Source organism: Metopolophium dirhodum, chromosome 2, assembly GCF_019925205.1.
Source record: "Metopolophium dirhodum isolate CAU chromosome 2, ASM1992520v1, whole genome shotgun sequence".
NCBI lineage: Eukaryota > Metazoa > Arthropoda > Insecta > Hemiptera > Aphididae > Metopolophium > Metopolophium dirhodum.
In genome coordinates this window covers 39,860,443-40,004,621 of record NC_083561.1, presented here as the reverse complement: position 1 = coordinate 40,004,621, position 144,179 = coordinate 39,860,443, and the positions used below count along the sequence as shown (strand labels likewise).

The 144,179-nt window shown below is 28.2% G+C and overlaps 4 protein-coding genes, 1 long non-coding RNA gene, 2 other non-coding genes and 1 pseudogene across 8 annotated transcripts; 5 read left to right on the top strand and 3 right to left on the bottom strand.

Moving 5' to 3' along the window:
- Nucleotides 1-3,655: 3,655 nt before the first annotated feature.
- On the bottom strand, nt 3,656-4,735 carry LOC132938929 (uncharacterized; annotated as a pseudogene).
- A 20,414-nt stretch (nt 4,736-25,149) lies between these two features.
- Trnah-gug (transfer RNA histidin (anticodon GUG)) lies at nt 25,150-25,221 on the top strand. Its single transcript has one exon. It is a non-coding gene; the product is annotated as a tRNA-His (tRNA).
- Nucleotides 25,222-58,716: 33,495 nt separating this feature from the next.
- On the top strand, nt 58,717-62,899 carry LOC132937927 (uncharacterized). The gene is made up of 4 exons (XR_009663858.1): nt 58,717-58,916; nt 59,365-59,620; nt 61,636-61,743; nt 62,764-62,899. It is a non-coding gene; the product is annotated as an uncharacterized LOC132937927 (long non-coding RNA).
- A 2,568-nt stretch (nt 62,900-65,467) lies between these two features.
- LOC132938150 (uncharacterized) lies at nt 65,468-68,404 on the bottom strand. The gene is made up of 5 exons (XM_061004836.1): nt 68,132-68,404; nt 66,243-66,463; nt 66,008-66,154; nt 65,830-65,944; nt 65,468-65,602 (listed from the first exon to the last, which is right to left on the bottom strand). The coding sequence occupies exons 1-5, from the start codon at nt 68,191-68,193 to the stop codon at nt 65,527-65,529; spliced, it is 621 nt and encodes a 206-aa protein (XP_060860819.1). The 5' UTR covers nt 68,194-68,404; the 3' UTR covers nt 65,468-65,526.
- A 14,884-nt stretch (nt 68,405-83,288) lies between these two features.
- Nucleotides 83,289-83,370, top strand: Trnas-aga (transfer RNA serine (anticodon AGA)). Its single transcript has one exon. It is a non-coding gene; the product is annotated as a tRNA-Ser (tRNA).
- A 14,802-nt stretch (nt 83,371-98,172) lies between these two features.
- LOC132938639 (protein ROP-like) lies at nt 98,173-120,517 on the top strand. Of its 2 annotated transcripts, XM_061005579.1 has the most exons (11): nt 98,173-98,349; nt 98,433-98,543; nt 98,663-98,815; nt 98,891-99,046; nt 100,250-100,353; nt 100,498-100,862; nt 100,918-101,022; nt 114,105-114,567; nt 115,532-115,719; nt 120,074-120,234; nt 120,311-120,517. In XM_061005579.1, the coding sequence occupies exons 2-11, from the start codon at nt 98,516-98,518 to the stop codon at nt 120,370-120,372; spliced, it is 1,785 nt and encodes a 594-aa protein (XP_060861562.1). In that variant the 5' UTR covers nt 98,173-98,349; nt 98,433-98,515; the 3' UTR covers nt 120,373-120,517. The 2 variants fall into 2 exon arrangements, with proteins under 2 accessions (XP_060861562.1, XP_060861561.1); XM_061005578.1 differs by having other exon boundaries at nt 98,173-98,543.
- A 3,190-nt stretch (nt 120,518-123,707) lies between these two features.
- Nucleotides 123,708-124,308, bottom strand: LOC132937842 (baculoviral IAP repeat-containing protein 5-like). Its single transcript, XM_061004407.1, has one exon. The coding sequence runs from the start codon at nt 124,179-124,181 to the stop codon at nt 123,708-123,710; it is 474 nt and encodes a 157-aa protein (XP_060860390.1). The 5' UTR covers nt 124,182-124,308.
- Nucleotides 124,309-131,824: 7,516 nt separating this feature from the next.
- On the top strand, nt 131,825-132,544 carry LOC132938513 (uncharacterized). The gene is made up of 2 exons (XM_061005392.1): nt 131,825-132,272; nt 132,375-132,544. Exons 1-2 carry the CDS (start codon nt 131,825-131,827, stop codon nt 132,542-132,544), a joined length of 618 nt encoding a protein of 205 aa, XP_060861375.1.
- The last annotated feature ends 11,635 nt before the right edge of the window (nt 132,545-144,179 follow it).

Sequence of the window (144,179 nt, the reverse complement as noted above, 5' to 3'; positions counted from 1 at the left end):
GCTAGATCCTTCGCTTCGCTCAGAATCTAAAAGTATTTAAAATACCAGTCAAATACTTCAAAATAAAAAGTATTCAATACGGAAGAAAATATTTAAATACGTTCACTCAAATACTTACAACACTGGTACTATAAGGTTAACCTCACTGCCTCAGATTAAGTAACTGTTAGTTTATATTTTGTAACAATAGTCGCCATTCGAAAATCCGTAGATATTCGTGGGCTTGTGGCCGAAATGGCGAATTCGTCGAAATGGCGCCACCACGGGTACGAGGAAAGCAGCTGCAGATAACTATAATATTATGTAGGTAAGTACCTATAAAATATATAATAATATCCATTTATATACAAAATAAGTATGTATATAATATACAATATATAATACGCATTTGTATACATATTATGTATAAGCATAATATATTATAGGTAATACATGTATTATGTATTTTACGATAGTCAATAGATACTGATTTCACTAATTTAAAAAATACAAATTGCAAATAAAAATATACCAAATAGTATGCCCTCATTAAAACTCTTTTATATAATATATTAGCAGCCATTAAAAAATAAAAATAAAAAAAGGTGGATAAGTGGATGTCGCTCTGCTGTACAGTAGGTTACAAGTGGGTCACTGTAATGGATGGTGTTAAATTTGAATTCAATGATATAATATCATTATATAAGAAAAACGATTCTGAGCGAAAACGGTTAGTCAGCCTATGATTTTACCAAGTATATTTGATGATATTATTGTGAATAAAGTAATTTATATATAACCTATTTACTCGGAGCCTTGTTTTAAATTTTCAATCTTTAGCCATAAAAGTTAAACATTTTATACATTTTTAACCACAAAATAATTAATAAATTATAAATTTGATAAATGTTGTCAAAATTTGAACTTTAAATGCTTATAAAAAAAAATTGTCCCTATGTATTTTTAATATTTTTCAACTGCTATTAGAACGATATATCAGGAGCCTTATATAAAATTTTCACGCTTTTTTACCTAACAAATAAAAATTTATTGATATTTATAGAAAAAAAAACTAAAAAAATTGAAAACTGACAATGTCCGTAAACAGCTCAAAAAGTGTCAAAATATTTTCAACATTTTATGGTGTATAGAAAATGCTAATATGAACATTGAACATTCAGTGAAATTTTCAAGTATCTACAGTCATTCGTTTTTTAATTACAATAAAATAAGAAAATTGTTACATGAGAAATCGAGTAAATATCAAATGTTGTAAAAATATAAATTTCAGACGCTCATAAAAATTTGATTTAAGTTTCTTGTAGACATTTTTTTTTTTATAAAGGTAGACAAACTTATGAGTAATCTTATATTACATTTTCAAATCTTAGATTTGAAAAGATAAATTTTTATGAATTCTCAACTCAAAATAATTTGCTAATTTTCGTGATTTTTCCTTATTTTGTCAAAATTTGAAATTTAAATGCTTATAATTAAAAACTGTGACTAAGGATTTTTAATTTTTTTCATCTGCCTTTGAAACAATAACCTAGGAGCCTTCTATTAAATTTTCAAGCTTTTTTAATCAACAGATAAAATTTTATTGATATTTATAGAAAAAAAAACTAAAAAAATTGAAAGCTGACAATGGCCGTAAACAGCTCAAAAAGAGTCAAAATATTTTGTAAATTTTATGGTGTATAGAAAATGCTAATATAAACATTCAGTCAAGATTTCATGTCCCTACGGTCATTTGTTTTAGAGTTACAACAAAAACCAAAATCGATTTTCTCGAAAACAGATTTTGCGTAAAAATTCCCGTTTTTCCTTAATTTTTCTTTTGTTTTTCACGTCGCTTGTGAAAACTACTGGGAAATTTTTACTTTTGACCCCCCAAAGTACCAACTAGATTCACTTTCCTATCAGAAAAGTTACTATTGAAGAAAATCCAAGCACTTTTACTGTCCTAAAAGGTGATGACAGTTACAAAAATAAAAAAAAATAAAAAAATAAAAAAAATAAAAAAAAAAAACACACATCATTGTAGAATCAATACATTCATCGCTTCGCTCAGAATCTAAAAGACTTATAGTATAGTTTAGTTTACATTATAGCACCTAATTGATTTAAACTAACATAATAATTAAAATATATCTATCATAAAAAATAAAAATTATGTACCAACATATTACAAAGTAATTAGTCATGCAGTATTTCCTGCTGTGTGCAAGAATAATTTGAAGTCTCAACTGAAAATTAAAAATCATAACATCTATTCTGTGTTCAATATCATGAACATAAAAATAAAAATGAAATTGTATTGGAATTTTAAACATACTAGGGTTTGGTGTTTAATTTTTTTTTTTTGTTCATTATTATTGGTGGTAGGTATTACCTTTTTTGAAGAAGTTATAAAATAAACAGGTTTAAAATTATCAGCTGTATTCACTATTCGACTCATCATTGACATCATCTAATAAATAAATTAAAATTCTTTAAATTGTAAAAGTTTTGTTGATTATTACCATGGTTGAAATATACAAGGTTATTGCATTTATACCCCTTCTAAATCAAATATTTGATGATAAAAACAAAAATGGTAGCGTAAAGGGAGCCAATAATAATCAAGTACCTATACATGCGCGGGAATTTTGAATTTGTTAGCTTTTGTCAACGTGTTTTTCATGATAAGAAAAATTTATATTTGTGATATCCCTTTATGCAGCCATTTTGTTTCTGATTATAATAATCCGAGTCCATATGTAATAACCTGTATATTTCAACTATGATTATTAGTTATTACAGTAAAAATATATTAAAAATGCTTAATTTACCATTAATAAATTCATCACCAACAATATCTGAAAAAGTAAATAATAATTTTTAGAACAATTAAAGAGGAAACTATTACAAAGATCAAAATTAGTTAAAAATGTTTACTATTTTAATATACAACGGCACAACGCCTATATAATACAATATTACCGCTATTACTTTTACTGTTATGTTATACCACATAATATATCGTACCTTTATTCATGTATAAAATATATTTGTAAAAGTATTAGAATTAATACCTGGCATTATCACTTTCAAGATGAATATTAAGTACAGTAGAACCTCGATTATCCGAACCTACGTTATACGAACCCTCTATTATCCGAACTATAATTAGCGTATACGAACGTTCTGTTATCCGAACATGAAAACTCGTATCGGACAGGTATTGATAATTATGTCAAAAAAATATAATAAATAAAATAAATTTAATGTATTTAATTATGTATGTATGTACCTAATGTATTTCTAATAATTTAATGTATTTCTGATAATGTAATGTAATATGTAATGTAATTCTAATAAAATATTAATAATAATAATAAATATTTAATTATACAAATAATAAATAATTAATACATAATATTATAAACATTTTTCATTTTATATTTCCAATATCTGAACTTTTGCGTATCCGAACTAGGTGCGGTCCCAATTAGTTCGAATAATCGAGGTTCTACTGTAAGTGGATTGTAATCTCTTATCTCTATGACTCTATCTGAAAGATCAGTATCATCAATTGATGCTATATAAATTAAAAATAATAAATATGACGTATCCAACATATTTGATGTTTAAAGTTTAAACCATAATATTATGGTAATTATTATGGCATTCATTAACATTCATTGTTGAATAACATTATAGGACTTACTGAAGAACATTGATCGTTATCAACATCATCATTACAATTAATAAACAGTGGCATACTATTGGATAACTTTTCTTTCATATTTTTTTTTTTTTTTTATTGATGATTTGTCCCTTAAATATTTTTAAATCTGATGAATTGTATAATGTTCTGTTCGGTCTTTTTAAAAAAATTCTTGGTGTTTTAGCAAAAGTTGATCTTCTTTGTAGTTCAATAATAAATGCTAAAACAAACAACAAAATAATATGTGATAATCATATTATTATTTAGTTATATTAAATATTAAGTTCAATTTTAAGACTTACAAACTTCTGGAGGATATTGATTACTGACATTAATTTTATAATTAATTGGAGATGTAGATTATTGACTATATTCAATTTATTTGTTGTTATGATTTGTCTGTAAAAATCTGGTATTTTCTCTATAGATTAGTCAAACAATATTATTTCTAATATTGAATACAATATAACAGTATAATTAATATTATGGATTTGGAATTTACAGCAAATAGATGATTTTAAAAGCAATGATTTTTTTATAGTTGTATTTCATTATGTTTTTTTTCTGGAGAGTATGTGTAGTTAACTAGGTATAACAGATGGTTTTGAAAATTTGTTTTGTTTTTCTGTGGCAATTGACTTTTTATGTTTGTTACTGGTTGTTTGTGCGTCACAGTCATCCAGATCGGATGAATATAGTCCACATTTTGCTTTGTCCAGTACATCAGTAAATTATACTTTAAAAAATAAAAATAAACATAACATAAATATCTAATCCTATTAATTAATATAATTAATGGTACCTATAGGTACCAATTATTATCCATTTAATTTTTTACATAAATGAAACTTACATATGTTTGTTGAAAGCACTCGACAGTCATAATATGAGAAATCAAACCCATTAGGCCTTGTTTTATTTGCTCGATACTTGGCAATTAATGAGTCATTATTCGCCATGCACATTAGTGCTATTTTGATTAAGCCAATACGTTGGAACGGGCTCCACTGAATCATCGGTTATAAAGTGAACAATAGTCCACATTTCTGGTATTCAATATATGTTAGTTTTTTAACTTATTAATTGCAACTTGCAATAGCAGGTAGGTACTTAAATACAAAATAAAAATTACTTGAATTAATGTAATTAATTGTTTGATAGTTATATTTTAAAATTGAAATACATAATGTAATCATACAAATTTATAATACCTATATAATAGATATATTATAAAATACAACTAACTAAAATAAAACATTTTTATAAAATACATTTTTATTTAAAGATAAAATATTTAGTAACTATTATATAATATAATATGACATATTAATACCTATAAATAAGCAGTGTATATTGTAACGTATTTGAGTATACCTATTGGTATTCATATAATTTTTCAAGCATTAAACATTATCTATTATCTATCAACAAGTTTAGAAGTACCTATTTGAATTATTTGAAATACATTTTAAATACTATTGTACTTTAAGTAAACAATATTTTTTTATATACTTTTCAGATGAACAATTATATTGTTATAATTTATTACTTAATCAATTATTTTATGATACTTTAATATAGTAGGAATTTTATACAGTATATAGTAGATAATATAATATATACTTCCATCCAAAATTATTATATATTAGGTAGGTATGTTAACTGAATATTAGTTACCTACATTCAAAGATTAAACTGCAACCAACTGCTCAGGATATGTAATCGGTTTTTTTTAATTTTCTATATCTTTATCAAAAAACTTATTTATGAGTAATTGAATAAAGTTAATAATAATTTGAAAAAAAGAAAAAATTAAATACATCTATTATTGCGTACAAGTCAGTCTATAAACTAGGGGTTTTTTTTAACGATTTTTTCTGATTGCACAAACTTAATCCCACTCTTGGGTTATAGTAGGGAGTTTGTTTACGCAAAACAAAATCCTACGGACTGTTATCCGTTGAACTATCAAGGGCGGCTCCAGGGGGCCCTAGGACCCCCCCCCCCCAAAAAAAGCTGTATTTCTAAACAATTTGATTCTGTTAAAAACAAAAAAACAAATCATTGACATTTTCTGAAACTTATGACTTGGTACCTAACCTCCTTATCATATCTCTGGATCCACCCCTGTGAACTGTTCCGGCTATATTACCTAGTACCTACTAACCTACTGTCTACTGTATACTGTACTATCTACATTTTTTACTTTCATAAAACCCCATATAGGTACTCAGAAACGATATGTAAAAATATATAAATCCTGACTCTCTCGTGATATACCAAATAAATCATTTTATATCAATGCACTATTTTTTTCGTAATCCTACAGTACCTAATAATTATAGTGAATAGCATTTGCCAAAAAATAGTTAGATCGTTTACGACCAGATTATGTGATACACCAGCACCATCAAACGACCACCATACCAATATTGTTAATTTATTGTAAACTAGGTATTCTGGATTCTAAACTGGATTCCTGGTATAGATTTATTATATATGACGTTTTTGCTCAGAATCGTTTTTCGTATGCAATAATATTATATTAATGAATTCGAATTTAACTCTATCTGTAATGGAAATGACGAATTACGAAACACCGCTAAAAACGGGATTTTAATTTCTAACGCTTTGTTAATCAACATAGAAACCAATAAAAAATTATAATATTATAATATTAATTCAACTTACTGGCTATAATAAAATATAATAACAATATAAAATATCCAGACTGACATAAACCGTCTCCGTCCAGAATCGTTTTTCTTATACAATGATATTATATCATTGAATTCAAGTTTAATATATTATACAATCCATTGTACATTGACATTTTTATAATCGTTTAAATTTTAAAGTTCGAATTCTGACAAAATTAATCAAATTTAAAATTTAAAAAGGTGGGTAAGTGGATGTCGCTCTAATGTACAGTAGGTTACAAGTGGGTCATTATAATGGATGGTGTTAAATCTTAATTCAATGATATAATAGCATTGTATAAGAAATACGATTCTGAGCGAAGATAGTCAGTCAGCCCATGATATTACTAAGTATATTTGATGATATATTATTGTGAATAAAGTAATTTTAAAAAAGCTATTTACGTGGAATCTTGTTTTAAATTTTCAATCCTTAGCTATAAAAGTTGAACATTTTTTTTTTTTGATAAACGTATACAAACTTATGGATAATCTTGTATTACATTTTCAAATCTTAGATTTAAAAAAAAAAATTTTATGAATTCTTAACTCAAAATAATTTGCTAATTTTCGTCATTTTTACGAAATTTTTACGTATTTTGTCAATATTTGAACTTTAGTTGCTTATAAAAAAAAATTGTGACTATTGATTTTTAATTTTTTTTATCTGCCTTTGAAACATTAACCTAGGAGCCTTCTATTAAATTATCAAGCTTTTTTAACAAACAAATAACATTTTATTGGTATTTATAGAAAAAAACTAAATAAAATGAAAAATGAAAATGTCCGTAAACAGCTCAAAATAAGTCAAAATATTTGGAAAATTTTATGGGGTATAGAAAATGCTAATATAAACATTCAGTCAAAATTTCATGTACCTACGGCCATTTGTTTTAGAGTTGCAACAAAAACTAAAATCGATTTTCTCGAAAACAGATTTTGCGTAAAAATTGCCGTTTTTCCATAACTTTACTTTTGTTTTTCACGTCGCTTTTGAAAATTACTGGGAAATGTTTACTTTTCCCCAAAGTACCAACTAGATTCACTTTCCTATCAGAAAAGTAGCTGTTGAAGTAAATCCAAGCACTTTTACTGTCCTAAAAGGTGATGACAGACACAAAAATAAAAAAATAAAAAAAAAACACACATCATTATAAAATCAATACATTCATCAGAATCTAAAATGATTTTGTTAAAAATGAATAAAATGTTCAACTCGCATAGCTAAGGATTGAAGATTTAAAACAATGTTCCACGTAAGTAGTTAAATCTATAACCAAAACAACTAAAAATATACATAAATAAAGGTTTTTGAATAGTTATTTTAAGTTCAAATTTGGACGAAATTACATATTAAATAACCAAGAATAAAGACTTATATAATATTTTTGTAATTTTATAATATTAATTCAACTTACCGGTTGTCCGGCTAATTAATAAAATTAATAACATTAGAAAATATAATATAAAATAATATCATCCTAGACTGACAAACCGTCTCCGCTCAGAATCGTTTTTCGTGTACAATGATATTATATCATTGAATTCGAATTTAATACAATTAATTATACAGTGACCCACTTATAACCTACTATACAGCAGAGTGACATCCACTTACCCGTTTTATTAAAAACTGAAAATGTATTTTTATTTGTTTAATTTGTAAATTGTAATTGATATTATTAATTCATTTTTTGAACTTGTAAATTGTATTAAACAATACAAATAGTATTTAAAACATTTATTAAAAATATAGTCTTTTTCAGACAGCAATTTTTTGTTTAATAATATTATTATAATCACGAATAATATTAGTAGGTATAACGTTATCATAATACTATTACAATATTGTTACAAAATGCTGTCTGAGAAGTATTCTAAAAGTTCTAAAAATCAGAATTTGAATAAAATATGTACCTATTATTAAAGGAATATAACGAGTGATCATACTTAAAAAATCGCCTAGTGTAAAAATTTCCCGAAATCGTACTTCAAAAATATTATATAGGATAACGTGTTATCGATCGCGGTGGCTTTATATAACCTGTTAGAAATAGCTATTTCAAACGGCCGGCGTGTGCGTGTGGGTAAAGATAATTATAATATATTATATTGGTAACGCCGGTCCGAAACTAATATCAACTCAATCATCTGGTCCTTATATTATACTCGTATAATATGAGATTTTACGTTTATGTGCGATGTATGTATAGCGAAGTAATAATTCGTCGACGACGTGATGGCGCCGCAATATTATATAATAATATTATATATTGAACGAACATTTACCACGTACCTATTATCACAGAATATACGTCTTTATAATATAGAGAATCGGACGAGTGTGTTTGCTAAATATTAAATTTTATATTTGGAGAGCGTGTTTACGCTTTTAGGGCGTAAAATATAATATTATATAAATGCGCCTAGAATTCGATATTTTCAACATTTGCTCGGCACAGCGATGTTTACGCTTTTAGTGTATATTTGCTGTGCGTGTTAAAAATACGCTCTTCTCATCTGTATATATATAATAGTAATAATAATAATAACAATAATAAGCGTTGTGGCGAGGGTGGTGTCGGTAAATAAGAAAACCTCGGCTAGAGTCGAAAAAATATAAAAACATTCCAAGGAATAAATAAATAATACACTTTCGCCCGCGGACGATAAAAATATTATTATTCCGCAGTGATTTATATTGGTATAATAATATTATACTTTCTTGCGAGTGCGCGTACGTGGTAAATAATATAAAAATATATTAATATGTATATTGTATAGGTACTATTCGTGTGGCGGCTGCGATGTTTTTACAGAAAATAATAATATTACGACCAGAAACAGCCGACACGTCTGCAGTGGCGGTGCCGAAGATGCGTCGTACCTACAAGTGAGGCCCGACAGTCGTCACCCCCGCGGCCACCCCAACCGGCAACAATACAATATTGTGTAGGTATACCCTATTATATTATACTGCACAATACACCTACCCTCCTCTCACTGGGCAACATCTCTACCCTCGTTAGACGACGGTATAAAATTGTACGGGGTAATTGGTTATCGAGGGTCGCCATCTCCGGGCGTTAAACTCGATAGAATAATTGGTACGGACGGCCGTACCTATAAAAAAAAAACATAATATAATAAATAACAATATACCGAAAAATAAATGGCAGGTACTATAGTGTTCATAATTAAATAAATATTTTATACGTAAGCCATGTACCTACATGTACCTAAGCCCGTGTACATACCCACCACGGTGTATAGCGTATAAAGTAATATCAAGATGGCTGTTATTTCTAAAAATATTATATAACTATACACAGAGTTGATTGTTATAATAATAATATATTTAATTTTGAAGTTCATTATTCATCATTATTTTTCAGCTCTGGTAAACTCTTGTATATAAAGCTTTTTCTAATTAATAAAGTTTTCTCCGTTAATTTCCGAATAAAATATCTCTACAGCAAGCCCAACAAGGGTGTAACAGAAATAAATGGTAATATATAATTAACTAACTAAAAAATGCACAACAAATTTTGTATTTCTAATTTATATCTTAAATTTTAACCATGATTATTATATTTTTTAATACATTTTAAAACGCTGATTAGAACAAAAGTTATTTTACACAGTTAATAATGTTAGTCAGGTGTTTCTGTATATAACCTACGTACCCTGTTTGTCCACTACTGTGGACCCTGTTTTACACTCTTTAACAGTAATTTCAAAATTAGACGTAAACAAAAACGTCAGTTTTAATTTAATGAAATTTATTTTTAAGTTTTGATTTTTATAAAAGATTTATAAAAGAATTGCACGTTAAAAACAAAAAACACGTCTTTTTCGTTTTTTCAAAATTCTATATCATCATAATCCTTAAAAATACCCGCGTATAATGACATAAGATACACCCTGTATATTATATATTATCTTGTATTGGTTACGATTTTTTCAAACTTTACTCGATAATTTAATATATATTTGAATATTTCTCATAATTTAGTCTACGTGTTGATCGATGCATATTTAACACCATTAAACTTTTGTAATAACTTTCTCGGTAGAGCACCAAGTGCACCACTATTCGTCGAGGAGGTAGGTAACTGAATATTACATATATTTTCGGAAAAATCCATTTCATTCCAATATCAAAGGAGGAAAAAAATGAGATATGCCTTATTTTAGGATTATTTTTAAAATAAAAGCCAACAAGAGACCGATTTCTCATACCTATAGAAAACATGAGATTACTGCAAAAACCGAAGTGTTGGAAAATAAAAAAAAATCAAATTCGATATACAGAGAAACAATATTGACAGTCGATAAATCATATTGAGTGCGTACATATTATATATTATATTATATATTATACTGACTTCGGCGATATGACGTTTATCTCACTACCTGCTGTGCAACCTTTGGTAACCTAATGGAATGAGATATTATTATTATTATTATTCACTCACAGACTATAGTACCCTAAAATCAAGACTGGGCTACACAATATAAAACTCGTTTGATGTGATGTACACGTTACATGTGTGTAGTACGCTTAAACACATAGATCGTATCGGTATCTTTTATAATTTGTACATACTACATAGTGAGTCGTCCCATTACAATTGTAAAAGGAGAACCGTGTCGCACGGAAAAACAGGTTTTTATTTTTTATTTCGACAAGGGATTTTTTTTTCATTATTTTAACTATTATTATTATTATTATTGTTATTATTATTATTATTATAATAATAATCATCGTATTATATTACTCCTTGAAGTCCATAGTCTTATGTTTCCCGAATACTTGGGCGATAGCGATGTGCATTCTACATGCGTGTCGTTCCAAATTCCAATAGGCAATGACGTAACAATTATATCGTAGTTTTATCATCAGACAAAGAATGTTTAGTAGTGGGTAACAGTTATAGTTAGTATAATATACTATAATACAGAAAATATTTCAAATTCATAAAACAATATGTCAATATCGCAAACGTTTGGTCTCAAAGAAGAGCGAGTAGTTTTCTAAATATTATAAACTATCAATTGTTATTATTTTAGATTCTGAGCGGAGCGAGGAATGTAATGGTTTTACAATGATGTTTATTTCTTTTTTATTCTGTAAACACTTTTTCCTCCCCTAAACTTGCTCAAAAGTATCAAGTATAGCATTTTTTCTAAAAGGTAATTTTCTTGAGCTGGTACTTTAGAGAGGTAATTTTTTTCCGATTTTCGAAACGTTACTCGAAATAAAAGCGGTTAAAGGAGAAAAAACGTACGATTTCACGATTATATAATATTAAATAATTACGGACGACGTTTTCTACCAGAAATATTGCTTTAAATGAAAAATGACAAAAATATTTTTTGTTGTATTTTGGATTTTGTTCCTAACGGTTTAAAGTTTGAAAAGTTTCAGTAATTTTTGAGCTATTTATAGACATTTTAATTTTTGGAATTTTTTTGTTGTAGTTCGGTTAAAAACATTCGTAAAAACTTGAAATTTGGGTTGTTTACTTATATTATTCATACCTAGACATGGTAAAATTTTCAAAACATTTGAGCGACTTATGAGCTTTTTCTTTTCTTTTATATTTTTTTTCATTTTTATGATATTTCCTAATTATAAATTATAATTATAATTATATAAATTACCTATTTATATAAATCGTTCTTAAGCTGTTCTTAAAACGCTTTGTTTATCACCATAGAAACGAATAAAATTAAATAAAAAAGATTCCCTCGTCCGCTCAGAATCGTTTTTTATTGAATGCAATCATTCTATTCAAATTGAATACAGTGAAATTACACTATCCTGTCCGAGGCCCTAAGGGACGATGGACAAACATCCACCACCAAAATTCGCTGACCTACTTTTTTAAATTAATATCAAGATTACTGTCTAAACGTTAGGGCTGTTATGGGTTTCGACCCCAGCTGTTTCTACCAAAACAGACCTAACTTATGCCAATATAGTTACCAGCTATCGTAGAAATCGTATACAACTCCTGAAAATATATTTAAATTCGTAACAACTTCCTAATTTTTTTTGAAATTGAACTTTTAAATTCAATTTTTCAATTTCTAATACTAATAATTATTTTTATGTGAATATAATGTTGAAGTAAAAAAATTAATTTAAAAGTGGAAGAAAGATGACTAGGTGGATTAAAGTTAATGCAAACTTTGTGACAAATTCAAATTTGTTTTTAGAAATTATATCCGATAAATTGGTTACCTAAGGTAACTTACCTAGTTAAATAGTTAATACCTACAATTTAAAGAGTACCTATAATTAAAATACTTAAATACATATTAAATTAAACTATTATGTATTTCGTTGTATAATTATACGGTTTTACAAAATTTTTTAAAAAAAATTATTGATTAAAATATTATACAAACCATTTAAAGAAATCGTATTATTCTGTTATGGTTATTTGAATATATAGTGATTCATATTATGTTATGGCCTATGAACCATGCACGCATGTACGTATACAGAAAACCATTTTGGTTTACAAATCATCGAACATAATATTATTATTAGGTAATATGTGTTTCAAATTAAAAGTTATAATTTATATAAAAAAAATGTTTTTTTAATAGATACATAATTTTGTGATAAATACCAATAATCCTATAGCTCTGTATATGTGGCTAGGTACTATAAGAACCATAGTTCATTTATAAAATATACAAAATTAAAATTATAAGGTAGGCACTAGGCACGTACCACCACGAATATCAATTATTATAAATTATAATAACGGAAATCGATCACCGCGAAGTATTCGAATGTGAATTTTATGAGCGCAATTAAAATATCCTGGTCAACGTGAATTATATGGATTGTCCCAACAATTTAAAAATAATACACTATACCTGTGCGTAGCAAATCACAATAATTGAATAGTTAAATAATATATTTTATTGCCGGTATTGGAGCTAGCCCAATAAAAAAAAAAAAATATAAATATTTTTTACATTAAATTAGGTAATATATTATAGCATATTGTCACAAATATAGTAGACGTTACATTACACATAAATAGTTCAATTAGTACGTGATAAGCATATAAGGACGTACGTTTACGTATGTGCAAAAATTATTTACTTGTGTGTAAAGAAGTAAGAACATTTTTAAGCCCCCCCCCCCCCCCCAAACAAAAATCCTGGGTGCGCGACTGAATCTCGTTAAAAATGTCATCAGCCTTTAATTGTAAGCATTTATATAATAATATATCCTCTGCGAAACAAAACTACACAACACGAACTCATAGAAAATTGCCTTAAGAGGACGTGATACCCGCATGTGTTGTCTCTGTCTCACAAGTGCGGAACATAGAGTAGCTCCGTTAATTTAAAAATTAGAGTGAATTGACCTCTTATAAAATCTAATGGTAGTATTATTATCTAGGCAACTGCTTCTGTTTTTTATTATATTTTAATTGTAAAGCGAGTTATGATTATTTTAAAATTGTAAATTGTTTGTACATCTTAAAATACTCATAACTTGTTTTAAAATTAAAATATAAAAAAAAACCCAACGAGGTGCATTAGATAATATTCTTACTTACAAATTTGATAATAGGTCAATTCACTCTAATTTTTAAATTAACTTAGCTACACGTGTTCTAATGAGCGTACAATTTGCTTTGTTACGCACTAGTAAGTTGTAAGACGAAAATAACACATTTATATAAAACTATTATAAGTTACGTTAGGTTAATGTTATAGGTAAATCATAGGCACCTATTTATTTTTGCTATTTTTAATTATATTTGATTTTAAACTTATTTTAAATTGTTCAATCTTTTAGCTTGTTTTTCTTTTAGTGGTTACAGAATAATATTGAAGAATTGGAGTGACTCGTATATACATATATAATAAATAAATAAATACTTACAGTGCTATACCATACACTGTGACGTATAAGGCCCAACTTGAAATTTACTTTTCTTATTCTTGGAATTGTATATGATATAAATGTTATACATTCTATATCCACATCGTTTATGTTTTCCGTCGTATTAGTTTTTTTTTGTTTTTAAGTTATATTTATCCATGTATAGTTCCAAATAAATATTATATACAGTTATACAGATATTATATGTGTCATATAACCGCTGCAAATATTATGTTAGATATATCGTTGTATCTCATATTATTTACAATGTTTCAAGTCAATGGCATGTCTTAAGGGCACTGCAAATAGACTTAACTTTGTTCTTAAGTCCAAAACGTACCCATAGGCCATATACTGACTAAACTAATAACGTGATATAACGTTTCTGAAATTATATCTGAATTACATCTCATGAATTTAACTTGAAATTGACTTTCCTACTTTTTTAATTCTAGATTCTGGACTTAAGCAAAGAATGTATTAATTGATGTGTATTTTTTTTTCTGTCTGTCTGACCAGTAAAAATGCTCTCAAACAATAGGAATTTTTACACAAAACCAGTTTCTGACAAAATCGATTTTGTTTTTTTGGTACAACTAAAAATATTATAATAACCGTAAATACTTTAAATTTTCACGAAATGTATATATTATTATCATTTTCCGTACATGATAACATTTTAAAACTTTTTTATTTGACCTATTTATAGCCTATAAAAATGCGAAATGTTCGATATTTTTTTAGTTTTCTTCAATAACTGGTGATAAATAATTTTTAACTGATCAAAAAACTTGAAAAACAAGGATATTCATAAGTTGTTTAGAGAGAAATTAAAAAAAAAAAGTTGAACGAAAATAGTATTTTTTTTATAATTGTCTGATGTTAAAATATTATTACAAAATTCATCAAAATCGTGAAAATTATTTATCAGTTAGAAACTTATAACTAAATTTCTTTTCATAGTGAACATTTGAAAGCTTAAAAGTTTAATAGAAGATTCCTAATATAATAGAAATTTTTCTATATTTAACAAGAAAAAAGTTTACCAAAAAATCAAATTAATTTTTATGACCGTTTGAATTTAATATGTTTACGATATCATTTTGTAAATTTTCATCAATCGAGGTTTTAATATGTTATTTTAATTCAAAAACCAACAACCCTATAGACACTTGAAAATTTCACCTAGTATCTATATTAGTAATAATTACCATACATGATAAAGTTTTCAAAAAATTTTTTCTACTTGTTTATACCCATTAGATATTTTAGATATTTTAGACATTGTAAATCATAATGAATAGACTATAATATCATATAACATAAGCGCCAAACGTGTAAAAATTATAAACAATTTGCGCCAACATTTTAAGTAGGGCAAAAGTGCCAACATAAAACTATACCCAACATAATATTATGTCAAATGCGTATTATTATTATAACGTTTACCTATAAAGTATATAAACACTCATTATTTATACTGAAGTAAAAATAGAATTTTTTTAACAGCAGATTAAAATGCAAATTTTCTATCGAGATAAATTAATTTGTATTTTGGATACCCAATACTATTATGCTTAATAGTAGGTACCTAAACCTACTATTAAAATAATATTAAAAAGGGAAAATGTTAGTATAAGTACACAGTTTTAAATATAATTATGTAGGTTAATTAATATATTATAAATGTAGGTATAACTATATAATACCAAGGGATTTGTTTGATAAGAACGTAGTATGAGAAATTATAAAATTTTCATTAAAATGTTAAACTAAATTTTTATGACAATTTACATCACTAGGTACAACAAACAATTTATCTCTCGTCTTTATTTATTCTAAATTCAATTCATTTAAAATTATCAATTATATTCCCATTCATGATTCTTACAGTTCAGTTAAGAAAAACGAATCAAACTGAGATAGGTACTGAGTGTTTGTAAATTAATAAAGAAATCTGTAGTAATTTATAGTATATTGATACACGTGTAATAAAGATTATGTAGACATAAAGTTATATTGTATATTATGACATGTTTACCCAAACATTCTCTGATTATACTGATTTTCAAGGTAAAATTATAAAATTTATATCTTTATATATCTATGTGTTCAAATGTTGTGTCTATTTGTACCCGAATGTGTTAGCTTTTATGTCAATGTGCATGTGCTTAAACGTCCAATGCTCAAAATACGGCCAAAGGTGCATTTCCCCCCACCCCTTGGCTCCACAACTGGTTTCACTATAATATTATTGTTCGCTAACCAACTAAAAATACTTAAGAGGCCGTCACACACGTGTTGTTTCCGTCTTACAATTAATGTATACAACACAGCAAAAACTGTTTTGCGCGGGACAATTTTACTCCATCTGTATTTATAGTATACTTGTGCGAGTTGGGCTTTTCAGCACTAATAAACATAAAAAAACAAAAAACGGGAGAGGCTTCTTTCTGTTGATCAGGAAATGCGTGTCTGCTTGTCTTCAATTTGACCACGTATTGAACTTTTGTGTACGAAACGACAAGCTCAAGTTTCTCACTAATAATTTAAAATTTATTCACTTTATTATATAATATTCCTTTGTTATTTAAAATAATTTAGTTCTTAAAATATTAATTTGTTGCTGTATTTTTAAAAAATAAATGTCATGAAATAAAACACTGCTAACAATATTTAATAACATTCCTCGCGGCACATTAGTATGCCGCGGCACCCCGGTTGAGAACCACTGGTATAGTGTCTACTATGTGCCGTCTACGAGTATAAGGTTTATTCGCCGTCCTCTTAATAAATATTACATATTGTTAATTATTATACCCATGCATAAATGTATAATGTTATATCAGTTTGTCTTTGGAGTTGACAATAATCACATACGTCATCGTTTTTATATCAATAAAATTGGCTAATTTATTAGTAGTATTATTATTACTGCACTGTAGTTTCACGCCTGCAGTTGGCGAATTATTTTTTTTTTGTTCGCACCAATGGCAGACAAACAAATACCTACATATTTCGCTTATCCTTAAGCCTCGCATAATAAAATAAATCTGCAGTGTAAGTATATCAATTTATATAATATTAGACCCCTCGTACCTATATCAATTAACTATTAAATGTAATAAGACTTGGAAAATGTTATGTGATATGTGAACTTTGATCTTATTATTATACATGTGTACTAAATAATGTATAACGTGTTATAGTGTGTTTGTTAACAATATAGTGTCTACACAGAAAACTAAAATGTATTTTAAAATGTTTTATACATATCTACCCAATTAAGCCGGAACACATTTTAAGCTAATCTAATAACTGCTGCAGACTTATAATTAATATTACATTAAAGTATACATTAGTTTTATACTTTTCGTCGTCATTAAGTTGAACTAAGATATTAGCTATACAAATACTGAAATGCCATACTACTGATAATAAAAGTGATTAGCTTGTGCATATCGACATATCGTATTTATAAATTTCCTGCGTGTCTAAGTTTAGTATATATATTAAACTTAGACACGCAGGAATGTTAATGGGTTATACAAAATAAAGAAAATATTGTATTATATTGTAGTAGGTTAACTACCTACATTGTACGTTTCCGCATGAATGGTTATCGGTTAGCTATTAATAAGTGGGTAATTAAAATCTTCTCAAATTATCTGTATGTTTAACATGGTATCTAAAAAAGTATTCTAAATATTTAAAAAATTGAATTGTGTAAGGAAAATTACAATTTAATAATAGAGTATTGTTTCATGGCGTTTATGCAATTAATATATTATTTGTATTAAGTAATTACAAAATAACATAAATCGGTTTTACCTATATTGAATTGAATATCCTGCAATGTCGTCAAAATTTGAACTTTATTCAAACCATCGAACCTTAAAGGTGTAAACGTTATAAATAAATTACGGCTATTTCAAGTAAATTTGAATAATTAATTTTAACTTACTAAATAGCTATAACCGATAATGTTCCGCACGAAACGTACAATATAAAACGGACACATAGCAAAAGTTTGAAAGATATTAGATTGTTTCGTCATATAATATTTGAATAACATATTTTTTAAACCATATTATGCATAGTAATTAACATAGTAATAATTAATCGACAAATTTTAAAACACATTTATTCAGATATACATTGAATTTAATTTGCATACTATAAAAATGACACTAGGTTGAACTAACATAATTTTTTTAAGATAAAGTATAAATGTATAGTTAATAAATATTATATAGTAACAAAATGTATATAATTTATCCCTTTATTAGGGCATTTATCAATATGAAAACAGTTAACTTAATATCATAATACAATAATATTATATAGCCCGATATAGGTGGTTAAGTGTTAGTACTTATGTATATTATATTATATCGATGTATTGTCCTTCCACTGGTTGAATTGATCTATTATCAAATTTGAAGGAATATAATATATTATTATCTAGGCACCCAAAGGCTTTTATAGATAAGGTAAATCCATTGTAATATTAAAAAACATCGGGAAATTCGCTTAACATATTGCGTACAAAAACCATTCTAAGAGGAGACGGTCTGCAGTCGACTGTCAGCCTATACAGATTATACCTATTATACACCACTATAATATTACCTTTATATTATTGTACATTCATAATACTGTTAGTAATTTATTTTAATATTATTAAATAGTAATACAGTAGGTTAAATTAATTATTGCTGAAAACATCACATTTATTATATATTTTATTATTTATACATCATATATTATTATTATTGTTATACACTTTTGAGTCCATACCGACTTACCGTAGAATAGTGATCGTGGTTACCAATAACTTGAAATAAATCTAAATATTTTGAAAATGACAATGCCTATAGGTATAGTAGGTATACCTATAAATTAAAATACCTATAATAAAATATAATAATATATGAAAAACGAAACCATAAGTCACCATTAGTATTTTGAAAACATATCAGAATAACCATCAAAGCACCATTAAACGTAGTTATTCCTTGCTTAAGAATCTATTTTTTGTAAATATTTTAACTTCATGTCTATAAAAAAAAAATTTGTTATGCCTATAATATGGCTGTAATAATAATAATATTAATAATTCTTTCTTTATCACGGAATAAATTCCGATAACAATAATAACAAAATAATACTAATAATAATAATAATCTATAAGTTATAAGTAGTTTAGTAGTCTATATTATATATTTTAGATTTTTTGGGTTTCAATAAGAACTAGAACTTACATTTTTAAGATTTTTGACCAATCGCTCATTTTTTAATCACATTTTATAGACATTATAATTTGTTTTATAATATAGTTGTTTTGTGGTGTGCCTATAACCTATAAGTTGTGTTGTACTGTGTTTGTTAACTTAGTGCCAATATAGAAATTTAAAATGTATTAAAATATTTTATACATAACTACCTAATTAAGACGGAACACATTCTAATCTAATCTAATAACTGCTGTAGACTCATAATTAATGTTACATTAAAGTATATACATTTATTTTATACTCTTCGTCGACATTAGTTGAACTATGATATTAGCTATACAAATACTGAAATACCATCCAACCAATAATAAAAACGATTAGTTCGTGTGTACATATCGTATTTATATTAAACGTGGCCATTATGGAATGTTGTCTAAAATAAAGAAAATATAATATTATAATATTTTTGCACTTATAATATATTATACGTTTCCACGTGAATCGTTACCTACATCAGTTACATATTGTAGCCATTTCTAGAGAATTAAAATATTCTTGAATTACTTATATATAAAGGGACTTATTTATTTTCTAATAGAAGTAGGTACCTATGGAAAGGTAAATTAACAAAATATTCATTTTTATATGGAATATTTAAATGTGCCAAATATTACGTATGAATATGTAAAAATTACTCGAAAATATATATAAATGTTTATATTTTTAAATTCTGAGCGGAGCGATGAATGTATTGATTTTACAATATGTTTTTTTTTGTGTCTGTCATCATCTCTTAAACTAATGACCGTAGGTACATGAAAATTTGACTTAATGTTTAAATTAGCAATTTCTATGTTGACTTATTTTGAGCTGTTTATGGACATTTTCAGTTTCCATTTTTAGATTCTGAGCGAAGCGCTGAATGTATTGATTTTACAATGATGTGTGTTTTTTTTTTATTTTTTTTGTATTTTTTTTTTTATTTTTGTGTCTGTCATCACCTTTTAGGACAGTAAAAGTGCTTGGATTTTCTTCAATAGTAACTTAACTAAAAATTTCCCAGTAGTTTTCGAAAGCGACGTGAAAAACAAAAGAAAAATTAAGGAAAAACGGGAATTTTTACGCAAAATCTGTTTTTGAGAAAATCGATTTTGGTTTTTGGTGTAACTCTAAAACAAATGACCGTAGGGACATGAAATTTTGACTGAATGTTTATATTAGTATTTTCTATACACCGTAAAATTTACAAAATATTTTGACACTTTTTGAGCTGTTTACGGCCATTGTCAGTTTTCAATTTTTTTAGTTTTTTTTTCTATAAATTTCAATACAATTTTATCTGTTGAGTAAAAAAGCTTGAAAATTTAATAGAAGGCTCCTAAGTAAATGTTTCAAAGGTAAATGAAAAAAATTAAAAATCCATTTTCACAATTTTTTTTCATAAGCATTTAAAGTTCAAATATTGACAAAATACGTAAAAATGAATTTCCAATTAATTATCTTAAGTTAGAATTTCATAAAAAAATTTCTTTTTAAATCTAAGTTTTAAAAATGTAATATAAGATTACTCATAAGTTTGTCTACCTTTATCAAAAAAAAAATGTCTAGAAGAAACTTAAATTAAATTTTTATGAGCGTCTGAAATTTATATTTTTACAACATTTGATATTTACTTGATTTCTCATGTAACAATTTCCTTATTTTATTGTAATTAAAAAACGAATGACTGTAGATACTTGAAAATTTCACTGAATGTTTATATTAGCATTTTCTATACACCATAAAATGTTGAAAATATTTCGACTCTTTTTGAGCTGTTTACGGACATTGTGAGTTTTCAATTTTTTTAGTATTTTTTTCTATAAATATCATTAAATTTTTATTTATTGGGTAAAAAAGCGTGAAAATTTAATACAAGGCTCCTGATATATCGTTCTAATAGCAGTTGAAAAATATTAAAAATACATAGGCACAATTTTTTTTTATAAGCTTTTAAAGTTCAAATTTTGACAACATTTATCAAATTTATAATTTATTAATTATTTTGTGGTTAAAAACAAGGCTCCACGTAAATAGGTTATATATAAATTACTTTATTCACAATAATATCATCAAATATACTTGGTAAAATCATAGGCTGACTGACCGTTTTCGCTCAGAATCGTTTTTCTTATACAATGAGATTATATCATTGAATTCAAATTTAACACCATCCATTACAGTGACCCACTTGTAGCCTACTGTACAGCAGAGCGACATCCACTTATCCACCTTTTTTAAATTTTTTTTAATTTTTTTATTTTTGTGTCTGTCATCACCTTTTAGGACAGTAAAAATGCTTGGATTTTCTTCAACAGTAACTTTCTTGATAGGAAAGTGAATCTAGTTGGCACTTTAGGGGGTCAAAAGTAAAAATTTCCCAGTAGTTTTCGAAAGCGACGTGAAAAACAAAAGAAAAATCAAGGAAAAACGACAATTTTTACACAAAATCTGTTTTCGAGAAAATCGATTTTGGTGTTTCGTGTATTTCTAAAACAAATGACCGTAGGGACATGACATTTTGACTGAATGTTTATATTAGCATTTTCTATGCACCATAAAATTTTGACTCTTTTTGAGCGGTTTACGGACATTGTGAGTTTTCAATTTTTTTAGTTTTTTTTTCTATAAATATCAATAAAATTTTATCTGTTAAGTAAAAAAGCTTGAAAATTTAATAAAAGGCTCCTAAGTAAATGTTTCAAAGGTAGATGAAAAAATTAAAAATCCTTAGTCACAGTTTTTATTTATAAGCATTTAAAGTTCAAATTTTGACAAAATACGGAAAAATCACGAAAATTAGCAAATTATTTTGAGTTGATAGTTCATAAATTTTTTTTTTTTAAAATCTAAGATTTGAAAATGTAATATAAGATTACTCATAAGTTTGTCTACCTTTATCAAAAAAAAAAATGTCTACAAGAAACTTAAATAAAATTTTTATGAGTGTCTGAAATTTATATTTTTACAACATTTGATATTCACTCGATTTCTCATGTAACAATTTTCTTATTTTATTGTAACTCTAAAACAAATGACCGTAAGGACATGAAATTTTGACTGAATGTTTATATTAGCATTTTCTATACACCATAAAATTTACAAAATATTTTGACTCTTTTTGAGTGGTTTACGGACATTGTGAGTTTTAAATTTTTTTAGTTTTTTTTTCTATAAATATCAATAAAATTTTATTTGTTGGTTAAAAAAGCTTGAAAATTTAATAGAAGGCTTCTAGTATATTTTTTCAAATGTAGATGAAAAAAATTAAAAATCCATTTTCACAATTTTTTTTCATAAGCATTTAAAGTTCAAATATTGACAAAATACGTAAAAATGAATTTCCAAATTATCTTAAGTTAGAATTTCATAAAAAAATTTCTTTTTAAATCTAAGATTTGAAAATGTAATAAAAGATTCCTGATAAATTTGTCTACCTTTATCAAAAATAAAATGTCTACAAGAAAGTCAAATTAAATTTTTATGAGTGTTTGAAATTCATATTTTTACAACATTCACTTGATTTCTCTTGTAACGATTTCCTTATTTTGTTGTAATTGCAAGACGAATGATCGTAGATACTTGAAAATTTCACTGAATGTTCCTATTCGCATTTTATATACACCATACAATTTTGAAAATATTTTGACTTTTTTTGAGCGGTTTACGGACATTGTCAGTTTTCAATTTTTTTAGTTTTTTTTCTGTAAATATCAATAAAATTGTATTTTCTGGGTAAAAAAGCGTGAATATTTAATGCAAGGCTCCTGATATATTTGTACAATAGCAGTTGAAAAATATTAAAAATATATATGCAGGCATTTTTTTATTAAGTATTTATTGTTCAAATTTTTACAACATTTATGAAAATCTCGAAAATTTGCAAATTATTTTCTAGTTAAGAAATTATAAAATGTTCAATTTGTATAGTTAAAGATTGAAATTGTAATACAAGGATTCTCATAAATAGTTCATACTATGTAACCAAAAAATCTAAAGAATATAATATATACAAACAATTCTTTTTTATAAATATTTTAATTTAAAATTTGGACGAAACCATATACCTATTAATTTAAACGAAGAATAACCATTACTTTTAGTTATTTTGTTGTCATTTAAAATTATATATGTGGGTGTTAGAAAATTGTATAGTGTACAAGACGTAATATATTTTATACGTCATACAATGACATTTCCAAATTTTGATTTTTCGACAAAAATGAATTTAACCTCCCGATGTGCTATTAGTACCTAGGTATACATAATATGCCTCCTAGTAATAAAATAAATTACTTTATAATCACAATGATATTATATAATAATATACTTAGTAATTAGTAAGAATAGATAGAATAACCACCTTCGCTCAGAATCTTTTTTCGTATACCTAGGTACAATGATTTTATATCATTATTTTATTCAAATTTATCACATCCATTACAGTGACATATACAGGGATACGTGATAAAAAATATTACACTGCCAAGTCATACGACTTGTATTATATTAAATATTTATTCTTTTACCAACATTTTCTCCGGAATATATCTACAACAACAATAATTTATTATTATTATTATCGTGTGCGATTTATATATAAACTGTAAGTACCTGTATCAGGAGAACCAAATTAAATTTGTTGTAATTACATTATAACTTATAATCAATATAGCACCGATACTTTAAAAAGTATCATAGTTATATTATAATTGTCTACTCATGAAATATTATTTTACACCTTTGTTGGATTTTGAAAACAGTAAGTTGTAAGTAGTATGGTACCTAAGGCAATATAATTTAATTTCACATCAATATGAATTATACATTAAATATTGTCGAAATATTCAAATACCTATATTAACAAAAATCCAAAAATATACAATTGCATAAAAATCAGTGATCTGTATTATTATACTTCAATACTAGTTATAGGTAGTAGTCATGTCCCATACTATCTATGTATAGTGTACACTATAAATTTGATTTAACTTAAATGATATTATTCATGTCACAGGGTGTTACCACTGGGTATCTTCCCTAATCTAACTACTCATACCATATTTTACCTTTCATATATCAAACCTACTTATTATACAAAAAGCATGTATAGATTGTAGATTTCTTCAAATAAATAAAAAAAAAAAAAAAACTTATATGATAATAATATAAGTGTACATTTAAAAAAAAGGAATAATAAAATAAGTATATATGTATTTGTATTTGTAATTTATTGCAATGGTTCGACACTTTATTTTATTATCAAGAAAGCTATTAAAATAAAAAAAGTTTTCCTACCTTAGCTATAAATTAATTTTATTATTATCAGAATATCAGTTAAAAATATTTTCTCCGCAGGCCGGATACCGAGTGTACTATGTATTTCACGTTTTTACCGGTACATCGTTATTGTAAACCTTATCAGCCTACTATAATGATATTACATTAATTTTAATAATACCTATCAATAATATAATTATACTACGTTTATGTACACTGGTCGTCAATCGTTATATTATTATAATATTTTATATGGCCTATATTTTATCGATTTCTTTGCGGGCCGTGATCGTCTAGTGGTTAGGACCTTGCGTTGTGGCCGCAATAACCCAGGTTCGAATCCTAGTCACGGCACAAAATTTTTTTTTGCTGGAATATGTTGTTAGCAGGAGAAATTAGGTGCTAAATCACGATCCGTGTCGACAGTCGACACGGTAAACTAATGTATACGACATCCTAGTTAATTTTTTTTTTTATCATTTTTGGATAATATGTAATATGTCAATTTATGGATCAACAGCAATCTACAATTGCAATTTATTATAAAAGATAACCTCAGCAAACGATCTCGTAAGATACAATATAATAGGTAGTAGTAGTATAATATTATAGTAAAAAATTAATTATTATAAATAAGACAGATTAATTATTATTATTAACTACACAAAAAAAAAAATGATTTATTTAATACACAACGTATAGGCACATACAACAAATATAATAACTTAAATCAAACATTTTATATAGGGAATTAAACGTTAATCATTTAATAGTGACAAATTAATAAATAATATCATGATATGAGCACATGGCGTATAAAAGAACAATTAGAACGGACATTTATGCAATTTCCATAAAATATTTTAAAAATGTCGAAAACGTGTCAAAAACTCAAAAGTATATTTAAGTACCTATCTACCATCCTTGCACAATGTACAGTTTATATTATTATACCTATCCTTGCCGTATCCGCCGGTGTTATTTTATGATTTATTAATTATGTAACAGTTTCCGTTGCGTTAAGTGTTTGAAGGTTTAAACACATACTATATATTGTGGTTTAAATATTTCTTGGAACATAATATAAATATACCTATAATAGTCGTGTAACGTTTATACTGCATGTCTGTAGTCAATGTTCATTATCATTATATACTCTATATAAACGACCAACGAGTCGTCTTTTGTTATTAGTATATTTTGGTATATGTTTTAACGATTTGTAGTCGTTAAATCTGTAAGTTGTACCAATTGATGTATACACTGAGCAATATAAAAATAATAAGAAACAATAATTTTTTGTGTTCACGTGTTATTATTGAACAAATAAGTAATATTGTAAAAAGGGGAAAAAATTAGAAAAAAAGTAATATTATAAAAAGGGGAAAAAATTAGAAAAAAAGTAATATTATAAAAAGGGGAAAAATTTAGAAAAAAAGTAGGTAATATTATAAAAAGGGGAAAAAATTAGAAAAAAAGTAATATTATAAAAAGGGGAAAAATTTAGAAAAAAAGTAATATTTATATTTACACAAAAAAAAGGGGGGGGGGGGTCAAAGAATTAAATATACAAAATACCGAAGTAACAATAATTGAAAAATGTAACAATAAAATATAAAAAGTAAAAAAAAAAAAAAAAACGACGACCAGGAGACACAATAAACGAGGAGGGGGGGATACGAGATGGCTATTCGGTGCAGATTTGCAAAGTTTTAGGCTACTGGTCACCTCTGCAACGTTCTCGCGACCGGTCCCGCGGGTTGGCGGGTATCGCGGACGCGTTTGCTCGGACGCGTGTGACGCGACCTTGCCCAGCCGGCGAGGCCAGACCGAGTCGGCCGCGGGAGCGATGGACGACGCGGCGACGAGCGGCGGCTAGTGACGATTGACGGTGACGACGACTGGTTGGCGACAGACGGGTTTCGGCACCGCTGCCGCCGTAACGAGTCGCCTTCGCCGACGTAATCGTCGGTACCGTCGTTGCCAGCGCCGGTACTTCTACTAGCCGCCGTGTCGTCGTCATCGTCGTCCATCGTCCCACGCGACCGAAACTGCAGCCGGGCGCTCGCCGAGCCGCCGGAGGGTCTCGCGCGTCAACGACGACCGCGAGCGCACTACGCCCGCGAACCCGTCGCGCCATGGGTGGTCGGAGAACGTGCGCGGGTGACATACCGCCGGGCACCGTCCGTGCTCTTTCTCGTATCCCCTCCCCTCCTTTGAGTCGCCGTCATCCTGTCCGTCGTCTACCTGCCCAAGCACGGGGCTATTGACTGGTTTGTCGCCCGCAACAGCACAGCGCACAGAAAACCCGTTTCACGCGCTTCCATCCAATAGAGAACCTGCTTCGTCGACGAGGAACGCGTTTCGCCGGCTCAAACCCGCCCGACACGGCGTCTTCTTGCGCTGGGTCGTCCAACCAGCAAGGCTTTGCGAAGTTGACGTCGCTACTCTCAATCGCATCTTCCAGCGTCGCGTCCTCGGGGACCATCGCAGAGTTATCTTCATCATCCGATAATTCTGCGATGGACACCGCTTCGCCGCACGACAATGAACTCCTGGCCAAGATGAATATCATTGGCCCCACAAATATTATGAGTACACGATCGTAATCAGCGATCACATCCTCGAAATATAAAAAGTTTCCGTAAACTATGCTCTCCAATATAGCATCAATATTGTCCATCAAAATGGCATTTAATGCATCAGCGTTTTGAATACCGGTGCTGAGGGCCATTCTTTTGAAGTTCTGTGAAACGTATAAATTTTTGTTTTTGATTTTTTTTTGCGGTTTTTCTTCCTCAACGTTATTATACCTACGTAAGGTTAGAAAAATAATTTTACAATAAGATATATAAATAGACCATAAATTGATTATTAATATATTTATGTAAAGATAATTAATATAAATCGACAGTTAATGGTGGCGAAGTATAAACTGATTCAAAATGTGTAATCGGACGTATGAATAAACATCCAAACGAATATTTCCATGACAACAAAATAATATAATATTGTTCAAAATTGAAAATATATTATACGGCTAATTTATTTCCAAAGATATTACATAATAATATGTACATTTAAACATTATTCATGTTAACATGAAAACTTCTATTGTAGAGGTAATGTAATAATAGGAATACCTTTATTGCTCATCACAATAATTTGCTTCTAATCGCAAAAAAATAATTTTCTTCCAAATATTTGAAATTAATATTTGAGGATGTAAAACAATGTCATTAGTTTACTCTAATATGGAATTCAAACTTATAATTTATTTTCACTCGATCGAGGCATTGAGTACTATAGTCAGCTTGCAACATAAGCACGCAAGGCAATTTTCAAAATATTTAGATTCATTCTATGCTATTTGCATACTACAAACCGTATTCACTATAAATTCACTAGGTAATAATAACATCTAGTAATATTGTATAAAATAATATTATAATTTATAACATATAAAATTAGTTTATGACAAGAATTAGTTCAACCTGCCGTACTACTGAAAGAAAAATAAATTACTTACAGAAATTCCATATAGCCATGTAGGTAGCAATATACGTATAATAATAGGTATATTAAAAAATATTAGGCTGACAGATCGTTTTAAAACAATGATTTATAATTAAATTAAAATTTAACACATCCATTACAACTGAGTTTAATATTATAAAATGACAACAAAATAACTAAAATCGTTATTATTATTATAATAATTATTCTTGGTTACTTGGTAAGTAATTTCGTCCAAATTTGAACATAAAATAACTATAAAAAAAAAAACTGTGATTTTATATTTTTGAGATTTGTTGGTTACAGAATAGCCTACTTACGTGGAAACTTGTTTTACATTTTCAATCCTTAGCTATAAAATTTGAAAATTTTATCAATTTTTAACAACAAAATAATTTTTAAATTTTAAATTTGACAAAATTTGTCAAAAAATTTGAACTTCAAATGCTGGTAAGAAAAAATTGCGCGTATTTTTAATATGTTTCAACTGATATTGTAACAATATATCAGAAGCATTATATTAAATTTTCACGCTTTTTGGGCCGGTATTGATATTTATCTAAAAAAAAAACTAAAATTTAAAATTGTCCGTAAACAGCTCAAAACAAGTCAAAGTATTTTCAAAATTGTATCAAGTATAGAAATTGACGAAATAAACATATGATATAAATTTCAAGTATCTACAGTTATATATTTTTGAATTACAGCAAAATATATGAAAAATATAATAAATATAACCTAACCTAACCTAACCTAACCTAACTATATGAAAAATCAAGTAAATATCCAATGTTGTAAACATTTTAACTTTAAACGCTCAAAGTAGAGAATTTTCGAATAACGCTTCCAGTAGAGATTTTTTTTATAAAATTAGAAAAACTTATGAAGAATCTTACATTAAATTTTCAAATTTTAGTTTTAAAAAGAAAAATTTTTATGAATTTCTAACACTCAAATTAATTTGAACATTTTTACGTATTTTGTCGAAATTTAAATGCTTATAAAAAAATTGTGACAATGGATTTTTAATTTTTTTCAAATTTCATTGTAACAATAATACACTATGTGCCTTGCATTAAATTTTCAAGATTTTTTACCAAACAAATTCAATTTTATTGAAATTCAAAAAAACTAAAATATTGGAAACTAAATATGTCTGTTTACAGTTAAAAACCAATTTAAATATTTTAAAATTGTATCGTGTACCTATAGATAATGATAATATAAACATTCAGTGAATATGTCATATATCTACAGTAATTTATTTTAGATGTATACCAAAATCCAAAATCGATTTGCTGAAAACCGATTTTGCGTAAAAATTCCCGTTTTTCCCGGTGCTTTGGAAAACTATTGGGTATTTTAAATTTTTACCTCCTCAATGCAACAACAATATTCACTTTCCCGTCGAACAAGATACTGAAGTTTAAAATTGAAGCATTATTTGGACTAGTTATCAGGTACACAGACACACAAACAAAAAAAAAAACACACATCATTGTAAAATAAATACATTCATCGATCCGCTCAGAATCTAAAATGTTTATTTATGTATAATAAACTATAAATTACAATGTAGTTAACAGTTTAAAAAATATTTGTTGCATAATTAACGGTTATACTTATACACCATACGCCGAACCTTACACCGAACCATACACCATACACCATATAACCTAACTGCATACACCTTCCATTTTTCAATTAATAATCTATTGAAATAACTTTTATTGACTTTTTTAAAACCTTCCCCGTAACTCGACCGATTTATTAGTTAAAACCGTATTAAAATAAGTAGAGTTCTTTTCGAGATATGCTCGTACATACAAAATAGGGGCAGTGTTTCTATACTTTATTATGCATGTTATATACATATTATAAACTTTCCTATTGAATCACTCTATCAATTAAAAAAAACCACATCAAAATCCGTTGCTTTTAAAGATCTAAGCATACAGACAGACAGCGGGACTTTGTTAAGATTAAGATTTATTATTATTATTTTTTAATTTGAATATTTTCTATATTATGTTTGTGTCTATACTCCATAGCAACCATTAATAAACAAAAATTTCTATCGTAAATCTCAAAATTCCTTTTTGAGTACCTCCCAGGGGTGTTTCGCTTCTATATTATGCATGTTACTTACATATAAAAACCTAACCTCATGAATCACTCTCTCAATTAAAAAAACCCGCATCGAAATCCGTTGCGTAATTTTAAAGATCTAAGCATACAGAGAGAAAAAGGGACTTTGTTTTATAATATTATGTTAAGATTATGTTATGATAATAAATAATAAATCGATAATAATAATAATAATATTAATCACATTCATATATTCATGAAAAAGAGACCAATTTTTAATACGAAAACGTATAAATTAAACGTAATTTACGATTGTATACCCTTTAATTTTAATGTAGTACATCTGAGGGGTCAATTGCCCCCCTCTGCCCCTCCTTCTCCGTCGTCACTGGCTATAGGTACCTATTACAGTTATAATAATATTATTTGCCAGATTGGACGAATTCGGCACTCCAGTATCACTGCCTAACTTCTGGAAATTATTTGAGTCATATAAACCATTTTTGAACAATATTTTACGGTTTACCTATATTTCATTTGAAAAAATTTAACGAAATACTTTTATAAACATAAAAAACAAAAACACCAATGTGCACAAAATACGATGACAAATTATTACGCCATTTCGATAATAATATATTATAACCGTAATAAAAATGCAAATAGAACACTTAAATTGGCACCGAACTTGATACGTTGATGTTTTGATATTCCTCGTCGTTATTACAATGGTCGCGACAACCGTATACTTGTAAAGGCATAAAGGCCTGAATACGGACAGTTCGATTAAAAAATCGCGGCACATTTTGTCCCCCCGAAAAAGTATATGGTTGCGCCTACCTTCAAACATATCATAGGTCCTTATCCTAGGTTCGACAACTCCGAAGGATTTCTCATAATATAGGCGACCACTACGATTTTGGGGGGATCCTATGCATTTTAACGTTGACTGTCCCGTTATGATATCTATAGTATTTGGTTATATTTTTCGACAGGCTGCAGCTATAATAGGTACATATTATGTGAAATACTAAAATATAACTTTGTATTAAATATTATTTTGTATAAACTATTCGACAATATTTTATTCGATTAGGTATATCGACGTTCGTACGTTTTACACAATACATAATATTACTACCTACTATGTTATGATATACTAGATTGGAAATTTGTATTTTGTTCTTTATTCTAAGAGTCTATGATAAAACTATATTACTTAACAAATTACAATAAGTAGAAGAAAATCCATTAGCTACAAATGTTGAAATGTACAGTTCTATACAATGATAATAATATAATGGAATTATTAAATTATTGTATTCAATGTATTAATGTATTATATAGGTTTAAATTATTAATTGCTAATTATTATTATGGTGTAGATATTATAATCATAGTATGAAAATGTCAACGATCGTCAATCAATATATTATAATATATTAATATAACCGAAAAATAATAATAATTGTTTCGAACATTTAGGTCACGTATTGTAGTTGTATACCGATACATATTATTTATTTGGTTTCTTTTGTAAGTTTCTAACATAACGTAAAACGTTTATTGTTTGACAATTTTCGAGGTGGGAATAATGTTATATAATATATTGTTATACATTTTTTTTTTTAAATTTAAAATGTTTTATCCAATTTCAGTAGCTGTAGAGGTACCTACATTATAATCAAAATGTTCAATTTAATTTGTTTGGTAACTCATGGTCCATTAAAAAATGGTGAAATAGTCACCGTATTCTTTTAACACAATAATAAAAAATAAATAAATAAACAAATTTGTATTATTCGTATTTTGTTCGTATACTTTAGCTGTTTTGGAATACAAACAAGTTTAAATTAAAATCTTGAAATGTAGTTATAAATAATAGCATAATACTAATATAATTTATTTCAAAATACAGTTCCGAAGGTTTTCATACACTTCAATTTAAACTGTCGAATTGTCGAGTATTTAAAGAGTACAATTTATTAATGTACGTACAACGTAATATATAAGCTAACCAATATAAGCATGTAATTTTTTTACTCCTCATTATCCTCAGTACCTATATTACTTACACAGTAGGCACACACAGTAATTAATATGGATAATAGATAATAAATATACCTTCATGTCTGTTCAATTTTATTCATATATACAGTATACATAACATATTATACTTAATAATAAAATTTACAGTGTTATTCCTTATTATAGTTTAAAATTTAAATCAAAATAAGTATAACATATTACTATTCATTATAATAAGCTGGATGTCGTGTTATCTGAAATTATTTAGTATATAATTATATTTGCTTAACGTCTTTACATCGTCCACATCATCAATATTATATTCGGTACACATTTTATTTGAAAAAACAGCGATAAACTCTGTCCTGTTAGGTGAAGGTCAGCGTTTTATTTTTCATTCCGGATTAACAAGAAACATATTTTCTAGAACATTACAAACAATTGAGAGCTGAACAATATCTATAATATACACACTATACGTATAAGTTATTCTAGTTTAAAATTATATAGTCTGGACTCAGGGGGCAATATTACATAATAATATGATAATTTAAATCAATAGTATTCCACGTGTAATATAATATATGCATAATAACGACGTATACCTACTGTTCGTGAATTCATGATAAATCCAATTCTCTAACAATAATACCTATATTATATTCAGCCACAACCCGTCCTACAGTCGGATAACTCATGGAAAAGGAAGAAAATCCAATGTGCAATAATGTCTGGTGGAACTGAACTCTCGGTCAAACACATAATTACAGAATGTTTCCGGTACATAGACGATTAGACAAACTCAGCACCTCACCAACGCCTTATAATATAGATGTAGCACTCAGAAAAGACGTAGACACCATCACACAAGTTTTAAAACTCTTAGAAAACCCTAAACTATATTACATACGAGAAAAAAAATTATAACTAATGGCCATTATTGTTGCCAATGTTAATTAAGAATTTAAGATCAATAAAAAAAATATATATTTATATATAATAATTTATTATATTATAATATAGGTATACTATAAAATATTATAAATATTTATATTATCATTATATTAAGGTCTGGAGAATGACGATATATGATTATTACTACTTAGGTGTTGTGTAGTAGCGTAATGACAATCTTAGGTCATGCGTATAGGTATATTATATTCAAAAATATTTTTATAAACTTAATAGTAAACAATATACATACTGTAGTCATAACTAATAACTATACATAATATACTATAATTGTACCTATTATATATTCAATGTAATTATTTTAAAACCCTGGTCGTAACCATGTACTAATCGTTTGGTAATATCTGCACTAAGGTTTGAATAGTTGTGGAAATTAATTATTTTACTTCAACTGTTAGGTGTGTTGAGCTGTAATACCATTTTCGTTTAGTTAATTTTAGTTCATGAATCATGGTAGGTATAAGTGTATTATTAAAATGATACACGGAAAAAATAATGAGACAGTAAATGACAGTACTTAAATAATGAAACAAGTAGGTACCCTAATGTCTATAGGTACTAATAGCAAAACTGGCACTAAATGTCCCAGGTGCTTATTTTTTAAACTGAATATTTGTACAATAATTAAATTTAAAATGGTAGCAATAATTAGTATTACTAAAATGATACACGGAAAAAATAATGAGACAGTAAATGACAGTACCTATATAATGAAACAAGTACACTATAGGTACTAATAGCAAAACTGGCACTAAATGTCCCAGGTACTTATTTTTTAAACTGGATATTTTTACAATAATTAAATTTAAAACTGTAGCAATAATAATAATTATATTATTATCATAATTTATTTAAAAATTATATTTGATTGGTATTATTATTATATTGCCTAGCTCATAGTAAAACTTGAGATAATTTTCATAATTATGTTCTCGTATTTATCATTAATGAATAATGGACATATATATTTTACAAACTGTATGGTTTTAGAATGATATAGTGTATATTTTTTTAAATATTATATCAACCTATAGGTACACATTATATCCTTGAACAGAATAAAGTAAACAAAACACAACGTAGTTTAAGGTTCAAAGTGCAATGGTGAAAAAGTAATTGGTTTTAGAGTTTTACTATGATGTGTTTATATTTACTTGTCAGACTTTGATCATTTTATTTCAAAAGTTGTACACATAGGTACATATATACAAACCTATATGATCTTTATTTATTGATATTAGAAAATTGAACAAACAAATGATTCTTTGAACACGTCATTTTTGAAATTTCTCTTTTGCTACCTAGTTTATGATCAGCAAACAACTGTAAAATAACAAATAAATGTATGGCATTTGGTAAAATTGATTTTTTGTTTATATAATGTAAATGTTATCATGTTCTAATACAAAAACAATATAATCCAAGCTCCAAGACATTTTGATTATTTTTTATCCAAATATGCGTATTGTATACATACAAAATTTGGTGGCATTCTTGCTAACAACCAATGCGAGTTGTTGCTTATATGCTTGATTGTATAGTAACATACAAACAACATAAGTCATTAGATTATAAATGTATGAGTCATAAAACCTTAACCAAAAAAAATATATATAAAAACTATTCGAAGGGATATAAACTAATTGCATAACCACAAAATATGCGTATAATATGTGGACGTAGGTATAGTAGATACGGTGAATATTATAACCTGGCGCAACACGATTGGGCGTGGTCCTCATCAGTATCGGGACTTTAAAAATTTAACTTAAACGTATTGAATGTAATTTGTCAACTATCTTCAACTATTTACTTTTTAATTTATTTACCTATTCGAATATTTAACGATTTTTTTTTAGAATGATAATTATTTCCTTTTATGACGTATACTGCGTGTGCAAGTAAGGTGTTTGTATTATTTTCGTATATTAAACGATATTTATTTTTTCTTATAATAATAAGTTTATGAGTAAATGTATTTAAAAACTTCCTGAATGGATGTATTTTTATCTGTATTTAAATATAAAAATTAATTACGAAATAACCGAAATTTGTTACAAACAGTTTGGCAACGTCGCATCCAATTCCACGCGCAATTGTACGCTTTTGAATAGTCAAAATCATGTTCTTTGTTATTCCGACGCTGCGCGCAATCGTATAGGTACCCAAAAAAGTAAAACGCGCGCAATCGTACTCCTCCGATAGTAACCTAGCTATTTTTAACAAAAGTATATCATTATCAAACGAAATTTCTTTTTAGCGAGTTGTACCTATATATATATATTTATAATTTATACGGGTAAATAATTGGAAATCAAAATAAATTACAATTTCACATTGATCTACAAAAAAAAATATTTATAATATTATAAAAATTAAAGTAATTACAATTAAATTAACAGTAAATAAAAAAAAAACGTTGTTTTACCATAATTAAATACCTCTGTGCAAGAAATAAACTCAAACCCAAAATTACTTTTACTGGTTACTACCTAATATGTAATGATTAATATTATACGATATTTATTTTTAACACCTACTTTTCGGTTTAAACTAGTTTTTTTTTTCATTTAAAGTAATTTAATTAAATCAAGGTTAATTCTAGTTTTAACTTGTTAAAATTAGTTTTGACGAAGATAGGGTATGAAAAGTAGCATTGTCTAGTTAAAAATAATTATAACTGATTTTGGGTTGTGACTTTAACATAATATATATATATATATAGGTACTATATACATACATAATTTAAGTACTATTTAAGTTTTATTGCAATGTTGCCAATTGTATTGATTTTTAATGTTTCAAGTATTTTAACTTAATTATTTAACGCTAATTTTATTAAGCGTGATCGAGGTTTTTTTTTATAATATACCTATAGTATAGGTCCTATACCTATTATGCGCAAATACGGTATTTAGGTGCAAACACAGTCCCCACTAATATTTTTGTGTGAGCGTATGAAGCTCAAATTTTGACGACATTGGATATCATATTCATGAGTAATAAATTAAATGTATTGGGAAAAAAATAATTCAACCGCATACTTACCGTATTATTAATATTAGTAAAATATTACTATAATATTATAATTTATAATAACAATAAAAATATATTTATATGTCTCCGCTTAGAATTGTTTTTCGTACCTATGCAATGATTGATCAATGAATTCAAATTTAAAACTTTCGTTATTACAGCGACTTACTCAGTGACGATGTACATTCGACACTTACTGCATTGTGAATACCAACTTGTCCACTTTTTTACGGGAGGGGGGTAATGTCGCTATAATTTCTATATATCCAATATTTTATTATGTGAATTTATTGGAAACTTAGCACCCTATATCTGCTTAGGGCCTACGAATTGTATCTTAATCCAGACCTGACTTTAGGGGTAATTTACCAATTTAAACATTCACTTAGAAGCTTTCCGACAATATTAACTCGCATGATGACATTCAGGGTTATCGAGCCCGTACCACAACAGACATATGTGTCTCCTGAGGATATGATATAATACAAAAATATAACTAAATAACATATTGTTTTATTTTATTGTGCAGTGATTCAAAATAAAAGTAACAGTAATAATAATATTATGTTACAGCGTGTATTATCATATTGTTCAAAATAAAATTGCCTTTTATATAAAGAGATTTAAAAATAATAAAATAGCAGATTTCGAAAACAAAGTTCGTACTACTCAAAATCAAATGGCACCTACCATAATATTTGTTTAAGCCATAAAAACGGGTCCTTTTCATTATATTTATTCAACGTTATTCACGAATTTCATGAAAACCCATGAGAAATATCTTGAGAAATTATCCTTGTTGCGGACAGAATCTAAAATAAAATACAGTATAAATATACATCTAGTATACTGCACTGTATATTGTACGATCCGGAAATCTCAAACAGATAAGTTCATAAATTAAATCACCGTCATTTATAAACATATATTCATAAAATATGTGAATGCATAATATAGCATAGACTAGATATGATTTATTCACATAGATGAATAAGTTCAATAACAAACTACAATTGAGTCCCAAATGAAAGAAAAATTATTGAAATCTTAGGTCAAAATCTTAAATTGAAAGTAGTTTTCCCTTATTAAATATTGTACATATTTTATATTATCCAATATTACACGAAAGTTTAGTCATTGTGGTCTATATCCTATACAGTGAGAGTTATACAGAGAAGGGTGAATCTCCTGAACTATACCCTAGAGAGTTCTGTTTTTCATTTCTTGAAATCAGTTTATATATTTTTATTGATTTATGATTCACAATATTTGCATTTTATGTAAGCAGTATTTTTTTTCTCTCTGCCTAGTGTCTAATTGCAATATACTTTTATAAAAATATTATATTAGCTACTAATGTTATTCCTGAATAATTATGCGTTAATAATGATATTTTTTTTTTAATGTATAGGTATTTTTAATAATACTTAAGTTTACTAGTAATGCTAGTTTTTAAGATTTGGGAAAAACAAAAAACCAAAATTAGTAATTACTAATTAATATACATCAAGAAGACTTACAAGTGCGTAACATAGCACATTTTACGAATAGAAGAACACGTGTGGCTCCGTCAGTTTAAAATTAGAGTAAATTGACCTATTATCAAATTTAGAAGTAAGAATATTATCTAGTAAACCTTGTTGGGTTTTTTTTTATATTTTAATTTTAAAAAAAGTTATGAGTATTTTAAAAGGCACAAACAATTAACAATTTTAAAATACTCATAACTTGTTATGAAATTAAAATATAAAAAAAACCTCAACGGGCTTCATTAGATAATATTCTTACTTCTAAATTTGATAATAGGTCAATACGCTTTAATTTTTAAAATAAAGGAGCTACACGTGTTCTTCTGAGCGTAAAATGTACTATGTTTTACTGTGCAGGTGTGGCGTCCTCCTAACAGGAATATTTACGCAAAACCAGTTTTCGACAAAATTAATTTTATTTGTTTATTGCATTTAATTCAAACATCAACAGCTGTTAAGACTTGAAATGTTCACCAAATATTCATACTACGCCAATATTATAACATAATAGTGATATATTTATTATTAGCATTTAATATGCATGATATAATTCCCAAAATATTTTGACTCGTTTTGTGCATTTTGTAGCTGTTTAAAATTGTTTTTAAATAATGAAAATAAGTTTCCACACAATTCTGCATAACCCAGAAATTATAAAATATCAAAAGTACAAAGTCATAATAATTTTCAATTAACATTTGTTCAAGCATTAACATTTTTAAGAAATTTGTCAAAATCCCGAAAATATGTATATTATTTTATAGTTAAATTAAATATTGTCATTTTAACATACCTAAGGCTTAAAACGTTCATATACTATCATCCACATTAGATATTTTCAAGCCACATACATTTTTCAAGAGCGATTGAAGTTAAAATTGTGACGACGTATCAGCTGATAGTCAAACATATAATAACGATTTATATTATTTTATTATTAAGAAACATGAAACATTCCACTATCTACCTCTTATTTGATAATTTTCTCTACACAATTCAATTTTTTTAATATTTAGAATACAAAAGAAAAAATCGTATTGTAAAATATATATTATAGCCTATGGGTTATTCAAGTAGATTTTAAATATATCTACTTAATTATATCTAACCGATAACAATTAGCACGGAAACGTACAATGTACAACAATAACATTCCATCTATAATATATAAATGCGATATGCACCAACTAATTTATTTTGTATTATCGGTTGGAAGGTATTTCGGTATTTATAGCTATAATATCTTAATAAAACCTAATGACAATACGAAAAGAATAAAATATATCATACACTTTAATGTATAATTAATAGTCTACAGTAGTTTTTAGATTAGCTTAAAATATTTTCCCACGTTATTGGGTAGAAATGCTTATAATATATGTATTTTAACAATTTTAGTTGAACAAAATAAAACTTCTATGTATGTTGTCATTAGGTACTAATAGTTAATAAAAAAAAGTATTAGGATTCATCAAATCAGTAAAGTTTGAATATAATTATGTAGTTTTTAATGTATACAATTTTAAATTTTTATAGAAGGCTTAACAATTTAAGCCAAAATTCCTCATAAATAGTTCTTATTAAAACACAATAATCTAAAAAATATTAATAAACACACATCTTTTTTGTAGACATGAAGTTGGATTTTTGATGTAAATTTATTCTTAGATTCCCTATTTGTAGTTTTTGCGTAAAATATTCTGTTCATTCAAACATTTATTGTTTTCTTATTATGTTGATTTAATACAATGTCATTTTTATGGTGCCTATGTTCTGATGTCCATTCTATTCAATGTGTTCTCAAATAAATACTTTTTAAAACTTCGTCGATTGAAGACCCTGTTAACTGAAACTCGCCTAATTTACAAACAATAATGTTATTTCAACCTAGTGTAATGTTTAAAGTATCGGAATTAGATTCATGGTATATTTGAAGAAATTCCCTTTTAAAATTTGTCGATTACTTGGGTACTATAAGAAACGTTGGTGGGTTGACACGGGGGGGGGGGGTCCTAGATTCATGGATCTTAGAGAGAAAACAAATATTCCGCATCCATTAAAGATGGTGACAAAATAATAACACTTCGTAAAGCAGTGTACCTCTAAAAAGTCAAAAATATTTGTGTAATTATATATACGCCATATAACGCAATAATATTAACTGTGAAAATAAAGAAAATAGACGACGCAAATTCAAATGACAACATTAATTATTATCGACTGTTAAGTCGTGTAGTTTTTAGTGTATTTATCTACACAGGAAAATAATGTAATAGTAATTAATATTATTATAATAATTTATAACCATAAATATGTTTCCATCAGCTTTGCCGTGTTGCCTGATTTCATACTATGTGTCTATGTTGTATGTCATTGCTTAAGAATTTACGTTATGGTGGCGGTCAACGGATACAATAACTTGTATGGTAATAATTAATATATACTATGTAATAAAACATATCTATGAATAACTGCTTGGTATATAGTGTTAGGATATGGGACCTGACTACTATATAAATCGGATTGGTACTATATTTTTGCCATATTATTATGCAATGTTAAAAAAAATAACACCAACAGACGATTACTATATTGACTTAAGTATTATAGAAATAAGACTCAAATATTTATATTTCTGATTTCTATACTAAATTAATTTTGGATTCCAGTTCTTTGATGTGGCTCCCTTCACCAACAACCACAACTCCCCTAGAAGCCGTCGCGCACAGTTTGAATACCGCTGGTATAACCTAAATTGACTGGGCTATGACGTCATTGCCTTAATTTATATCTTTGACTGTATCATGTTATATAGTTTGAGTTTTTGATTCAATTATTCAAATATATTTTGTTAATGGCTATAAAATATTATACTTCTATACAGTCATGATTGGGAAATATACGTTTATACTTCTTTATCTTTGATTATAAAATGTCAGTGACGTCATATCAATATTTTAATTAATACAGCGAACGTTTTGAGCAGTTAAGTCATTAAATTTTTTCCTCCTCTAGGCAATTATAACTTACGAAATATAAAATATGAAAATAAACATCATTGTAAATGTTATAATTCCAAAATGTTTTAATGATTCTGATTTTAAAAATTCAAAACGAATTATTATAATTATTATTATTATGTTAATATTGATCATTATCCTTTTTGCTTATTAACTATAATTGCTTTTATGTTACGGCGTTTTTCATTTCTGAAATCAGTATTTATCATTGTAACTAAAAATAATTAGGTAGACATATTATAATAAATTTGAAGCACTTATTCGAACACTGTACCTAGGCAGTAAACGTCTTGTAAAATGTACTAAATTTCAAACATTATTTTCTATGGCAGGTGCATAACTTTACTCTCGTACTCAACCAAAATAAAAATAAATTCTCCCAATTGTTATCTAACGGCTTACGCGCTGATATACATCGCCTAAATTACGAAGTCAGATTTCTAACTGGTTTATTCTTAGGCAGTACTGCGCGTGTATACCTATGTATGGACGTGATGATTGTGATGGTAATTGGAAATATATCTTTGTAGTATAATTTGTACCTATCCTTGCAATGGGCTATTATAGCAGGCGTAATGCACAACGGTGCGTATTCAGAATAATTTGTACTCTGTAATACATCACATCACTCTCGTCATTCCGTTGGCCAATACAAATTAATAACTATTGATATAATTGAATAAAGGGTGATGTTCTGTAAAGAGATTAACGGTCACAGAAACGCGTATAATATTATCCATTTGGAGTGCGGTAGACATATTATTATAAATAAAGAAATGTGGCTTTTCTTATATTATACTATAGGTATACGGCTATTATAATACTGCGTACAATACAGACTATAATATATCGAGTATACTATATTATTATGTATAATGTATCGAATTCTTTCAGTCCTATAACATCATCGCATTATGTAGACAGCATTATATTATAATAATATTAAATATATAATATACTAATATGTATACACGCATATGTTACAAACTTTCTTTTGAATATCTTATTATTTTATACACACATAAAAGTACTTGTAGTGATCCGAAATGGAATCGAATTTTCACATATTATATAATGCATATTATTATCCTCGATGCGTTCAAAGGATGCCCGTTTTTTGCCCGTTTTATATTTATAGCACCAAATATCACTCTCTCTCAGTGAGTGTTCACACGCACATTCATATATATGTAAGACATATGAAACTAATAATATTATTGTGTATTTACCCTACGCGTGATGGGAAAGCATTTCAAAGCGATCGGGTCCCGGGGGTGATCGATGCGCGTCGACCACCCGCATATTATATTTTATATTATGTCCTTTTGAGAAGTAGATACGTTACGTATACATTCTACGCGTTCGAGTGGTCAATTATATTATACACGTGTGTGTTTATTTACGATTTCGTCATGTTTACTTTGCCCATCCGGTGTTGTGCCCAAACACAATGAACAGTAATCCGGAGGGACACGTGTAGACCTTTGCACTACACTGTTGAATATATATATAATATTATACCTATCTGGATTGCGGTTCGCCAACAAATATCAATCAAATGACGCAAACAGCAGGCAGAGATTTGCTTGAATTTCCGGCCTTAAATATATAACCAAACAAATTTGCATACCAATATATCTCGACCTATCAATGTTACAAACATTTTTGTTTCCTTTAAATGGATATACCTATACTCCAACTCCTTTACCATAATTATTAATATTACCTATTGTAAAAATGTACAACAAACAATATAATTCATTAAAATATATTATGTGTATAATATAGGATGGTTATTTTATTATGAACCACTTCAGGGTATCAATGTTTTTGAAAATATTTTTTTTATATCGTTTTAAGTGGTTATAAACAACGTGTTTTTTTTTTTTGATTATGTTTTTAATATTTTTTAAGTTTTTACTTTTTTGAATGACAACATACATTTTTAATTTAATCTTGAAAGCAATATATTTGTCTGAGTATTTCGATACTTAAAAATCGAGTTTATGACTAGTAGTTTATGAGTTATAACTTTTGTAGTTATCTAAAAATGAGCGGAGTCAATCCCGAATTGGGTGTGGATCATAATAAAAGAATCGCCCTACACATAATATATTATTTATTTTATTAAAGTTAATAATAATCAAAAATAATAACATTATGTACTTCCAAGACAGCATAACATAATCAGTCATTAAACATTTTGCTCAAATTTTTAATTGTTATAGAATAGGACCTACCTACCTTAATTATAAATAAAAAATAAATATTTTTTTTAAAAATAGGCCCTGGCAGGATTTCGGATGAGGACCTGCATATTGTTCGACGCTATACCCGCGTATGTTGTCTCCGTCTTACAAATGCATAACATAGCAAATTTACGTTCTGAATAATCTATTTAACTAAATAAAATATTATGTTTAATATAAGAGTGAATACCTATTATTAATTAAAAGTAAGAATATTATCTAGGGAGTAGTGAAACTCATAGGTTTTTTGTATGTTTTAATTTTAAAGAGAGTTAAGAGTATTTTGAAATTATAAATCGTTTATAGGTACTATAGGTACATTTTAAAATACTCATACTCATAACTCGCTTTAAAATTAAAATAAAAACCTATGCGATTTACTAGATAATATTCTTACCTCTATATTTTATAATAGGTCAATTCGGTCCAATATAAAACATAACAGAGTTAAATAGATTATTCAGAACAAACAATTTGCCATGGAATGCGTTTGTAAGACGGAGACAACGCACGTGTAGCGTCTTCTTAATATTATGAACTTCTTATGCACATAAACACGTCGTTATATAAACGCACAGAATTCCAATTTCAAGTCACGTACACTGCCATTACACATGGTGCGTTTACAAGACGAACAGTTTTGGGCAGAATAACAATATTATTTACCTTCTGTTTGATTATAATGTATTCGGAATGCAATAAAAGACAATAGGTATACAACTATACAAGTTTGACGCCATAATATAATTGCATGCCCGCGTAAAATAATACATTTTATTTGCAGCCATTTATAGTTCCGATATTTTCCGTATACCTATCACGGCATAACATTAATACAAATTTAATTTTGTTTCCTTATAAAATTATTTTCGTGATTTAAATGAATCGCAGACATTAAATTCCCCCCCCCCCCCCCCCCGACTATATACGATGTAGTATGACATTCGCCCCTTCTCCCGATACATTTTCGAACTGAACCGGACATTTCTTTTTAAGTTTACTATTTAAAAAATATTATATTATTATTTAATATTAAATTATTTTTTTGCCCATTGTCTAATATTTTAAAATATTTTCATGAATATAATAAATTATAGATGTATATATTTTTTATCAACAAAACTACTACAATCAAATTCACAAGCAATTATTAAATATCCAAACTGGTACAGTTTTTAAAAAAAAAAATAAATAAATATTAACAAAGGCTAAAAAATAAGCGTTAAGAAATAACAAAAGAATCAGAAATCAAATGTTTTTTTTACAAAATGTATCATTTTTATGTCGGAACTTTTATCCATTTTTATAAGTTATATTTTATTTTATACTTATTTTAATTTTTATTATTTCAAGTAGTTCAATTGATCAAACTTATACATTTATAATCTATTATATTTATGAAAATAACATTTTTTATATATTTTATATTTTATTTAAAAAAATAATTTCATATTAAGTAATAAATTATATTATATTATTAAACTCAATAATAAACTTTTTCAAAAAATGGGGAGGGAAGGTCTGCATCAAAAATATTTCGGGGAAAATGTCCATTTACAATTTAAATGCTGCATGCTCTGTGGATATAAATTGTAAAAAATTAAATAAAACATAAAAAGACGAGAGAAGAATTTGTTCTGTCGTCTAACAGTATCATTGTTTAACTTAAAGTTTTTAAAAAATGTATTTATGTGCCATTAAAATATTTATTGACTCCATTAACTAGTGTAGTGCGAGTCCAGTAAATTATTATTTTACCTACGTGCGGTAGGATAATACGTTTAAATTGGGACCTGCAGCCTGTTTGAGCTGTCCAATAATAAGTGAATGAGTGAATTATCTAACTTTACTATAAGTCCAATAAGCGACTTTTACTTTATGACGTCTTTATTATGTTGCGATGTGTTATTCGACTATAAAAAATGCAAAATATTATTTAAATATTTTCTGTGAAAAAAAAATGTAATTATAATGCATATTTATTTATTTTTTATTAAAAGAACATCTGTGGTAGCAATTGGTCATTGGAAAAGTACTATACATAATATGTATATATTATAAAATGTTCAACTATTTTTTTTCTTTTAGTATAATCATTAAAGTGATGATATAGTGACACATTAAAGTATCATTACTGTAAAGATGAAATAGTAAATTGGTTGGAAAATTATTAAGACTTCTTATTCACATAACTTGAGTAAGTTATTTCATTCTAAAGTACCTAGGTATACGTGCCTAATTGAAAAATGTAAAAATATTTTATTTTCAATGTAATATTTATTGTTGGGTAGGTATTTACTTGCACAGGCTACAAACAAATATCCAAAATTATTAAATGTCAATTTCTATTTATCAGATACCTATCATCTATTAATTATTATATATTATATTATATTATATTATATATTACGTTTTTATCATGATAAATTAATGTAATATACTAATATTGTTAATCAAACTGACACAACTATTCGTTAAATCGTAGTATTGCGTCTTAGCAAATTGATGTTGTACCTATTAACTATATTATCGTGTATATATAACAACTGTCACTCGACAAATCGTGCAATTACAAAATCATCAAATATAATAGGTACATTGATTGTGGACGAAATCTAATCCCGACCGAGCGTAGGTATAATGATATTGGTCAAAGGTTTTCGTTTTGAGGTACAATATACGTCCTACATAATATACCATTACGATTTAATATAAAATATATCCACGTACCTAAAGCTCACCGTAGGGATCGGATATGTCCGATTTAGCGTATACACATAAAATACGAAAAACGCAATAGGCTTTGCCCTTGACGTTTCGGAAACGAGAAAAATCTCATTTCCATTTCACCAGTCTTACTTTTATGTTTGATATATGTAATCTAACTTAACCTACAACTCCGTAGGTTATTTTATTTCAAACTGCACACGCTATAGTACCTACCAGCTACTTAATATGTATTTCCGACAAACATTGCAAAACTAGGGTCGAAAATCGAAATTAAGGAGTGTGGGGGGGGGGGGGGCTAAAGTCAAATATATATAGTTTAAAATTAATACATTTCATTAAATATAAACTCGTCGAATATATCAATACTAATAAGATTTAACAGAGTAACAGACGATTATATAATTTATATTAAAATAAATACAATTTTACTACCTAGCTATATAGCAGCTATAAATTAAAAAAAAGGTGGATAAGTGGATGTCGCTCTGCTGTACAGTAGGTTACAAGTGCATCACTGAAATGGATGGTGTTAAATTTGAATTCAATGATATAATATCATTGTATAAGAAAAACGATTCTGAGCGAAAACGGTCAGTCAGCCTATGATATATTGATATTCCCAAGTATATTTGATGATATTATTGTGAATAAAGTAATTTATAAATAACCTATTTACGTGGAGCCTTGTTTTAAATTTTCAATCCTTAGCCATAAAAGTTAAACATTGTATACATTTTTAACTACAAAATAATTAATAAATTATAAATTTGTTAAATGTTGTCAAAATTTGAACTTTAAATGCTTATAAAAAAAATTTTGCCTATGTATTTTTAATATTTTTCAACTGCTATTAGAACGATATATCAGGAGCCTTATATTAAATTTTCACGCTTTTTTACCCTACAAAAAATTTTTTATTGATATTTATAGAAAAAAAAATTAAAAAAATTGAAAACTGACAATGTCCGTAAACAGCTCAAAAAGAGTCTAAATATTTTCAACATTTTATGGTGTACAGAAAATGCTAATATAAACATTCAGTGAAATTTTCAAGTATCTACAGTCATTCGTTTTTTCATTACAATAAAATAAGAAAATTGTTACATCAGAAATCGAGTAAATATCAAATGTTGTAAAAATATAAATTTTAGACGCTCATAAAAATTTAATTTAAGTTTCTTCTAGACATTTTTTTTTTGATAAAGGTAGACAAACTTATGAGTAATCTTAAATTACATTTTCAAATCTCAGATTTAAAAATAAAAATTTTTATGAATTCTCAACTCAAAATAATTTGCTATTTTTCGTGATTTTTTCCGTATTTTGTCAAAATTTGAACTTTAAATGCTTATAACTAAAAAACTGTGACTAAGGATTTTTAATTTTTTTCATCTGCCTTTGAAACAATAACCTAGGAGCCTTCTATTAAATTTTCAAGCTTTTTTACAAAGATAAAAGATACAATTTTATTGATATTTATAGAAAAAAAAACTAAAAAAATTGAAAACTGACAATGGCCGTAAACAGCTCAATAAGAGTCAAAATATTTTGTAAATTTTATGGTGTATAGAAAATGCTAATATAAACATTCAGTCAAAATTTCATGTCCTTACGGTCATTTGTTTTAGAGTTACACCAAAAAACCAAAATCGATTTTCTCGAAAACAGATTTTGCGTAAAAATTCCCGTTTTTCCTTAATTTTTCTTTTGTTTTTCACGTCGCTTGTAAAAACTGAAAACTACTGGGAAATTTTTACTTTTGACCCCCCAAAGTACCAACTAGATTCACTTTCCTATCAGAAAAGTTACTATTGAAGAAAATCCAAGCACTTTTACTGTCCTAAAAGGTCATGACAGACACAAAAATAAAAAAAATAAAAAAAAAGACACACATCATTGTAAAGTCAATACATTCATCGCTTCGCTCAGAATCTAAAAATAAAAAAAAAAAATAAAAAAAAATACACATTGTAAAATCAATACATTCATCGCTTCGCTCAGAATCTAAAAATTAAGTTAGGAGAGGTCAATCGGTGACTATGCTAAATTCTCGGTTCCCAAACGTATTTTAAAACAACACAATGAATAAAATTATAGTTCCATATTATACAATTTATGTACGGTAAGTCAGTTACCATATGGACAATAAATAAATAAAAATCAATAATATAATATATCAGCAATCGTAACTATGTACTGGTAATGTCTGGTATAACTAACAGGCAGTCGGAGTTCATTTTTATAAATTTCTAATTCAAAATAATTTGCAGATTTTCGTTATTTTTACGAATTTAGTCAAAATTCTAACTTTCGACAGTCATACAAATTACAAACTGACTGTGGATTTACGCATAACTTTTTTTTTATCGACATGAATTTTAAAAAAATAATAATCGAAAATTTCATTTACCGATATGTCAAAATATTTTGAAAATGTTAAGATGTTTAGAAAATGTTAATATAAACATTAAGTGAAAATTTCATATATCTACAATATTTTTTTTAAAAGTTACATCAAAAACCAAAATTGATTTGGCTGAAAACCGATTACGCGTAAAAATTCCCGTTTTTCCTCAATTGTTTTTTTTTTGTTTTTCTTTGCTTTTTTGAAAATTACTGATAATTTTGAGTTATGACCTTCTTTAGTTACAAAGAACATTATTTTTAATAATTTAAAATACTTATCAATACAATTTAGTATATTATCTAATTAATTGTAGAATACCTAATAAATAATAATGAAAAATAAGATAAATAATTATAATTATTGTGAAAAAATAACTTGTAAGAATAAAATATAGAATATTATCATTTTTTATTAATTATTATAATTTAATAAGATATAATATAATATACATAATCATGAATGTGCATTCCATAATTTTAAAATAGTATTTCTATAATAAATTACATATGCCATTGGTCTCTATGCAAGAAGCACTGAAAATTGCAGCCAGTTTGCTGGAAAAAATGAAGAATTTGAAACGGGCCAAGGAAATATTCGTCAGATACCTACATATTTTCGAAATTACCTTCGTCGAATTCTTACGTTGCCGCTTATTATGATGAGAAACCAGAAACATGATCAACGACAAATGTTTCTCTGGTCTTGACCAAAATAAATTTGTCCTATATATTGGGCTACGTCACGTGTAATGTATCCATATGAATACAATTTACAATAATAATATGAGGAGATCCAAAATTCGATGAACGAAATCATTTTTTAATTCAATATTATTATGATTTCGAAAAACTGTGGGTAGGTATTTAATGTTTTTATAGGGTTTGAAAGTATTTTTATTTATTTTTTATTCTAATCATATTTTAATGACAACTTACTTATATTTTATTTTTTTAAATTTTTAATTACACATTTTAAACATTTAATATCTATAATTAAACAAGTTTGGAAAGCTCAATCTGCGAACTCCCGGTTTCCTAACATTTTAATTAAATTAGTACAATGCATATTAAACTAAATAATTCTAAACATAATTTATAAATAATTTGATAATATTTTTAATTATACATTGGTATGTACCTTAATATTTTTTCAATATTGGCAATAGAAGAAACATTTTACAAATTACAATTATTTATTTATTCAACTATTATATTAAAATGTTTATATTAGTAAGGCTCTAGTTATGCACTAATTATGACTCTTAACTATGTACAGCGTCTATAGACAACAAATAAAATATATTATTGTCAACAATTGTAACTATACTGTATAGTAACTATAATATGCTAATAGCGAACGAACGGCCAAACACAACGGGAATATATTATAAGATGCGTTGTAAACTTAAAACTATTCGTTCATTAATCATTATATTCGATGTGTTAATTATGTATCAACGGCGTTTAATAAATTATTCAGCTACCGACTAATTAAAATCATTCAGCTACCTAGTACATATAAGTTTTGTTTTTATCAATTATGTTTACAAGTTAAAATAATCAAAAAACTTAAAAAATAATACCTACAAATTATAAACACTATACTATATAAAAATGTGTTTCTTAAAAATCACGAAAACTGCCTAGAAAAATATTGTTGGCAGTCAAATGGATCATCTTGACGTAGGTATATTATACTACACCGTATTCATATTGCCACGGCGGGGACGGCTTCTAAGTTCCATCACGCCCCATTACATAGTTACACGCCTCCGTCGATTCCCCCTCGGCTGACCACATAATAATAGCGGTACTGCACTTCTGCGATATTTCACACGTGCTACTTTGAAGTACTTTCCAATGTTGCATATACCACGGGGCCCTCCCAACCTCCTACCATATTTGCAGTCCAAAATATTTCTAATAATTTGGTATTTGCTTGGATATCACATCCGAGTCTTTCGTATGAGGGAAATATCTGCAGGTTTATTGTTATTGTGTTTATTTAAAAGCTACAAAACTCCAAATATTTATCATCGAAGCAGTTTTTTTTCAAAATGAAAAAAAATTAATTATTTTAATTATTATATTTAAGTGCTCGGGTGATTGATTTGGTGGGCGGTGGTAAATTTTAAGGGACCCCTTGCAGGACTACTTTGTTTATATTGTTATTTTAAATCAGCATAATATATTGTAATATGGCATCTTAATAATTTGATTTATTTAAAATTAATATTTGGTCTTTTGATATATTTTTATTATCTTGTCAATACAAATTATTGAATTTAAATAATATTATTATGTATAGGTAAGTACACTATTTACAACGAACTATAATGATGATAATATTACGATATTCAATAAAATTCAGTCTAATATTATAATATAAACTAAATAATTAGGTACCTACCTAATTGTTTTTTATAACATAATAATATTATCATGTCAGATAACCATGGGGCTGTGAATTTGTATGAAAAGTGAAAACGGTTTTTGCTGATTGTAAGCCATAAGGTCTTATCATAAAGTTGGAATTTGGTATTAACAAGTTTAATTTCGAAACTTTTACGTATTTTGATTTTTTTGCCGTGTTCATTTATTATAACTATTTTTTCAATATTTTTAATAGGTACTTACTGTCAATTAAAATTGATAACATACGTCTTATGAATTATTTTTTTGTAATTTTCGTTTTGTAAATGTGTTACATTTTTGTAATTATCGGTACCTTTGTCGTACTAAATTATTATAATATATTTCAGGGGGGAGATCTAATCATCTAGAGGGAGCGCCCCCTCCCTGTTTCTGCCCCAAATATAAGTTGTTGACGTAATTCCACTCACAGCAGGATGTATACCAAAATTTGCTGATACCCCAACTCTCAAATTCATAGTTTAGAAGCAATACATTTTACGAATCTCCCACGACCATTAATACCACCACCACCCCCAAAAATTACCGGAGCCGTGGCTAAAAAAAACTGCCTCCCCACCTCAATCAAAAACCACTTGGCAGCGGCCCATTTTGATGCTTTTAAAATCAGACCGGGGCAAATGCCCACCTTGCTTTCCTCCCCCAAATAACACCACTTTGTTTGCTCTTTAAAATTCACCCCTCCTGTTATCTTGGTCTGGATCCACCCTTGATATCTTTATTTAGGAACAATTTTTAATACTTTTCAATGTTAACTATACCTTGGTAATTCATTACTTATGTAAATAAATAAGATCTTATTTTTTTTTTGTATAGGTAACTTATATAAAATATAGTTTATAGAATATTATAAACTTTATTAAAATCTGATAAATTGGTAGAAATACCTACTACTAAAATTTGATGTATTTGCGCATTCTACGGGATTTTTATAATACGGCTTTTTTTAAGGTTTTTAGTGCGATGAAAATCTAATTTCCACTAACAAGAATATACGGTTAAAAGTAATTGACAGATACGAAAATTCACAGGGACACGATAAGACGTGGGTCCGTAAACATATTATAATATTTGTACGACGACAGCCTCGCAACAGCTAAAAATACGATTTATTAAATTATAATTGTTTTAAATCATTTGTCTCGATTGATCGAAATTCTCCCAGGGGTTAGGGGATAAGGGCATTATAATTTGTTCCACTTCAGCCAAATACAAATTAACTGCGACGCACGACAATAATAATTTATTATTAGGTTTATTTTGTTTTCTTATTATATAAATATTATAAACGGAAACACTCGCGTGAGTCAATAATTTAAGATAACATTTTCGTTGAGTATCTACATATACCTAAAAGGTTTAATTGTTTTTAGTGCGTTTTTTGAATTTAACATAGGTATACCTACGACAAATTATTATATAATATAGAATAATAAATTATAGGTATATGTTTTAAAATATTAAAAATTTCATGAATTCTCAACTACAAAATATTAAAATAATTTACATATTTTAATGGTTTACAGATACATTTTGTAAAAATTAAACGCTTACAAAAAAATAAAGTCGATTTATATAAATGTCCATAATAAGTACGATAAATAATTAAATCGTAATAATAGTATACTATGATATACCACAGTATCTATCACACAAAATACAGATCCAGGGCAGTGATAGGCCCTCCCTAAAATACTCCTATGGCTGTAACTTTTAGATGTATTAAATTGAATTTAATGATGAAAAACGACATTGATCAACTCGAGTGGAGATAGTCACTTATATATAGCCTATAATATTTCTAAGGAGATTAAACTATACATTTATTTTACAATTAGTAATTTATTTTTTATTAGTAATGAGGTAAGTTGAACTAATTTTTTCTAACAACAAATCGCATAATATGCACTATGGTAATTATTATAATGCTATTTCATATAGTAGCTGAAAAAGTGATACATGCTCTCGTTTCCCAATGCTTTGGAAAAAAATCAAGAATTTGCGTAATTTGTTAGTACTAATAATATTAATATTATTATAACATTGTAATAAAGAATAATATTAGTATAACGTTATTATAATACTATTATAATATTATCATTACAAAATACTGTCTGGGTAGGTATACGAAAAAATGTAGGACATCTGCAGCGATTAATGAACCAAAAGAATTTTGATTGATAACACACTCAATAATTAGAAGTAAAGAATTTTCGACGAGGGCTATAATGATGATGACTTTCATTAGGTATAACATATAACAATCGTTTGTTGTCGTATATCGCTGATTAATATAATTAATGTGAGCAAATTATTTAAACGTATAACGTTGTAAAATAGGTATAGGTATATTCTAACCCAGAATATTGTTATATCTATAGTTTTCACTATTCAGATAACTCGTATGGCTAAATATTATTTTTTATTATTCATTAAATTTATTAATTTCGGTTATTATTTTCGGTAAAATGTGTTCAACAGCAGGGTCTGAATCTGGGTATCAGAATTATATTATATTTTTAATTTTGCCTAACATCATATCGCCTGGTATGGGCACACCGTTAATGTGGTATATTATAAATAGAACTAATAATGTTATTTTGACTTTATTGTTCCACACGTCATGATTATGAAAACAGTCTATGATGATTACAAGATGAAATTAGTTAGGCAGTTCAGCTAACGCAAATTTGCCATGTTGAGCGCGAGAAAGTGAAAACGCCAACACCCTCTAATTCCTTTTGAATTATAAATAATTATTATAAAAAGTATATAAATAACTTTGTATTCAATTTCAAAATCTTAGGTAAGAATATTAAAAATGTTATTCATTTTTATTTCAAAATCATTTGCAAAATTTCGTGATTCTGACGAATTTTGGATTTACGCTCAATTTTTTTTTTATTCTATTAAAAACAACTTATGTGGAACCTTGTATTAATTTTCCAAGATTTTTGAGCAAGCATTAACATGTTAATTAACATTTATAGAGAAAAAACGAAAATTTCAAAATACAAAATAACTCAAAATTATACATTAAAATATTTAATTATATTTTTAAAATTATACAATGTATAAAAATGCTAGGTAAAATAACAATTTGGTAAAACTATCAAGTATCCACGGTTATTCATTTTTGAATAATAACAAAATTGGGTAATCGATACATTAAATCATTTTTATTGTAGGTACCTACTCTAAAAGGCGATATTATAGATTTAATAACAAATAGCGAGTGTATTTTATAACTAAGTTTATTATCTTCCAGCTATTGATAATATTATACAAGTAGGTATATTACATATTTTTACTATCGTAAAATGCCAAATGAAATACGTGTATTATAGTACTATATAGATAGGTGAAATGTACAAATATTATTGGAATTTAGGAACCATCACATATTATATTATTTGAAACTCTGTGGGGTAAAATTTTAATATAATAATATAGTGGTATGCAGGGATATGGCGTGTTTGTCTTTCATAATAAATTGTTACTATTTCTTTGTCCTTTATCGTTTGAGAAATGCAGCGAATAACTCTGTTATTATTACATAGGGTAGGCAATTATTTTAACGTAAGATAGGTAAGTAGGTACTTTGTAAGTAGGTATACCATATTTCATTATTTTGTTGTTCTGAGAATATTTTTAAATAGGAAGTATAAGTATGTGAAATCCATAGTTGTTGGTACTTATTGACTATTCTCAGTGCTCAAATTGGGAAAAATTAAGTGAAGGAGCACAATACAACGATTTAAAACTGCGTTCCAAGGGCGCATTTACTCAACACAGACCCGTGGGGGCCTTGCCCCCAACCCCTGCCACCACGTTCCTGCCTTACATACATTTTAAATACCACTTTTCAGCAACACATTTTGAATTCCAAATAGGTATATTATATTTTGATAGCAATATTATCTACATCTTACATTGTTACAGTAGAAAAAAAAATTAATAATAATCTACCTGTTTATTCAATATACTAAATAGATAACAAAATTAATAATTATTATTTTTGATTCAAAAGAGACCACATATTTTGATGAGTATAAGAAAATTTAAAAATTCAAAAACACCGATAAATGATAACCATACCAACCTAACCAACTGAAACTGATAACATTTCATTCGGAACACGATTTAAGATAGTACTATTATAGCACACCTCAATATCTGAGCCTTAGATAAAACACTTGTATATGATCTATGATCTGTGAACTACTGACTATATAGGCAAAACACAGGGTGATATTATAACTAATTAATAAACTAATATCAAAAGTAATTTTGATATGAAAAATAGTAAAACTTGTTATATAATTGACATCAATTGAAATTCACATTTTAATAAAAATTATTTTGGACATAGTTTGTACCGTCCCCCCGCCCAGGTAAAAATAAATAGTAGGGGTACGCAAAAAAAAAATAAAAATCCGTCCCCCAGCGCACCCGCATTCGAGCACTGACTATTCTTATATTTTTACTATTTTTATCGTTATAATATTTTAAGTTTTTAAGACAACGTTAAATTTTATTTCATCATATGAAACAGATTTTTTAAAGAAATTTTGAATTTTGATAAGTAAAAATCACATTTCAAAAGAAGAAATAATATTAGTGGCACCTGGCCACAGTGTAAGGCAAGGTCCAAGTCTTAATACCTTACACGACCCTCTGAGGCCCTGATGATGTGCAACTTTTTATCCAAAATGTTATGAAAAAAACTCACAGCTGGTCACGGTTGCGTTAAACTATAGGATGTAAATAATGCTGCACCGTCGACGACGGTTTAATAATATACGAATTATAATGTGTAATTAATTATTGTGGTGCGGTGTCTGGTTTCAGTCACTGATGTGTTCTGGGTGCCTCTAGTTCCCAAATGGGTGACCACCCGGATTTTCATAGTGGCAAATATTTGCCACGCATATATATAGGTGAACGCATTTAGGTACACGCAGGCATGGCGCCAACCCCCCTCCCTCCCCCAACACTGAAAATTATGTACGATACTTAAATATAGTCATCAGACATTATTTTTAAAAGAGCTATGAATATAGTTGTTGAAGGTCTATAATTAAAAATTCCCTTACATAAGGTACATAAAACATATTTTACATTATTCTTAAAACATTTTTAACTATTCAAATGTTTGTACATGTTATCTGTTGAGACTTTTAGACCACACAACATAAAAACTTTTGTACTATATAGATAATAGCTATATTATGTTATATGATACGAACAAATTTATATTTTATTTAAATAACCTCAGTATTTGTTGAAAAAACCTTAGCCCGTGTAAAAAAAATATTTGCCCCACTCTGCCCCCTCTGAAAAAATATGCTAGTACCGTGCCTGCAGGGTACACGTGTTATAAGCCAACCATATACTGTTCATACTCGCCTGCACAGTAATAAAACTAACTAAATAACCCAGGATAACCGGAGCTTTTAAAATATTAAGACCCGGAACCGAAACCTTTATTTTAATAAATAAAGTACCGGGACCGAACAGAATTTTTAAATTAAAAATATTCTTTTAGGTTCAAAAATAAAATAATTTTATCTATCACAATTCAATGGTATTACTGTTTTGTGGTGTATAAACTATGTATGATCATATTATAAGTTTTCTAATATTTCTCATACTATTAATTAAGCCCGTATTATTTCAGATAGGTATTTAAAATTATTATACTTAACGGTACCTAAATTATTTGGAACCAATACCTTTATTTTTTTACCAGAATCAAATAGTTATTTTATTTTTGGTGAACCGGTACCGGGACCGATACCGATAAATTCAAAAAGTTCCAGCCCCTAATCTTAACTAAATTAAAAAAAAAAAAAAGTATTATTATTAGTACATACCTACCTACCTAATATTGTCGTATAATAAACGACACGGCATTCCGAAGTATCTCATCTCCGGATTTTAAGGCTTAATAATAACGAAACAAGCATATGAAAATATTATAACCGATGCGAAGTAAACTTGTTTACCTATACAAACATCTTTACATTTTTTAAAACGAACCGCTAGAAGTACCATAATATTGTTGTCATTGCGACGGCTATTTCACGTCCATAAATTGGTTTTGAATATTTTGATGTAGACATTGAATGACTTGTGCATGTGCGTGCGTGCGACCAGATAAGAAATAACAATGTATTGTAAATTGATGTGGGTCGCGGGTGATGGTAGGGGAGTATACACACACTAATGATCATTTACTACACACGCAAAGACGATCAGTAATCGCAGGAACAAAATAATTGCCCAAACACAACTCCTTAAAAATGACACATTTGCAGCAGTGGCGGCTCGTGAACCGTATGAGGAGTGAGGCAGATATTTTCAAAATGTATTGGAGAAAAAATGCTGTTAAAATATAACAATGAGTTTCTAGTTAACTTTTAATATAACTCAATTAATATTCAATTCTATAACCTTTAAAAACATATAAATAATAAACCATATAATATTTATTTCAAATGTCATATACATAAAAAAAAAATACTTATCACATAAATCTTATTTACTGAAACAAAAACAAAAATAAATCTTTTTTTATATTATGTTTTGCAAATAAAATCTATTATTCTGTCTTTTAGTAATGCAAATTTGTCAATTATTTTTTCATAGAATTGTTCATCATTTTTTGATATAGTGTTTATTAACTCCTTCTCAGTAGAGATTGTAGCTAAGGAAGATAATCTTTCTACAAGGGAGTAAGGCAGTATAAAATTGCAAATAGAATAATAATAAAAATGTTAATTGTTATTTGATTGCATCGAGATGTATATACTACACTAGTGTAGTACATACATCTCGATGTTTGATTGATATATTTTGATATGAACCAATATCTTTAATTTGTGATAAAAGTATTGTGAGTAGGTATACACTTACACTACACGACATTATGTCCACTATGACAACCTCCCAGTTTAAATTAGTGGAAGTTACGTCGCTTCGACAAATGACTAATGGAAAATGTTGACAAACTCTGAGGCCCGAATCGTTCAGCCTCATTTCATAATAAAATTCCGACTTCCCCCTCTACCATTATTTATTTTTTTTATTGTACAGCCGTCCATCTCGTCTGCGGCTAAATATTACTAGCCTCTCGGCACTCTTCGGCTTTCGTCGAGATCGTTATATCGCTCAACGAACGTCTTCGTCGTGATTTTTGATAACATTCGTACTGACGAAGTATGTAGTATGTAATCATGTGTATTATGATAATTCATATTATTTACGACAAAATAAATTTATTTTGTATTTTTGTCATTAAAATAATACATAATAACAAAAAGCTTTTGTATTTTAAAATGTACATTATATTCTTGAAAATAATATTCTTAAAATCGAATGGAAATAACTATAACTATAATATATATACCTCCTTTTTCTGTACAATAGTTAGGTGAGGCTCAGCCTCACTTGCCTCCCCTGGCGAGCCACCACTGATTTGCAGAGGCCTTAAATAAAAGATTATTATCAGAATATTTGATTTTAAATTAATATGGTAAAATAATTTTTGTGACAATTGTTGGTTTATTGATGTATTTTCGGTAATAATATTCAAATACGGAGAACCACTGGTTTTCCGTTAACGCGCCGCCGCCGCCGTCGTCTCAATTTATCTGGCAACAACTGTACCGCTATTGGCCACCCCACCACAGACAATAGCGAAAAAGATGGCGTTGACGGTACGTAAAAAGTATGGTATAATGTAATGTCTGATATGAACACAATATTCTAAGAAGTAGTGGCACATCAGTAGAGTGGGTATTTTATGTTTTGTATTTTTCAGTACAGTGAACATAATAACACGTTTCAGTAGGTTATACGCCAGTATAATAACACAGTGTTATAACACAGTGCCTAATTTTACTGCGTTTTGGCCACTTTTTGAATATTCATCGTACGAATTATAACTACCTATTATAATTCCATTAGTTCGACATCAATTCATTGTCGTCAATTCATTGCCACTCGACAAGCAGAACCTATCCAATAACGTTACAGAGGTCGGTATACATGTTATATTTATTTATTCGAATTTAATTAAATGTATGATGTAATATATAGGTAGGTACTTATATTGTAAATTAACTAGGTACACAAAGCATGTATTTAGAAAGGACCGTATATAGCCATTACAATTCACGTCGGTGGGACACTTTTAGATTCTGATCGGAATGATGCATATTGCATAATATCAATATGTAGGTACCTACCTATAATTATAAACAAACTTAAGTTTCGTTTGTGTCTTTCGTTATTTATAAGAACTATCATGTCCTTTTAAAATTATTTTATTTTATTTAATAGTCATTAATCATCAAAAATAAGAGATTTTAAAAAATTTTAAAAAAGGTCGCATTTTTTCACTTATGATATTTTTGACACATGTGTTATTTTCCATGAATTATATTTATTGCGATAAACTATAGTATGTGTTTGTTATGTAAACAGAGCTCTCTATCACGCACCAACAAGAACATGTCTTCAAAACCCCATTTATCGTTTAAGGATAAACGAGATCGAAAAAAAGTAAAAAAAAAAAACTGCTGCAAAACAAACGAAGATACAAGCAAAGATAATTGTGTACTAGGCCGTCAGAATTGGCCAGATCTTTCAGCTTCAAAAAATGATAGAGGAAGATCAAATAATGCGAGAAATGACGACCACGATAAAACAACAACTAATAACAATAACAACAATCAACAACGTGAGTATGGATAATATACTATGTATTATAATATATTATTTCTTTATAAATAGGTAGGTATTACAGCTATCATTGGCAGGCAATAGTATAGGTCTACACAACTCTCTATTATTGTTTCCTTTAGATAGGTACTTGATTCATGCAGTCATTAAATATACGAAATTGTATGTACATACCTAGTTATAGTACCTATATTTAATTAATTGTACATATTGTGTGGAGCGGATAAGGCAATTTAAAATAGACCTAATTGTGGTAGGGTACCCACCCACATATATTTTATAATATCTACCAAGTTGGTTAGTACCTACGAAATGACGCACAGCTCAGCAAAAAGCTGTTTAGCACACGTACCAGTAACGTAATTTCAGTTTTTGATAGGGGGGGGGGGGGGGGAGGCAACATTTTTGACCGACTCATACTTAATACAAATGAAAAATAAAACATTACATTATATTACAATTGCATTTTTATCTCAATACGAATAGCATTCTTACATAATTTTTACTTACCAACTATAGTTAGTATCATAATAGTTACCATCATAAGCATAAATAACTCATTTTTTTTTTTAGAGATAACAATGACTACATAATTAATACATATGTAAAGGAATTCTTAAATATATTACCTATTAGCTACTATATTAAGGCCCAAAACTAGCCCATACCCGGCCCGACAGGTGTCGGCACCTATGCAGTCGGTACCTTTTCGTGCTATTTGCGGTCAATTTATTTCTATCTAACTAACTATAAAATGTGGGTGCTATAAATAATAGAGCGAATGTGAGTTCCCACACGAGATATAGCTGGTAATAATCACACCCGGGTATCGTAAGTTCCCACACGAAAAAAAATATACCGAATACAAACTTCCTTCCCACTTTATTCAGACTTAGGGCCTGACAACTTAATTCCTAACGTGCACAATTCTTATCAGTTATCATTATTCATTTGGTAAGCGTCTTTTCATTTTTGTGGAAAACTGGAGTATCGCCATTAAAATATTGAACAATAAGTTTAGTTTTATAGACTGGTCACACTGATTGCACGTTAAGAAGATGGTCGCACGATTTTCGTCCGGACCTATGCTGTGTCCAAGGTGGATTTCAAAAATAAATCAAAGATAAATCCACTTTGGGTGTAATATGTGTTAATTCTTATCAGTGTCAGGGCCCTGATAGTAGTGTCCCCCAACAAGTGCCGAGTGTTCTGATAACCAACCAGTCGTCAGGTCATTACTACAGGTTTTTTCGTAAAGTGCTAAAAATATAGCTACTCCCCCTTCCACCAAAAAATGTATCGCTATCGTTACTTTTTTAATACTTATAATACGCTACCTCCAACACGCTATTGATAAATTATTTAAATGTACCACTTACTTTTTCACTACCTTTTTTAAAAAATTGTTCTCATTAAAAATTGATAGTTTGTACTGATTTGATACTTGGTCACAGGACGTGATTTAACTACGTGAGTTAATCGTGGGTCGAGCCCAAAAATTCACTAACTCAAATGCAAACCAACACACATGCACTCATCATTATAATATACAAAAATAAATTTTTTAACCCACTTAAATATCAGCTAGATCCAATTTCCTACTAGAAACCCCATCACAGTTGAAAACCAAGCATTTTTTCATCACATTTAAATCCTTGGTTTTATCAATTCCAGATTAACATTCAATACTGTTTCATAAATTATAATAATATACCTAAATAAAAATAAATTTAAGGGAGAATATGATAGATAAAAACAGTAGAAAGGTAGGTACCAGGTACCTAATAGAATTAAAATTTGAAAAATTTTATTTTATTGCGGTATATGATACTGTTTTATAAATTAATTTTAAATATCTAAGGATTCTTATTGTATTTCTTATTCATATATTTTCTTGGGAACATTACCATTTCTAATACAAATGCAATTTGGGGTTGACACTTCCACACGATTATGACTGCAATAATAATTTGATTATAATAATATTATAGACATATTTTCTGTTTAAAATAGCCAAATCCCAAGAACCTTTGCCGTCAAAGCATACTTTGTGGAATGCATCGAAACCAAAATCGAAACGTATCCATACTTTGATCTAGAGACAATGGACCATTGCTACAGGTAAATTCATGTTATATAATATTATATTATTGCACGCTTCCTAGACTTTCAAAAAATTAAAAATGCATTTTATTATTATTTATTTTTAAAAGTAATCTGTAATTTAATATACTATCGCATCTTGTTATAAATATAGTTATGTATAGGATTTGTATAGGATATTAGGATAGGTAAACATAATTAAGTGAAGTTGTAAATAATTTAACAGCTAACATGGGCACCCTCTTTTTTAAAAGTAAACAGAGTCCCCCTACTTTCGGTACTGATTAAATCCGCTCATGTAATATAAGATAATATAATATACTAAATAATATAAAACTCTATACCACTAATTAATAGGTGTAAAAGTAAAAAACAACATAAACACTGGATAACACTAGGACTAGGTATTATTTTCTTTATAAAAAAAAAGATAAGTTACTGCGTATGTTAACCCATTAATATTCAAGAACTATTTCCAACAAAATTCATTATAATATTATGTCTTAACATTAAATCTAATCAACATTAAATCTAGAACACATACTACACATACTAAACATTAAACAATATACCCCTATCTATATTAAACTGCAAAAATTACAAATTATATAAACTACATATTAATATAGATAATATAATTGAGTATATATATATATATATATATATATATATACTCAATGGTAATAGGTATTATGGTTGATAAACCAAATCTACTATAAATGATTTGTCCAATACTTTAATTATTTTTATTTTATTTTGAGTATTTTCATTTCTTTGTTATATAATATATTTTTAGAACTATAATGAGACCTATATATAATCTCTTAAGGTCTTTGTAAATATGTAACTAACCTAAAATATATATATGTATTTAAAATTTTAATTTCGTTTAGCTTAATATAGTTTAGTTTAATACTGTTTATCAACACAGTTAATTCTTTGTACGCATAATTTATTTATATTATACATTTGCTTAACAAATTTAATTGTATTTAATTGTATTTACTATACATATTAATATATACTTATTTTTAACAGATAATTGAAATGTCTAGAAACTCCAATTTCACAAACAAGAGGCACACGCACAACTTTAGTGGTGAATTGGGCCAAACAATCGTAATATATAATTGTATTGTATTTAACATATTATATATATTTTTTTTTTATTGGCAATAAATTATCTTAACTTATTGTATTTAACATATATATATATATATTTTTTTTATTTGCAATAAATCATTTTAACTTATCTATCTTATATCTTAGTGAATTATGAGCATTTTCATATATAAATATTTTACATACATATAATTCACTTAAAAATTAAAACATCGTAAAAGAACCAACGAGAGATCAGAGAACACGGATAATGTTCTTACCAAAAAGTTTGGCAATAGGTCTCTCACGCCTCGTAGAGTGATCTGATTTCGATAATTTTGAAAGAGAAACACTTTTTACAGGGCGCATTGGACTTGGATATTTAAAATTATATTTTAATACGATTTTGTATATTACCAATTTTCACAAGATTTTGCTATTTTTGTTATATTTGTTTTGAGCAACGAAATTAAAAATCAAAGTCCAATGCGCCCTGTAGAAAATGATCCCTTTTCCAACGAAAAAAAAAATTAATCAAATCAGATGCGTAAATGTTTTTCCCGTAAAGCGTGTATTGAGCGAAAAATCACGCATTTCATTTTTGGTCGGCGGTGCCTTTGACATGTGCACACATTCAGTGCGTGCGTAGATAGCCCGGTACCCGGATGCTACACACTCACACTATAATCATCATTGACGACTAACACAAATGCCATGGCCGGCGGCAACGAAATTGCATATTGCCTAAATATTGCCCCTTATTAAAGACACACGAGTAGGCCCCTTTGACGAGTAAAGACATCAATTGATGTTTTTTCTTATTATGCCCCGTAGAGTAAAGACGTCAATATTGACGTTTTTCTGTGTTTACCTCTGTGTATAACGAATTTTTAAGAAAACCGTGTTGATATTACCAATATGTACGTTATAATGAAATATGTACTCCCATATATTGGCCATGAAAGTCAAAGAGAATAATATAATTAACTGGGTTCGCTTTATAATAAAATAAAAATTAATTTAAGGTGTTCATGATGTGTATTGTTGTTGCCTACACTGTGATATATGTTATATAATTACGCTGTTGTTTATCACATCGGATAACACTGAAGCTGTCGATCTACCAGACAAAACAATTAATTTCCTTTATCACAATAATATTTTAATTTGATTGATTACGTTCTAAACGGAGAAAAATATTATATTTTTATGTTAATTAGATATCCAATTCATAATAAATAGTTTATAATAGTTATTAGGTATATTGAACTAACTATCTAGTTTTGTTACATTTTTATTGTCAAAAAAGCTTATTATTTTTATTTGAATTTATTAAATTTTCTTTTTCAAAAATGTATTTTTCTTTTACTAAATCTCTTACTAAATTGAATTACGTTTTATTACGTTTCAATACGTTTTATTTTTATTCAAAGAATAAGGATTTGTACTGTTTATAGTATAGTTTTTCTTATAGGTAGGTATACCATTTTTTTTTTTAATTACAATCAAAAACGATAAAAAGAGAATATACATTATGAACACCGTAGGACGTCAATTGACGTCTTTACTATTTGAACGCAAATATCTAAAACGTCAAATGACGTCTTTACTATTGTAACACAAATATCTAAAACGTCAAATGACGTCTTTACTATTGTAACACAAATATCTAAAACGTCAAATGACGTCTTTACTATTGTAACACAAATATTTAAAACGTCAAATGACGTCTCTACTATTGTAACACAAATATCTAAAACGTCAAATGGCGTGTTTACTTTAAGCAAAATACCAATATTTTTATAAAAACAATTCAATTTCTGGGTAATCGATACCAAATTATATCCACTCGTCAAAGGGTTAACATTATTTTCAATTATCAGATGCATAAGAATTTTCGATAAAGTTTAATTGAATATTATATCCTTGTATATATTTAAATTTAATTGACATAAGTATCTACTCGACATTCATTCAACGTCTTATTGTTCGAATTCTATAAATTACAATAATCCATTAACAATGGTCAATGGTCATTGGTCATATTTTATTTCTAGCTGCATAAATAGTACAATAATTAAAGTAATATATATACATAATATAGGTACCTAGTCCAATAATTATTATAAATCATATAATTAATTTTCTGTTAATTCTTAACTGTCAAATTAAATAGGTCACCATACGATGTTGTTTTAAAACAGGATCAGAAAAACAGTAGTGATAGTATTGAAAAATAATAGTGATTATGTATAATTTATACTTTAAATAATATACAAATTGGTTTACTTTAATGTTTTGTTGTCTCTTGAGTTTTGATTTATATATTATAGTTTATAGGTATTCTTTTTTAATATTATAATAGTTATATAATTTCTAAAAATAAAAATAAAATTCCAGAGTTATGGAAATTAAAAACCCAGGCACCCATATTTACACAAAACTAAATAACAATTTCTTTCAAAAAAACATTTATATTTTATACCTATAACTTATAAGTAGGTAGATAAAAAAACTTACACAAAAATCAATTAGCATTTAACAATAGGCAATAGTTGGCTTAATATAATATAAATAAAAAAAAACAAGATCATGAATCGTGATCCATATAATTATAATGTTAAATATAGCTTTTTTTTATTATTGTTCAATTTTATTTTTTAATTTTTAGTCATAACTCATATATGTTGAAGCAGGTACTCAGATACGCTTTATACGTTTGTTATACACCTCTGAATCTATTGCATTACAGTAATGACATGCAAATTTTCTTTTTCTAAAATATAAATCAAAACCAAATTATTAAGAAGACAATATTTTTTAAATATACTTGAGATCAGTGGCGGTAAAACAGGGGTTGATGAGGGATGTAACCCATCCCCCCTCCCTTAACCTTTTTTCAATGTTTAAGATCTGATAACCATAAATTATATTTTTAACAAATCCCCTTTGACAAAATCATTTGACCGCCACTGCGTTAGATCAATATCTCGAGGTTAATACCTTGTTCGCAAAGATCTAGATGACGTCACGACTGTCTGATTGGAATGTTCTTGGAGGCCTGCGTGATTAGTGAGTGACGTAGGGTTGGATACATTTTGTGTCGTGGGTCTCGTTTCTTTAAAATGGAAATTAAACGTTTTTAACTAAAAAATTTATATTTGGAAAGTACTCAACTCACCTATGGTATTGTTAGACGGGTTTGGCACCGATGGCACTGAAACACAATCAGCTATTGAATATGTGTGGCCTGTATTATTTCTGATCACTGACATATCATGTGCAGCTGAATTCATGCCTGCTGCAGTATTGTTGATCTGCCACCGATCTAAATGGACGAAGACAAAAAAATTTTCAGCGATATTAGAAAACGGTTGAGCACTATTAAATGCAGAACAGTAACGTTTTAAACTCACGGATGTCGACATATAAGTGACGTACAGTGTTAAACACGGTTGGAAGCGCAAAACTTTTTAACATCGACCTGTCTGAGGGTATGAAATTTTTTTCTTTGAAATGTTCGCTGCATATCTTCGGACGGTATATGTTCTCTGGTGAGAAATTTGGATAGACGTGCCGTATCAGTTGTATCCACTTTAATCCTATTCCACCATATATTCTTATCGGAGGAGGAATTCTAAGGGAACATACAAAATTTAATTAATTATACATTGACTTAACAAATACACGTAACAATTTATAGTATTTTAAACCAATTATAATATCATCATTGTTGTTTCGGGCTACACATAATTTTGATAAATAACTAGAGTGAGGTGAATTTGGTTATTCGTGAAATAGAACGTGTTTCAAATTTATTAATTTTACAATGGTATGTTTTTTTAAACACTTATGTGTGTGTTAACTATTACCTTTTGGTAACAACCTAACCTACAGTAGGAATGCTTCACTTTTAAACTTTGAGAGTGGTTTTGTTTTCTGGTAGGTAGCTAAGGTTTAATAATGTAATACAAAGTCCCTCATAAGTATATTAGTTCATACTGAAACCAAATAATCTAAAAAATATATAAGCACAATTATTTTATGTAGACATTTGAAGTTAACATTTATACGAAATTAGATTTTAAAACGAAGAATAACCAGTTTAGTTATTTTATAATAATTCAAAAATATTATGAGGGTTCAAACTTTTACGTATATTATTATATATTAATATTTTATACACACCAGTAGCGTCAATTCAGTTTTTATTAGACTAGGGCTACTTTTCACTGCTTTTCCGACTCAACATTTTTTTCACTCAGATTCTCATAGCATAGTGCTATAGTGGTTATGTGGAGGGGGAGGGGTAAATGTGCCGACTAAAGGTTAATGTAAATACTAGACTGGGGCAAATGCACCAGTTGCGCCCCCCCCCCAAATTACGCTATTGATACACACAATGAGATTTTCAAATTTTAACGTTTTCGGCAAAAATTAATTCAACCTTCCGTGTTGCCAATAGTAAAATATGATTTATATCTTAGGACTTAGAACATAATATTATACTTAGTCATCATATAGGCTGACGATCGTCTTCGCTTATAATCGGTTTTTCTTAGCAACGATGTGTCTTTGAATTTTATTCATATGTAACACATACATTATAATAATTTCATAGTGACTTAATCTATTACAAGGTACACTCTACTAGCAGATCATTTAAGTACCATTTTTTTTGTGTGTTTCATGACGTTTTGGAAAATACAATTTATTTAAATTTTTAACATTGAGGTTGATTTCTATTAAAAAATGTTATATAGTTGGTGCCTACTTACTATGAAAATTCCGATATCTATAGGGAGGTATTTTTCAAATGCTCAATATAGGGATTTGAACTTATTTTATTTCTAACTTACCGATTAACTTTATGCAGGGCTCGCAAACGTTATAATAATACGTTATATTTGACAAAAAATATTTGTAAACATAATTATAACGGATAGCGATAATCAAAAATAATCAAATGCCGCAAAACAAAACATAACGAAACATACTTTACTATAATATACCTATCATTACATTTAACATAACGCAAAACGTAATTTATAGAATACATATCATTAAACGAAAAATAACGCAAAACAAAATAATTTAAAATCCATCTATTTAAGATATTTTTTAATTTTTATTCTACAACCAAATTTCAGCGAATTCTACTCGGACTGTGTAAACACATTTTGTGTACGTCGTACATGTGTAAGACGGAAACAACACATGCCGGTGTAACATCCTCTTAATGCCTATTAAATTTAAAAATAATAACTATAATGCGAGTACCTATATATGTATATTGTATACTCACAGAAATAACGACACTTTCTTCGAATTATTTTGACAATCCGGGATCGCACAAGTCTCAGCCATATTGTGATTTGCAGGATGTGGCAATTCTTTGGTTTATGGTGAATTTTACGAAAACAACAGAGACAATTATTAGGTATTTTTTTGAATACGAACAGCGAAGGACCAGCACTGAAGAGATTTCTCGGTGTACGCTTACTTTAATGGGTACTTCCCAATTTACGAATCGACTAACTGACTCATCTATACTGACAATGTATAATATAATATAGTACGTGCGTCGTGTCTGGTTGCAACTGGTCTACTAACACTAGTCCAGTCCATCGACCACGGGATCACCAGACTGTTCACCGATAGTACCAGTTTAGGCCGTGTGGCGCTGTGTTCAATAAACAATGGCGTATTGCATTAGAGTATAAGACACTTCAAAATCATTATAATATGCTAATTTTGCGGTCCAATATACATAAGAAGGCCGTTTTCTTACATTTCTGTTTAGGATATGATTATAATAATATATAATATGTAGATCAGGCGTGGATTCGTAGGGGGCACCCCCTGTCGTCTAAGCCACTAATAAAATAAATTTGTATTCAAAATTACATAATCTAAAATAGAAAGGTGTAACAAATTTTTTTTTTTAGATTCTGAGTGGAGCGATAAGTGGATAATTTTTTTTTTTTAATTTTTAAAATTTTTTTTTGTTTCTGACATCACCGTATTTGTGCAGTACAACCGCTTCGATTTTTTTCAACAGTATCTCCATCGATGGGAAAGTGAATCTAATTGGTTCATTCAGAAGGTCAAAGTTTAAAATTCCAATAGTTTTAAAAGCGACGGGAAAAAACAAAATAAAAATAAAAACAGGAATTTTTAAGTAAAATCGGTTTTTGACAAAATCAATTTTGGTTTTTAGATACATGCAATTTTCACTAAATGTTTATATTAGCATTTTCTATACACGATAAAATTTTCAAAATAATTTGACTTGTTTTGAGTGGTTTACGGACATTTTCAGTTTCCAATTTTTTTAGTTTTTTTTCTATAAATGTTAATAAAATTTTACAGCTTGAACATTCAATATATATTGTTACAAAGGCATTTGAAAAATATTAAAAATACAGTCACAATTTTTTGTTATAAGCATTTAAAGTTCAAATTATTTTGAGTTCGAAATTCATAAAAATTTTTATTTTAAAATCTAACATTAGAACATTTAATACAAGATTTCTCATAAGTATGTGTCTACCTTTGTAAAAATATCTACCGGAAAGGGTAAACGGACACTTTGTACCTACTATCTATTATTTGAGTTGCATACCGCGGACATATTTTCGTACGGTGAAAATAAATTGATAAAAATCGATCGCGGAAACTTTGTATGGTAAAAATATATTAATAAAAATCGATCGCGGACACTTTGTACGATATAAATAAACCAGGAAATATATTTTACAAGATATGACAAAATTAAATTGCTCAAAAATTTAGATCGTGAATTTAGTACCTAAACTACATTAAAATTAATTACTAAATTAGTAAAACATACATAATATATATGTATAAAATGTTTTCTACCTAAAATAGTACAAACTGTCCGCGGTTTTAATTTTTCCTAGGTGACCGTACAAAGTGTCCTACAACCACCGGAAAGTCAAATGAAATTTTAACATTATTGGATATTCTCTTGATTTCTCACGTAGACATGTAGCGATTTTCTTATTTCGTTGTAATTAAAATTTTAAACACGAATACGGAATAACTGTAGATACTTGAAATTTACAACATATTATAATATCTTATAAATTCCCATACTTGATCAAATATACAAAATATTTTGACCCGTTATGAACCGTTACGGACATTTTAAATTTTAAATTTTTTTAGTTTTTTTCTTTAACTGTCATGATAAAACTGAGACGAGACAATATTACAAGTTAGAACCCACCACTCGGTGCCGTAACCTAACCTAACCTAGCCAGGGGGTGGGCACTGGAGGCACGTGCCCCCCCCCCCTGAATTTTTTTTTGGTTTGTTTTATATTATATTATATATTTGATAAAAATTAAAAGTTAAGACCGTTGAAAGCGTACCATTTGAAGAGGCTGGATTTAGGAAATATTGTACATCCACGGTCAGTACTCTGTGACTGTGTGTGTAATAACTGATCATTAGTGTGAACGAGTTCTAAGATTCTTGGACCTCGCTACCTCAGTAACGTACATACGCAAAGTCACGTTACTATACTTTGTGAACAAAAATTGTTAAACTCCCATGTGTCACGACACTCCTAAAAAGAGGAAGAAAAATTCACCCAGTACCAAAAGCCCTATTTTAATTTTGAAAACATATTTGAATTCTTTAATCTCTTTTCTAAGTTATGTAGGAAATGGATTTTTGATTTATAGTATTGTTTATTTAGTATATAAACGTAAAGTACCAAATTATTATTTTTTTTTCAAAATTCACTTTTACTTAAGTATTACTAAAAAAAATTCGCTCCCTATAAAACACATACAAAAATCGTAGAAATTCTTATATTTTTTTAAAATTAAATTGGACTTCTGGAAGTATATTTTTTTCCGCTTAATGGTCTAAATGCACAAAAAACGACCAGCTTTCAAAAGCCTTAATATATACTCTTGTATTTTTCTTAGTAAATTTTAATAATATTCGAATAAAAAACGGAATGTTTTGTTTACAACACATTTTGATATAATGATAATATATTAATATAATAATATGTTTTTATTAATGAATACATTGACCTAGGGTTTACAATAATATCAATACATTGTTATATTAAATGTAGGTACCATAGTTGTTAACATAAATATATAGTCATAAATATAGTAAATATACTTTATGAACAAAGGGGTCATAATTAGATATTCTAGCATTTCAAAGGCTAAAGAAAAAAATTAAGTGCCCCCCCCCCAAAAAAAAAAAAAAATTAACGACAAATATACGACTGAGTGGCACAGAAAAATAAACAGAATAATATCACCTTGCATTTGACCTTTGTACAAATAATTAGTAACTTATTAAAATTTACTGGTTATCCTAATTATTTTTGTTTTTAGGTTTACATAAATGGATATAACAATTACAAAATGTTTAAAATTAAATTGAAATAATCATACAGAGATGTTAATTTGGGGATGCCGACAAAAAAATCAAAAAAAATAAATATTGAATAAAATTTAAGATCGAAATTGATTTACTTTTTTTTTTGATTAAACGACTATTACAATAAACTAGAATATATTTACGTGTGTCACTCATAATTTAAATTTGTAAAAACCTAATTTATGACTTTTGATATTAACAATAGTACAAATGTAATTTTTTTTTTATATTTTGAACACTAAACAAAATATTTCTAACATATTATGACCATTTAGCCAGTTTACATTCGAACAAGTGTCTTTCTGTCAGACCATATAGAACTGGTAACCAGATCCCCTATCTATATGGCAATAGGTATTGCATGTTTGCTGTGTCACTTCTTGTTGGCGTGTAATCAAATTATTTATCTAATTTTTCTGTTACTTATAATAGTTGGAAAGTAGGGTATTGTATAGTAATTAGTAAAAGGTATAGTTAATTTTTATTTCAATAAATTATTTATATTCTATCGATTTTTTTGATTTTTGACTTTTTAACGTAGATCAAACTACTATTGATACTTTTCTGATATCTTCTAAAACCTTCTCTGAAATTGTTGTCAACATCGGTCGCAAAATTGAATATTATTTTGTTTATACATATGGTTGCCGTTGGTTAAAGAAATAAAAAAACGAGTGTTGGCTGCTATCAGTCGCGGAATGCGACTGGGAGTAAGTAACAGCCACATCTATTAGCTCCCGGATGGGTGACCACCCGGGTTCATAGTAGTTAAAAACCTCGCCACACATACACGTGTTTGCTACCTACCGTAACAACCGTTAAAATAATCGTAAAATCAACCTACCGTACCAACCTTACCCCTACTACAGTTCATAACCCCTACAACAGCTAATGGCCATAGTCGTCGGGCTTAAGTTCAATAAAAAAAAAAAAAAACGAGTTAAAAGAGTACTCAGAAACAAATTTTTTTTAATAAATCAATGTGATCTAATAAATAATTTATTATAATTATAATTATAATATCAATAATGCAGGGCTTGAAATCGATTTCAAAATCGATTTTAAATATCGATAAAAATCGTTAATAATTTTTTAAAAAATCAAAAGTAATATCGAAATCATTAATGCTGGTTAATGATTTCCAAAATTTATATTAAAATTGAAAAAAGTTGAAATCGATAATTTATATCAATATCGAAATCATATCATAATAATATCGATTTTAAAGAAATTACAAAAAACATTTAATTTAAAATTAAAAAGTATACAGGCATACAGCCATCAGGTCTATTTATATTTTATATTGTTAATAGGCACACGCATTGATATATTGGGTTATAAGTTATAGCATTGACTATTATATACTTACATAATGACCATATTGCGTATTATGCACAATAGTAATAACTAATTACTAGTAATAATATTAATAACTTGTGTCTAATATTTTGTTTTCTTGAAAGTTAAAATAGAATCTTTACAATATAGTGTACCTACATATTATAGGATAAAAGGAATCAGCGTTCGACAGGCGATAGTTGTTGTTATTGCAAGTTTTATTTCCATACACACATTTAACTTATTATTAAGTAAAATGCTTGGAAAAATAATTTTTCCATTATCGTACATTATTTATTCCGTATATAGATATTTTGTATTATGGAGGTAAGATAATAATATCTTAGTGCGTGGCGCGTACCTATGTTGTTAAGTTTAAACCAATAACCTAAAATACTAAAATAGTTTTAATAATTTAATTTGCTACGCGTCGTCAATCTCAATCATTACATTTTGTCGATTTGACTGTTCAGTTTGCTGAAGCTTGCCGTGTATGCCGCTCATGCCCGGTTATTAGTTATGACGTTGTAAAATCTTTAAAAAATTGAAAAAGCATAACAATCTATTGGGTAATATCTTTAATTTTGGTGGCTCTTAAGTGTTTTGTTATTAAAAAAGTCTAAACACTAGGTAAACGTTAGATCTTGGGCATTATTATTTAAATTTTAAATGGTTGCGACCAGGCCCGTATTAACAAATATTGCCGCCAGGGGCTAACCTTCATTTTACATTTTTGACCATTTCAATATTTTGCCGCCCCTAAACCTAATTTTTATACTGCCGCCAGGGGCAATTGCTCCTCCGAGCCCTCCCTTAAATACGGGCCTGGTTGCGATAATTGGTAAAGTTAATCAATATCAGAATCTAAAATCTAATCTAAATTTCACATTGATTGAAATGTAAAAGTAATAAAGAATAATCAAAAATGTATAGTTAAAGTTCATAAATTGAAAATATTTCAGTGACATTGAAATAATAATAGTATAAATTTGATATTTAAATTTTAAAATGTAATCTAAAATTGAAAAAAAGAAAATTATATTTAAAATCAAAATCATAATATAATGAAATCGATATATTATTTTTAAATCAAAATCAAAAAATACTAAAATTGATATATTATTTTTAAATTGAAATCGAAAAAAACTAAAATCGATAAATTATTTTTAAATTTAAATCAAAAAGAACTAAAATCGATAAGCAAAATTGAAATTAAAATCGAAAAATTTTATTTCGATTTCAAGCCCTGCAATAATGGCTTAGAGGTAATCTCTATGCTCTATAATACCTGTAATATAAAAACTGATAAAAGACGATAGGTATTCAGCTACTTAGTTTAGATATAATAATATAAATGAAAACATAAATTTGTTATATATTTTTTGTTTTTTATTTTCATCAATAAACATCAATTTACATTAGTAGATTTATATTATACATCTATACAGATTTATACATATTTATCTAGATGTTACCTACAGGGTCGGACTGGAAGGGTTTCGGCCCACTATTCTCTGTAAGAAACTGGCCCATTTTTCTACATTCATCGGCCTAACTTAAACTAACAAAATATTAAATTTTCCTTTATAGTACCTATATAGTAGTACAAGAATTAGGATTTAAGAACATTTTTTTTATGTTGATTAAAAAGAAAATTTAAAATTTAATATTAACATAGGTATAAAACAGTAACACTATGTATATAGCAGTATGAAAAATTAAATCTTACAATTATATATTTATGCTATTATGTATAAGTACGATAGTAATTTAGATACAGTATGATAATATGAGTTTTTAATAATATCCAAAATATCTTCAAACTTCAAATCATTAAATACATCTTTTTCTACAGACATTTATAAAAAAGCATCTAAGCGGTCATTAGATAATATAGTGAAGCACGTGGACGATTTTTGAGAATTTTTAATTTGCTAATCACTCGTTCACAATTAACCTGAGTCACCGATAAGGTTAGTACATTTCCTCGATGGCATATAAATTAGAATAAGTAGGCATATTACGAAAATTAAGCGAATGAAGTAAACTAAAATCACAAATCAGACAATTCTCTCGGGCATGTATAGCTTTTTCATCATGGATAGAACCAATAGAATATTCACATTCAGATTCTAAAAAAAATGTTTTTATATAAATATTTTTAACACGAATATTATAACACCAATAGGGTAAACTTGAATTAAAAGTATTTCAGTAACTATAGCAAATACTTCAAAAATATCTATAATAATAATAGGGTAATATTTCGACAATAATATTTTTATACATTAAAAACGTAAGGACTGAAAACAATGTTTTTCGGTATTCGAGAACTTCCTTTACAATATTTTTGTACGTCCGATGACGTCAAAGCATTACTTGTACCACAAGAGATGCTGGCAATAGTGATAAATACAATAATTTAAATCATTTTTTTTTTTACAGAAATTAATATTTAACGGTATTGTAATTATTTAAAATACGCAAAATTTAGTACCTACTAGTATTAATGGTATTATATTTAAAATGTAATTTATTTTTCAAAAAACAATAATGAAAATTGAATGTATATAATATAGAGTATTATGATTCATACTAATTATTATAAAATAATTATATATTCTCACCTAGTTGGCTAGTTAATTGAAACCTGACATTTAGTATAATTTAGTTTTTACATACTATATTCCAACTTATAACAGTAACATTATTTTTAGACATTGAAAACGCAAGTGACCGCAAACAATGTTTATATTTGTTGTTACTTGAGAACTTCCTTTACAATATTTTTGTATTGGGAATAGTTTTATGTTGAGTAATTTTTATTCACAGTCTTTTAATTAGCTTTAAATGAAAATAATATAGCAAATTATAATAAATCTTCAATTATTCGATCTTCAAAAAATAGATATATACATTTATAAATATTTTACGTACTGGTTTACGTTGCAAGACCTATTGCCCAAATTAAAAAAATCAAATATAAAAGAAAAAGAATATTGTTAGACCAGAAAAATAAAATAAATATCTTTTTTAGAAATTAAGAAAAATTACTCATATAATAAAAATTTATCGCATTTAACTTTGGTTAAAAACATAATATTATCTCAGAAAAGGACTAGTTCTATTGTCGATATTCTACCTAACTTTGCACATCTATATTATATAAATTATCACATTAAATCTCATGTCATGTATGTCGTATGACAAGTGTACAAATCGATAAGTGTTCTGGTGCGAACGACGGGATGTGTGGTAATAGCTGGTAATGAATTAATGTTGAAAAACTCAAAAGGGATTTCGTACGTCTTCGCGTGTACAGCATTTTATCAGCGTGACGATAATTTTGACGTTTATGGGATAGATATTACTTGGGAAAAGGACATACTTACTCATACAAGATTGGATGTCAGTTGCAAAATTATAATCCAAATTTTCAACCAACTTTCCTTATTTTTAATTTGAACCGAAGTCTCGTTGTATTTATTTTATACTCACGCTCAAATATCCTATTTATTTATATTATGCTTCAAATATTTAATACAAGATTCAATAACACATATTACATTGGTAATACCTATATATTTCATCTACAGCTTTTCATAAAAAAAAGCTCCCTCCCGCTAAACACACTGTGACATGTCAACGTTTAAGTAGTTATTTTAGATAGTTTAGGTAGGTTTATAATATTATAATCTATATACAATATAGATTATAGGCAATATTGTTATATTCTGTGTTACAGGAAAGTAGGAGGGACTCACCGAAAAATTATGTTATATATATGTATAGGTATATCGGTATATGAAATTTCATCTAATAAAAATGTATTTGTAGGTAATAAAAAACAAATATGTTACTATTAAAAACTATTGATGTTGGACACGTATATACAATATGTTTTGACACATACATTTATTAACTCTTAAATCTCAATTGTTTTTTTAAAAAACTATATAAATAGAGGTACATGAGATGATACTGAAATATAAAATCATTAAAAACTGTAGCTTATTTTTTGGCAGTGTTGTCTTATTGTTTGTCCATTCAAACATCTTTGTGTTTAGTTTAAGAATGAAAAGTAACACCATCAGATTTAAACAACTAACATAATTATTAATCTTTGTAGGAATATATCACATAAAACAATAATTCATAATTTAATTATTTATATTATTTATATAACAGTATAATTGTAAAATATTATTATGTGTGTATAATTATTAAGTAGGTACTATACAATATTATGTATCGACAAGATATAACATATTTATAAAAAAAAGCACCGATATTAAGTAGGAAGGTACTTACTGTTGTCTGTGATATTACGATGACAAGATAACTATTGTCACCGTTAAATGAGTAGGTAATATTTTTAATTAATAATAGGCATAAAGTTACTTCACATCTAACAATATATTATATTAATGATACAATATTTACAATTACAAATTCAAATAATAATTTAGATTTATTTAATACTACATTATTAAATTTGTTAAATATTTGATTTAACTTATATGTTTTTATTTTATTTTTTTTTCTCTCATATTACTCTTTTTTTGTTTCTCTTACCAATGTGTATCACATATTACCCTATTATTCTCATAATAATTCATGTATTCATATCACTTTATATTTTTATATTTTTATGACCCATCAAATTAAATAGGAGGTACTGTTGATGGACGGTTTTCCCCCTTCAAGACATTCAAGTCATTTTAATTACCTATGTTATCAAATTTACTTATTGTACAAATTGTATAGATTGTAAATATGCTTAAATAAATTAAATATAAATATAAAAAAAAAAAAAAAACTTATAACCTAAAATCGAAAAAAAAAATAAATATTTTTATGTATACATATAGCTATTTAATATTTATATATTATTTTTCGTTCTCTCTTATTTCTATAAACTTATTAGTTATTACTAATATAAAATTACTTGTTACATAAATACATAATATAGGCATGTAATATGTATACCCTATTCACCACTGTTATTATATTTTATTTTATGTAATTTGAAATTTTTTTCCATAAATAAAAATTATTATTATCATTTTTGTTATTAAATAGAGAACACATATTATCATAATATTAAAATTAAACCTACATAATTTATTTTTAATATACAATAATATTTTTTAAAAAAAACATATCTAGCTAGAAAATGTAAAAGGCGAATGGCAAATGGTGGGCAATACTGAAATTGCACAATCATTTAAACATAACCAACATCTCAATTCGTAACATATCAATATTTCTTTCCCCATCCCCTCTAAACCACTGGCTGTTTTTATAATATATATAACACCGTGGGAAACCTTCCTTTTGTATCTTATTATAAACACAGTTTCCGTTTGAATCCCCTATTCTCTTTACTCCGAAAATATTATTAAGAGTTGACATTAAAAATAACAGCAAAAAAATACTTTAAAACAAAAATGTATATCTAAAATTATTATTATTGTATCATTACAATAAATTATTATTGCTGTTCTTACATAGTCGGTAACCGGAGGTGGAGCCATGTTTAAAACTACAAGTATATTTTATATATATTTTTTAAAATGTTTATCAATAATAGTAATAGATGTTTGTGCAGATGTTATTGATTATAAGTAAGGTATATTATGTCTAAAGGTCCCACTGACAAATCACCATCACCGTAACTATTTTGTTACTGTGGAACCTAACAGATAAGACCGCGATTTAAAATATATTTATTATAGTTAAAACTTAAAACCCATGTTGATCATTTGAAATTTGTTGAAGAGTGGATAAAAAAATTGAAAATTGAATGAATCCTAACGAAAAAACAAAAACGCGTGTTATAACAAATTATTTTACTAAAGTTACCCACGTTAGAGGTGCTAGCAGTGAAATTTTTACTAAGTTATTATCGGAATATTGAAATCACACCGGAAAAAGTACTGGACGAATCAAAAAAACGAAGAAAAATAGATCTATATAATTTAAATTATTATAAAGATTACCAAAATAAAAATTTAAAGGTATAAATAATGTGTTATTTTTTCTTAATTTACCATAACGCGTTATTATTATAATAACCCCCCCCCCTCCTTCCTCACGGAAAAAAATGACTATAATATTATTATAGTTAAAAAAATTATTGTAAATATAACTATTTAATAAGTAAAATAACTAAAATGATTTTCTTATTATTACTATATAAATATAGTTATTAGTTATGGTTAGGTTTTCTATGTTTTATAGTAAATGCAGTTTTTAATGTTTGAATTAACTAAAAAATATAGTTAAAATAGCATATTTCAGTTCGGATAACTATAATATTTTAGTAAATCTGATTAACCTTATAGCTATCCCTATAGCAATTTTATTATAATGTACAATCAATCCTACTATTTTTATAGTACAAACAACTGTTTTGTTTTTTCCGTGCTGCCATATAAAATTCCTGTCTATGGCACTGGGTGGAGCCAATAAGTCATATATTTTAAAATGTATTCAAAAAAATATCCTCAAATTTTGTCAAAACAGAACCACGTTTAACACAGTACAACCTTAACTACCTACTATTTAGACATATTCGACTGATTCCGTCAAAAATTCCATTTAAAATATCAATATTCTAAATTGTATTACATGTCCGACCATGAGTGCTGACTTAAGTATTAATACCCAATTAATATTATTATTTCATAATTGTATTAATTTAATATTGTTATAATAATAATTGCAGCAGTTATATTTTTTTTTTTTTATTGAACTTTGAGCCCGGCAACTATGACCATCAACTATTTGTTATTTTATATTGGGGGGGGGGGGGGGTTGTAATGGTTGGTTGAAACACGTTTTTAGGTTTGGCAGAATTTCAAGTTGGGCACCCGTAGGTTTCTGCAATGCCCAGGTGGGGGATGGCGGCATCTTTCTCCGGACACCGTGACTTGCCCGAAGAAAAATGTCACCCTTTTATTAATTATTTAATGGTTATTTATCAGTGTACTCCATTATAGATATAGGAACTGATAAATGCTCTGAACATGATATTTATTAGAAATATTTATTTATTACATATTTGAAAAGTTTCTCGTTTTTATTTACTTTCCCGTTTACAAAATTATAGTGTTTTGATTTATTCTTATTCAGTGTGTGTGTGTGACTACCTAGTGTCCTATAATAGTACATGCCTATTTAGATTTTATGCATTTTACGTAGTACCGCGGAAATAATGTAATCGATACCACTACCATCCTCCACCGTACAAAGTCCGTCGTCGAAACTAACCTGAACACGCGTGCAGCTTCTCACCAACTAGCATTTATAATTTTGTACATTGGTACAGTAATAACAGTATAGTTTTCTTGCACTCGCCGATGAGTTTACTCATATGAGTCGTATGCGTTCGTCCGTTCAATTTCTTGTTTTAGTGTTTTCGTGCGAGGTACCGTATTACACATTATTCATATTTTATTCAAACAATGCCGGAAAAAAAACAAAGAGTTTGCAAAATATTTTGTGGTGGAATTTGTATTTTTTAAATTCATAGATTTATTCTTATTATTTTAAATTTTGCTCATGATTTTTTTACATTATGCATATTTTGAGTGCATAATTTAAAAAATGTTAGAGCATATAAATGTATATTTTTGAACTTTTTAGTGCATATTTGAATGCATAAAATTACGAGCCCTGGTCATTAATGTATTATATTTCTACAGCGACCTGTTATTAGTATTTATTACGAGAAAATTGATCAAGTAAACATATTGAAAAAAAAAAAAATAAAACTTCGTTACAAATTATATATTTTATTATTTTATATTACGTAATTATATTATGTCCTAAATATATTATCGTATAAAATATTATGTTCTCGGTATAAATAAAAAAAAAAATAAAAAATCATATTGTATAAATTGTATAAACGGTAGGTTATATAAATATATGTGTTTATTATAATATTATGTTCTTGCCTCTTGGTAAAAGCTTGAATAATTGGGGCGAACAGGTAAGTAAGTGGATTTATAGGCGACCAACTTACCTACTACTTATTTTTACGGGACTCAACTTACGCTTTCAAAATGTACCCAAATTATCGCGGACCCAATTTACCTGGTCCCCGTCATGGATCTATCCGATCAGGTAGCTCAGCGGTGAGCAATCGCCCGACAAGCGATGAGGGACTTGGGTTCGATTCCTGGTCCGACGGCTAGATTTTTGACGTTATTTCTCCATGAAAAGTTAACAGGATGATACTACCGGAATGCTTATATTTCTTATTATTTTACAATAGTCAGGGTGTCCTATATTCAATATTGTATATATGATTACGAATGTGTTAACTGCATAAGATGAGCGTATCAATAAGATAGGGGTCAGCTGCGCACCCGTCCGTTCTTTGACGTCACGTGGCTATTCATCAACTTTCATTATCTCGTTCAAAAATAATTTATTTAACGTTTTTCATTATTTTAACTACAATAACAATCTAATAAAGTTAAAATTAAAAAAAAAAAATACTGTCATCATGCCCTTATTGTTGCCCAATACAACTTTGTCCACAACCATTATTTTCAGTTCAAAAACAGGGTTAACGCGTATCTATAATTATATTAAAAAAATTTTAAAACATCTGAAAATAATAATGTAAGCAGGTATACATAATGTTATTTAGTTATGATTCGGTGATCTTACTACTGTTATTATTATTTTTAGATTGTCTTATTGCATGTATTCTTAGACAGAAATTTGTTTCATGGTATCTAAATTCAAATATTAAAATGTGTGAGTTATACCTATACTGTGTTAGGTATAAGGTTAGGGTATATACATACACGATATTTTTGACACAACATTAGTGTGTGTGACAGTGTACACTGATTTTGAAGTTTACATTATATGCGTGTTTTGTTACCTCAAGCTCGGCATGGTTGTCTGTGTGTTTATTCGGATATATTATTATCTTTTAGCACAATTTTCGACCTTTTAGATTCTGAGCGAAGCGACGAATGTATTGATTTTACAATGATGTGTGTTTTTTTTTTATTTTTTTTTTTGTGTCTGTCATCACTATTTAGGACAGTAAAAGTGCTTGGATTTTCTTCAACAGTAACTTTTCTGATAGGAAAGTGAATCTAGTTGGTAAAATGGGGGGTCAAAAGTAAAAATTTCCAAGTAGTTTTCAAAAGCGACGTGAAAAAAAAAAATTAAGGAAAAAAGGGAATTTTTACGCAAAATCTGTTTTAGATACAATCGATTTTGGTTTTTGGTGTAACTCTAAAACAAATGACCGTAGGGACATGAAATTTTGACTGAATGTATATATAAGCATTTTCTACACACCATAAAATATAAATTTCAGACGCTCATAAAATTTTAATTTAAGTTTCTTGTAGACATTTATTTTTTTGATAAAGGTGGTCAAAATTATGAGTAATCTTATATTACATTTTCAAATCTTAGATTTAAAAAGAAAAATTTTTATGAATTCTCAACTCAAAATAATTTGCTAATTTTCGTGATTTTTCTGTATTTTGTCAAAATTTGAACTTTAAATGCTTATAAATAAAAGCTGTGACTACGGAATTTTAATTTTTTTCATCTGCCTTTGAAACAATAACCTAAGAGCCTTCTATTAAATTTTCAAGCTTTTTTACTCAACAGATAAAATTTTATTGATATTTATAGAATAAAAAACTAAAAAAATTGAAAAATGAAAATGTCCGTAAACAGCTCAAAAAGAGTCAAAATATTTTGTAAATTTTATGGTGTATAGAAAATGCTTATATAAACATTCAGTCAAAATTTCATGTCCCTACGGTCATTTGTTTTAGAGTTACACCAAAAACCAAAATTGATTTTCTCAAAAACGGACTTTGCGTAAAAAATTCCCGTTTTTCCTTAATTTTTCTTTTGTTTTTCACGTCGCTTGTGAAAACTACTGGGAAAATTTTACTTTTGACCCCCAAAAGTACCAACTAGATTCACTTTCCTATCAGAAAAGTTACTGTTGAAGAAAATCCAAGCACTTTTACTGTCCTAAAAGGTGATGACAGACACAAAAATAAAAAAAAAAATAAAACGCAGTCTGTTTTCGAGAAAATTGATTTTGGTTTTTGGTGTAACTCTAAACAAATGACCGTACATGCAATTTTTGGTGTAACTCTAAAACAAATGACCGTACATGCAATTTTGAGTGAATGTTTATATTACCATTTTCTATACACCATATCATTTTCCAAATATTTTAACTTATATTGAGCTGTTTAGGGACATTGTCAATTTACTATTTTTTTAGTTTTTTTTAGGTTAGGTTAGGTTTTTAGGTTATTTATAAATTACTTTATTCACAATAATAACATCAAATATACTTGGTAATATATATATATAATATCATAGGCTGACTGACCGTTTTCGCTCAGAATTGTTTGTCTTATACAATGATATTATATCATTGATTTCAAATTTAACACCATTTATTACGCGACCAACATGTAACCTACTGTACAGCAGAGCGACATCCACTTATCCACCTTTTTTTTTTTTTAAATTGAATTATTTTATTATACGATTTTAGTTTTATCTGTGATTGTCTAAAACAAAAAATATAATGTTCAGTGAATAGTTCTTATGAAATTCTCTCTGGAATTATGTATGCTGTATCATAAAATATATACGATTTTGCTCAGTTTCTTCATCAAGCAGTCGTGGCCGAGCGGTTAAGGCGTCTGACTAGAAATCAGATTCCCTCTGGGAGCGTAGGTTCGAATCCTACCGACTGCGAAGATTTCTTTTTAATTTTAGCTTACATAATATGTTCAAATATATTATACATAGTTTTAATCATGACGGTTAAAATATTTGTTCATAAATGATTATAATAAGATGTCTTTAAAAAAAACCTACAAATATCAATTTTTTTTATATATTTATTATTTTTTGCTTACAATAGCAATGTGCATTATTTTAGTAAGAAAATAAATAATATCAATATATATAAACGTCAATGACCTATGAATGAAAGATGAAGCGTATTATATTTTATTGATGGATATTTAGAAGTTTATAACTATCAAATTAAATTATCGACAATATAATGTCGTTAACAAGTAATAATAACTGAGAATCAATTTTTCTTAACTTCATTTTTATTTATGCCGGAATATTTAAGAGGATATCAGCAAAATATTTGTTTTCTCTGAGACGCACTAACCACGCGCTACTGAGATAAAACTAATTCATGTAAAATCATTTTTATGAATTTTGGTAAATCTATGAGTAAAATACTAAAATTACCTATTACTTAAAAGAATTATAGAAAATAATATTTTTTAAGGTATGACACATCATTTAGATGGATATAAATATTTTTAGGAAAATTTTTGAACAAATTGCTACGCCTTACACTCAAAAGTATTATGCTTTATAATTTTTGTAATTGGTGATTTTACCCTAAAATTACTCAAAAACATAAAAAAAAAGTGGGTACGTGGATGTATATCTGCTGTACAGTAGGTTACAAGTGGGTCACTGTAATGGATGGTGTTAAATTTGAATTCAATGATATAATATCATTGTATAAGAAAAACGATTCTGAGCGAAAACGGTCAGTCAGCCTATGATATTATCAAGTATATTTGATGATATTATTGTGAATAAAGTAATTTATATATAACCTATTTACGTGGAGCCTTGTTTTAAGCCTTATTTTGAAAAAAAAAATTGTGCCTATGTATTTTTAATATTTTTTAGCTGCTATTAGAATAGCGATATATTAGGAGCCTTATATTAAATTTTCACGCTTTTTTACCCAACTAATAAAATTTTATTGATATTTATAGAAAAAAAAACTAAAAAAATTGAAAACTGACAATGGCCGTAAACAGCTCAAAAAGAGTCAAAATAGTTTGTAAATTTTATGGTGTATAGAAAATGCTAATATAAACATTCAGTCAAAATTTCATGTCCTTACGGTCATTTGTTTTAGAGTTACACCAAAAACCAAAATCGATTTTCTCGAAAATAGATTTTGCGTAAAAATTCCCGTTTTATGTATTTTTAATATTTTTTAGCTGCTATTAGAATAGCGAAATATCAGGAGCCTTATATTAAATTTTCACGCTTTTTTACCCAACAAATAAAATTTTATTGATATTTATAGAAAACAAACTAAAAAAATTGAAAACTAACAATGTCCGTAAACAGCTCAAAAAGAGTCAAAATATTTTCATCATTTTATGGTGTATAGAAAATGCTAATCTAAACATTCAGTGAAATTTTCAAGTATCTACAGTCATTCATTTTTTAATTACTATAAAATAAGAAAATTGTTACATGAGAAATCAAGTGAATATCAAATGTTGTAAAAATATAAATTTCAGACGCTCATAAAATTTTAATTTAAGTTTCTTGTAGACATTTTTTTTTTTTGTTAAAGGTAGACAAACTTATGAGTAATCTTATATTACATTTTCAAATCTTAGATTTAAAAAGAAAAATTTTTATGAATTCTCAACTCAAAATAATTTGCTAATTTTCGTGATTTTTCTGTATTTTGTCAAAATTTGAACTTTAAATGCTTATAAATAAAAGCTGTGACTACGGGTTTTTAATTTTTTTCATCTGCCTTTGAAACAATAACCTAGGAGCCTTCTATTAAATTTTCAATCCTTAGCCATAAAAGTTAAACATTTTATACATTTTAACCACAAAATAATTAATAAATTATAAATTTGATAAATGTTGTAAAAATTTGAACTTTAAATGCTTATAAAAAAAAATTGTGCCTATGTATTTTTAATATTTTTTAGCTGCTATTAGAATAGCGATATATCAGGAGCCTTATATTAAATTTTCACGCTTTTTTACCCAACAAATAAAATTTTATTGATATTTATAGAAAACAAACTAAAAAAATTGAAAACTGACAATGTCCGTAAACAGCTCAAAAAGAGTCAAAATATTTTCAACATTTTATGGTGTATAGAAAATGCTAATATAAACATTCAGTGAAATTTTCAAGTATCTACAGTCATTCATTTTTTAATTACTATAAAATAAGAAAATTGTTACATGAGAAATCAAGTGAATATCAAATGTTGTAAAAATATAAATTTCAGACGCTCATAAAATTTTAATTTAAGTTTCTTGTAGACATTTTTTTTTTTTTGATAAAGGTAGACAAACTTATGAGTAATCTTATATTACATTTTCAAATCTTAGATTTAAAAAGAAAAATTTTTATGAATTCTCAACTCAAAATAATTTGCTAATTTTCGTGATTTTTCTGTATTTTGTCAAAATTTGAACTTTAAATGCTTATAAATTAAAGCTGTGACTACGGGTTTTTAATTTTTTTCATCTGCCTTTGAAACAATAACCTAGGAGCCTTCTATTAAATTTTCAATCCTTAGCCATAAAAGTTAAACATTTTATACATTTTTAACCACAAAATAATTAATAAATTATAAATTTGATAAATGTTGTAAAAATTTGAACTTTAAATGCTTATAAAAAAAAATTGTGCCTATGTATTTTTAATATTTTTTAGCTGCTATTAGAATAGCGATATATCAGGAGCCTTATATTAAATTTTCACGCTTTTTTACCCAACAAATACAATTTTATTGATATTTATAGAAAATAAACTAAAAAAAGGTGGATAAGTGGTTGTCGCTCTGCTGTACGGTAGGTTACATGTGGGTCACTGTAATGGATGGTGTTAAATTTGAATTCAATGATATAATATCATTGTATAAGAAAAACGATTCTGAGCGAAAACGGTCAGTCAGCCTATGATTTTACCAAGTATATTTGATGATATTATTGTGAATAAAGTAATTTATATATAACCTATTTACGTGGAGCCTTGTTTTAAATTTTCAATCCTTAGCCATAAAAGTTAAAAATTTATAAATTTTTAACTACAAAATAATTAATAAATTATAAATTTGATAAATGTTGTCAAAATTTGAACTTTAAATGTTTATAAAAAAAAATTGTGCCTATGTATTTTTAATATTTTTTAGCTGCTATTAGAATAGCGATATATCAGGAGCCTTATATTAAATTTTCACGCTTTTTTACCCAACAAATAAAATTTTATTGATATTTATAGAAAACAAACTAAAAAAATTGAAAACTGACAATGTCCGTAAACAGCTCAAAAAGAGTCAAAATATTTTCATCATTTTATGGTGTATAGAAAATGCTAATCTAAACATTCAGTGAAATTTTCAAGTATCTACAGTCATTCATTTTTTAATTACTATAAAATAAGAAAATTGTTACATGAGAAATCAAGTGAATATCAAATGTTGTAAAAATATAAATTTCAGACGCTCATAAAATTTTAATTTAAGTTTCTTGTAGACATTTTTTTTTTTTGATAAAGGTAGACAAACTTATGAGTAATCTTATATTACATTTTCAAATCTTAGATTTAAAAAGAAAAATTTTTATGAATTCTCAACTCAAAATAATTTGCTAATTTTCGTGATTTTTCTGTATTTTGTCAAAATTTGAACTTTAAATGCTTATAAATAAAAGCTGTGACTACGGGTTTTTAATTTTTTTCATCTGCCTTTGAAACAATAACCTAGGAGCCTTCTATTAAATTTTCAATCCTTAGCCATAAAAGTTAAACATTTTATACATTTTTAACCACAAAATAATTAATAAATTATAAATTTGATAAATGTTGTAAAAATTTGAACTTTAAATGCTTATAAAAAAAAATTGTGCCTATGTATTTTTAATATTTTTTAGCTGCTATTAGAATAGCGATATATCAGGAGCCTTATATTAAATTTTCACGCTTTTTTACCCAACAAATAAAATTTTATTGATATTTATAGAAAACAAACTAAAAAAATTGAAAACTGACAATGTCCGTAAACAGCTAAAAAGAGTCAAAATATTTTCAACATTTTATGGTGTATAGAAAATGCTAATATAAACATTCAGTGAAATTTTCAAGTATCTACAGTCATTCATTTTTTAATTACTATAAAATAAGAAAATTGTTACATGAGAAATCAAGTGAATATCAAATGTTGTAAAAATATAAATTTCAGACGCTCATAAAATTTTAATTTAAGTTTCTTGTAGACATTTTTTTTTTTTGTTAAAGGTAGACAAACTTATGAGTAATCTTATATTACATTTTCAAATCTTAGATTTAAAAAGAAAAATTTTTATGAATTCTCAACTCAAAATAATTTGCTAATTTTCGTGATTTTTCTGTATTTTGTCAAAATTTGAACTTTAAATGCTTATAAATTAAAGCTGTGACTACGGGTTTTTAATTTTTTTCATCTGCCTTTGAAACAATAACCTAGGAGCCTTCTATTAAATTTTCAATCCTTAGCCATAAAAGTTAAACATTTTATACATTTTTAACCACAAAATAATTAATAAATTATAAATTTGATAAATGTTGTAAAAATTTGAACTTTAAATGCTTATAAAAAAAAATTGTGCCTATGTATTTTTAATATTTTTTAGCTGCTATTAGAATAGCGATATATCAGGAGCCTTATATTAAATTTTCACGCTTTTTTACCCAACAAATACAATTTTATTGATATTTATAGAAAATAAACTAAAAAAAGGTGGATAAGTGGTTGTCGCTCTGCTGTACGGTAGGTTACATGTGGGTCACTGTAATGGATGGTGTTAAATTTGAATTCAATGATATAATATCATTGTATAAGAAAAACGATTCTGAGCGAAAACGGTCAGTCAGCCTATGATTTTACCAAGTATATTTGATGATATTATTGTGAATAAAGTAATTTATATATAACCTATTTACGTGGAGCCTTGTTTTAAATTTTCAATCCTTAGCCATAAAAGTTAAAAATTTATAAATTTTTAACTACAAAATAATTAATAAATTATAAATTTGATAAATGTTGTCAAAATTTGAACTTTAAATGTTTATAAAAAAAAATTGTGCCTATGTATTTTTAATATTTTTTAGCTGCTATTAGAATAGCGATATATCAGGAGCCTTATATTAAATTTTCACGCTTTTTTACCCAACAAATAAAATTTTATTGATATTTATAGAAAACAAACTAAAAAAATTGAAAACTGACAATGTCCGTAAACAGCTCAAAAAGAGTCAAAATATTTTCATCATTTTATGGTGTATAGAAAATGCTAATATAAACATTCAGTGAAATTTTCAAGTATCTACAGTCATTCATTTTTTAATTACTATAAAATAAGAAAATTGTTACATGAGAAATCAAGTGAATATCAAATGTTGTAAAAATATAAATTTCAGACGCTCATAAAATTTTAATTTAAGTTTCTTGTAGACATTTTTTTTTTTTGATAAAGGTAGACAAACTTATGAGTAATCTTATATTACATTTTCAAATCTTAGATTTAAAAAGAAAAATTTTTATGAATTCTCAACTCAAAATAATTTGCTAATTTTCGTGATTTTTCTGTATTTTGTCAAAATTTGAACTTTAAATGCTTATAAATAAAAGCTGTGACTACGGGTTTTTAATTTTTTTCATCTGCCTTTGAAACAATAACCTAGGAGCCTTCTATTAAATTTTCAATCCTTAGCCATAAAAGTTAAACATTTTATACATTTTTAACCACAAAATAATTAATAAATTATAAATTTGATAAATGTTGTAAAAATTTGAACTTTAAATGCTTATAAAAAAAAATTGTGCCTATGTATTTTTAATATTTTTTAGCTGCTATTAGAATAGCGATATATCAGGAGCCTTATATTAAATTTTCACGCTTTTTTACCCAACAAATAAAATTTTATTGATATTTATAGAAAACAAACTAAAAAAATTGAAAACTGACAATGTCCGTAAACAGCTAAAAAGAGTCAAAATATTTTCAACATTTTATGGTGTATAGAAAATGCTAATATAAACATTCAGTGAAATTTTCAAGTATCTACAGTCATTCATTTTTTAATTACTATAAAATAAGAAAATTGTTACATGAGAAATCAAGTGAATATCAAATGTTGTAAAAATATAAATTTCAGACGCTCATAAAATTTTAATTTAAGTTTCTTGTAGACATTTTTTTTTTTTGTTAAAGGTAGACAAACTTATGAGTAATCTTATATTACATTTTCAAATCTTAGATTTAAAAAGAAAAATTTTTATGAATTCTCAACTCAAAATAATTTGCTAATTTTCGTGATTTTTCTGTATTTTGTCAAAATTTGAACTTTAAATGCTTATAAATTAAAGCTGTGACTACGGGTTTTTAATTTTTTTCATCTGCCTTTTAAACAATAACCTAGGAGCCTTCTATTAAATTTTCAATCCTTAGCCATAAAAGTTAAACATTTTATACATTTTAACCACAAAATAATTAATAAATTATAAATTTGATAAATGTTGTAAAAATTTGAACTTTAAATGCTTATAAAAAAAAATTGTGCCTATGTATTTTTAATATTTTTTAGCTGCTATTAGAATAGCGATATATCAGGAGCCTTATATTAAATTTTCACGCTTTTTTACCCAACAAATAAAATTTTATTGATATTTATAGAAAACAAACTAAAAAAATTGAAAACTGACAATGTCCGTAAACAGCTCAAAAAGAGTCAAAATATTTTCAACATTTTATGGTGTATAGAAAATGCTAATATAAACATTCAGTGAAATTTTCAAGTATCTACAGTCATTCATTTTTTAATTACTATAAAATAAGAAAATTGTTACATGAGAAATCAAGTGAATATCAAATGTTGTAAAAATATAAATTTCAGACGCTCATAAAATTTTAATTTAAGTTTCTTGTAGACATTTTTTTTTTTTGATAAAGGTAGACAAACTTATGAGTAATCTTATATTACATTTTCAAATCTTAGATTTAAAAAGAAAAATTTTTATGAATTCTCAACTCAAAATAATTTGCTAATTTTCGTGATTTTTCTGTATTTTGTCAAAATTTGAACTTTAAATGCTTATAAATAAAAGCTGTGACTACGGGTTTTTAATTTTTTTCATCTGCCTTTGAAACAATAACCTAGGAGCCTTCTATTAAATTTTCAATCCTTAGCCATAAAAGTTAAACATTTTATACATTTTAACCACAAAATAATTAATAAATTATAAATTTGATAAATGTTGTAAAAATTTGAACTTTAAATGCTTATAAAAAAAAATTGTGCCTATGTATTTTTAATATTTTTTAGCTGCTATTAGAATAGCGATATATCAGGAGCCTTATATTAAATTTTCACGCTTTTTTACCCAACAAATAAAATTTTATTGATATTTATAGAAAACAAACTAAAAAAATTGAAAACTGACAATGTCCGTAAACAGCTCAAAAAGAGTCAAAATATTTTCAACATTTTATGGTGTATAGAAAATGCTAATATAAACATTCAGTGAAATTTTCAAGTATCTACAGTCATTCATTTTTTAATTACTATAAAATAAGAAAATTGTTACATGGGAAATCAAGTGAATATCAAATGTTGTAAAAATATAAATTTCAGACGCTCATAAAATTTTAATTTAAGTTTCTTGTAGACATTTTTTTTTTTTGTTAAAGGTAGACAAACTTATGAGTAATCTTATATTACATTTTCAAATCTTAGATTTAAAAAGAAAAATTTTTATGAATTCTCAACTCAAAATAATTTGCTAATTTTCGTGATTTTTCTGTATTTTGTCAAAATTTGAACTTTAAATGCTTATAAATTAAAGCTGTGACTACGGGTTTTTAATTTTTTTCATCTGCCTTTGAAACAATAACCTAGGAGCCTTCTATTAAATTTTCAATCCTTAGCCATAAAAGTTAAACATTTTATACATTTTTAACCACAAAATAATTAATAAATTATAAATTTGATAAATGTTGTAAAAATTTGAACTTTAAATGCTTATAAAAAAAAATTGTGCCTATGTATTTTTAATATTTTTTAGCTGCTATTAGAATAGCGATATATCAGGAGCCTTATATTAAATTTTCACGCTTTTTTACCCAACAAATACAATTTTATTGATATTTATAGAAAATAAACTAAAAAAAGGTTGATAAGTGGTTGTCGCTCTGCTGTACGGTAGGTTACATGTGGGTCACTGTAATGGATGGTGTTAAATTTGAATTCAATGATATAATATCATTGTATAAGAAAAACGATTCTGAGCGAAAACGGTCAGTCAGCCTATGATTTTACCAAGTATATTTGATGATATTATTGTGAATAAAGTAATTTATATATAACCTATTTACGTGGAGCCTTGTTTTAAATTTTCAATCCTTAGCCATAAAAGTTAAAAATTTATAAATTTTTAACTACAAAATAATTAATAAATTATAAATTTGATAAATGTTGTCAAAATTTGAACTTTAAATGTTTATAAAAAAAAATTGTGCCTATGTATTTTTAATATTTTTTAGCTGCTATTAGAATAGCGATATATAAGGAGCCTTATATTAAATTTTCACGCTTTTTTACCCAACAAATAAAATTTTATTGATATTTATAGAAAACAAACTAAAAAAATTGAAAACTGACAATGTCCGTAAACAGCTCAAAAAGAGTCAAAATATTTTCATCATTTTATGGTGTATAGAAAATGCTAATCTAAACATTCAGTAAAATTTTCAAGTATCTACAGTCATTCATTTTTTAATTACTATAAAATAAGAAAATTGTTACATGAGAAATCAAGTGAATATCAAATGTTGTAAAAATATAAATTTCAGACTCTCATAAAATTTTAATTTAAGTTTCTTGTAGACATTTTTTTTTTTTTGATAAAGGTAGACAAACTTATGAGTAATCTTATATTACATTTTCAAATCTTAGATTTAAAAAGAAAAATTTTTATGAATTCTCAACTCAAAATAATTTGCTAATTTTCGTGATTTTTCTGTATTTTGTCAAAATTTGAACTTTAAATGCTTATAAATTAAAGCTGTGACTACGGGTTTTTAATTTTTTTCATCTGCCTTTTAAACAATAACCTAGGAGCCTTCTATTAAATTTTCAATCCTTAGCCATAAAAGTTAAACATTTTATACATTTTTAACCACAAAATAATTAATAAATTATAAATTTGATAAATGTTGTAAAAATTTGAACTTTAAATGCTTATAAAAAAAAATTGTGCCTATGTATTTTTAATATTTTTTAGCTGCTTTTAGAATAGCGATATATCAGGAGCCTTATATTAAATTTTCACGCTTTTTTACCCAACAAATAAAATTTTATTGATATTTATAGAAAATAAACTAAAAAAAGGTGGATAAGTGGTTGTCGCTCTGCTGTACGGTAGGTTACAAGTGAGTCACTGTATGGATGGTGTTAAATTTGAATTCAATGATATAATATCATTGTATAAGAAAAACGATACTGAGCGAAAACGGTCAGTCAGCCTATGATTTTACCAAGTATATTTGATGATATTATTGTGAATAAAGTAATTTATATATAACCTATTTACGTGGAGCCTTGTTTTAAATTTTCAATCCTTAGCCATAAAAGTTAAAAATTTATAAATTTTTAACTACAAAATAATTAATAAATTATAAATTTGATAAATGTTGTCAAAATTTGAACTTTAAATGCTTATAAAAAAAAATTGTGCCTATGTATTTTTAATATTTTTTAGCTGCTATTAGAATAGCGATATATCAGGAGCCTTATATTAAATTTTCACGCTTTTTTACCCAACAAATAAAATTTTATTTATATTTATAGAAAAAAAAACTAAAAAAAGGTGGATAAGTGGATGTCGCTCTGCTGTACGGTAGGTTACAAGTGGGTCACTGTAATGGATGGTGTTAAATTTGAATTCAATTATAAAATATCATTGTATAAGAAAAACGATTCTGAGCGAAAACGGTCAGTCAGCCTATGATTTTACCAAGTATATTTGATGATATTATTGTGAATAAAGTAATTTATATATAACCTATTTACGTGGAGCCTTGTTTTAAATTTTCAATCCTTAGCCATAAAAGTTAAACATTTTATACATTTTTAACCACAAAATAATTAATAAATTATAAATTTGATAAATGTTGTAAAAATTTGAACTTTAAATGCTTATAAAAAAAAATTGTGCCTATGTATTTTTAATATTTTTTAGCTGCTATTAGAATAGCGATATATCAGGAGCCTTATATTAAATTTTCACGCTTTTTTACCCAACAAATAAAATTTTATTGATATTTATAGAAAATAAACTAAAAAAAGGTGGATAAGTGGTTGTCGCTCTGCTGTACGGTAGGTTACAAGTGAGTCACTGTATGGATGGTGTTAAATTTGAATTCAATGATATAATATCATTGTATAAGAAAAACGATACTGAGCGAAAACGGTCAGTCAGCCTATGATTTTACCAAGTATATTTGATGATATTATTGTGAATAAAGTAATTTATATATAACCTATTTACGCAGAGCCTTGTTTTAAATTTTCAATCCTTAATGCTTTTTTACCCAACAAATAAAATTTTATTGATATTTATAGGAAAAAAATTAAAAAAATTGAAAACTGGCAATGTCCGTAAACAGCTCAAAAAGATTCAAAATATTTTCAACATTTTATGGTGTATAGAAAATGCTAATATAAACATAATTCAGTCAACATTTCAGGTCCCTACGGTCATTTGTTTTAGAGTTACACCTAAAACCAAAATCGATTTTCTCGAAAACAGATTTTGCGTAAAAATTCCCGTTTTTCCTTAATTTTTCTTTTGTTTTTCACGTCGCTTGTGAAACCTGAAAACTACTTGGAAATTTTTACTTTTGACCTCCAAAAGTACCTACTAGATTCACTTTCCTATCAGAAAAGTTACTGTTGAAGAAAATCCAAGCACTTTTACTGTCCTAAAAGGTGATGACAGACACAAAAATAAAAAAAAAAATAAAACGCAGTCTGTTTTCGAGAAAATTGATTTTGGTTTTTGGTGTAACTCTAAAACAAATGACCGTAGGGACATGAAATTTTGACTGAATGTTTATATTAGCATTTTCTATACACCATAAAATGATGAAAATATTTTGACTCTTTTTGAGCTGTTTACGGACATTGTCAGTTTTCAATTTTTTTAGTTTTTTTTTCTATAAATATCAATAAAATTTTATTTGTTGATTAAAAAAGCGTGAAAATTTAATATAAGGCTCCTGATATATCGCTATTCTAATTGCAGCTAAAAAATATTAAAAATACATAGGCACAATTTTTTTTTATAAGCATTTAAAGTTCAAATTTTGACAACATTTATCAAATTTATAATTTATTAATTATTTTGTGGTAAAAAATGTATAAAATGTTTAACTTTTATGGCTAAGGATTGAAAATTTAAAACAAGGCTCCACGTAAATAGGTTATATATAAATTACTTTATTCACAATAATATCATCAAATATACTTGGTAATATCATAGGCTGACTGACCGTTTTCGCTCAGAATCGTTTTTCTTATACAATGATATTATATCATTGAATTCAAATTTAACACCATCCATTACAGTGACCCACTTGTAACCTACTGAACAGCAGAGCGACATCCACTTATCCACCTTTTTTGTTTATGAAACTAATTTAGTAGGTACTAGGTAGGCACCTAGATTAATTTATATTGTTGAACCATAATATTCTAATTACGTATGTTGTGTTATTACTCAGATATTATGTATGATATTTTCGTGATAAATCACATTGTATATTTGTATTCTGTCACTACTGAATACTGATTAATATAAGTTATAACATAATATAATATATCTATATGATATTATATAAACGAGAAAGTAATAACAAATGGGCAACATGCATCCTAATGATTCGTGTTATATTTTCATAGAATTTTAATTATACTCATGGGACCAATTAATATTTGTAAAAAATACTTAATACCTACTTATTCTGTAGTCTTACTGTTGTACCTTGTACGTGTATAGACGTTTGTAAACATCACTGTACAGTGTACGATATACTGTAAAATATAGATACCATACCTTTTTATGAGCGTTTGAAATTCATATTTTCACAACATTTGATATTCACTCGATTTCTCATGTAACAATTTTCTTATTTTGTTGTAATTATAAAACGTATAACTGTAGATACTTGAAAATTACTAGCATTTTCTATACACGATAACATTTTGAAAATAATTCAACTCTTTTTAAACTGTTTACAGACATCGTCAGTTTTCAATTGTTTTAGTTTTTTTTTTTATAAATATCAATACAATTTAATTTGTAGGGTGAAAAAGCGTCAAAATATAATATAAGGCTCCTGATATATCGTTCTAATAGCAGTTGAAAAATATTAAAAATACATTGTCACAATTTTTTTTTTATAAGCATTTAAAGTTCAAATTTTGACAAAACTTATCAAATATATAATTTAATAAGTAATTATTTTGTAGTTAAAAATGTATAAAATTTTAACTTTTATAGCTAAGTATTGAAAATTGAAAACTAGGCTCCACGTAAATAGGTTATATATAAATTACTTTATTCATAATATTATCATCAAATATACTTGGTAATATCATAGACTGACTGACCGTTTTCGCTCAGAATCGTTTTTTCTTATACGTATTTCTAAATTTAACACCATCCATTACATCGACCCACTTATAACCTACTGTACAGCAGAGAGACATCCACTTACCCACTTTTTTTTCTTTTGTGTGTGTTTTATCGGCGAGTAGATATAAATAATTGTTCCAAGAAGTAAAATTCAACAATCTATCTATATTATTGATATGTATGTATCTGATATATATAAGTTAAATATAATATATTCCTTTGAACGTTGCATCATGACTGAACGGCTGGACTGATTTCGCTAATTCTTTTTTTGTTGTATTCATAGACCTTATACTAGGTCTATGGTTGTATTCGTAATTGTCAGGAGAAGGGTCTTATATACAAACAATTATGTAAAGAGACGGTCCGGGGCATGTATCGGCTGTCTTATGTGGTTACGCCAATGTAAATTATGTAAGGCATCAACGTTTTAGGAAAATCCACCAGAATAGTAGAAAATATATGGATGACAAAAATATAATAGTGACGCCATCTGTCCAGAAAAAGCAGCACGGCGGCCCGCGGGTTCCCACCTACCTACGTCCTGAACCTGACCTTTTTTCTTTTGTGTGTTTTATGGGCGTGTAGATATGAATTGTTCCGAGAAGGAAAATTCAACAATCTACCTAATATATACTACATGTATCTATCTAACTAAATATAATATATAATAATATTATATATAAATAAATTATAAATTTCTCTTGGACGCGGCATCACTCGTGAACGGCTGGACCGATTTCGCCAATACTTTTTTTGTCGTGTTCGTAATTGTCAGGAGAAGGTTCTTAACTCTTAAGTAAGGTCGTTTTATAAAAATTCACCGGAAAATTAGGAAATCTGAATGTAGGTGCCATCTGTCCAGTCACGAAAGAAACTAAATATAATAATATTATATTTTTGTTTATTGTAAGGTTGCTATTGGTCATGATTGAATAATGAATATGATTGTAGACCCGTAGCTTTATAGCTTAGTAATAATTATTATATTCCTAAGACTAATTTTTCGACACATGCACATCGTAATATGAACGTGTTAATAAAACATTCGTAATTACGTCCGCAATATCTCACGCATACAAAACATACAAGTGTGTCTCTCGGGTAATTATATATACATATTATATTATTATATATATATATTCAAGATGATCGATGAACATTTTTAAGTTTTGAACATCATACATCAAATAAGAAATAGACGAATTGAACGAAGTTTGAATCATATTGAGTTGGTACATATTTTAACGAGCAACGAAGTGAACGGGATCAGCTATAATATTATAAATATACAATTAATGCGTTTTTGAGTCCTTGAACTTATACTTATAAGTTATAATATTGCCAACGTATTTCAACCGAGGTAACTTTTGCACGGGCGGTTAAACAGTAGTAAATAAACATAATATTAAAATACATTGTAAAATACAATTACTGTTTTTAGCACAGTTTAGTAAAACATATTATAGCTGAAGTCGACACTAGATGCCACTATCAGTAATTGCATATACCAGTACATTGCATAGACCAATGGACAGCGCATTCCACTCCGCCCTGCCGTAAATGCACGGGAATCGTATAAGAGAAAGAAAGAAGAAAGAACGAAAAGAGAAAACAGAGAAAGAACATAAAAGGGGCAATCATTGACGTATGAAACTAATACTATATTTCCCTCACGTTCTCTTTTCTCTCTTACTCTATATTGTACCCCAGACCTCTCTCTCTCTCTCTAAGCGCCGTCCATTAGGTTATAGGTCTTTGGTACATTGCATAGTCACTACGTCATTAGCTAACATACGTCGACGCGTAACCATTTTATCCCCAACCGTGGTCACACTGCAAGTCGTCGGTACATCCACAACAAAACGGACAGCTGGTACGCAGCAAAAATACGTAGTCCTGTTAGCGCTTCCCACCCTTCCCAACCATAGTCGTAGTTCGCCTCATATCATTGGCTGTTAAATTACCCGGCCGCCATTGTACAGCGGAGAGCCAGCTAGTAGTCGTGGTGCGGCGGAGTGGTTCGGTGAAAACGATGCGTATTGCGTATCAAAAAGTTGCCAACTAACCTATATGTATATTTTATTACGAGTCCAGCCCGGATTCCATGGATTATCGATCCGTTCGTTGTCGCTTGTTGTTATCTCCGCGTCCCTGGACGACAACTACGACAACTAACTGTGGAGACTGGAAGGTGAGTTGACCGAGTTACAGCATCAGACGTTGAGCACCGACCAGTGATTACTCATTGTTTACAAAGCCTGAGTCCGTTTACAGTTTTTTGCTCGTCTCCACTACCATCGCAGTCCTCAAATTCCAATACTCAGATCAAATCCGACCATACGGTAGTGAAAGAAAAGATGGCACTCAAAGCGATCGTCGGCCAGAGTAAGTCATTGCGATTCTGTGTGCGTCTCACGGCGTCGGCCACTCATAATCGACCGCTGCATAATATATTAGTTTGGTATACACAACCTATAACCATATTAATCGTTGTCGTTTTGCAGAAATAATGGACGAAGTGATCAAACGGAAAGAATCGAAAAAGGGTACTGCGGAAAAACTGATCGAATGGCGGGTGCTAGTGGTCGACCAGCTGGCAATGAGAATGATATCATCGTGTTGCAAGATGCATGACATCTCGGACGAACGGATCACCCGTGAGCGTTGTCAATATCGATACAACGATACCTTCTAGATGGGAGGTTGACATCTCTTTTTCTTGTGTGTTTTAGTTGTGGAAGACCTCCATAAGAACCGCGAGCCGTTGCCCACAATGGACGCCGTTTATTTGATCACTCCCTGTGAAAAGTCCATCTCCACACTCATCAGAGACTTCTCCAGTCCGGGGAAATCCATGTACAAAAATGCTCATGTATTCTTTACCGAAGGTAAAATATTTCATTTGTATCTCCATTTAAGTTGATGTACAATTCTTATAATACTCCTAATTGTTACTGAAGTGTATTATGTATGGGTTTTATACTAAATAAACATTTTGAATGGTCATTTGAGGAATTTTAGTTACATCTTTCATTCATTTCCATCACCGATCATCATTTAAAATACCTATTTTTAATAGTTATACATATGTCTTAATATATCCACTACAAAGTACAAGTATCACTTACAAACTATCTTCAATATTAAATAAAATAAAGGCAATAATTTTAAATATCGTAGTGGAAATATATACCTACCTATATCAATTATATTGTTTTTATTATTTTCATAGGTTAGAAAGATGTTACAATTAATTAGTTTTATGAATAGATTCTCAAGTGAAGAAACCTTCATTCGTTTCACCATTGATTTTGATAAGGATTAACGGTACACTAGTTAACTGACAAATAATTAAAAGTTGTGTTGTTTAAATTGATTTGTAGCTGTTTCTTATTGCTAAGTAAATGTTTGTAAAATTTTCTTTTATGTAGATACATTGTTTAAGAACTTTGAATGATTTTTACATAACACTATTTAGTAAAATAATATTAAAAATTTAAGGTATGCCATTAAAAAGTTGCATACCTACTTGATAGTGTATACCCTATTTTATGTTGTTTTCAACATTTTGACCTTTGGTAGCTGAAATTATTATTATCTGTTAACTAACCAACTTGTTTTAAATTATTATTAACACAAAAATAAATAGTAAAATTCCTTAATACATTAACTTAAATACCTACTTAGATTTATGATTTTATCGATCTCCTACATTAGGTTAATGTTATGTGGTTTACAATAAATTAGATTATCTTAGCTTATTAATTAGATTTGACTCCATTAAAGTTTGTTCATTTAGTGAATTGTATAATTTGTCTCTCAATGTCTTCATCATATAATTACCCCTTGTGTATGATCAATTTCAAGTTCTTGAATTTGGTTATGTTTGTTTTTTTTTAATAGTAAAATATATACTAAAATAAATTATACTTATTATTGTGCTTCAATCTACAAAAAATCATATTAAATTACTAATATAGACCACTAACACCAGTAACACAATCGTATAATACTTGTATGACAATAATATATTATTTATGCTTAATATACTAATATGGTATTATATTTTAATTGCTTCATATTAACAAAAGTGTGTCAAGAAGAACTCTTCAATGAACTGTGCAATTCGATTGCTGCCAAAAAAATTAAAACTCTCAAAGAGATAAACATCGCTTTCCTACCATATGAAAGTCAGGTGTGTTTATTTAACATAAATAAAATATATCAAGACCTTATACATAATATATTTAACATGTTTATTTTAATACTGATATTGTTTCAATATTCTATATTATACAACTACTTAAAAGTATTGATTTTATATATTTTATGTTTTCAGGTATTTTCTTTAGACTCCCGTGAAACATTTCAATGTTACTATAATCCATTACTAGTAAGCAGTCGTATCCCAAATATGGAACGTATTGCAGAACAGATTGCTACAGTTTGTGCTACATTAGGAGAATATCCATCAGTAAGATATAGAAGTGACTTTGAACGCAATGCTGAGTTGGCTCAAATTGTGCAACAAAAGTTAGATGCTTATAAAGCTGATGAGCCAACAATGGGTGAAGGTCCAGAAAAAGTGCGTTCACAGTTAATTATATTAGATAGAGGATTCGACTGTGCATCTCCAGTCTTGCATGAGCTTACGTTTCAAGCTATGGTTCATGACCTTTTGTCAATAGAAAATGACGTTTACAAGTGAGATATAATTATAATATTTTATTCTCAATTTTAATTAATTTTTTTTCAAAAGGTATGAAGCCAATGCAGGATCTCCTCTTATTAAGGAAGTGTTATTGGATGAGAATGATGAACTTTGGATGGCGCATAGACATCAGCATATTGCTGTGGTATCCAAGTAAGTTTTTAAAATAAACTAGGTTACTTACATAATAATGTAATTTTTATTACAATTCAATAACAATTATTTAGATATAATCAATGTTATCATCTGCATGTCTTACAAAAGTAGTAGTCCAACTTGACTTTATATTACATTTCATCAAAATCAATTATGAAAAAAATAGGAAAAATAAATCAAAATTATTTGATTTAATATATTTTATAGATAAAAATATTCATGAATACTTAATCAATTGTTAACTTTGCCTGAAGATTAAAATTTTCTTCAGACATATTTTTATTCCATATTTATTTTTAAAAGTTTTCAGATACCAGTGTACTGATAGTGTATCAAATAATATGATTTGGTATTTGTTGATCCAATTTGTAAATATAGTCATATATTTTTCATTTGACTGTTATTATTGAATAATTTATAGCAATAATATGAATTCTAGTTCATTTCATTTGAAGTTATAAATATTGATATATACCTAATTAATTGTGTATTATGTTCAAAAATTAAAATGTACTAAAATAATATTACATGTATTCCGTGTAGTACTGTAGTGTATCAAAAAATATAAATTATGCATTTTATTTTCTAGACATATAGTTCACTGTTATTATTAATTAATTATAGGTACCAATTCTATTCATATTTCATTGCAAATGAAAACTTACTATTAATTTTATACACATAATAGTTAATAAAATGTATTATTTGATAAAAGAAAATTGTCTAACTTATTAATTTTAAGTTAGATACTTACCTATGAATTATACAAATAAAGTAGTCACATGACCAATACATAATATTATCTAATTCACATAGATACGTACATGTTGATGTGTATATTTTAAAATTTTTTTTAAGTTAAAGACGACATTAACATATTTGCAAAAAAATCTGCATTTACTTAAATTAAATATTTGTTTTAAGTAATATACTTGCAATTTACTTTTAACGTTTTAACTTTAAAGATAATTTCTAATTATAAATATATTATAAATATAATATTATTATAATAATAATGTATTAGTATTATACATTATGATTTATTGATTTATGATATAAAAGTTTAAAGTTAATTTCTGTTTATCTTCAAACAGGCCTGGTGTCACATGTATTAATACATCAATATCACCATGGACTACAACAGTTGTAGATAGTTCTACAATCGTCAACAGACCCACGGACTAAGATAATGAACTTGACTAAGATTAAAACTTGATTGTTTACTAAAATATAACAAATAATATTGATGTATAAAACGTTCAAAATATTCTTAAAGATTATTCGATATCCAATTAGTATGACAATTATTGTAAATAACTGTTATTAGCTTAAGATAAACAATACTAATCTTTTCACTACTGGTTTTTACTTTCAGTAAATTCTTACAGCCCCTCAAAAATAAATGTAACTTTGAGTAGCTTTAATAGATCAATGGATGCATGAAATACTAAAATTTTAAAGTATATAAAATGCATAAATAAAATAGTTGTATACATTTTTAATATTATATTATAATATGTTGATTCTATTTATCAAAAGTTGACATTAATTTAACATATAATAAAAATTAGGAAAATATTATAGATAGTAAATAATTTAAGATTTACATTTCTGTGAAAATTTCCAAAATGAATATTTCCACAAAAATATTGATATTTAAAAAAATTGTTTAAAATAAACCACTTGACTTGGATAACTTTTTTTACAATCAACATTTTCCTTAGTCAGATTTACGTTATTGAATTTTTCCTAAAAAGATATGAATCAAATAAAAATATTTGCCTATTTTAAAAACATGGAGTGTAACAGGAAGACCTGACAAATCTTGTTCTAATGAATATTTTTTTATTTTTTTTTTTGTATGTAATTTATTGACGTTTGAGCTTCATGTATAATATAACATTATTATTATTATTTTTTAATACTAAAAATAAAAAATTTTAAATCTAATACAATTTTTTTTTGAAAAATTCAAAACAGCTAATTTGTTGATCTGTATTTTACTAAACTAAATACATTATCTAAAACAAATGGTTTATTTTTTATGGTTTTTTTAAGTAAGACTCATTAATTTGAAAAAAAATAACTTTGAAAAAAAAATTGATGATTTTAACAGGTTAGCCTATATATAAATGCTCAAAAATATTTGAAAAATGTTTTTCTTTGACTGAATCAACATAATTTAACATGATAATAAAATTTAAAAACTAACTACATAACTTAAATTCAAAATTTTTCTAAAAACATGTAATTATACATTTTATATGAAAATAAAAGCAATTCTTGCAGGTACAGGTCATAGAATTGAAATTTCCGCGTAATCAGTCATGGTGATATCAAACTATTAATGTACAATCTACAGTTACTGTCGTAGAGGTTTCATTTTTATTATTATTATAATAGCTTCAAAACCCATGGCAATCAAATATAAACAACATTTTCTATTGGAAATCCGTGTTTGAGCACACCCAAATTAGCCAATCTTCTGCCCAAAGGTCTAATCCAATCTAATTAAATATCTCTTAACTTCATTACCGATTTTCGTCTTATGGCTCGTGTGACGCAGTGGTGGTTCGTGAACCGTATGAGGGGCGAGGCAAATATTTTCAAAATGTATTAGAGAAAAAATGCTGTTAAAATATAACAATGAGTTTTTAGAATATAACTCAATTAATATTCAATTCTAACCTTTAAAAACATATAAATCTGTACCTGAGAGGCTAAAGGGTCCATGTCCATTATTATAACTTTTCAGGAGAGCCAAAAAACCGTTTTTCAACTATTTTTATTTTACTTAAATGGCTGCTGTAAATTCAATTTAATGATTAAACCAACGAGGTTTGTTTTGAATTATAGGCTATAATATTCTCAATAAGATGAATATTTTTTCTTTTAATTATAACTTATCTATAATTGTTTATTTTACGATTTAAATTAAATGTTTTGGACTTAGATTATTTTGCTCAATCACACAGTGGACTTGGACTCAATTAATCTCCATGTTAATTTTGATTATTTTGAAAATATTTTATCATTGACTGTTGTATATTATAATATAGGTAAAAATTATAATATTATATTGAATAATTTACAATTTTTAATATTTTTATGAATTTTATTAAGGTATTAGTAAAGTTACATTGTATTCCAGTTAAATATAAAAATCTTGTATCCCTATATAAGGTCTTATTAGACCAATAAACAATATGTTTATAAAAGTCAAAATAAGAACAAAACTTTTTTTAAAAACAAATCTTTTTTTTAAACATAAAAAATAAAAACAATGCATATTTTAAAACAAATATTTTTTTTCATCATATTAATTTAGTCTATATATCCTCTTCTTCTCTTGTCCCATTTCTTGTATTTTTAGCATGTGGTAAATTTTTAAAATAGTCGTGGTATATAGGTGGTATCCATTTCAGTAATGTTTGGAGATTTTTAAATTTTAAGGTGTTAATAGGTTTCAATGTTGATCTGACTTGTGGGATGCTGTTAGGAATATCAATTATTGATTTATTATTCACTTTTCTTTTATTTCTGTTTAATTTAATTGTCTTGAACACTGTTTTGTTGAAATCTGTCTTATAATAAAAGTACACCTAAATTATCTTTTTTAGCCTGTAACCAAACAACTTTTGATATGTGAAATAAATCCCCATCGTCATTTTTTTTTGGAGAGACTAATGGTGCATTATTTCCATTATACAATTTTTCAAAATTTTTGAAATCTTCAATCTCCATCGAATGTACTGTGATAGGGTTTTTTACACGAGCAATTTCTACAAATTGTTCCCAATCTTTTGGAACTGAAAGGGATAGAAGAGGAAAACGTTTTTTTTCCTTTCAATAACTGAATGCACACTGTCTAATTCTAAATGTGTATGACCTCTTAATAGAAATTTATGGTTTATTTCTTGAAGGTTAGGATATTTGAACAAAAACCAAACATATGCCATAATTATTGTTAAGTTTCTATTTTGTCCTGCACAATTATCAGTCCAAAGATTAACTTCATTTATAGTACTTTTTTGTTGAACTTCATTTTCAATCCACTTATATAAGACAGATGCAATTTAATTTGTACCTCTAGCTGCTTTAGTCTCATCCCACATTATTGCAAACGATTTATTGTTGGTGCAATCCTCTATTTCATTCAATACCCATAATTTGCGAAGATAAAATGATTGGCAATTATGTAGAAAAGGAACTAGAAGACATTTTTGCATGTCCATTGTTATGAATACTGTTGTATCTTTGTTTTCATTTGATTTAATTTTATCTTCTTTCTTTAGATTGTATCTTAAAGTGGTTTCAACTAAATGTTGGTCTCGTTGGTTAGCAATTATCAATTTTTGTTCTGCAGTATTTTATTGTTTTTCAGATAATATTAAACGGTCACATACATCAATGTATCATTATAAGGAGGGTGAAAACTTATTATTAACTTATTTTTCATTGAAAATTGTATCCCATGATAACATTTTTTTCCAAAACTGTAAATATTATTGTTCTAGAACTTTCAGAGATTTTTGTAGAACATTTCATTTGACATGCAACCGTACATGGGAGGAGTATTTTGTTTCCTCAACAAATAATTGTTTTTTTTATGTAGGTTGTACATAAGCCTCACCTTTTAATCGCTTAATAGATGCTTTTTTCTGTTTCCAATACTCTGGGTGTTTGTTTTCTCTTTTTTCCTTTTTCTGGTGTTTTTGTAGGTTTTTCATTCTCGTTTTCTTGAATGATACCATTCTGTATTGAATCTGGAGGACTGTCTTCTATACTTCTTTAATAATAAAAAATAAAAATTGTTTTGGTCAATAATTGGTTTATGAAACACATATAGTTATCAACTTCCAAATATATGTCAGAAAGCCATGAAGTGACAGCTGAATTAAGTTTCTTTTCACTAAATAAGTTATTACCTAAAGTTATAAGTATAATATTATATTATATGACTAGATGTAAAACATAACTCATATTTTTAATATATTATTAGCATATTAGCAAATAATATAGTACAATCAAATTAATACCTTCAAAACAACGTTGGTCCTTGACTTCAGATAAACTGATGACTTTTTTTTATTTGGTATTGGATTATCTACAACCAAAAAACAATTTAAATTGATTTCTTTATATTATAAATGGTAAAACAAACTTATAATTCACCATAATATTGGATTTTTAAGTTTTAGTATTACCTACTAATCTAATACTATAAATTTAATATTGTATAAAATATGGTTATAATATTTTTAATATTATTAACTAGGTACCTAACTATATACAATATTATAATACTATATAAACTAAAATATAATATAACTAATATCATAATATCTATGATACATATTATATTACATATTTTAATATCATTATAAATACATAATATTATGTAATTATATTTATTTGGACTTACTTTTGTTAGAATTTGCAAGTGTTGAATTGCCATTTGCAAGGCTTACAAACTTTCTCCCTCTGTTTATATTATTTAGTATATATTTTATATTATACTTTTTATAATATTATATTCTACACCTTGTGTATGACATCATTATATTTTATAACATTCAAATTAATATGCTAATTTACTAACAAGTAATAATTTTGGTTGTCTTTATATTATAAAACAATAAAAATATTATATTATTATAATGATAATAATCTTTTTTATTATAAAACAATAAAAATATTATATTATTATAATGATAATAATAACGTTATCAATTAGATCTAAGTCACAGCAAATCCTAGCAAGAAGAGCCAAGTCCAAAAATAGAATGTTATCAATTGAGTCCAAGTCCTTACAAGAATTTTGCAAAATGATCCAAGTCCTAATCATGGACTTAGATCATAATTCATAAATCAAAATTAATATTTGGACTTAGTTCTTTTTGTTATTTCTCTATATCTCGGTAAATATTCGTCATTGAACTAAAATGAAGATAAGTAAAATGACGCGTGTCAAAATTTCACATAAGAAAAAACCATAACCTCAATTTTAATTAAAGTGGACTTAGACTCTTAGTCTCTCAGGTACAGAAATAATAAACCATATAAAATTTATCTCAAATGTCATATACATAAAAAAAAAATACTTATAACATAAATCTTATTTACTAAAACAAAAACAATCTTTTTTTATATTATGTTTTGTGAATTAAATCTATTCTTCTGTCTTCGAGTAATGCAAATTGGTCAATTATTTTTTCATAGAATTTGTCATCATTTTTTGATTAAGTGTTTATTAACTCCTTCTCAATAGAGATTGTAGCTAAGGAAGATAATCTTTCTACAAGGGAGTAAGGCAGTTTTCACAATTGCAAATAGAATAATAATAATGTTAAGAGGACGTGTCACGGGAAAAAAATCACTTTAAAAACATGTTTGCGCGTTCCAATAACACGGGTTACTGAGTGGTTTGATCATAAAAACACCTATGAACCAAATTGTAGAGGAGATTTTTATCTGGTTCCGTAAGAAGCCCGATTTTTGAAATTTTCATTTCTAAGTCCTAAAAATAACTTTTGAAAAATTAAAAAAAAGTGTATTAAATCATGATATTATATTAATATTGATTTATTTCATGATGTTTTAAAGATATCAAAAACCGGGCCTCTTACGGAACTAGATAAAAATCTCCTCTACAATTTTGTTCATAGGTGTTTTTATAATAAAACCACTCGGTAACCCATATTCTTAGAACGTGCAAAGAATGTTTAATAAGAAAACCGCAGAAAATTACGCTCGTCAAGTGCCCCGTAAGCAGTGGCAGCGTTCGATACTAGATGTTCATACCACCACCCGCGCACGCGATAACGTCATTACCGCACCATGGTAGTGGACGTGATACCCAAAGTGAAACGTATAAAACGGCTAAGAGAATGCGCTGTTAAGTGTTTTCGCGATCCGCATGCACGCGGCGTTTAAGCCACGCCCATTCCTCGTAGTCGGCGACCGGCTGACGAGTCTCGTTCGGGAGCGCCGTTTATTATTGTATGAACGTTTGTCTAAAGACCTTCGCGTCATTATAAAATTCATTCGCGTAATTACTGCAGTAATATTTTAAATCTCCGCGCGTACCTATAAACTAACGATTATAATTTAAGTCACTGCTTATCTAAATATATGAACAAATATAGAGATCGTATATACTTTATCATAACATAGCTTGATTTGTATTTATTGCATTATTACTTATTGAAATATACCTAATACCTACTTATAGGCTATAGTAAAACATAGTTTTATAATATCTAAATAAAATAAATAAATACAGCGTAATTTATTAGAAATAATTTAATTTATTTTTATTATTAACAAAATAGATAAAGATAATATAGATTTGAATTTTAGAATTTAGTATTGATAAATTATTGATTTTTTTTTTTTGAATTCTTCAATATTTTGTATGATATGTGGAGGTTCAACTATATCATTTTTCAACATACGTTTAATGAACTGAGGGTCAATTAGCTCTCTTAACAAGAACTCTTCGTAAAATCTAAATTAAAATAATATAAGTAAATTAACAAGTTTTTATCACATCCGAGCGCCCGTACATAGTTTATAAATAACCAGATAAGAAAATGATTATTATATTTGTGACAAATATTATTTAATTTGGTTAGATTTTATATTTTGTATTCGTATCCGAATTCTATACAAATAAAAACTATACTTTTGTTCTTCAAGTAATACGGTTTAATGAAGCGGTTTACAGGAAAAATACCTATTATAAACATTGTTAAGGAGACCTTTTTTAACAATCGTAAGAAATCCTATTTTTGATATTGTATTCCAATTGTCCAATATCGCATAGTAAATTATTAATTTTTTTTTTACTTTTTATTGATTAATTTTTTAACTAATTATATAAAGTATAAAATAGGTGGGTAAGTAGATGTCGCTCTGCTGGGTAGATCTGTAGGTGATAAGTGGGTCACTGTAATGGATGGTATTAAATTTGAATTCAATGATATAATATCATTGTATTAATACAGTAGATTCTTAATATGTAGAACGTCGCTATCTCGAATTTTTCGTTATCTCGAACTACTTTGAATTCCCCTTGAAACTACTATTACACTTAATAGTGTTTTGCTCTCGATAACTTGATATAAAATTAATCGTTTTTCGTTATCTCGAGTTCACAAATAATATTTTTGTTCAATTCAACAAGCTAAAGATGCTTTAAAAACCCTAAGGAATTTTGTTAAGACTTCTACAGGTATAGATGATAAGGCTTTTTCTGCATTAAATAATTTGGAAGACGTCGTGGCAGAAAGAAATAATATGAAACAAACCTTACTGACAGATTTTTTTAAAGAAAAATAATTTATTCAGTCATTTCAGTATTTTAATTATTCAAATTTTAGTCTATTTTAGTCATTCGTATTATTTATTATTCATATAAATTATACAACATACATTTATATTAGTTTTTTATTTTTTAATAAAACTCGATATCTCGAAGTTTTCGATATCTCGAACTTGTTTCTGTTCCCCTTGAGATTCGACATAACGAGAATCTACTGTATAACGATTCTGAGCGAAAACGGTCAGTCAGACGTATGATATTACCAAGTATATTTGATGATATTTTTGTGAATAAATCAATTTATATATAACTTATTTACGTGGAATCTTGTTTTAAATTTTCAATACTCAGCTATAAAAGTTGAACATTTTATACATTTTTAACTACAAAATAATTATTAAATTATAAATTTAATAAATTTGATCAAAATTTCAACTTTAAATGCTTATAAAAAAAAATTGTGCCTATGTATTTTTAATATTTTTCAACTGCTATTAGAACGATATATCAGGAGCTATATTCAATTTTCACGCTTTTTTACCCAACAAATAACATTTTATTGATATTTATAGAAAAAAAAAACTAAATAAATTGAAAACTGACAATGTCCGTAAACAGCTCAAAAAGAGTCAAAATATTTTCAAAATTGTATGGTGTATAGAAAATGCTAATATAAAAATTCAGTGAAATTTTCAAGTATCTACAGTCATTCATTTTTTAATTACAATAAAATAAGAAAATTGTAACATTATATCAGGAGCCTTGCATTAAATTTTCACGCTTTTTTACCCATCAAATAAAATTTTATTGATATTTATAGACAAAAAAATTGAAAACTGTCCGTAGAACGCTCAAAAAGAGTCAAATTGTTTTATAAATTTTATCGTGTATACACATCGTGAATGCTAATATAAGCATTCTGTGAAATTTTCAAGTCTATACAGTCATTCGTTTTTTAAAATAAGAAAATCGCAAATTACATGAGAAATCGAGTGAATATCAAATTTTGTAAAAATATGAACTTCAAACGCTCATAAAAATTTAATTTGACTTTCTTGTAGATATTTTTTTTTGGATAATGTTAGAAAAACTTATGAGGAATCTTTCAATACATTTTCAAATCTTAGATTTAAAAAACAAATTTTTTATGAATTTTCAACTCAAAATAATTTGCAAATTTTCGTCATTTTTACGTATTTTGTCAATATTTGAACCTTAAATGGTTATAAAAAAAATGTGACTATACCTATGCATTTTTAATGTTTTTCAAATGTTATTGTAACAATATAGTAGGAGCCTCGTATTAAATTTTTAAGCCTTTTTATCTAACACATAATGATTTGTTGACATCCATAGAAAAAAAAGTGGTCGCTCTGCTGTACAGTAGGTTACAAGTGGGTCTTTGTAATGAATTGTGTTAAATTTGAATTCAATGATATAATGAAAAACGATTCTGAGTGAAGACAGTTAGTCAGTCTATGATATTACTAAGTATATTTGATGATATTATTGTGAATAAAGTAATTGACAATGTTCGTAAACAGCTCAAAAATAGTCAAAATATTTACAAAATTTTATGGTGTATAGAAAATGAAAATATAAACATTCAGTAAAATTTTCATGTATCTACAGTCATTCGTTTTTAAATAACAATAAAATAACAAAACCGCTACATGAGAAATCGAGTGAATATCCAATATTGTAAAAATATGAACTTCAAACGCTTATAAAAAATTATTTTGATTTGCTAGTAGACATTTTTTTTTGATAAAGGTAGACAAACTTATTAGGAATATTGTATTACATTTTCGAATTTTAGGTTTAAAAAGAAAAATTTGTATGAATTTCTAACTCAAAATAGTTTGCACATTTTCGTGAATTTTACGTATTTTCTCAATATTTGAACTTTAAATGCTTATAAAAAAAATTGTGATTACCTATGGATTTTTAATATTTTTCATCTATCTTCGATACATTATATTAGGAGCCTTGTATTAAATTTTCAAGCTTTTTTATCCAACAAATAAAATTTTATTGATATTTATTGAATAAAAAACTAAAAAAAATTGGAAACTGAAAATGTCCCTAAACAGCCTAAAATAAGTCAAAATATTTTAAAAATGGCATGGTGTATAGAAAATGCTAATATAACATTCAATCGAAATTTCATCTACTACGGTTATTTCATATTTGTTTTAGAGTTGCACCAAAAACCAAAATCTTTTTTTTTCAAAAACAGGTAATTAATGTATTAATGTAGGTAATATGATTATAATTTATTTTTTTAAACAAAAATATAGTGATAAATGATATAGGTCACTTACTAAATCTATTGATTGATTTTATACATTTCATAAACTGTAATTCATTGAATTGTGTAATATTTATATAGTAGTTTGTATAGTAATTTTAAACAAACAGTTACTTATATAAATAATTTTTTGCTAAATGTATGTTACAATTAGTTAACATTATATTGTACAACTATAAATTTTAAATTATTTATTTTTTGGCAGTAAACGTACCCGATCTCTTCAAAAATTACAGAATGATAATTAAAGATTTTAGAGTTTTATTATTATCATTACGAGTATATTATAATTATTATATTACTATATTAGGCATAGTCGTATTACCTACTACCAACATATTATTATTTTAATATAACATTAACAGTTGAACGTAAAAGATAAAACACGGAAAATTAATATTAATTTAATTGCGCTGTATTTATTTTATTTACCAATTATTAGATTATACTATAAGTATTATATTTAAATAAGTAATAATCCAATAACTACAAATCAAGCTATGTTATAATACAGTTTCTACGATCTATATATTTGGACATAAATTTAAGTAAGCAGTATCTTAATTTATAATCGGTAGTTCATAAGTACGCGAGGGTATTGAAAATATTACGTCGGCATTTGCGTATAATGAATTTTATAATGACACGAATCGTACCGGACGAACGTTCATAGACAAATAAACGGCGCTCTCGAACGAGCACTCGTCGCCGCCGTCGGTCGGTTGCGAATTGCGAATAGTAGGCGTGACTTAAACACCGCGCGCTTGCGGATCGTGAAAACACCTAACAGCGCATCCTCTCGGTCTCGGTTGCACGCGTAAATTTTTCGTGACACGTCCTCTTAATTGTTATTTCATTGATATCTTTTGATATGAACCAATATCTTTAATTTGTGATAAAAGTATTGTGGGTAGGTACTTACACTACACGACATTATGTCCACTATGACAACCTCCTATGTTCAATTAGTGGAAGTTACGACGCTTCGACAAATGACTAATGGATAATGTTGACAAACTCTGAGGACCGAAACGTTCAGCCTCATTTCATAATAAAATTCCGACTTCCCCCTCTACCATTATTTATTATTTTTATTGTACGGCCGTCCATCTTGTCTGCGGCTAAATATTACTAGCCTCTCGGCACTCTTCGGCTGTCGTCGAGATCGTTACATCGTTCAACATCGTTCTTCGTCGTGATTTTTGATAACAGTGAGGAAGTATGTAGTATGTAATCATGTGTACTATGATAATTAATATTATTTACGACAAAATAAATTTATTTTGTATTTTTGTCATTAAAATAATACATAATAACAAAGAGCTTTTGTATTTTAAAATGTACATTATATTATTGAAAATAATATTCTTAAAACCGAATGGAAATAACTATAACTATAATATATGAACCTCTTTTTTCTGTGCAATAGTTAGGTGAGGCTCAGCCTCACTTGCCTCCTCAGACGAGCCACCACTGGTGGGACGCGGCCTTGAAAATGTACTCCCAGCGCGCGTATAGAAGTTTCACTTCAAAAAAATTTAATATTGATTAGAACAAAAGTTATTAATTCACTAGTCAGTTATTTCTGTTACAATCTGTATATATTATGTACATTTATTTTTTCACAAAAACATATATCGTTGATATTAGGTACTATTTTTAGAACTGTACATAGTACCGTGGAAAATCACAGATAATCCACAAAGATAACAATCCACCCGTGGATAATCGAGAGTACTGTATATTCATCAATATAAATATATAAAAGGAAAGTGTGTGTGGGTGTACGCTCACTTTTCTATACAATCTCTCACCCCACTCGGTTTTTAATCACAAATTGATAATAAGAGGGTTTAGAAAGAATGGGACCTTGTGGGTGGAAATAATGGCGAAAATAAGTTTTAGAATATTTTAGAAACTTCTACAATGTTCAAGAATAGAACGTTTGGAAATCAATATTAATAAATATCATGTTCTAGACTTTTCGATTCTCAAAGCCCGAAGATATATAAGTCTAAGTTTGGCACGTGTTTATCGCTAACTGCTTTAAAGATGATCGTGTTGACGTGTTATAACGTAATCTACGATTGTATCACAAATTATTTTCTCGTGTCATGTAATTTTTTGCAGTTAAATCAATTCAGGGAAGTATGGAATTCTATTTTTTAGTTACAGTATTTTAAAAACTAGAGAAACAATTATTGCACTGTTAGATAGGAAGTTTACATTAGTTTCTCACATTACCACTAATTAAAAATATTTGTAGCTTTTGGGGGTTAAAATATAGAACAACCATTCTTTCACACCAACAAGTCAATTTCAATCGCACAAAATAAGTAATTATACATTGGGGTCTTAGGTTAAATTTGCTTAGGGGCCAATAATGTATTGATAGAGGTATACCACTACTTTTTTTATATCATATTCCGTTATTCTTTTCAGGAAAGTAACACAACAATTGAAAAAATTCTCAGATTCTAAACGCATGTCTACAGTTGATGAAGGCAAATCTTCCATGAGTGATTTATCTACTATGATTAAGAAAATGCCTCAATATCAAAAAGAGTTGAGTAAATATTCAACTCATTTGCATCTGGCTGAAGATTGTATGAAACATTATCAAGGTAACGTGGACAGACTTTGTAAAGTAGAGCAAGATCTTGCTATGGGTACCGACACGGAAGGTGAGAAGATCAAAGATCATATGAGATGCATTGTGCCCATACTGCTAGACCCGAGTGTGACTAGCAACGACAAAATGAGGATAATTATATTGTATATTTTGTCAAAGAATGGAATATCAGAAGACAATCTTAACAAATTGATACAACATGCTCAACTTACACCAATTGACAAACAAACAATTGTCAATTTGAACTTTCTTGGTATCAACTCTATTGTTGACGTAAGTATTATTATTGATTATAAATACTATGGATCGCTCACTGTGGAACAAAATATTCTGCGCTAATTTACTAGCGATCTTGGTTTCAAAACGAGTGGATCACTGCCACTTAACTATTTACGATTGTGTATTGACTTATATACTTGTTTATATACATACTTAAAAAGGCACTTAATGATAATAACTAAAATAGTAATTAATAAATATAATATAACATAATATTGTAATATTTCTCGACACCGCCAGGGTAAACGCCGTATCCACTCTTATCCATTTTTGGTCAAGTGCTTATCACTTGTATTAATAATTGGTAAGATATGAAGTTGATAGTAGTTTTTGGTGCGCGCATGCGCGTGTGGAGCGTGGAACTAGTTGCAGTGATCCGCTCGTGTTTTAAATGCTTGAAACTGATAAGTCTTATCTTATCAATGGTATTATGGCGAACCGATGCCACATGACCTCCCTCCGTCGTCGGCGCTACTGTAAGACGGTTGGTCACATTGCTTTCGTGCCGAGCGGTGGCCAGCACTCCCTTGCTTCCCCAGTAACTTTCAACCGACGTGTACTCCCGTCAGTATTTTTTACCGACGCCTTTTTTTCTTTTCTGCCGTTTTGCATTGCAACGTCGCACACACATCTCGCACTGTGAAACCTCGTGACTGGTCGTCCCCTTTTTGATCACCGAACATACGTAATTGTTAACTTTATTTAGCGTTCTTCGAATCGCTTTTGTATTAATAGCTAGCGCATTGCGCGACTTTATGTTCATTTTTACATGTGTTATTCACCTGTTAATAAACGCACTTCAATAGACTAAATAATCGGTTTTTGTAAATAACCAACTCAAGTAGCTACCTACTCTCGATATCGTTGGAAGCTAACCGTGATAACGGCGAAACCTCTACAGTATTATACAATTTAATAAATATTATTAATTTAATTAATATATTTTGTTTCTCCTCAGGGTAACAGAAAAAAACAATATCAAATTCCACGTAAAGAGCGCACCTCTGCACAGACATATCAGATGTCTCGTTGGACACCAGTGATCAAAGATTTGATGGAAGACTGTATTGAAGATAAATTGGATGCTAAACATTTTCCTTTTCTCGCAGGCAGAGCTGCCTCATCTGGATACCATGCGCCATCTAGGTGTATATTTAATACTATTTTTTTTTTTTTTTTATCAATCCTTAGATTGGTTAAATGACTTTGATGGCTCTCCACTTATCCCTATCCATTACAGCTACTTTTAGTTCTTTATAGTTGGTTTTCTCTATATCGTCTATGATCTGTTTCATAAATGGTGTTCTTGGTCTACCTCTTCCAGCTTTTCCTTCTATTTTTCCTTCTATTATTGTCGTTATCCATTCATTATTTCTTATAATATGTCCGATCCATTTTTTCCTCCTTTCTCTGATTGTATTCCATATTGCTTTTTGTTCATTCATTCTTAGGTATACTTCCTCATTTTTAACTTTCTCTGTCCAAGAAATTTTCAGTGCTCTTCTCCAACACCATGTTTCAAATGCTTCAATCTTTTTTTTTTCCGCTTTTAGTATCGCCCATGTTTCTGCCCCATAGAGGGCTATACTCCATACAAAACTCTTTATAAGATTTTTCCTGGTGTTTAAGCTAACAGTGTTTGCCGTTAATAGGTGCTTCTTTTTGTAAAATGCCTGTTTTGCTTGTGCTATTCTGCTCTTTATGTCCATTTCGCTTCTTCCATCATGTGTTATTTTGCTTCCTAAATATGTAAAACATTGAACAGTTTCCAGCTTCTCATTTTCAATCGTCATGTTTGAAAGCAATTCCTGCTTGCTGCATATTAATATTTTTGTCTTGTTCTTATTTATTTTCATTTTGTATTCTTTACAGCTATCATTCATTTTTATTAACATGTTGCCTAAAGCTTCTTCATTTTCCGCAATCAGTGCTATGTCGTCTGCAAAGCGCAGCATTTGTACTAACATCCCATTAATTTTAATTCCTCCAATTTCTTCTTCCCTTAATTGCTTTAGAGTATTTTCAATGTACAGATTAAATAGTGTTGGTGATAAGTTACACCCTTGTCTAACTTCTTTTTCAATATTTGCTTCTTCCCATGATTTGCTTCTTTTATCTGTTATCACAGCCTTTTCATTTAAATATAACCTATGAATAATTCTTCTGTCTTTAATATCGATATTTATGGTTTTCATAAAATTGAATAGTATTTCTCAATTGACGTTGTCGAAAGCTTTTTCTAAGTCAATGAACGCTGTATACATTGGCTTGTTTACTCTATACATCTTTTCCATGATCATCCTTAAGCACAGTATAGCCTCCCTGGTTCCCCTATTCCTCCTAAAACCAAATTGGTCTTCCTCTAGATTGACACTTATTTTTTCTGCTATTCTTTTGTGAATTATCTTTGTTAATATTTTCGATGCATGTGTTATTAGACTTATGGTTCTATGATCTTCGCATTTTTCTGACTTCTTTTTTTTCGGTAATGGTATCATTAGGCACTTCTCGAAATCTTTGGGAACTAGCCCTTTTTCATATGCATAATATATTATTTTAAATAATATCTCCTTTCCTTCGCCTTCCATTGCTTTTAACATTTCTCCACTTATGTTGTCTATGCCTGTAGCTTTGTTGTGTTTCAACTCATTTAGTGCTGTCTCAAATTCCTCTTTCAAAATGGGTTCTCCTGTATTTTCCTGCCCTGCATCTTCTTCTTCTATGGCCCATTGTCCCGCATGTACATTATCATTTCCATATAACTTTTCAATATATTGTTTCCATACTTCTAACTTTTTTTTCCCTTCCGTGATTATTTTACCATCTATTCCTCTAAGTATAGTGGCTTTATCTTTGTATTCTCCAAAAAATCGTTTAATGTTCTTGTATGCTTTATCACTCAAGCCTCTTGTTAGACAGGAATCAATATCTTTGCATATATTGTTTAGCCATTCCTCTTTGGCTTTCTTCGCTTCTCTATTGACCAGGTTTCTATACTTTTTATATTCTGACATTCCCTCTTCACTGACCGCGTTTTTGTATTTTCTTCGTTTTTCAATGAGATCTATAATTTCGTTGTTTATCCATGGTTTCGTAGGCATTTCTTTAGTGAATTTGAGATATTTTTCCGCTGCTTTTGTCATTATATCTCTTAATTTTTCCCATTCGACTTTGTCATTATCCTGGTTCTTATTGATATTTGCTTCTTGTAATAGATTGTTTAATTCTTCATTGAAATCACTTCTTATTTCTTCATTCTTTAGTTTATCCATGCACCATTTTCTTTTTGTACTTTCGTTGGGTTCCTTTCTTTTCAGGCTTAAGTTTGTTTCCATTAACACTAGATTGTGATCACTGTCAATGTCCGCGCCTGGGTAAGTTTTGCATTTTTTTACTTGGTTTTTATATCTATTTCTTACTAATATATAATCTATTTGATATCTTGCTCTTCCTCCCGGCATGGTCCATGTATATCTTCTCCTTATCGGTTGTGGGAACATTGTGTTCATAATGATTAGATTTCTTTCTTTGCAGAACTCAATTAGTCTATGTTCCCTTTCGTTTCTTTTGCCTAGACCAAACGCACCTGTAACTCCATGTTCTTTTGACTCCCCTACTATAGCATTCCAGTCTCCTAAAACAATCAAATTTGTTTTTTCGTTTGTCATTTCTATCACCTCATTTATTTGTTCATAAATTTCCTCTATTTCTTCGTCTTTGTGAATTGAGGTTGGCATGTATACTTGTAAAATAAATGTATCAACAAGTTTAGTTTCTATTTTGATAGCAATTATTCGGTCATTGTATTGAATAATTTCTACTACTTTTTTCCCTATTTCTTTGTTCAGTATGAAACCAACTCCTGTTACTCTGTGGTCATCTCCGCTAAATATAATTCTGTAATCTTCCGACCAGAAATCTCCTTTACCTGTCCATTTTAGTTCGCTTATTCCTATTATATCTATTTTAAGTCGTTCCATTTCAATTTTGAGGTTCTCCAATTTACCACAGATCCCTAAAGACCTTACATTCTATGTTCCTATTCTTCTTTTCCTTACTTTGTTCTTCTCCTTTAATGAATACTTCGTAGCATTAGTCCCCGCCCGGAGATCCGAATGGGGGACTATTTTACCTCCGGAATTTTTTAATTCTACTGTATTCATCATGTCATTATCCTCAGGATGTATAATGCAGTAGTTTCCTCTTGCTTTCTGCATCGCAGTTGGTGAGCCAGTACTTAAGCTATCCTCAAGCTGCCTTCACCAAATCCTTCCATTGCCGTTAGATCCGCTGCGAAAATCGTCAATGGTCGGTAGTAGCGGTTACTGCTGCCCTTCGCTACCTCCTTTTAATCGCCTTTTACGATAAGCAGGAGTTACTGTGGTCCTATTCTAGCCCCGGACTACAGGGGATAATACTATTATTATTATAATTTTATTTATTCCTTGTATTTTAAATTCATTTGTGCGACATATTTAATTGTTGTAACCTATACAACCTAAATAACTGAAAATAATTACATCCAAGGTCATAGCAAATTTCACTAAAAACAGGGCCAGATCAAACAATAATAGTGCACTAGGTAAAATAAAATGTTGTTGCCCCTAAAATAATAATATTATCACTGTTATGAAAATGTTGTTCCCCTACTAAAGTGCTGCCTATATCACTTATCCCTAGAGCCGGGCCTGACTAAAAATGTTTATACTCTCAATAATTGACTGTAATAATTATTAGCATAACAAAATAGTATATTGTGTGGCAAGGGCGGGAAGTGGGCTATTTCACCCAAGACTGAAATTGCCTTCTCGCACGAGCCACACATACTATTTTTTGTCACGCCTCTGCGTTCATTGATCGCGTCATCATGGCAAAGTTAATTCAGGCTAGGATCTATGCAACAACCAGACTACTCTACGAAAACAATATTTCATGAAAGAAACGATTTGGTTTTATTTATTTTAAGCGTCATGCATGGAGGTTATAATATGAATATTAGATGTAACTAAAAGCTTATGTTTTGTAAGGACCGTGGTATAGATTTCAGTATAAATAATAGTTATTATATTAAAATAAAATAAAAATAAAAAATGTAATCAAGGCAAAGGTAATGCATTATGCGGGGATCTGTGCATCAACCAAATTATTATACGAAAACAATTTCATGAAGGAAAAATGTTAACGCGTCATGCAAAGAGGTTATAATATGAATATAAGATGTAACCAAAAGTTTATGTTTTATGAGGACCGTAGTATAGATTTTAGTGTCTGTTCAGAGAATACCCGTGATATCTGAGCTCAGTACTCTTGGGGATTTCCATTTTACCGCCCGGTACATTTGAGGATTCCCACTTTAACGCCCGCTGGACGGAAAAACATCGCTTTCCAACGCTTCAACCGTCATCGAAAACTAAACTTTCGGTGCAGGCGTGACAAAAAATACATTATCTACTTAGTACTTACTATAGCTTATATCGTAATGCATTTTATTTGTTTCTAGTGCACGATACGGACACTGGCACAAAGACAAAGGAAAGGGTCAACAACTAATAAAAAATGTTCCAAGAGTAATAATATTCGTGATTGGAGGAATCAGTTTTTCTGAGATGAGATGTGCATATGAAGTAACTAGTAATGTAAAAAACTGGGAGGTTATTATAGGTAATTATAGTAATTTTTTTCTAAATATTTTGCTTTTTACTTTGATACTAAACTATATTTTATGTGTTTTTGACAGGTGCATCTCACATTCTTACACCAGAAGATTTCATCAATAATTTATCAGCTTTAAGTCAATAAAGCTTGTTCAATTCACATTTTTTAAGTATTTAATATTGTTTTAAGTATGCCCTTAAAATGTTAAAATCATGAATTTTGTAATCAAAATTTAAATATCATACAGTACAACATTATGGAATTAATACAAATAATTACACATTGTTCATTGGCGCTTTAACATTTATTATTACAAATAAATAAATTGATTTTATGGCCGTTCTTACAATGTCCTGTAAAGTGTCAGTTAACGCTAAACGGACATTGTAAGAACGGTCATTGCTCTAAAATGTATAGTAATAGTTAAAAACCAATTTTCCCAAATATTTTCTGCAACATATATTTTTAAATGGTTGAATGAAATTTTACCAATTTTGTTTTATAAGTATGGATTTAACAGATGGTGTTTGCACAGACATTTTTTGTTTTAATAAACCTTAATTCAAAATTAAATAACTCAATTACTGTATAAAATAAATGTTATGATACAGATTTTTTTATGAAATTAAATTAACATAATACCAATATCAACTAAAATTATTAAAAGTAATATTACATGAATATAAATTGTGTATTATGAAAATATAACTTAATATTAAATAATAATTATATAAAACAATATCCAAGGGACCACAAATTATATCTGCTGTTGAAAATAATCTGAACAAATATATACATTTATTTTATATATTTTAAGAGCATAGTATTTTTCAATTGTATAACAATTATATCATATCTTTCTCTCTGGACCTAGCTGAATAAAACATAATATTATTGTTGATCAAGACAAAATTAAACCTATATCATATAATAACATTCTTCCTGACTTAAAAATATATAACTGTGTTATAAAGAGTTAATAATATTTACTGTAAAATATATGTTTATAAAAATATTGTTCAATTTTATTTGTTTTTTGTTTATGTGTATGATGCGTTTGTGTAATTGTGTATTATTAATATATAGATTTTAAATTTTAATGCTAAGCAGTATTTAAATTAAAATATCAAATAATCAAAACAAAATAAACCATTATTATTATTATATTATACACTTCAATTAGTTTTATTTTTTATAACTTGTTGAAAGTTATATTGCTGTAGAATTAGTTTTGCAATAATTATTGAATGCATGCTTGAACACTATGAATTATATAACTTAAAATAATCTAATTTAAAATCTTACAAATAAGTGATCATTGTATTTTATCTTAATATTGGTATGTTTACTTGATGATAATTAATGTCGTTATAGCAAATAGCCATTTGTAAAGGAGTGATAACAATATATTTATATTATTTTGTTATACTATTCATGTTGATGCATAAACAAACACTGAACATTTAATAAATCAATATTGAGTTAATAGTCCTTTAAACATGATGGGTTCATTACATTTTAGTGAACTTTAATTTTATCAATTTTTTATACAACTATAAACATACATTTCACGTGGGTAATATATTCACGAACATATCAAAGTACATTTAAATTACTCCTTTGCTGTGGCTTAATTTATGTAAATGTTCAATTATCTCTAAGATAGTTTGTTTTGTTATTGTGAGGTAGTTCAGTAGCCATAACTATTACTTAAATATTTTAGAAATTAATTTGTTTTCAAAAATATAGTACAGTGGAACCTCCCTTAACGGACACCTCCAAATAACAGACCCGCATACATTTATCAACCGAGAGTGTCCAGTATTTAGAGACTTCCATGTATTAGATGTATTAAGTAATGAATGTTTATACAGTTTTAAATAACCAGCACCTAGTCTTAATAGAATGATAGGTAATTATTGTAATTTACTCTCATCACTTATGTATTATTAACAGTAGTATTTTATAATTAAGTTAGTATATAGAATAGTTTTGATAGTATTATAATGTAATGTAATTTGTAGTCTTAGAAAAAAAATGTACAAGGGCGGAAATATGTTAAATGGCCAGGAGCGCTGATGACCTTGCTATAGTTTTGGTTTTGGTATTTCAATAAAATATATTAAATTTTAAAAACTTGGATCATTCATTATCATTGTCATTTGATATAGACAAAAAAAACTTTTTGGATTTTATTAATGCCACAAGGGTTTTTAACTAACTAACTATTTTTTATTAAATGTGTTCCAATTTTAGTCGCTAAAAAAGCTGTAATGGTGAAATAATGAAATAAAATATGCTTAGAACAATAATTTATAATCATCGCCCTTCTGAAAGTTTTAACTAGGATTTTCTACTAAATTTATTAATAAGATTCAGTTTTCAATAATATATTTTTAAATGAAAATTTAATTTTAGAAGGTTTATTAAAAAATAGAAAAATAGTACCATCATAATATTAATATTATACATAATATAGGTATTGTAAAGATACCTACCTGAATATTTAATATATAATATATATACTTTTTTTTTTTTGTTCGTGAAATATATAAATTACTTTATACTTTTGAATGTGGAGATCTTGTCCAACAAAAAATAGAGGCTTTTGATAAATTTGCTAAGTTTATAAAGACAATAATTAAAAAATATTCCATAACTAAAATGAATAAACTTGTTAGGATTGTTTAAGTACCATGCTAAATTAAATAGAATAATTCTTAAATGTTTAATATAATAAAAATAGTTTAATAGCTTGTTATCTATTGCCATTAATTATAAAATTTGATAAACAAAATATGTAAGCCAGTGGCGTATTTACCTTGGAGAGGATCAAGGGATTAACCCTCCCCCCCACCTCAAAGACTGTATATAATAAGCAAAAGTTTTTGCAGTCCGAACTTAAGGCCTCTAACTTTAAAGGTGGGGCTACTGGATAAAATCATGTCCCCCCAAGACAAAAACCCAATTATGCCACTATTGTAAGCCAAACCTACCAAGTAGTACTTTTACATAATTTATTTTAATTTTTTTTAATCAAATTAATAAATAGAATCATTATCTATACCTACTCTTTACTTTCAAGCAATACATTGTTTAACACCAACAATTATTAACAAAGTTAAAATACAATAGGTATAATATATAATTGCTAATAAGAAAAACTTGATGAACAACAAAATATTTTAAGTATTAGTGAAACAACGATAAATACCTAGCTGGCTGTTGATATAAATTATTATAATTTTGTTATCGTTTGTTATAATAATATTTTGATCAAAATATATAGCGTAAACTCTAATAAAATAAACAATTATAAAATATATATACTTAGTAATAGTAACAAAATAAACAGAATTAACTCTAATGCAATTAAAATAAAATAGATATAAAGTATAAAATTAATCTTAAAAATACTATATTGTTTGTATTTAAAACCGTTACAGTGATGAACATACTAAAAAAGTTTTAGTTACCTATTAAGAATATCCTATTTTTTTTAGTTCTTTCTTCAGTGCTGATTTTTTCTTTTTGTGATTAGATAGTGCTGTTTTAGTAATTGTTTCATATTTTTTATTAAATATGCGTAGTATCACAGTCTTTTGAATATCTAAGAAATCATTTACTGTAAAATCTGATTCCTCCTTACCTATTTCAACAAATTTACATAACGGTTTGGCTGACAAGTTCCGGTTTCTGTGTTCTTCCCAAGGCTGGTCAGTTGGCTCCCAACCATCCAATTCGATGAAACATGAAAAGCATTTTACCGTATCGGGTGTATCCTGGTCTGGGCAATAAAAACCTGCTTGGGCCATTTCCTTTGCACTAGGTTTAATCATTGTCCAATTTTGTAGCGAATTAAGCCTATTCATCTCCCAAATATAACAAATTGGTTCTGATTCAAGACCTCGGTTATTGATATGGTTCATGATTAAATTATTCATATTATCCATGATGAGAAAACAGTAAAAATGTATAGTACAATTATTAAAGAATGTTGAGTCTTGAGTTAAGATGTAGTGTCACAAATATTATAAGTATAAGATTGAATACGAAATAAATAATAATACATCTGTTGGGCGTTGGCTTTTATAATTAAACATTTAAATCCGTGATAAAATAATTTAGTAGTTATAGTACTTTTATAGTACCCACCTGATTACCTTTATCATTTATTTTATCATGATTACATTTTTAAATCATAATAATTATGAACAACATTTGTTTTTTGGAGGGGGATGAGTATTAAACTCATCCTGTTAATTGCCTAGGTACTCATTTATTAATTTTTGATGGTAGGTACAACAATATTATTGTAAAATATATACTATACATATTGTGTAGGTATACATACCTATGATGTGACTTCACTACGAAGTCGTCATCGACCTTTGTGGCTTCGTTCATTAGCATAGAATCAGACATCAGTGGTTATTTGAAGCTCGATTATCAGTGTTATCAATAATGAGTGTTTTACGCTTAATGAACCACCCTGTACAGTCGTCTAGTAGTATGTGGCCGAGTGTGGCGTGAGGTAGCTCTGGTCTTGGCGGCTCTGGTGCATCTGAATATGCCGTGGCCCTGACCCTTCTATACACGATGTCGGTTGGTTCCTTTGATAATATGATCGGCGATAAGAACTTCAGATCCAGCGCGACGGTAGTGGCGCGAAGCTAAGTAAAAAAAAAAAGCGAAGCGGTCACTACCGTAGTATATTACACGAGCCAGAGTTTGCCCATTGAATGTGTGTACATTTGCCCGTTTTCTTTAGCCAGTGCTACAGACCTAATGAATGAACGGATTGGTCTGTTTGTGGTATCAATAGATCGGGCATGATTTGTAGATTATACCTTTGTCATTTTCGAAAAAATTGGTTGAATAATAACGAATAAATTAGCAAAAAAGTCAAGTATTTTTGAAGCAAAAAGATATTGTGCTCGACCGTTTTTAGTTATTACGTTTCACGCAGCAGCGCACGAGACCGTATTACCCCCTCTATTCCGTATACGTTTTCGTCGCGGTCGTACACTGGGCAGCGGTTGCGACTTGCGGTTCCCGCCGTTGCCCGCGTCTTCGCTTATCGTATTCGTTATTTCTGTTATTTCTCTAATACAAGCATAATTTCACATCAAAATAAATAGCTACGATATAATGACAGTAATGACACTGCAATACATTTTGAACGATGGCCTAGAGGGAGTAAAAATGTATATATTATAATATGGGAAAAAAAAATTAGAATATGATTTTTAAAAAAAAAATAGGTATATGAATTTAAAAAAAAAATAGAGTATATTAAATAAAAAAACATAACAATAAAATAAATGAATAAAAATATAAAACATTACATATTACATGCCAGTACATAAAAATATGTTATAAAAAAACTACTGATATCCCAACAAAAACACTTCGTCGAACTCCGTGTAAAAAATTGCTAAGTAAAAAAAAACTAGTAATTTATAATACTTAAACATTATAAAGATGTGATATCAAGAATAAATGCTAAGTAAATTAAATTTTAAATTAATTGATTCTATCTCAATTATTTATTTACTTTGCGAGAATTTATTTTCTTTATAAATTAATAATTAAGACTTTTTTATAAAACAAATTTAGTAACATTTGTCATAGAAATTTGTTAAATAGTCCAGTTATGAATAGACATGTTTATTTGTCGAAATATATAAATTTTCGCAAAGTAAATAAATGATTGAGATAGAATCAATTAATTTAAAATTTGATTTACTTAGCATTTATTTATGATATCACATATTTATAATGATGAAGTCTTATAGATGACTAGTTTTTTTTTACTTAGCAATTTTTTACACGGAGTTCGACGAAGTGTTTTTGTTGGGATTAAACTATGAGAAAATATTCCTAAAATAAATTACCTAAAATATTTCCATTGAAGCTATTAGAAAATATCTTTAAAAAAAATTAGTCAGAATATTTTCGTGTTAATGACGAGAGAATATTTCTTTAAATATAATCATCACCTAAATGCTGTGTGGATAATAACTAAATTTTCTGTCTAAAATTACCCATTTATCTTCATCATTGATAGTCCGATCATTGTATTGATGCGATAAGACTTCCGAAATTATATATGAATTCGGCATGAAGTCTATTTGAAATCAGTCGGATTAAATTTTTAATTTTAACCCTCAAAATTCCACAAATTTGATTTCTATTTATCGAATAATATTAAATCTTGTAGTAGTGTCAAAAAATATGATTAAGAGGACGTGATACCCGCATGTGTTGTCTCCGTATTACAAGTGCGTAACATATCAAATGTTACGTTCAGTAGAACACGCATAGCTCCGTCGGCCTTAAAATTAGACCGAATTGACCTCTTATAAAATCTAAAGGTAAGATTATTATCTAGGCAACCTCATGAGCTTTTTATTGTATTTTAATTTTAACTCGAGTTATGAGTATTTTAAAATTGTAAATTGTTTTAACGTCTTAAAATACATATAACTCGCTTTAAAATTAAAATGTATTAAAAAGCCCATAAGATTGTCTAGATAATAATCTTACCTTTAGATTTTATAAGAGGTCAGTTAACTCTAATTTTTAAATTAACTTATCTACACATGTTCTGCTAAGCGTAAAATTTGCTATGTTACGCATTTGTAAGACGGAGACAACACATGCGGGTATCACGTCCTCTTAAGCAAAATTGAAGACGTGTAAGTGTGTTTAAGTAATAAGTATAGATTAAAACCAAGTATTTACAGTTTTCGTGTCAAAATTGTCAAAATATGCTTAAATATATTTTATATGTAATACATTTTTATATCATTTTTGAAAAATACATAAAACATATTACAATTTTGGTTATAAAAAACTAAAAATAAGTAGGTATATAAAAATGATAAAAATAATTTATACAGAATTTTACTAATTATTCGGATATAGGTAGGTACCTATATTGATTAATATGATGGACGGAGGACATTATTGCATGTTTTGGACATTTTTAAACTATTGTGAAATAAAACAACTTCATTTTTAAAAATCCCGGCATAAAATACTAGGTTAATAAATAAGTAATAGCTAGTTAACTTAGTTAACGAATAACGTGATAAACGAACACATATTTTCGTTTTTTTGTACAGTCTAGAATCTAGATGTCAATTATAGTTTTAACACAGTCTTGTCACAAAGAGACTTATAAAATCTGGGCGCCCGGGAATTGGGCCACAATTAACCTTTTTTTCAATAAGGTATACCTACGGTGATTGGGCCACTACCTACAGTTTTACATTTATAACAGGTAGACCCGGTGATTGGGCCACTGTTTTCAACGATTTTTTATTATTGTATCCGGTAATTGGACCACTAAATTAATATGTCATATAAATAAATTGCTTATTACAAATTTAAAATGGGAGGGGGGGGGGGGGACTTAAACACCTAAACGCATAAATGACAACGCATAACAGTGAAAAACTAGAAATTGCCTACCCATAACTCCTTAATAAAATTATAGCCGGTTCCCAATCGGCAACAAAATAAAATTAATAAAATAAAATTATTAAATAATTAGTTGAAATGATACAATTTCAGTTATGATTTTATCATACAATGCGGTTTTAGATTCTGAGCGGAGCGAGGAATGTAATGGTTTTACAATGATGTTTATTTCTTTTTCTTTTTTATACTGTAAACACTATTTCTCCCTCTAAACTTGCTCAAAAGTATCAAGTATAACAACTTTTCTGAAAGGTAATGTTCTTGAGCTGGTACTTTAAAGAAATCATTTTACGATTTTCGAAACGCTCCTCGAAATAAAAGCGGTTAAAAGAGAAAAAACGTACGATATCACGATTTTATAATATTAAATAATTACGGACGACGTTTTCTACCAGAAATATTGCTTCAAAGTAAAATGACAAGGTATATTTTTTGTTGTATTTTGGATTTTGTTCCTCACGGTTTTAAGTGCGGAAATTTTTAGCTATTTTTGAGCTATTTATAGACATTTTAATTTCGGGAGTTTCTTGTTGTAAATCGGTTAAAAACATTCGTAAACACTTGAAATTTGGGTTGTTTACTTATATTAGCCTTACCTAGATATGGTAAAATTTTCAAAACATTTGAGCGACTTATGAGCTTTTTCATTTATTTTATATATTTTTTTAGAGATGGAGAATTTACGTAAAAAAAATATCGGTAAATTTACCAGTAAATTTTACGGTAAATTTACCAATAATGTTGTAAAAATGGTAAAATAGCTAAATCTTAGAGCCATTGTTATTTTTTACTATTAGACATTAGTAAATACTAAATACGATTCGTATTAGGTACTAATGTTGTATACCTACTTGTTAAATCTAGTTCTTTCTAATAATAACAATAATTAACAAAAAATTTAAAAAATGAATCTAAAATATCTATTGTTCTGTATTAGACATTAGTAATTAGTACATTTTATGAAATATGAATATTGAATTATTCATATTACAATTAATAAATAATTTAAACTAAACTAAACTATCAAAATTCACATTACCTTTATTTCTTTTTAAGTCAAAACATTTATATTTAGACCTAACTTTTGTATTAATAATAGTATATTATCAATATCACATTATCTGCATTCTTGGTATCTCCCTATAAAATCTTTCCTAATTACCTACTGATATTTAATGTTCTAATATATATTAGGGGTGTGGCAGAATATTGATTTTATAGTATATAACAAACTATATAAACAATAACAAGTATATAAATTATAAATATTACAAATGATAATATCACAGAAGTTCCTTTTTCGGTTTACCTACTTTGGTCCAACCTGTTTATTATATTAAGATTTATCTTAAACCGTGATTAGTACTTTATTCATTATTGTATTGTTATCATTTGATAAAAAATATATCTCTTTACAATTTAGACTAGGCGTTTTCGATTTCATTTGATTAGAGAGGTCACACAACATTTTTTTTTGGTAAAAAATAATTTACCGGTAAAAAAAAATTGGTAAAATTTACGGTAAATTTTTTTACCGGTAAAAAATTACCTGGTAAATTTACTCCACTCACATCTCTATATTTTTTCATTTTTATGATATTTCCTTATTATAATTATATAAATCGTTCTTAAGCTGTTCTTAAAACGCTTTGCTTATCACCATAGAAACGAATAAAATTAAATAAAAAAGATTCCCTCGTCCGCTCAGAATCGTTTTTTATCGAATGCAATCATTACATTCAAATCGAATAATACAGTACAATTTCACTATCCTGTCCGAGGCCCGAAGGGAAATGCGCTGACCTACTTTTTTTTTTCTTTATTTTATATACCTATATACCTATTTTATCACCAATAATCCAGAAATCCAAAAAAAAAATGGAGTTATGCTCTTTGCCACTTAGGCCGACGATATGACGAATTTAAATAAAATCTTAAAGCTTTTAGCAGAGCTTATCGTAAAATTCTAGGGAATGAACTTTAATTAGTACTCCTCAGGGCCCCAGCGCCCTCTGTACGATACGCAAATAACTTTTGAAGGAGTATAGCACTAACGGAACATAAACAAATGAAACAAGACTAGAAATTTGTGCAAGCATGTCCACAGTACCCCCTGGGTTACGAAACGTGAATATCATTTTAAGGGATTCAGCACTAACGAAGTGATAAAAGTCACTATGCCACATTGATGAAGCAAAATAGTTCACCTTGGGACCAGAAATATAAAAAAGGCTTAATACCACCAATACATTTATATGTCGTCTAATAATTGTCAACTCGTTGGTCTTAATGTCACCTGTGGTCTTATTGTCCCGAAGTCTTATTGTCACTTTGCTCCTATTGTCCACCGCTGTATGAGGGGAACACCCATCGACCACACCACGTAACTAAGTTAGTGGAATCTATGGGATTTGTACAATAATAAGTAATGGGAAGAATAATAGTTTAAGTTTAATTTTACTGTCATTTTCATTAAATTTAAGAATTAATAAGAGATTTGTTTGTAGGTAATTAATAGTTTTGTGTATTTTACATGTGGTTTAGTTAATAATCTTTCAAAAAAAAATAATAATGACAATTAGAATTAAAAATAATTTTCTGGTTCACTAATAATAATGATAACAAATTTTACAAAAAGCGTAAAATTGTTCGTTTTTTTAAATAAGAATTTTTTATTTTTTATATTTAAAATTACTTCAATATTTATTTATTATTTTACTGTGCACAAAGTGTTTTTGTGCACACACAGACAACACAGTACTTTTTCAACTTCTTGAAATGGACAACTTTTCATAAATAGATCGATTTCGTAATTTCGTATATGAGTAGTTATACTGTATCTGATCAGAAATCAAAATCATAATTTATATTATAATAAATAAATATTAAATATGTTTGACTATTTAAAGTATCTGGTACTCGGTACTCTTTAATTTCACAGTAAAATATAGACAAATTTGTTACTTAGGGTCGTCGAAATTACCTCCCACTAAATATAAATAATACCTACTTTAGTTAAAAAATCATTTTAAGATGTTAGGATTCATGAATAGGAATAGGTACTATTAATTTAAAAAAGGTGGGTAAGTGGATGTCACTCTGCTGTAAAGTAGGTTACAAGTGGGTCACAGTAATCGACGCGGCCGCGACATCTCCCTTCCAGTCCCACCCAGGGCCGTCCCTAGGGCAGTGCGAGCGGGGCCCACGCCCCGGGCCCCGCGCTCTCACCACAATTGGACAGGCCCCGCTTTCATAGATACAATAAAAGGTCAAGTTGATGAGCAAAAAAAAAGTGCATATCATATTTTTTTTCATGTACAATTGTTGAATGGAACAATAAAATGTTATTTATAGTATTTATATTTTATAATATTATTTAATTTTTTTTTATTTAATACATTAGACCCGTATACGCTGGTATGGTATGGTATTTGTATACAATATTAATATGTTATTCACTTGCATTCTATTTTTGGCGGTGGTGTAGTTCCCTGAAAAATTAACGACGTCGCCTCGTCGCTCCGGCCGGCTAGCCCGCCTGTGAAATCCCCACTACACAGTCGCTAACTATCGACAATTACCGATAATTACCATTTTCAGTCGATACTCGATGCCGTAGTTAGTAATAGACTAAGTTATGTTCGGTTGGGTATTTTATTATAAAGGTGTTTTATGTCCATTACCCATACATTTATTTACCAAGTGTAAATTCCACTGCACACTGGTATCCAAAATATAAAATAATTACATTAAAAGCACCTACACATAGTTCGTAAAAAATAGTAACAATATCGTGATATTTTCATACAAGTGACATATTAAATAAATTATACAAATATACTACATTTTTTGCCCCAACTTGATGGAATAATATTATTATATCAATAATGGTCTTTAGAAAAATTAACGCGCTCGAAATTCTAATGCTGCGGGCCGACGAGAACGATAAACATATTACTGGCCGGCTAGTAGTAATACACGTCGTCGTCGTCTGGGAGATTTTCTCGGAGATCGGTCTCTGTGCTGGACGATTTATATTTAGCTCATTACCAATTCTCGATTAAATCCCAACGTACACGTATACATATTATCTTCGCTCAAACAAAAGATGGCAACTAACTATTATAACATAGACGCTGTAAACGTCATATTGCTCGAAATCTTAGAAGACATTGTTGTCAATATTATGGATGACACTTACGCTGACGAAACAGACGAATATCTCGTGGGTTTAGTTACCCTTCTTCTGTCTGCCATTGATTCGGGCGCTACTACTGCGAGTGGCGACGATCAGACCCCGGAGTCGGAGCCTGAAGGACAAAATCCGATTCTTGGAGGCGCAGATGGACAGGAGTTCGACGAAGACGCCGAGGAGTCCATCTCCTTGCACAGTGATGGATTGCCGAGCGGCGATGCGCTGTACTCTGCAGCAGAGTCAGAGCTTGCTCCGATCCCAGAGGCAGCACCGCTCGGCAACAACAACACTGTTCAGGAAGACGACAATTCGAAAATTTCGGAAGCAGAAGAGGACCATTCCGTTTTTTTGGCGAGCAGCTGTACGTCGTCGTGTGGGGACGCGCCGTCCTCGGAGTGGGGGCCTGTCGATCCCACTCCGACTCCTGAGGGCGGACCGCTCGACGACGTTTTGCGTACAGAAGACGTGTTGGATGAGAAAATTGAGCCGGCCAGGGGTATAGTTGTAAAAATTAGTCTCGGTGAGCTGGTCGGTTGGCTAGGCCCGGCGGCAGCACCCGGAAAAATCGATCCACCTCGTACGAGGTGGAAAAGCGTGAGACGCTTTTTCCGGGCTCTGTGCTGCTGCCGATGAGAACCCGTCCGCAGCTCACTCCTTGGCCGTAGACGACGGGCAGGATGACGGCGACACAGAGGAGGGGAGGATGTGAGAAAGAGCACGGACGGTGTGCGGCGGTAAGTCCCCCACGCACGTTCTCCGGTCGCCCGCGGCGCGACGGGTTGTTCGCGGGCGTAGCGCGCTCGGTCGTCTTTGACGCGCGAGACCCTCTGGCGGCTCGGCGAGCGCCCGGCTGCAGTTACGGTCACGTGGAGCGGCGGCGGCGACGGACGACGGCGACGACACGGCGGCTAGTAGTAGAGGTCTGGCGCGGACAACGATTCCGCCCCGACGGTACACCGACGATGACGACGGCGATGGCGACTTGGTACGACGGCAGCGGCGGAGACCTTGGCACGGGGTGAGTGGTATAGAGATTTGCATGCTAGGAACACGGGGACGTCAGCGTCACCGGATCCAAGGAAACTTAACGGTTTCAGGGTGGCGGCGCGCGACTTCACCACCATGGCGGCGGAACGAAGAAGCGGCCGAAGGGACAACGCCAGGGCGAAAATTACCGAGAGTTGAGGATCGCGCTGCGGTCCGCTGACTCTCGCCTTTTCGCCCCACGGTAATCCCACATTGGCCGCTTCGCTCGTCCCCGCCGGTTCCGCAGCACAAAATCTCGATTCGCTCGCTCCGTATCTTGGTCTTCACCGTCCGTCGGCAGAGTCGTCGCGCCGTCGACCGTCAACACGCACAGCATCACGCGCACTATAGCCGCCGTTCGTCGCCGACATCCGTGGTCGCTCCGCGGCCGTATCGGTTTGGCCTCGCCTGCTGGGCAAGGTCGTCAATAGTCCGAGCAAACGCGCCCGCGACATACTCGGCAACCCGCGGGACAGGTCGTAAGAACGTGCAGAGGTGACCAGTGGCCAATAACATTGCATATATCCGCACCAAAATTCGCCATCTTGCATCCTATCCCCCTTGTTGATTGTGTCCTGACCTCCTGACCGACGTATTTTTTTTCCTTTTATTTCTTTAAATTATTTCAAATTGTCTAATTGCTCTTATATTGTAAATTTCGATTTTTTTTTCTTATTCTCGGCCCTTTTTTAATATATTATTGATAGCCAATGTACTAATTTTTTTTTTTTTTTTAATAAACACTTTTTTGTATTAATTTTAATATCCTGTACCCAATATTAATATAAATATAAAAATTAAATTAAAAACCATTTTTAGTAAATTTTATACTATAATTTTTGGCATTTTATATTCCTTTTTTTTTGCATTTTAAGTGCATATTTTGCATTTTAAGTGCATATTTTATTGCATATTTTTGACATTTTTAATGCATTTTTTAAGGTTTTTTAGTGCATTAAATTCACAGCCCTAGTAATAGTAATAATAGCAATAGGTAATCTACTGGTTACTGGCTACTGCATACCACGTACGACGTTAATAATAAGTAATATTAACTAATAAGCCATCATTATATTCTATTGAAATTTTGAACTGGTAAATAATATAATAATATTAAATATAAAATCAAAAATGTCAAGGCCACGAGACAAGTTCCGAAAATATTTATCTAGTAGTGAAAATTTAAAAAAAAAAATACAAATTGAAGAAAACATAAACTCCATTCGTGGTTCGTTAGTAAAGTTTTTGAATAAACCGAAAATTTTATCCGATGATTCCGATGTTACAGCACAATTACATGTAAGTAGTACTTATAAATTTATTATAACACTACCTATTATATTTATATTTTATACATTTAATTGGTGTAATTTTTACTACCTACCAATATTAGCTGAATACTATGCCCGTAACTACTGCTTCAGCAGAACGATCGTTTTCAAAGCTGAAATTAATAAAAAAACTATCTCCGAAGCACGTTGTCACAAGTAAAAATCACCAACTTAGCTATAATCTCTATCGAAAGAGAAATTGCTAACCAATTAAAATATGATGATATTATTGATCAATTTGCGGATAAAAAGAGCAGAAAAGTTAATTTTTAATATATTTTTATATCGTACCTATTGCTATATTTTATATTTATTGTCTTATTTTGTCAATATTTTTTTGATAATTTTTATTTATTACATTAGGTTTGATTATATGACATGATGCGTTAATAGTTAATTTACTTATTCATGTTGTTGTAGGTGCAAGGTACTATATTTGTTAAGATTATTTGCGCACATTTGAGTTTCAAATTTGGGGAGTATAGCTCCCATATGTGATATGCAACTGACGTGCGATAATGACATTTTAGGCATTTTAGGCCCCGCCATTTTACTCTGCCCCGGGTCCCGCAAATCGTTGGGACGGCCCTGGTCCCACCGACCACTCCTCGTCTATCCACCATTCCGTCATGTATAAATTGTTAAATGATTGTAATTGTTATTTTATTTATGCTCTTTGTTTTGTCTTCTGTGTTTAATATTATTATTCTGTAGTTCATCAATCAAAGAGATTATATTATATACTATTATACACATCCGTGAACGCACAGATTTTATTGTTCACTACAATCAAATAACCACCGTCTTAACCCAACGCACGTCTGAAGGTACTGTTTAATTTATATTACCTCCTCTCATCTGCTCAACATAGTCAGTGTCTCCCGACTATTGTGTATTGCTGTCCTGGAGTCCACGTCACGACCAATGAGAGTGCCGACGTGTAAGCCCGCCAGCAACAAATACGTTGTGTGAGAGGCCACCCAGGACGTCCAGGTCGACACCTACCGAGTGCTACAGTTCAGCGTCCTCTCAAGCCCTCAATAGGATTAAGTAGTCTTAAGTATTCTCCCTAATTTTGTGAGCTCTGTGGTCATTGCACCAAACCGAATCGACCACAGAGACATCCCCCATAATTAACTTGCACCATCATCATTCCTCATTAGATCCCCCCCGCTCATCGTCGTTGTCGTTGACGTGCGTAAAATTGCCTATCCACCATAAGATCAGGCGAAGGCACGTTTGGTAGCCTACCCATCAAAATTGCCGACATTAGTGATTACTTGGGCCCTACTTAATTCGAGAAATTGTGCTCGGGCATCACCAAGTGGTCCTTCGGGTAGCCCTTGCTTTGGGCGTTAACAGTAATGGTTGGTGTTAAATTTGAAACCAATGATAAAAAATCATTGCGTATAATAAAAATGGTTCTGAGCGAAAACGGTCAGTCAGCCTATGATATTACCAAGTATATTTGATGATATTATTGTGAATAAAGTAATTTATATATAAGCTACTTACGTGGAGCCTTGTTTTCAATTTTCAATACTCAGCTATAAAAGTTGAACATTTTATACATTTTTAACTACAAAAGAATTATAAATTATAAATTTGATAAATTTTATCAAAATTCGAACTTAAATGCTTATAAAAAAAATTGTGCCTATGTATTTTTAATATTTTTCAACTGCTATTGTAACATTATGTCAGGAACCTTGCATTAAATTTTCACGCTTTTTTATCCATCAAATAAAATTTTATTGATATTTATAGACAAAAAAAATGAAAACTGACTATGTCCGTAAACAGATCAAAAAGAGTCAAATTGTTTTATAAATTTTATTGTGTATAGAAAATGCTAATATAAGCATTCAGTGAAGATTTTCAAGTCTCTATACAGTCATTCGTTTTTTAATTACAACAAAATAAGAAAATCGTTACATGAGAATTTGAGTGAATATCAAATGTTGTAAAAATATGAATTTCAAACGCTCATAAAAATTTAATTTGACTTTCTTGTAGACGTTTTTTTTTTTGATAAAGGTAGACAATCTTATGGATAATCTTGTATTATATTTTCAAATCTTAGATTTAAAAAGAAAAAATTTTATGAATTCTCAACTCAAAATAATTTGCTAATTTTCGTGATTTTTCCGAATTTTTCCGAATTTTGTCAAGATTTGAACTTTAAATGCTTATTATTAAAAACTATGAGTAACAATTTTTAATATTTCTCAAATATCATTGTAACAGTATAGTAGGAGCCTTGTATTAAATTTTCAAGCTTTTTTACCCAACAAATAAAGTTTTATTGGCATCCATAGAAAAAAATACTAATAAAATTGGAAAATGAAAATGTTCCTAAACAGCTCAAAACAAATCAAATTATTTTTAAATTTTTATCGTGTATAGAAATTGCAAATATAAAAAACCTGTGAAAATTTAATGTACATACGGTCATTTGTTTTGGAGTTACACCAAAAACCAAAATCGATTTTCTCGAAAACAAATTTTGCGTAAAAATTCTCGTTTTTTTTTAATTTTTCTTTTGTTTTTCCCGTTGCTTTTGAAAACTACCAGGAAATTTTTACTTTTGATCCCTCAAAGTACCAACTAAATTCACTTTCCTATCAGAAAAGATACTGTTGAAAGAATCCAAGCACTTTTACTCTCCTAAAAGATGATGACAGGCACAAAAAAAAATAAAAAAACGCACATCATTGTAAAATCAATACATTCATCGTTCCACTCAGAATCTAAAATATTAACTCATTTAAAACATTATAATATAATTATTTAATTTCACTGTTACATTTGTCAAATTAGGATTCTACTTACTGTACTATTACTACTAAAATGTACCTACCCGCTTATAAATAAATAAATAATTATTTATATAGCAATATCATATACGTAATATACTAATGTAATAATATGTAAGGCACCTATTTATCAATATTAGGTATATTAATATTAAAATTAAAATTTTATTTTATTTTTACTATTATTAATTATTATTTTGGACAGCCGTATCCCACAGTTAGGTATAGCTTTGAGTATTTTTTTCGTAGATTAATCCAGTTACACTGATGTTTTCATCATTGAAGTGCCTATTGCGTTTTGCACTGTTGTCTATATACTTTTCAGTCGTACTTCTACCTACCTACACTTGAAAATCAAAAAAATTGAAAAAATCCTAAAGTAACTGGTTTAAGCCGGGTTCCCAAGACAATCACAATTATCGATATTTGTATAGTCTCGTAAGTTTAGTTCGTGTCATGTGAATTATGTAACAATAATATTATGATTGTATATATATAGGCATATTAATAAATTATTACCTTTATATTGGAGATTAAGGGGGCTGCAACTTAGCATGTTTTAAGGAGTAATATTTAGGCAAATCGTAAGACATTTATTGTACATTTGGGCTATGTCAATGTATGAGAAGTAAATGAACACTAGAGTGTGTAATTCATTATCGCTTTTGTCACAATGCCACCCACCCATTTCACAAAATACGGATTCCTGGAACTACGATGTCAATAATAATAATAATAATAATAATACCTACTACCTATACCTATTAAAAATTTAAAAAATATAATACAATTAATAAAAATGATAGACAGCCTTTCGAAGACCTGATGTTCAGAAGACCATCTAATGATGGTAATTAATGATTACTTATAGTTACTAAATTTAATTTTAAATGAAAGATTAACTAGGTAAATAATATAATTTTCTTCAATTCCATGATTCTGAGCAGAGCATATTCAGTATGTTATACAAATTTCTTTTCGACTGTAAATTGTTCAATCGGTGTTTTTTTAACCTGGGTGCACTTAACTTACACCTAGTTTTTCACCCAAAACGCCAGTCTTTACCAATTTTGTAAAAGAATGAAAAAAGCACAAACCACCGGAAACTTATAGACAACTTTACTGATCAGAGTGTAGTGTTGAAATAAAATGATTCATAGGTAGTTTATTATGCTCTGTATTCCTTGGTTAGGTTAGGTTAGGTTAGGTTATTTTGGAAAAATAGCACCGTTACCCCAGCACTGCCAAGTTTGAAACTGAATATCAAAATTATCCAGTATTATGAACTTTATTTTGTACAATTGTGTACACCTCCCCTAACACGAGAAAACGCGATTTCCCCATATCCATGCTACGGTAACGTTACCCCAACACTGCCCATAACCAATTATTATCAAATCAAAATTTAAGTCGCACAGAATCATGTACAGCTAATATTGTGAACATTTTTCCAAGTATAGAAATTGATAAAATCAACATATGATATAAATCTCAAGTGTCTACAGTTATTCGTTCTTGAATTACATCAAAATAAGAAAATCGCTACATGAAAAATCAAATGAATATCCAATGTTGTAAACATTTTAACTTCAAACGCTCATAAAAATTTGATTTGACTTTCTTATAGACATTTTTTATTGATAATGGTAGATGATTTTTAATATCTGACAAATGTCAATCGCAACAATATATTAAGAGCCTTGCATTAAATATTAAAGTTTTTTTTACCCAACAAATAAAATTATATTGACATTCATAGAAAAATAAACTAAAAAATTGGAAACTGAAAATGTTTTTAAACAGTTCAAAACATATCAAAATGATGTGAAAATGTTATCGTGTATAGAAAATGAAAATTTAAACAACCAGTGAAATTGCATGTATATACGTTCATTTGTTTTTAAGTAACACCTAAAACCAAAACGGATTACGTCAAAAAACGATTTTGCTTAAAAATTCCGGTTTTTCCTTAATTTGTATGTGGTTTTTCACGGCACTTTTGAAAACTATTGAGAATTTGACCTCCTGTAGCACAAACTAGATTCACTTTCTCATCGAACAAGATATTGTTGACAAAAATCGACGGTGATAACTATTTTAAGCGAAAAAATAACCTACGTGAAACTGGCACCACAAAGTTAAGAAATAATCTAAAACCATTCCAATAAACTCTACTCGGACTTGTTGGACGTTGTTGGACGATTGTTTGAATTCGTTGGAAGCTACATTAAAAGTTATGCAATTTCAAAGTTTGTGGTGCCAACTACATGACCAGCACTACATATGCAAAAAAAAACTTTAAGACTGTACCAACAATACTCATATAACATTGTTGGACATTGTTGGACACTTGTTGGAATTTGTCGGAACGTATTTCAAAAGTTATTCAAGTTCAAAGTTTGTAGTGCCAACTTCACCAAAAATGTCCAAAAATAAACTAATACAGTTTTGAGACGTTGTTGGACTTAAATTTTTAAGTTGGTGTAATGGTGTCCAACAACTTTAAAAGTGGTCCAACAAACTTGTTAACACATCATACATAAAGTAAAATAACTAAAATAACTTTCCTAAGTTTTTCAATCACCATTTTCTTCTAGCACTACATTTTAGATTCTGAGTGGAACGATGAATGTATTGATTTTACAATGATGTGTGTTTTTTTTATTTTTGTGCCTGTAATCACCTTTTAGGACAGTAAAAGTGCTTGGATTCTCTTCAACAGTATCTTTTCTGATAGGAAAGTGAATTTAGTTGGTACTTAGGTTAGCCTAACTATAGAGACTGAGTGAATAGAAAGTGTATGATATGGTAAAGATAAGGAAAGAGGTCAACAGGATTTCAGAATGCGTATGAAAGGGAAAGATGAAAAAGAAGTGTAAGGTTAGGTTAAGTTAGCGGAGTGTGTGTAGCATATATAAGAATGTTAAGTTGGGTGTGTAAGCGACAAAGAAGAAGATAAAATAGGAAATAAATAAATTAAAGGTAGTGTAGTGTTGTGGAGTGGCATAGTGTAGTACCTAGTGAAAAGAAGAGATTAGATTGAGGTAGATAGTTCGGTCACTGTATGATAAGGGTAGTGATAGCGAATAAAGAAGTCAATTTAGAGGTGAATAAAGGGGTGAGAAGATTGAAGAAGAGATAAATAGAAAGAATACCGATCTTATGGAGGTGTGAGAAGATGGTAGTTATACCTGTATACTTGTGTCAGAGGGGGGAAATAAGAAGTGTGAAGGTAGAATAGTTATGTTAACTATGACGAATACGTAGGTAAGGATCTTGAATTGCAAAGGCCACTCAACTCATTGGCTGAAACTATACCGGTATCAGTTGATATATTTTTACAACCTTGACTTAGAGGATAGAATAAAAAGATCGGTTGCCGGTTGGGAGGTCAGTGCACTATTTGTTTTCCCTTTTTGGCCCACAAACTAGGGCTAAAATGTTGGGGTGAGGCTGTAGTCATCACCAGCTGATATTACATGAAAAGTAACCTGTGCGTTGCCCCCCCACATCACCATAAGAATATTAATTTGATAATAGTTTAATTTTTCACAATAATAATATATTGTCTGACCCTGTACATATATAATAATTAATAGTTAAATAAACATAATATAAATATAAATAAAAATTTAAAAAAAAAAAAACTAAGAATTACAGTTGAATTTTCAAATGGCCTATTAATATATTAGGAAACAATTGAATAATTTTATTTGGGGGACTATTACAAGTTTTTGGGGTACTCAGCCCCTCCAGCCACCCCCATATTACGCTTATGATTTTGCGCGGGTCAGAGGGAGAAATAAATAATGCACTAAATATCTGACATCCTCTTAAGTGTCATCAAGTTGAAAAAGCTGTTAACTGTTGATATTTAACATTAACTGTGGTAAGTTATAAAAAAGTTAAGTTAAAAATTAAATTAAAAAAAGTTAAAATTAACTTAACTTTCACTTTTTAACTCGTTTATGCACAGGCTTGGCAATAACTAATCACAGGCAATCACCAATCACGGGTGGCTTCTGCGATTACGCAGCGGGCGAGACCAAGCTCATAATCACGAGTGCGGAGCACTAAGTCATCTCAGTGTGTTTTACACAGCTATTCTGTAGCAAGACCCACCCAGGGCAGACTTGCGCAGTTTAGACTTTCTTACACATAGGTATATTACGAACGGTATTTAGTATAAAATAGTATATTATTAGCTACTGTCGCAGTACCTCGTTATAAATTATAACATTTATTCCACATTGAATATATTATTAAAAAAATACAGTCCACTCAAAATTATTTCCTCGCCGAAACATAAACAATATATTAGTCTTTGGATATTAGTTAAAAATTTACTGCAGGACCTACTTATTTAGCTTCCAGTTAATTCTTTTGTTCACCATTATTATTTATTTCACCCACGTTCCTCTTACAACTTTTTTTTTTTTTGATTTAACTAGTTGATTTTTTTGTATAAATGTTTTTAAACATTAACCAGCTATACCTGGGAGTACACTCCCTACCTATCACCTATGTACTTAAGGGGATTGAAGGCGGTGATTTAATAAGGGGTCGTGTTTAGGCAATTCGATGTCTTATACTCGTTACGCAGTGTGGTTGTGTGCGAAGTAAATGATCATTAGTGTGAGTAGATACGTTCGGAATCCGCCGTGTGCCACTCTCGCAGGAACATCATCGAGAACAACGAAATATATTCTTCTATGCATCACCTATAAAAACTACCAAAAGCGATAGTAAATTGAACATACTTCCTGAAGTTGGATTGTAATTTCGAAAAAAAGGTTGAACTCGTAAGCTCATAGACTATGCTTTGTAGGAACCACTTTTTTGATATAAAACCCAAAAAGCCCAAAATAAATACAATTGTTTCTTGAGATTTTTTAAAAAAATATCCAAATTTTATGGTCCTTAATTAAAATTGAAAATTGAAAATCGACTTCCTAGAAAGCCTAGTTATTTTGCCAAAGAATTCACACATTTATTAAAAATTAAAATCAGACATTCAGAAATATGTGTAATTTACCACTGCTTATTGGTCTAAAACGTACGAAAAATACTTGACACGCGATGTAGTGTAGTTCGTAGCTATATATATTTTTTAAGTTTTTTTTTCAGAGTTTAATTTTTTAATTTTTTGCTTTTTAAAACGCGTTTGCCTACGGTTACCTACGCTCCCAAAAATAAAATGTCTATAAATAGCTAAAATTTTCCAAACTTTAAATCATAAGGAACAAAATCTAAAATACAACAAAAAATATGTCTTGTCATTACTTGATACTTTTGAGCAAGTTTAGAGGGAGAAATAGTGTTTACAGAATAAAAAAGAAAAAGAAATAAACATCATTGTAAAACCATTACATTCCTCGCTCCGCTCAGAATCTAAAACCGCATTGTATGATAAAATCGTAACTGAAATTGTATCATTTTATTTATAAAATAATTTTATTTTATTGATTTTATTTCGTTGCCGATTGGGAACCAGCCATAATTTTATTAAGGAGTTATGGGTAGGCAATTTCTAGTTTTTCACTGTTATGCGTTGTCATTTATGCGTTTAGGTGTTTAAGATTGGTGCTAAAATTGAAAAAGTGCTCCGACCGATACAAAGTAAACTTTTTTACCAACACAAAAATCTTTACATTTTTTAAATCGAACGACTAGAAGTACCTTAATTTTTGTCAGTTCGACGGCTATTTCACGTCCATAAATTGGTTTTGAATATTTTGATCAAGACAATGGACTTGTGCATGTGCGTGCGTGCGACCATAAACCAGATAAGAAATAACAATGTTTTGTAAATTGATGCTGGTCACGGGTGTAGGTAGGGGAGTATACACACACTAATGATCATTTACTACACACACAAAGACGATCAGTAATCGCAGGAACAAAATAATTGCCTAAGCACAACTCCTTAAAAATGACACATTTGCAGGGGGCAAATGCAGGGGCCTTAAGTGTTGTTAATTTTTTTGTATAGATTGTTTATAATATATTGATAACCTGCAGGTGGACTTTGTCTAATCTTTCTTCATTGAATTAATTATTTTGAATAGAATTTTCTGTTTAAGAATCTGGAGATTGTTGTCTGCATTCGTGTCTGTTCCCACTGTATAACTTTTTATATTTAACTCAATTAATTGGTTTATGTAAATATTTTCGACATCGATGACCTGGTGGTCTCTGAAAAATTATTGTTTAATGAACTAATTATTGTGAATAGTTTTTTCTGTTTGAAATCTTGAGATTGAAGTTTGCAATCTTTAGTTATTTCTTTAATTATTTATTTTTGGTTTTTATTAAATGCGTTTGCCTCAGGACGCACACGTTCCTCTTTCCATTCATATAACTGTTGTGTTTATAATTTTTGGCTATTTAGAATCTTTTACTTTAAAAAAAATCGTCAATAATAATCGTATAATCATAAATGTTAGCTTAAAAGATGCACCTTTGTATTCTAAAACCGTTTTAATTAAAAAGTGACGTTTGAAAAAAATTTAATTTAGAACCTTTCTTTCTAGACCCACGATTAATAATTTCGATGCTTTGCTGTCCAACATCAACTAATTGATAATACACATGAGTAAGATAAATAAAAAATAAATAAAAACAATATTCATAATTTATTGTATTATAGGATTGGTGGTAATTGGTAATACAAAAGATTAAAAGTTCTGACAATATGTTATTTATTTTATCATATAGTGTATTATACTGTTTTACCATATAGCTGTAAGCTCTAAATTAACAGTTTATAGATTTATAATAACTATTAAATTTCATTGTTTAGAGCTTATAACAAACTTTTGACGCTCATAATAAATAAAATATCTAAGATATAAACAATTTTTTTTGATGGCAATTTGATAATATGAAAAACAAAGACCCTTTAACAATAAAAAAAAAAAGTCCAGGACACTGTCTGTAGTTTTTGTAAATAGTATGTTTTGCATCGGCTACACGTTTTCCTTCCTGTACCATTTACTATGTAAATGGTAGGTTTTGCATTAGGATGTAAATAGTTTGTTATGATAAAATGTATATTATTATGCCAATAGTACTTTTGTACTTTTAGTTTTTGAA

Excerpts from the sequence above, each read along its gene's own strand:
- LOC132938150 (XM_061004836.1), bottom strand. The coding sequence starts at position 68,193 with ATGGCTGAGACTTGTGCGATCCCGGATTGTCAAAATAATTCGAAGAAA. Across the intron at positions 66,464-68,131 it reads AAGAAAGTGTCGTTATTTCT|AATTCCTCCTCCGATAAGAA; the intron begins GTGAGTATACAA and ends ATGTTCCCTTAG. Across the intron at positions 65,603-65,829 it reads TCTAGATCTTTGCGAACAAG|AAAAAGAAAATTTGCATGTC; the intron begins GTATTAACCTCG and ends TTTATATTTTAG.
- LOC132938639 (XM_061005579.1), top strand. The coding sequence starts at position 98,516 with ATGGCACTCAAAGCGATCGTCGGCCAGA. Across the intron at positions 98,544-98,662 it reads CAAAGCGATCGTCGGCCAGA|AAATAATGGACGAAGTGATC; the intron begins GTAAGTCATTGC and ends GTCGTTTTGCAG. Across the intron at positions 98,816-98,890 it reads CTCGGACGAACGGATCACCC|TTGTGGAAGACCTCCATAAG; the intron begins GTGAGCGTTGTC and ends TGTGTGTTTTAG.
- LOC132937842 (XM_061004407.1), bottom strand. The coding sequence starts at position 124,181 with ATGGATAATATGAATAATTTAATCATGAACCATATCAATAACCGAGGT.
- LOC132938513 (XM_061005392.1), top strand. The coding sequence starts at position 131,825 with ATGGCAACTAACTATTATAACATAGACGCTGTAAACGTCATATTGCTC. Across the intron at positions 132,273-132,374 it reads CGTTTTTTTGGCGAGCAGCT|ACGTGTTGGATGAGAAAATT; the intron begins GTACGTCGTCGT and ends TGCGTACAGAAG.